At 42.1% G+C, this 144,179-nt stretch overlaps 1 long non-coding RNA gene across 1 annotated transcript; it reads left to right on the forward strand.

Annotated features, from left to right (window-relative positions):
* The first annotated feature begins 7,320 nt into the window (after positions 1-7,320).
* On the forward strand, positions 7,321-111,371 carry LOC142071983 (uncharacterized). The gene is made up of 4 exons (XR_012668266.1): positions 7,321-7,824; positions 68,320-68,507; positions 75,672-75,825; positions 111,138-111,371. It is a non-coding gene; the product is annotated as an uncharacterized LOC142071983 (long non-coding RNA).
* Positions 111,372-144,179: the final 32,808 nt, after the last annotated feature.

The raw sequence follows: 144,179 nt of genomic DNA on the forward strand, positions 1-144,179 counted from the left end.
GTCCCCTTCCTTGGGCTTCCTGCAGCAGACTGACTTGCTCCAACCTGCAGCTTCCTTTTATATGGGCTGGCTGGGCCCTGATTGGCTGGTCCATCCACCACCCTAATTGGCTGTTTCCTTGCAGCCCTCCAGGCTGGGTTTTAACCCTATCAGGGCCAGTGCGGGGCAGACACCCCATCACACTTATAATTAGACTCCGATTTATTATTCAAAATAATGCCTCTTTCTCCTTGTTCACCATGTGACTTCAATGACCAATCATACATATTGAATAATCGATAATGAATAGCTGGAATGAACACAATAGAGCCCTGTTCTTATCTGAGGAGTCCAACAACTGCTGGAGTAATTGAGTGTTATTTACTATAGAATAACTCATAGTCTGTAACACACATTCTATAGTAATCGGATATACCTTTGCAGTCGAACCTACGTGAGCTAACGGTCCCTTTTGACCTTTAATACCCCTGAATAATGAATGTCTCAAAACAATCTGGCCTGCTTTATGAAGGATTTCCAAAGAGAAGAAAACCATCCAATTTATAACAAATTTATGTACACAGAATAATTTGACCAGCTCTCCCTTGATCATTTTTATTGCTCCTCTTTCCAACATACCGATGGAATCGTTATATTTCTAAACTGTTCCTGGCATTTCCCTTTGCTATCTGTGACAAGCTTTTTTGTGTCAGTGTTGTTGCATTCCAGGGATGCACAACCAGTGTCTCCTTTTGTAGTAAGCATGCTTCTAATTCAGTCTTTGATGTATCCAATGATCGTGTCACAAAGTCCGACACATCATACCATTTCAGTAGTGGAGTCTAAGTCAGTCTTTGTCTGTCCAGAGCTTTCGGGTGCTTTCAGTCCCAGTGCCAATCTGGTTCTTTTTGTTAAAAGTTCCCATCGGGGCTGTATTTATATATTTTTTAGAAAGTCACATCAATTTTACTCTGTGCACGTGTGAAATGGATGAGATGAGGAGTGTGATCTTGTGGCATAATCGAAGGCCAGAAGTCTGAATCTTTCTGAGAATTCTGTTCCCAGTCCCTGCCACTGATTCACAGGGTGACTGTAGAAAGCTGTTTGTGGCCTAAGTGTCAGAGGTGTTAAGAGATAGAACCGGGGAACTCTGGAGCTAAGTGCACGAGCCTCTATTGCATGAGCGAAAAGCCAACTGGCTGTTAGCTAACGGTGTAGAGCAGACTCATTTTATATCGCTCTCTAAGTGGCCTTGGTGCTACAAGATGGGACAGAACACCACATTTAGGAGGTGCATGCACCTGAAGCCCCTACGAATATATCTGTGAAGATAAGAACAGAAGAACGGCCCTACTGTGTCAGACCAAGGGTCCGTCTAGCCCAGTAGCCTGTCTTCCGACATTTGGCCTGCCTCAAGAATGGAATGACTAAAAATTAGGCCCTGCATTTAGAAACAGCCTTGCCAATGTAATTTCTGCAGTTCACCCCAATCATCTCTTTATTGCTCAGAGCATTTGCATGAAAACAGGATCTTCATTTCCGAGGAGTCCATCTGCTCCGGCAGCTCATTCCCCTCCTGAAGTTAAAAACCTCTATTTGCAACACCATAAGCCTCTCACCACAGCAACCTGCAGTGAGGTCACAAGTGGAAGGTGGGGAAATGAGCAGCAGGAGCAGATGAACTGTTAAGAAGCAAAGATCCCATTTTCATTGCAAATGTCCTTAGCATTAAAGAATGAAGCTAGGAAAATATAGCCAAGGGATGACACCGAAGCAGAGTGTTTTGCACAGAGAAGGCACATTCAGTAGCTTTAAACCATTTAACTCTCTCTTGGAACAGCAATATTTTAAGATGGAAAAGAATTAGCTTCTTCCAGTCATGCCAAGTTTCAATGCTGAAAATATTTTTTCCCTGATCCCCTTGCCTTTTCTTTTCCTTTATCAACACTTATCAAGTGAATATAATACCAGAGAAAAGTACCAGATGGAAAGCCCTAGAGAATGAAATCCTCCATATTACTCAAAGAGCAATTACAATGCAGCAATCAGCTGTCCAAGCTTCCCCCATATTACCTTGCCAATATGCTTCCACTGCAATCTGGAGAGATTACATCTAGGAGCGGGAGAATGCTGCATTGCTACATTGACTGATCCACCTTCAGGAATCCAAAACACACACTGCAGGTGCAACAAATGGGTCTGAATACATGCCTGCATATGAAAAGGTATGATCCTATAAACAGCGTATCCTGTGAGTTGCCCAGCACCTACCTTTATTGGGAGTGGAGGGTGGTTAGCACCCAATAGGATTGGGCCCTAAATATGTCATCCTGTTATGTATTAGCTGTGGTTAAATGGAAATAGCCTTTTCATGTTGGGAGGAGAACTTTGACTGAGATTTCTGCCACCTGATGGATTTTTGCACCTGATTTCCCTTAGAAACAAATGGGCACTGGACATCCAAAACCTGTAGCCAGCTTGGAAAACTCCAATCCTTTGTCTAAAGTGCAAGTATCTCTTTAGAAATTCCATGAGCCTCGTTCTGACGTGAGTGGGACAGATGTGAACCCAGAGTAACTCCGTTGACTTTGATGGAGTCAGTTTGTATTGATACTGGACATTGAAACTAGACACATTCGGACTGAAAATAAGGCACACACGTTTAACAGTGAAGGTCATCGATCCTGGGAACAATATACTGAGGGTCGTGGTGGAATCTCCATCACTGGCCATATTGAAATCAAGATTGGATTTTTTTCTCCTAAAAGATGTTCTCTAATTCAAACAGGGATTATTCCAGGTAAATTCTATAGTCTGTGATATGCTGGGTGGGCAGACTGGATGATCGCAGTAGTCCCTTCTGGAGTTGGAATCTGTGACTCTATGGTGTAACTGAGAAACTTTGCCCTTCTGCTCTGGAATATAAATCTGCCTTTGGAAAGGGGATCCCTCATGTGAACCAGCTGCCAACAACGAAGTTTAAAAAAAAAAAAAGTGGCAAGTCCATTAGATTTAAGGCAAGTTATCAAGAGTTGGATGGGAGCCCAAAACCACTCTGGCAATAAGGTCAGAGCTTAACTGCTTTTCTATTTTACTACTCAAGGACAAGAGAAGTTGATACATGAGATTCAAGCCCCATAAAATGTCCGCTGGGATGGTTAGTTCATCACATACTGTTACAAGTTGAAGAGTGAACCTCACTTGGCAGCTGGCTACATTTCAATTCAGTTGCTGGGGGCACTGGGGTGGGGGAAGGTTGCCACTGGTGGGTCGCCTTGAGGATCTTCTCTGCTTGTTGTGCTCTGTGTCAGCAGGGGAAGGGAGGGAACCAGAGACTGGCTGACTTTCCCTCCCCTCCCCTCTCTCTTTTGAATACAAGATACATTACCTTTGATGAAAAGTCACCCTGCCTCTGAGAGTCCTGACGTGCTCCCTGACAGGAGAAAGTGACATGGCTGTTTGACATTCAGGGCTACAAGGTTGCAGGGCTGTAATCACTAGTTAAAATTGAATCTTGTACATTGCGCCCTGCCAGCACAGTTAGATGCCTGGTAATTATTTGGATGCTACTGTATTTGGATTTTGTTTTCCCAGCGGAGAGAAGGAGTAGATGGATTTATAGTTCATTGCTGGGTTCAGATTGGAACAGGATAGATTTTTTTTTTTTAAGAAAAAAACTCTTAAGAAAGGGGTGGCAAGGGGTGTAGGTGGGATTTTTATCTCAACCCCTGCCACACGGGCCAGGAGCCCAACAGAATTCAGTGAAAGAGCTTTTCTCCCTGACAGTTGTTAACCTGCCTGCTTGCCCGAGAAAAGAAACAGGGAAACCTTACATAGTGGCACATACTGTAATGACAAGAGCAAAGGGAAGACTTTGGACAGAAAGACAGGGAAGGTCAAATTTACTTAAGCAAACAGTCAAGGAAAAGAAATGGAGTTAAACTTTACATTAAGACCCAGTGTGTTATTGCACTGCAGGCTATTGCTATATATATACACAATTTGGTAAGGAGGAAAGCTACCAAGACAGAACCCTGATCTGGTTTACCCTTCGTATGCTGCAGCTGCTGCACAGTCCAGGGCTATGAATTTTCACAGAGAGCCACATAAGAAATTCTAAGAGCTTGGATCTGAGCCATGAGCTTGCCGTGTTATTGGTTGCGCGTCAATAGGCTAGCAAAGGTTGCTATCAAAAAAGGAAAGGGGCGGGCTTTTTTTATTGCAAATCCGAGCCAATCTAGAAAATGGACTTCAAACCAAGGAGGGAACGATGGGTGACTTAGATATAAATCTCAGAGGCCTGGTGACAGACCTGGGGAAATGGGGTGGGATGGGAGGAAGCAGGTTATGAACTTGTTTAAGGTGTGTGTGTGCCATTGCCCTCTCCTGAGTGGAATCTGATTTACTCAGGCACTGGCAGCTGCGTTACCTTCTAGCATCTGCCCTGATAGCATATGAGAACCAACAGCAGCATTTGACAATGGAGATTCTGCGTTAGCTCAAGTGGCACATAAACGCACCTGGGTTTTGAGCAGAGCTTTCTACTGCTGTTGTATGCTCACAGATTTGCTGATAACCGTGCGGTCTCCATGCGTGGAAGTGTGGAGGCTCAGGGAAGAGAGGCTGATTCTCTCTTGTGCTGTTGCCCCTTTACACCACGAAGGTGGCAGAAAAGGAGCAGAAATGGCCCCTGGAGAATATGCCCTGTGAAAGGGGACTTCTCTGCTGGAAGAAAGCTGCTATAGCCGCTCAACAATAGCCTCGCTTCCAGCATAAGGGGGGGTGTCAGGAGCAAGGAAGAGGCATGATCAGAAAACACTGTGCTCCAGCTATTCACACTGTTTTAGGGGCCATAGGAAGCAGAGTGTAAGTTAGAGCAACCTTGAGACTGCTCTAACTGGCACTGGGGGCCCAAATAGCCCCCCAATATAGGGAGGGGAAAAGTTCCTCCCTCCCTCCATGATTATACACAGTGGAGCTCAGCTGTGTTCTCTCCATCTAAGCAGGTAGCACAGCTGTGCAAAAATGCCCATTCGCAAGCACTGATGAATTCCATGCCATATCAAATCCCACATCGCTGGGCAAAATCATATGTGACCGCCTACTTGTACAAACCTGCCTTATCGTTGCTTTGAAATATGATCTTGAGAAGCACAAAAATTGTTTTAAAAGCTGCTCTTTTGCAGGGCCAGGAATCTGTTATTTCTTTCCTCACTTCGGCCACTGGTGAGGGAAAATATCATCCCATGCCACTGGCTGAGCTCTCTCCCAGCCAGCCTGGAAATGTCACCCAAAAGGAAGCCTTTCTGGGAAAGGCATCACTGCTGTGTTCGTAAAAGCTTATTCCTCTCTTGATATATGTACACTAGTTAAATAATATTGACAGTGACATTTGAAATGCTATATCTCTTTTCCTCAGCTGGCACTGTGCTTTGGATAGGCTTGATGCAAGCTGCTGAAATAGCTGTAAACTTTCTAATTCCCTTTTGATGCAGAACATATATATAGTGGAGCCATCTTTATAGTGAAGGCATTCCCCCCACTTCCCCCCTCCCTCCCCCCCGCCCTGTGCACAGAAAAACATTCCTATGAGCCAGGAGTCACTATAACCAGCCCAGCCACGATGCAATGAACTGAAATAATTGGTGGGTTTGTTCTGCTTCAGTGTGGGCTTGAGCTAAATTTGAGTTTGAGTTTCTCCCTCTGTTCGGCTGTGCATACAATGCATGTATGCACAGAGAGAGCAAAAAGATACATCTTGCAAAGAACAAGCCAACTATTCTGGCCTGCCTGAAATTGCAGGCTGATGTTTTCAGGACCTGCCAAGAACAGGGAGGCAGCTAAGTGATCTTGGGTATGTCTACATGGCCTGTGCGAGCGAGCTTCCCAGCCTGGGGTTGACGGACTCAGCTTATGGGAGAGCTCTGCAAATCGCTGTGTAGACAGCTCTTTGGAGCTGCAGCTCAGGCTGGAGCTTGGGCGCTGTGGCCTATGGCTTTCAAATTAGCTACCAAAGTGTCTTAGTCTCAGGAATCAGAGCCTGCAGCAGAGCCGGTCTCTGGGCAGCCTAAGGAGTGCAACTGGACTGTAGCAGGCTGCCTGATTGGCAGGAAGAGGCAACAGACCAGCTCTTAAACCCACCAGCAGCAGGGTTCTGGCTGCTCAAAACATTTGCCCATGGCTGCAATAGCTCCAGCACTGTGTTCTTTCCAGCCTTGGACGCAGACCTGCTTCTGCTTTGGATCCAGCCTTGCTACTGCCTTTCCTCGCCCCGCATAACCTGTTTCTGACCCTCAGCTCCGATTTCTGACTTTGGCTCTGAGCCTTGGCTCTGGCATCTGGCCTCTGATTCTGACCCTGGGCTCTTATTCCTGGCTATGAACTCTTGGTCCAGCCACTAAGCATGACTGTTCCCATCCTGCTCTCTGAAATTTAGGCACTTTTGCAAAACCCCATTAGATGCCTTTCTGCATCTGGTGGCACCTAAATACCGCTGCAAATCTGGCTCTTATTTCCAAAGTCTTATTTCCAAAGCTGGGGATATCTCCTTTTCATGGTTTAGTTGTTTCTCATTTCTTGCCCGGAAGGGTGAAACACTAGTCCTTAAATCTGACACAGATTAAGTACTGTCCCTCTTGCATCTCAGACTAATGTGACGCTTGAGGGGAGAATTGCAGAGGGGAAAAAAATAGGTAGCAATTTTTGTTATTAATGGAGTTTGTTTGTGATTGCTCGGAATGTTAGAAGTAGTTGTGGAGGGATGATGGATTAGTGGGCAAGTGCAGGTGAGGCAGTTAAAAGTGGAGGATAAATGCAGTTTATCGCTTGGCCCTGCAATTTACCTTAGGGGCACTTCTGTCACGGCGGCATTTATGTGGTAGAAGCCACTCAGTAAAACCGTGTCACTGGGGTTGAGCTACGTAACTCATGCAGTGGCTTCATTGCAGATGATTAATGCAGATTTGGGCAATTAACATGTTTATGTCTGTCACTCTTTCATGACAGGTTTCAGAGTAACAGCCGTGTTAGTCTGTATTCGCAAAAAGAAAAGGAGTACTTGTGGCACCTTAGAGACTAACCAATTTATTTGAGCATAAGCTTTCGTGATGCAATCCGATGAAGTGAGCTGTAGCTCACAAAAGCTTATGCTCACATAAATTGGTTAGTCTCTAAGGTGCCACAAATACTCCTTTTCTTTTTACTCTTTCATGCGCACTCTCTGCCCTCATCCAAAGCCCACTGAAGTCAATGGACAGGCTCCTATGGAGATTTGGATCAGCCTGTCTACCTGGAAGTGGGATTTTCAAAAGTGCCCCATTTGATATTTAAAGGGAGTTGGCCTGCGAACTCTCTGGGGCATGCTTGAAAAAATCTCACCCTGTGTGGTAGGGCAGATGACCTACACCCTCTCCCCCTCCCCAGTCAAGAAGGGGTTATAGAATACCTGTGAACCCAATCAGCCCCAACCTGCCACACTTGTGCAGCTTTTCAGGCCTTAAGAGGAAAGAATTCAGTGCCGGGGGGAGGAGAGGTACTCTGACACAAACAGAGCTAAGGCTTCTGCACTGGTGCTTTGCATTACTGATGTATGCCCTGAGAATGCTGTCTGCCCAAGCCCTCTGAGGAAGAAAATGAATGGGTCTGTTTTTTTTTCCTGTTGAAACCCCCTGGACTAAGCCTCAGCCCTTAGCTGTGCAGGAAAGTGGGAGCTGAGACAGCTTGCGGGGCTGGAAAGAGTGCTTCCCTCTCCTTTTCTTTGTTCTGCTTTATATCCCCTGGAAGGGGGACAGACTGCACTCACAACCAGACAACAGGATTGCTGCCACCCAGAGAATGCTGTATGAGGTAAGTGAGGCACCTGCTTTCACCCAAAGGGGGTGAACTTGCGACATAACCTTTGACACCCCCTGTATATTCTGTACACACAACCGTACGTGCACAAGACCTTTCAAAGTGCTCTTAGGTTCATTAGCATCTCAGCGATGCACGTTGCCTGCTCGGAATCTTTTGCTCTGAAATATTGTGATTCTCAAATCATTACAGCTGCAAGTTAGGGGTAAGTGTAGCACCTGACTTCACTCCCAAGTGCGTAAAATGCAAACAATGGCATATCTGGAAGGGAGTTTGTTCTTTTCTTATGCAGCTTGGTGTGCCTTTGAAGAGCATCAGTAGAGTTCTTTGATTCTAGATCAGCAGTGCTAAAATACTCAATAGACGACTGAACGGAGTGGGTTGCAGAGGGAGGTTTTGTCAGCAGCAGCTTTACGTGAAATACAAAGATTATACCAGTAGATTTCCTCTTCCTGCCTCTAAGTCTTTGGGTAGGAGTGTGAATTTGAACCATCTGTTTATCTCATAAATATAACCAGAAAAATCAACCACCACGACGGTGCTGCCTCCTCTTGCTATAGTTTTTCAATATCTGATCTTCCAAAGCCTCTCTCATTCTTGCTGGGAATTGTCAGATTCAGATCTTGAAACAGCACGTCATATTTTTTTTTTCTTTCCTTCTGGTCAATAACCCTTCTCCCTCTCTCCCCCTTCCCCACCATGAACAGTATTTATGTATGTTTGTTGCTCAAGTAGATCTTCAACAACGAAGAAGAGAAAAGAACCTCCCCTGGCCCATTTTAATTTTGGGGGAACAAAAGCTTTTCTGACCTGAGAAGACTCTCTTCACTTGTTTTGAAAAGGTCTTTTTGTATTTGTGTGTGTGTTTTTTTTTCAGTCTCTTCTACTTAAGCTTCTTTTTAGTTATTTGCAACTTCACAATCCCATTCACAAACTGTTGCCATGGTAAATAATTATATCACAGATGAATTGTGTACGCTCCCACTTCATGGCTGGAAGAGAAATTGTAAAAGGAGAGGTGAGACTGAGATGGGGGGGGGAAATCAAATCCTTTAAAATTACAGGGGAGATAGTTGAGGAATGATTGCCTCCTCGTTAACATAATTAACTCCATGAATTATAAATTGGTATTAGAACTTGTGACAAAAGGAGTAATTATATTTACTCATGTAAAATTAAACAATACCCTCCCACAAAAAAATAATTAATGGGATTCATCAGAAGCTCTGTTAATATTAACATAAAATTCAGAGATCCAAATAACTCAGATTCTGAAGTGATATAAGCAGCATAAACTTTAGAGCTTCTCAGACTTGGATACTGTGTGTATACATCTCCTCAGTGGTTTATAATCGAACTGAAAGAAGGAGCACATAAAATGGCTCACTCGTCAGTCAGATAGACATAGACTGCTGCAGTCTTTCTAGACAGGAGTTGTTCATAGGTAGGTAACATTTTGTTTATCACAAGGTACCAGTACTCTCCTTTCCCATATCCTAAAGGAGGAATGAGTTGTGTGGGTTGACTAACTATCCAGAGTGAGCAGAACTTAAACAAATCTCACATCCAGCAGAAGACAGGGTGACTCGTGTGAGCTGTTGGTATTGCTATTAAGCCTGAAAGCTTTCGGCTCAAATTTCCCCCAGAAAGACTGCAGTGCATACTGAATTCTGCAGTGCTACAGCAGGCATGTACTAAGGTCGCTTTGTTGTTGGGTACCATCTTTTGGATGAGGTGGGAAAGTGAAGGACACAAAGAACATACCCGTAGGATGACTTAAAAAAAAAAATCTCACGGACTGTAGGGGTTAATCTCCTATCCTGGTTCATAGTCTCATTTTTCACCATGAAAGATTCCCACTCACTTCACTGGGTTTTGGGTCAGGCCTTCTGTGAGGTAACACTGAGAACAGACAGCTGCTGTTTCTGCATTCACAGTTCCTGCCCGGTTAGAATGGGACTCATTACTGGAGAAAGATTAAACCTGTTCCTCAGCAGTCTTACTTCTATGTGAGTTTTGGTATTGGGTAGGGAGAGGATTCATGGGGACTAATAGCTGGGGAAGAAAGACATTTAAAATCGTCTCCATTTGTTCAATCTGCTATTGGTTAAAAAGGGCTTTTTCTTGAAAGGTCATAGGGTCATTTGGACTCCTTTCCTTCCTGTCTCCCATTGCATCCAAGCTTGTGATGGCTTAAACACTTGCCCCATGCCCTGATTATTTCTGTTAATCATTGCAAACTCCTCTTCTCAGACACCCATGTCACTCCCCAGGGTCAGGCCTCTTTCTGAATGCTGCATGTGTCACTATGATACAATGAGAATATTTTTTGGTGAGGGCTTGAATCCAGGATCTCTTGGGCTAAAAGTATAAGCCTTGGCTACTTGCTAAAGGACCAGGTCCATGAACTCAAGCAGTAGCTGTCTTGAAAATCTCTATATGTGGTCTACCCAGTAGAGGAAGACACAGAGGTATCAATGTGAGTTGCATGGGTCCACTCTTCAAGGGCAGGGAATAATGGCTAGACATTAGGAGTGTTGATTTCCCATACATACACTCAAACCACTGTCCCGTATTCCCTTCTGATAATAAACCCAGCTAGAGTATACACATTTTAAGCCTAGAGAGTTGATCAGTAGCAGAAATCCTAACAGGCCATTGGGACTGCATTTAATCTTCAACAGATACTCATATCCCATCATATCACTCTGGCCTGCAACACAAAAAGATGAGAGTAGTCATTTCACCCAAGGCCTGTCTGCATTTATTAGATCACTGAGGGCATCAATTTCAATTTTCATGTTTCTGCACTTTTTCTCTCTCTCTCTCTCTCTCTCAACTTTGTATGTGCCAAAAGCCTTACCTGCCAACTGTTGGGGGAAAAAATTGATTTCTATTGAATGCTGCACTTTGGAATGAAAGAAAACATTGTATAAACGAGGCTGAGGCACTCATTCACCTATGCCTATATTACTGTGAAATCAATTATGCAGGGCTCTTTCGAAAGTTACTGATTGTAGCAAATTGAATGGCCTCCATTTCAGCATAATTTGGAGAGGTTGATGTAATCAGAGACCTTACACCATGGTGAGATACAAGATTCGTGATATTCAGATGGGAAAAAGGCTACAATGGTTAAGCTTATTCTGTACCTTCCGCTTACCGGCTGTAATGCTTTCATAAGTACAAATGAAATTGTTTTGATGAAGGCGGAGATGGTTCTGAGGGACAGGGAAGGGGGGGTAAACTATATAAGGTTGTTAGAAATCAAGGTACTATACTGCTAAGCGAGACGGCAGTGGAATCTAATCCTGAGCATAATTGGTTGCAAATGAAACACTTTAATATCAAATCTCGAGCTGTGCCCCGGAGCTGCAGTTCAGGTTTGCATGAGCTATGTGTAAGCAGAGGTGAAATGTGCCAGTTTTTCCTTTGCAAATATATGTTCCTCTTCAGCCCGATGGAAATTTGAGGGGCAAAATAATTGCTCTTCTGATTATTATCAAGAATATTCTGCCCCAAGGAGTTTTGTCGTCCTCAGGAGAAACAGAATAACTCCCCCAATAAGATCTGTCTCATTACATCAGCCTACAGTGTAGTGGGCTGTGACATGTAGATGTTTGTTAAACCACCACCTCACACACCACAGGTTTATTTATTACATACAAACTTTTCTGCAAGTGCTGCACAGAGCTTCACAGCCAGGACAGCGGCCGAAGAAAAGAGAACTTGTTTGGGGACCACGTTTCCAAGGGGTGGAACACTGGTTTAGATACAAACCTCCCCAAACACTGGAGAAGTTCAGATACAAAGACCAGATCTGATCTGAGTTTCACAGCTTAGATTTGTCTCCTATAAAAAATGGAATTTGACCTCTGAATTCCTGCAATGTCCAGGTGAAAAAGGATATTCTTGGTGATAAGGTAGTGGACTGGGAGATATGGGGGGGGGGGCGAGGTGTCAAATCATGTTTTACCTCAGGCTTCCTGTGTGATTTCTTTTAAGTCACTTGACCTCTCTGTGCCTCAGTTTCCAGTTAGTAAATCAAGGACAACGCTTCTTTTGTCTGTCTTGCCCATTTAGATTGTCAGCTCTTTGGGTCAATGGCTATCTCTGACTATATGCATGTGCAGCATTTAAAGACAAGGCCCTCATCTTTGACATAATATATCTTCAGGCCTCAACCATCACCAGTGTAAAGCATGGGTCTGAACAGCGTTGACACTGCCAGATGTAGAATACAATCTCTTCAGGACAGGCACTGCATCCTCCTTTACATTTTACAACCTGAGTCACCCAGGTTTCTCAATATAAAATGTGATAATTAGGGTTGGGCCTGAACCAAAAACTCCAATCCAACCTTGGGATCCAAATTCTGAGGCTCAAACCTGTATCATCCTCAATCATGGTGAATGTGTTTTTAACAGGAACAGCCAAGTGCTGCAAAATATTAATAAACTGGAAGGAATTCAAGAGAGCAACAAAAAAACTGGTCCAAGGGCTGGTGAGAATGACTTACAAGTAAAGATTAATCAGATGCATGCCCTTAACTACTGTGCCTAATGACAAAATAGTGGCTGTCTTTTCAAAACACTGTGCGGACATTTAACCTGAGACTCTGCTGACTTTAATGGGAGTTGTGTGACTACGTTCCCAAGTGCCACTTTGAACATTTAACCCAAGGTGTGAATTAGTGCAATACAGTTCATGCCCTGCCATGTCTTACTGTTTAATTAATGGGATAACTTTGACATCCCTGAATTGTAAATTCTGGCAAGATCTTTTTATTCTGTCACTTCTTGTTCCCTAAAGTTTAAACTGAGCTAATCTAGACCAAGTTAAATGACCTGATCGCTGAAATACTAGGTTCAGTTGTGATTGCTCAGCCTTGAAACAAGAAATAGTATTAATAAAAAAAATCAGAACGTCAACAAATATGATTAAAGATGGAAAAGGTTTCCATATGAGCAGAGATTAAAAAGAGTAGGACTCTTTATTTACGAGATGAATAAAAGGGCACATGACTGATGCATGCAGAATAACACATAGCATAGATAATTTTTCATTTTTGTTGGAAAATGCTGATTCATTGAAATGGAAACATTTTTCAGGAAATGGTCAGTTTAGACAAATTTCCTATTCTGAAAAAAGTTTCACAATTGTCAAAACATCCCATTTTTGACATATTCAAAATGGGGGAGGAGGGAAAGTGTTTTTTCAGCTTGAACTGATTTTCCATTTAGAAATATACAATAGAAAACCTCAGAGGTATGAACACCAGAGTTACGAACTGACCAGTCAACCACAGACTTCATTTGGAAGCAGAAGTACACAATCCGGCAGCAGCGGAGACAAGGAAAGAAAAGCAAATACAGTGCAGTACTCTGTTAAATGTAAACTACTGATATATAAAATATAAAGGGAAAGCAGCATTTTTCTTCTGCATAGTAAAGTTTCAAAGCTGCATTAAAGGATTCTGGGAACTACAGGCCAGTCAGCCTCACCTCAGTCCCCGGAAAAATCATGGAGCAGGTCCTCAAGGAATCAATCCTGAAGCACTTACACGAGAGGGAATTGATCAGGAACAGTCAGCATGGATTCACCAAGGGAAGGTCATGCCTGACTAATCTAATCGCCTTCTATGATGAGATTACTGGTTCTGTGGATGAAGGGAAAGCAGTGGATGTATTGTTTCTTGACTTTAGCAAAGCTTTTGACATGGTCTCCCACAGTATTCTTTTCAGCAAGTTAAAGAAGTATGGGCTGGATGAATGCACTATAAGGTGGGTAGAAAGTTGGCTAGATTGTCGGGCTCAATGGGTAGTGATCAATGGCTCCATGTCTAGATGGCAGGCAGTATCAAGTGGAGTTCCCCAAGGGTCGGACCTGGGGCCGGTTTTGTTCAATATCTTCATAAATGATCTGGAGGATGGTGTGGATTGCACTCTCAGCAAATTTGCGGATGATACTAAACTAGGAGGAGTGGTAGATACAGTGGCAGGTAGGGATAGGATTGGGACCTAGACAAATTGGAGGATTGGGCCAAAAGAAATCTGATGAGGTTCAACAAGGATAAGTGCAGGGTCCTGCACTTAGGACGGAAGAATCCAATGCACCACTACAGACTAGGGACCGAATGGATCGGCAGCAGTTCTGTGGAAAAGGACCTGGGGTGACAGTGGACAAGAAGCTGGATATGAGTCAACAGTGTGCCCTTGTTGCCAAGAAGGCCAATGACATTTTGGGATGTATAAGTAGGGGCATAGCCAGCAGATCGAGGGATGTGATCGTTCCCCTCTATTCGACATTGGTGAAGCCTCATCTGGAGTACTGTGTCCAGTTTTGGGCCCCACACTACAAGAATGATGTGGAAAAATTGGAGAGAGTCCAGCGAAGGGCAACAAAGATGATTAGGGGTCTGGAACACATGAGTTATGAGGAGAGGCTGAGGGAACTGGGATTGTTTAGTCTGCAGAAGAGAAGAATGAGGGGGGATTTGATAGCTGCTTTCAACTACCTGAGAGGTGGTTCCAAAGAGGTTGGTTCTAGACTATTCTCAGTGGTAGAAGATGACAGGACAAGGAGTAATGGTCTCAAGTTGCAGTGGGGGAGGTTTAGGTTGGATATTAGGAAAAACTTTTTCACTAGGAGGGTGGTGAAACACTGGAATGCGTTACCTAGGGAGGTGGTAGAATCTCCTTCCTTAGAAGTTTTTAAGGTCAGGCTTGAGAAAGCCCTGGCTGGGATGATTTAATTGGGGATTGGTTCTGCTTTGAGCAGGGGGTTGGACTAGATGACCTCCTGAGGTCCCTTCCAACCCTGATATTCTATGAAATAACATACGGTTTTGTTCAGAATTACGAACAATCTCCATTCCCGAAGTGCTCAGAATTCTGAGGTTGTACTTTAAGTTAGTGTGTGGTTGTCTTTTTTTAAGACAAAATCAAACATTTTGAAATTATCAAAACAAAACACTTCAATCAATCCAATCCCTCTTTTTGGTTCGTGGGAAAAATTTCCGAGATTTTGACCAGACTCAGGCTGTGAAAACTTCCCACATCGCAGAAAGCCTTGTGAGATGAGGGAAAGATGGTGGGGAGGGAAAGACAGCATAAAGCTTTTGGTCACAACTCGTTGTCCAACTGAGTCCCCAGTCCTTACTGGATGACCGAAAAAAATAAAAAGGTGTAGCTGAACTCACAATTGTATTTATTGCATCCCATTGCTATGGTAGCTGAATCCTTAACCACTTTCAATGCAGAATTCTATTAGTACTGCAGGTTTATGGGCTGAAAAGGCTATATGGAGCTGGTAAGTGGGGAAACAGCTGAATCCTCTGTCCCTGTTGATGGTGAGATTTCTTGGAAACGGCTTCTGATTTGTGTGAATGGCCCTCTATTGCCAAATCAAAGGAAGATGGGGGAGAGAGAGGACAAAAAACCTCTGATAAGTTTAAAATTTTAGAGGGGGGAAATAGGAATAGAATGTAACCCAAAGAGAAGCATGTCTCTTGAAAATAAATATCTCCAAGCTCATAAACAGTGAGGCCACCGGTCATGAATGTAGCAGATGTTTATTACCTCATGTACCCTCTGCTACTTTGGGATAATCACTTAAATATCCCCAAATCCATTTTGAATTTAAACTAGCTTCATATTTTCTTTCACAAATATTCCATTAAAAAAATCATATGATTAGCCAATTAAAAAGAGGAGGCATGCCCCCCCCCCACACACACAGTAGGAAAGCAATAGCCTTTAACATTTTCAATTAAGATGTAGCGCCTCCAATAAAAGAGGCTTACATTTTCATTTTATGGGCACCTATGGAGAGCATTATGACACAAATGACTCAGAGCAAGGTAAATCGTTTCAAAATATATTGTAGTGGAGGACTGTAAACAGTGCAGTGTGTTAACTTGGATGGTATGTGATGAAAATATAAAGTTTTGAGACGTGCATTCAGTCTTAGTTTAGATGTTTCCTAGGGCACGCATTTGAAATGCATCTATTCTGCTCTTACTCCAGACAAGATGTCATTATGCACAACAAAGCTCCTATAGGTGAAGGCAAGGGGCTGAATTGCTAGAGCTGCATTTCTGTTACATCTGCTTCTGCAAATTTTACTCGACTGAGGAAGGCCGAGAGAAGGCCAGGCTGTGGAAGTCCACTAGTGGTAAACCCATCCCTAGAAACATTTGAGGCAAGTTTAGAAAGTTTAAGCATATTGTAGGGTTGGAAAAATTCACACATGTCCGGAGGATCAGCTAGATGATCTAATAAGTCTTTTCCATTGTTGTCCATGACTCCAAAGGACCAGTGGCCTGCTGGTCAGGAGTGCTGAGCACCCACAAACCCAGCGTGTACATGCTTAGTACCTTTTGAAAATCACGCCACCAATTTTGAGTCACATAAGAGGTGTTTTTGTTTTGGTTCGTTTGTCTGTTTGTTTGCTGTGATTTCTGGAAGCCTATAAAACACATCAGGTACACATAAGGGTACATACCAGGATTTTACACTACTATGCTTTGCGGACATCTTTTTCAAAGCTGGGTGCCTAATGTTAACCTTCTAAATAGGTGCTTAGGAGACTGTTTAACACCCAAGTTTACAAATGTTGGCCCATGACAATAGCAAAAATGTCTCTATGGAAACATTCCATGAACCATGCCTGTGCTGGCCATGGTAGATTTGTTTTTTTTGTTTTTTTCATGGTATGCTGAAAAGGCAGCCCTCTTTTGAGAATAAAGGGGTGGTAATCACCTCACATCTACATTCCAGCCTATGGCATTGTGTAACACTGACAGATCCCTGTCATCAGCAGGTGGGATCGAACTTGGGACCTCAGTGCATGAGCCTCTAACACATGAACTAAAAGCCAGCTGGTTGTTAGCTAAGGCTGTAGAGCGTGCTCTCTTTCTCTCTCTCTCTCTCTTCTCTCCCCCTTCCCCCCCCCCCCGATGGGACAGAACACCACACCCAGGAGGTGTGTGAGTTACAATTGCTCTCACAATTACACAAGCAACATAATTATTTCCTATCTTAAAAGAAATAAACAGCTCAGTTTATGGATATCTTCTCCCCCCGCAATTAAAATTACAGGAAATCTTGGAATTCTCCTTAAATTCTGTTCCACATATCCATTGTTTGGGATTCCACAACTATGCAAGAGGCATGTTCTCTAATCCCAGCTTGCTGCCTTCGAAGAGAATAGCTACAAACCTGCGCTTCACAATAGGAAGAAATATTGGTACATAATGAATATTTCACCACAGCAAACACCGCCCACATGATCTCCATTTCCTAACAAATTCCCTTTACGTTGCTGGCAACAAAAGGTGCTGAACAACTTCATGCTCAAATAAATTGGTTAGTTGCTAAGGTGCCACAAGTACTCCTTTTCTTTTTGCGAATACAGACTAACACGGCTGCTACCCAGAAACCTGTCTTCATGCTACTTGTAATTCCCCTTTAAGGTAGCTTCAGGCACCGTTCACATCAGCAATGGATTTAACATGGCTCTATTTACGAGGACAATTGGCAGAGCTTGTAAGAGGCTGCTTTTTATTAAAACATTCAAATCATAGAATATCAGAGTTGGAAGGGACCTCTGGAGGTCATATAGTCCAACCCCCTGCCCAGAGCAGGACCAATCCCCTACTAAATCATGACAATGATTGCATTGTGTTGCATAGGAAGAGACCTTTGGGAGACTGCAGCTTTCCTCCTTAATGGGTTGTGTATTCCTGTGACTGAAACCGTAAGAGTTAGGAGGATGCCAGAGCGGTGATGTAATTCCTAAATAAAGTGCCTCATATAGATAAATGTGGTCAGAGATTGGATTGCTACGAAGAATGTCCTATTCTTTCAGCTTCTTCTGTTATGCTGTATGTGCAAAGGACTAAAGTTTCCAGGGTTGTCGACCAAGCATCTCTCATGAGCACTAAAAATGGCTATCTGAACACTTATTTATATATTATTGACTGGTGTCCCTTTGGACTACTGATAATCATACTATTTCTCCTTCAAAATCAGATTCTGGAAAGGGAATTACATCCTTTTAAAATAGAATTCTAAATGTGTCCTACAGATCAGAGCTTGGCATTTGACTGACTGACTGCTCACAATAGTTCTTGGCACCTGTAACAGAGTGGCTTGCCCCAAGGATGAAGAGCCTGGGGCTAAGCCAGCCCTGATGACAAGATGACCCCTCTGCCTAAGGGGCGTTAAGTAATTCTAATATAAAAGGCAGCAGGAAGCTTCAAGGGGGTGGTGTTGAGAGAAACTTGGGAAGCAGGAGATTGTAACAGGAAAAGGATGCAGGGCCAGAGGGCTCAGCTCCAGCCAGAAATGGCTGGGGACTGCAGGCTTCAGGTTGAGCAGGCTGACAGAGAGAGAGAGAGCTCCAGGTGGCTGAAGAAATGCAGCTAAATCTGAACAGTTGATGATTTGGGGCTTAATGTTGAGGATTGTTTGAATTGTTTTAAAGGTTCTGAGTTCTGTGTTAACTTTGATATTAAGCCAGCCCCAGAACGGAGAATGACAGCTGTAACTGGGACCATCTGGAGTGCTTAAGGGGCCTGCAAGAGGGGACTAGTAGAGGCAGGGTACCTGTAAAATGACCCCTTGCCATGATGGGACACTCAGTAAGTGCCCACGCTGCTGCAGTATCAATGAAACATAAAGATATCCCCCCTCTCTCTCTCCAGAAATCTAGTGAGATCAAATTTACACCCACACATTTTTAAACAATTATGAGCCAGACACCACCACATTTACTTGGGTTGAGTAGAGCCTTTCTACACAATTACTGCCCACTGACTTCTGTGGGACTGCTAATGGACTAAGGTACAAGGGTAAACAGTAGCAAAATGTTGGCCACAGTGAAGAAGGCTGCTATAGTCTAGTGGAGTCACCATGCTAAATTTCCTTAATGGTTTTTTTGTTGTGGTGGTGGTGGTGTGGGGGGAGGGGGGGTTTAAGCTGGATACTTTATGACAGTGGCCTTTATTTACAAATTGCAAACTAAAACCTTATTTACTTTGCTTAACTGGAGTCAGATTCTCAGCTGGTGTAAACTGTAGTAACTTCACTGATGTCAGTGGAATTATGCTGATTTAGGCAAGTTAGACATTTGGCCCACTATCTTTCTCTACTCCTTTTTCTTCCATGGCTTTGTAGGGTTGCTATGTGTCGTCAAAATGGCTTCCTCATTCCATCCAGATGTGGCTGTTTTGGTGCTTTGAGAGGCTTTTCCAAAACATCTGAACTACTTCAGGGACTTTGCAGGAAGTCCTACTTCAGGTGGATTCTTGGAGCTAGAATGATTAAGGGGTGGGTGGAACAGATAAGGCAATGGGGATAAAGCCCCAGTGTCCCTCATTTCGATTAAACCTTATCAGATGAGTGATGGTTTATTTGACTGTGAGGGAAAGGGCTCAAGAGTGTGAATGAACCTGGAATATCAATGACAAAGACACATGCTTGTCAAGGGCATAATTCAGAAGCAGGCACTGGGCATAATTACTCAGTGACATATGCATTGTATCAGTACAGGGAATGAAAATAAAGAAGGGACATTCATCAGTCAGTGATGCAATAACAGCAATCTAGCTGTACTTAGTTAGAACACCTTATGTCCAGGAAAACATCCAGGTAGTCACCATTTTCATACTGATATCATGAAAAATGAGGGTAATGATTCAGGTTTGGCAGCCACAGGGTTCCCCTGTACTGAGAAACTAATAAAGGGACACTAAATCTTGATATACTTATCACATTGGGGCTGTCAAAAATGCATATTCTTCTCCACAAAAGTTCCCTTGATGTTTCAGTGTGATGTAGCTTGCTTTCTTTGTTTCTCTGTGGTGCAGAGTTACTGCAAGCAAGTAGCCAGGAGCAAAGGCTAGACTGTGACTTGGATTACATTCCTTCTCAGAGGAAGAAGTAGGGGGTAAGACCCTCCATTATCCCTTGTGTGGGCTATCTGGCTCTTGGGTTTGAGCACAAAGGCACCTGCTTGGTTGCTGAAACAGGTGGGTGGGGAGGTTACTTCTCAGGGTGGAGTGGTGGGGATGTGACTGATAGTGCCTAGTGGAGGTCACACAGGTGGGGGTGGGCCCAGACTACTTCCAGAAGTATTGGAATGTCCAGTATTCTGGGGATGCATCAGTGGCCACCCTAGCTATGACCAGTATGTTGCCTGCAGTTTTAAGTTACTGTGCAGCTATTTTCTAAGCAAACACACTTATTCTTCGGGTGAAAGTGTTACGGGGAAAAAAGAATGAAAGAACCTACACACATGCTGAAAAGCTTATCAGAGGTCCCTCCCCAACTCCAGCCTAGAGCTCTGGTAGGTATTAGTTTTTCAAAACTCCCAACTGGGTTTTCCTCTCCGATACAAATTCATCCATCTTAGATCAGAACTAGAACCAAGGCTGGGCAGATCAGCCATTTCTTCATACAGCTTGGGCCTTTGACTTCTATAACAAGTAATCAGCAGACAAAAGCCCTCTTCTCAGAATGTAGCTTCAGAGGGCTGGGTTTTTGTATAACCAGGGTTGAGTAATTTTATATTAATCTCTCCCTAGGGATTCTCCAGGAAATCCACTTAGCATTTATTGTCCCAAAAGACTGTACTTATCTGGTACATTTTAAATATAGGTTTTTTAACTCCCAGGTCTTACATCTATCATATCTCCCCCCTAGAGAAGTTACATACAGTCCTGTCCCACAAGGTCCTTCCAAGGCATTGCAGGAAATGGCCCTATCTGCTACACTATGATTTGTTGTAGATCAGCAGTAAATTACTACCCCAGCTCTCTGAGCAAGAAAAAAGCAGAGTATGAATGGTGTCTTGGAGGAATGTATCTGGGACACAACTGTCCCATTTCCCCACTGTGTCCATTTCTCAGAGTTGGGTCTAAAGTTACAACCTAGGCCTAAGGGTTTAAATTACATTTCTAGAGATCTGATGAATCTGCACCATGTGAACCTAAAATCGTGGAGTTGAACATACATGGAATTAGGTAGGATTAACTCATAATAGCTTGGCAGATGTGAAGTTGAGGTTGTTTGTTGAAAACAAAAGAAGTTGTGACAGCATCACTTTGAGCTAGATTGTGACTTTGGGCGCAGCCTTGCACGATGGATGGCTAGCAAAATGCAACAACTCAGGAGTAGCTTTGTGTGAATCACATTTCCTCCACTGCTTCCTTCCTGTTCTTGGAGTAGTACTTTATTGTTGGTATAATCTGGCACTCATTTTCCCCACTTTGCACTGGCTCAAATATTCTGCTGGGATACAACCAAGACTCCTGCCATCCCCAGCCCCTCCCTCCTTCCCCTTCTGCTCCAAAGAGGCAGTGAGCAGGCAAGTTGCTCTGCTTATTCTTATGCAGCCAGACCCAAAATCCACCTAGTTTATGTAGAGATAGGAGGGTTCTTACTCATTAATCCCTTGCACAGACATTTAGTTCCATACAAAGAATTAGATTGTGAATGTCTGAGCCCTTTCTGCTCCTTGTCCGTATATGAATGTGCAGCCTCTTCAGTGCACGACCTATGTATTGTGTGTACAGGGCATAGAAGAATGGCCCTGATCCTGATTGGGGCCTTTGAACACTACTGCAAACAGTGTTTATTCTGAATGTCAAGAGGTGAATTGTAAGGACAATATACCTGTCTTGTCAATCTAATGAAGAAATGAGTGTGTGGAAGGAGCCAGAGTGGGAAACTCCTCTCTACTTTGGTTTCCCCTTTATCATAATCACCCATCTAAACCACCTCTGGTGTGTGGTTTGCAAAAAAAATCAAGCCGATCCAGCTATATTTTGCAAAACCCCAAGCTACCTCCACATTGGACCATCCACTTGGACGTGTTTTTAAGGGTGAATACAATTGGACTAATGCAAACATTGAGTGCGACCTAATATGACTATATGCCAGATTTAGTATTGGTATTTGTGACACTCACCACTGGTCTCTGAGTGCTACTGTTTCTCTTCTATAGCAACTTCCATTTGAGAACCTCAAAATACTTTCCAGATATTAATGAATTAAGCCTCAACATTTGTGAGGTATGTGAAGCATAATTATTCCCATTTTAGACATGGAAAAATCGAGGGGCAGGGAGATTAAATATGCCCAGTGTTGGACAGTAAGCTTGTATGAACCAAGAACAGAACTCTGAACTTTTGATGTGTTAACCATTAGTCTATTTTTCTTTGTGGCTGCTTTTGTCCTCGGAGTAGAACAAATTCTGTGTTTGTGTTTTCCTGTAAAACAGAAGCCATTCCTCCTTTTTTTGGCGTATGTTTGGGTTTTTCAGGCTAACTTGAAAGTTCTTGCCATTTAAATTGTCTTTTTTTTTCCTCTTCAGTGCCTAGCTTTGAGCAATTTTTTTTTATTTCCCGCTATTTATCAGCCACTTAACTACCTTGTAGGAAAATGAAGCCAACTAATTGTCCATTTGATTCCTTTGTTCGCTCATCTGTTTAAGGATGTCTCCCTGGTAAGAGACTCCTCATTATAATGAGGATAAGCTCTTCCTTGTGCACAAGTATGGTATCCTTTGCTCTGAAGCAATGGGCACTTAAACACCAGGAAGTTTTAATAGAGTAGTCCATATCCTGCTTCTTGCTCTCCTCTAAGTACCTGCTGATGATCATTTTGTTTCCTGCTGCTTTAAGATGAACAATTAAGGGAGTTCAACCTTGAGCAAGACTAGAAGTGTCTGAGGGTGTCTGAGCTTGACAGAAGATGATCCATCCTGTGTTGTTGCAACTTTGTATGTCTTTCCTCTCTGCCACCTCCCTCCTTTTTGGATCATTTTTCTTTTGTGCAAGCAGCTGGCGAGCAATAAATGTGTGATATTGGCTAAAAGTAAACTCTTCAAAATCATTCTTTTAATTTGGCAGCAAGCTATTTCTCCTGAAGAATCCAAACCTGAGACATTAGCTGTAAGGTTGCTCATCTTACCGTAGGGAAAGACTTGGGTGCAGCTCAAGAATCTGTGAGGGCTTTTCAATTTTTCATGCACCACTTCATTCTTAGTGTCCCTTTTCTTCCTTCCCTGATTAAACTCGGACAACCTCTTTTGGCCTGATACAAAGCTCATTGAAGTCAATGGAAAGGCTCCCATTAAATTCAGTGGGCTTTGGTCCAGGTCCTGAGTCAAATAGAGCTTGAACCAACCTTGGCCCCAGCGAAAATTAAACCAGTCATTCCTAACATCCTATCAATACTGTTCTACAATCCATCAGCAAGATGTCTCATATATAGGATGGCCAAACCCACCTGCTAGGAGTGATGCACATGTGCTATTGGCCAGGAGCCAATTTGGCCAATCAAGCTATTCTGCCTGTGTGATATGAGGAGTTATGCATATTATTCATTTTACCACCCTATTTAAAAATGTCAGCATGGAATCTTTGCATTAACTTCTCATACAGTTCAGCAAATTCCTCTCCATTTCATGATTAGCACATTAATGATCTTCAGATGGTACAGAATGTTGCTGAAAGAGGTTTGGATGACTATCAGACCTGTCTATTGTCACTACTGAGGATTGCTTTTAAAAATCTGTGCAATTAAAAATATTCAGACAAACTATAAAAGGAGATGAACTGTAATGATGAGATGAATTGCAAAGTATTAATGGCTTTCTGGTGTCCTTGCATCTTCAACGCAGGCAGGACATGACTGTTCATCCTTTTCTTGCAACCAGTTGAGATTCACCCAACTGCTCAGCTTACACCAACAACAGATGCACTGATACGAACAACAAATTTGCCAGGAATTTAGAATGATGTGCATTGCAAAGGTGAACTCAAATTATTATAAAAAAATAAGGATAAAATACTGTTGTTCAGTCCATCCACCTGGCAGTGGAAGAATCTTTTCTACAATATATTCTCAAGTGCTTTGTCCGGTATTGTTCAAAATAACTCAGTCAACAAGGCTTCCCAGGCATGCCTTGGGAGGCCATGCCACAATTTAATATATGTCTCTGTTCTCACAACTAAACATTAGAGCTGGGTGGGAAACAGTTTTCCCATCCTGCAGGAGTTTGATATTTCAAAGGCTTCCCAAATACAATAGAACCTCAGTTACAAACATGTAGGAAATGGAGGTTGTTCATAACTCTGAAATGTTCATAAGTCTGAACAAAATATTATGGTTGCTCAGTTTTAAACTTTGGAAAGAACATTGACTTAATACAGCTTTGAAACTTTACTATGCAGAAGACAAATGATGCTTTTAACTATCTTAATTTAATTTAAAAAGCACAAAGTTTCCATACCTTGTCAATCTTTTTTAGATTTTCCTTTATTTTTTTAGTAGTATGTGTGGGTTGTTTTTTTTTTTGTTTTGTTTTGTTTTTTCCCTCTCTGCTGCTGTGGGCTCCAAATGAGGTGTGTGTGGTTGACTGGTCAGTTCATACCTCTGGTGCTCATAAGTCTGAGGCTCTACTGTAGGAGGAAAAGCCAAAATCTCCAAAAATTTCATTACTTTAATTGGCAGCAGTTTTAAAACAAACAAAAGGAAGTATATCTTCACACAACACACAGTCCACCTGTGGAACTCCTTGCCAGAGGATGTTGTGAAGGCCAAGACTGTAACAGGGCTTAAAAAAGAACTAGATATGGAGGATAAGTCCATCAATGGCTATTACCCAGGATGGGCAGGGATGGGGTGTCCCTAGCCTCTGTTAGCCAGTAGCTGGGAATGGTCGATTGGATGGATCACTTGATTACCTGTTCTGTTCATTCCCTTTGGGGCACCTGGCATTGGCCACTGTCAGAAGACAGGATACTGGGTTAGATGGACCTTTGGTCTGGCCCAGTATGGCTGATCTTAGATAATTGAAAATCCAGAAAAGAATACATCCACTTAATTGTGTGTGTTGTTTGTTTGTTTTTTTTTACAATTTCAAAACAGTTCCTTTTAATTGACCTTTTTCTTTTTTTTAACCTTAATTTAAAAACAAGTTCACTTCAAACTGATTTTTTTTTCTATTTCAAAAATATTGACTACAATTTTTCAAGTTATTTTTTTCAAACCAATTTTTGAAACCAGGAATTTGTTGAAACTGTCCTTGAGAAAGGTCAGTTTCAGTTTTGATGAAAGGGCATTTTCCAATGTGTGTGGGAGGGGGAACAAAAAAAATTCCTGAACAGCTCTACTAAATAGTGCCAAATCAGATCAGCATGGGCGACCTCCAAGGACAACCTAGCTGTTCAAGAAAGTTACGTTGTGATTCAATGGGTGGTGTTCTTCCATCCAAGTCAGTACCCAACTGCCACAGTATGGTGATAAAGGGCATTCTGCTACTGGATTAGCCATCTTTCAGATGAGACTTGATTTTTCTGATGAAATATGATCATTAACATTCCATGGAATGTATTACAGGAGCAGGCTCCAGTGTACATTCTGGCCAACTAAATTCTCCATGATTTTTCCAAGTAGAGGTGTATTTTCTCTCCTCTGCTAAATATTATTGGGCATTATTGTTCACTTTAAAACATACCACACCCCAGGGGCAGCTGCATTTCAGTTGTCAAAACAATTTCTACTGTATATACATGCACATCAGATGCCCCTACCTAGGGGTCAGTTCTACAAGATGCTGAGAAAACTCAAGACCACACAACATGCTAGTGACAGAACCAGGAGCACAATTTAAGAGTTCTGGATTCTTATGCTCATTCTGTAATGATTACTCCAGACATGACTGACCCCTTCCCCTCCCCCCCAGTGATGAATACATACCTCTTAAAACACATAAAATCTTTGGGATAGAAATCACCATTTATGTCTAATTATTATTGCCTTGTAGGAGCTGAGTTCATACGGCATTTTAAAATAAACTAAGTGAAGGGAGGATGTCTTGCTGATGAATGACAAAGAGAAAACTGACACCCAAGGGAGAGAGAACTCAGATTATAATTATCCTGGAGGCAGAATTATTCGCTTTGGCAACAGAACTTGAAACCCATTCACCAGTATGTCCCTCCACGCTCAAAACCATTTCATATTGGCTTGACTCCCCCATCCCTATACCTGTAATTACATGTTTATCTGTGAGTTGCCATAATTGATGTCAGAATGAGTTTTATAGGTTTGACAGGAGAGTAACCGTGAGGAATGTTGAAGGAGTCTTTCCTCAGATCTCCCTTGCCATATACAGCACAGGTGATTATACTGAAAAAGGTTCATTTTTAAATTGTTTTCAAGTACGAATTACCTCTTTATTTAAATCATGTAGCCTATTGTACATGACACAGCAACTGATGATCACATCAGGTTAAGTTTTAGGACACATCTAGCAAAAAGGCTCACAAGACAATAATTTATGTGCCTACCTCCATCTTCTTTTGGTGAGTTATACAGCCCTCCTCATCTACTTGGCCTGTTAGGTTTGAGGATTATGTATGAAAGGTCCGGTGGGCTGCAAAGGCCTGCCGTGAATAGCCTTTTTTAGTTGCGGAAACTGAAATAACTTGTAATTGTTGAGGTGGGAGGAATCTCCACATCCCTATGACAACCTTTCATAGACTTTAAAGTCTCTCAGTAGTACTTATGGAGCCCCAATTACACAAAATACCACTATCCTTGTAGAGAGGGACCAACCTACCTATGGTATGTATTTGCCACAAGGTGTCATGCCTGGGTCATGGGCACCCAAACCTTGTGGTTGGAACCAGAGTCCCCAGTCACAAGACAGGAGCAAGAGTTGGCGGGGTCAGGATACCGGGGGTTAGAGGCAGGAGACAAACTGGAGGTTGGGAACTGTAAGTCAGTTGCCAGGCATCAAGCAGGGCTGGGATGACAGGAAATCAAAGTGCAGGTATCACACAGTCCAGAACAGGATGGAGCCCAGTTGTTCAGGCAGCCTTTTTGTGCTTGCTACTGGCTGAAGTAGGACCATTGGACCAATCAGCCACTCTGGGACTCTGTCAGTCAGGCTGGATGCTTCACACTAGGGATGGGCTTCATGGGTCCCACATAAGCTTTTGTGCACAGGTTGTGAGGTGGAGGGCTGGTGCATGGTTGCTCCTGTGAACCTTGTGGTCCTGGGTTTGAAACACAGTGAGAGAGGTAGTGTCTCAGGTAGGTCAGAGCCTTCAGTTGTTGTTTCTGGCTTCTCAATGTTTTTTTTTTAAAGTAGGTTTCTAGGTCAGGGACCAGAGAAATATCATCTAGTGGCTAGGGTGCTAGATGGGAATATGAGAGAACTAGGTTCAATTCATTGCTCTGCCACAACCATCCTGTGAGACTTTAAACAACTCACTTGTTCTCTCAGTGGCTCAGCAACTCATCTGTAAAATAGGAATACAAGTACTTCCTCACCTCTCAGGCATCTGTGAGGATAAATGTAGCAAAAAGAAGTATTTATATCCCTGTTTTACACATTTACTCTGCTGTCCTTGCTAGAAAATCAGATTTTTTTTTCAACCAGCTCTAATCTAAACCTTCCTGCTTCTGGGCATATGCTAACCTCTTCAAAGGTTTCAGAGGAAACTTCCCTATAGAACCAGGTTATCCCCAAACTGCCTAATACTGCTTTTGTTTTTGTTTTTTTTCCTCTGAAGCAACTGGTACTAGCCACTAGATATTGGACTAAATGGACCAGTGCTCTTGTCCAGTCTGGCAACTCCTATGTTCCTCATTTTTATGTCTTGTACAATTCTGGGAATGTCAGCAATTATTTTTTTTTAATTAAGAACTTCCAACATGTCAAAATGTGGCCATTATTTCCAAAGCAATTGGTGCTAATTAAATTGGAGAGACACAGATTGGAACATTTATGGACATCATCTGGTCTTCCATTTTCAGATCACTAAAGAGAAAGCAAACAACCTGTGGACCAATATCCACGCCCATCAAAAGCTGCAAGGGCAGCATCTTTTTCGAATATATCTTCTGGGAAACATTACCAACTGTGCTCTTCCAGGCCATTGATTCTATCCTGAACCCATTAAAAAAATGACTATAAATCAAAAGAAGGTGGTGTTGATAGAACACTGTAAATGGTTTATAAGCTATTTGGTGAATGAAAATGAGACCATTAGAGCTGCCAACTTGACTTCTATTTCTAATATTTTTTTTCCTAAGTTTATTTCCTATTCTAGAGGTTGTGTTTGTGAGTTTATAGCTGTATTATATGGAACAAGTCACTTAGCTGGTATCATTAGAACCTGTTTAACTATTCTCAGCCTGGTCAATATAGATTGCTGAAAAACTGTACTTCTCTCCAGGCTTCTGATTTATCTTAGAAATCACTGTCACATGGTCTGGAGAGGCTCACAATGATGAGTGCCTACCTCAGGGCAGACTGTCAAAAACCCAGCTGATGCACCAAACTGTGGATATGCTCAATAATTAGACTTCACCAATCCAGTAACAAATGTGAACTCCTCGATCACTGTAACAGTCTTAGCATGGAGTCACAGACAGTTCCCTTAGACTCTCCAGTCTACCTTGCCACCCAGGCAAGCTGGCCCGAGTAATAAATGGTCACACCTACAATCACAAAATACTCAGGTTGCTTCCAGTCCCAACAGACCATTTACTTACCCAGATCAATTTGTATCTCAGATCTTACAGCAAAGACCATGCTTGTAGCCAATTAGGTAATTAGTTTATTAAGTAGAAATAAGGGTTATTTATGGGTTCAAGTAAACAAGCCTATAACAAGTGAGTTGCAATCAAAGGCTAGAAGAGCTTACAGTGGCACAGCTATACAGATGCCGCTGCACCACTGTAAGATCTCTCATGTAGCCACTCTACGCTGACAGGAGAGAGCTGTCCTGTCGACATAATAAAACCACCTCCAGGCGTGGTGGTAACCATGATCGGGAAAAGCTCTCCCACTGACGTAGTGGTGTCCACACCGGCACGTTATCGGGATAACTTACTTTGCTCGGGAAGCGGGGGAGGGTTCACTCCCCAGAATGACACATGTTTTGTAGAAATAAGAGATAGGATTTAGGCTACATCTGCACTAAGAGTGACAGAGTTGTGGTGATCTGCCAATTCAAGATATTTTTCGGGGCAAACCCAGGAGTAATTCTGGGGGATCTCTTGCTTCAGTTTAGAGTCTCTGGTCCTGTGAGAGTTCAAACAGTAAAGAGATGGAAAAAGTTCGCTTGTGACCCTGTTTTCTTTTACTTTGAATCTTCCACTCTGAGATAAGTTCTTACATGTAGCATTTCCAAGGTGTGATAGGGCTATAGAATCCTAGAAGATCAGGGTTGGAGGCAACCTCAAGAGGTCATCTAGTACAACCCCCTGCTCAAAGCAGGACCAACTCTGACTAAATCATCACACCCAGGGCTTTCTCAAGCAGGGCCTTAAACTCGAAGGATGGAGATTCCATCACCTCCCTAGGTAACCCATTCCAGGGCTTCACCACCCTCCTAGTGAAAAGGTTTTTCCTAATATCCAACCTAGACCTTCCCCACTGCAATTTGAAACCATTGCTCCTTGTTCTGTCATCTGCCACCACTGAGAACAGCCAAGCTCCATCCTCTTTGGAACCCCCTTCAGGTAGTTGAAGACTGCTATCAAATCCCTGCTCACTCTTCTCTTCTGCAGACTAAATAACCCAAGTTCCCTCATCTTCTCCTCATAAGTCATGTTCTCCACCCCCCCTTATCATTTTTGTTGCCCTCCGCTGGACTCTCTCCAATTTTTCCACATTCTTTCTGTAGTGGGGGGCCCAAAACAGGCCACATCTGGAGTATTGCATCCACACCATTGCCAAATAGAAGGGAATAGTCACTTCCCTCAATCTGATGGCCGTGCTCCTACTAATGCAGCCCAATATGCCGTTAGACTTCTTGGCAAAAAGGGCACACTGTTGACTCATATCCAGCTTCTCATCCACTGTAATCCCCAGGTCCTTTTCTGCAGAACTTTCACTTAGCCAGGTAGTCTCCAGCTTGTAGCGGTGTATGGGATTCTTCCGTCCTAAATGCATGACTCTGCACTTGTCCTTGTTGAACCTCATCAGATTTCTTTTGGCCCAATTCTCCAATTTATATAGGTCACTGGACCTTATCCATACCCTTCAGCCTATTTACCTCTCCCCCATTTTAGTGTCATCCATGAACTTGCTGAGGGTGCAATTAATCACATTATCCAGATAATCAATGAAGATATTGAACAAATCTGGCCCCAGGACCAACCCCTGGGGCATTCCGCTTGATACCAGCTGCCAACTACAGATTGATCCATTGATCACTACCCATTGAGCCTGACGATCTAGCCCACTTTCTATCCGCTTTCTATTCCATTCATCCAATCCATACTTTTTAACTTGCTGATAAGAGTACTGTGGGACACCTTATCAAAAGCTTTGCTAAATTCAAGATATATCACATCCACTGCTTGCCTTCTATGATGAGATAACTGGCTCTGTGGAGATGGGGAAATCAAGTTGGTCAGGCATGACTTGCTCTTGGTGAATCCATATTGACTGTTCCTGATCACCTTCCTCTCCTTCAAGTGCTTCAAAATGGATTCCTTGAGTACTTGCTCCATGACTTGTTTTTTCCCCTGGGGACTGAGGTGAGGCTGACCCATGTGTAGTTCCCCAGATTCTCCCTCTTCCCTTTTTTTAAAGATCGGCACTGTATTTCCCTTTTTCCAATCGTCCAGGATCTCTCCCGATCACCACAAGTTTTAAAAGATAATGGCTCTGCAATCACATCAGCCAACTCCCTCAGCACCCTCAGATGCATTAGGTCTGGACCCATGGACTAGTGCATGTCCAGTTTTTCTAAATTATCCTTAGCCTCAGTGGTGAAAGAACAAGTTTTCTCACCTCCTCCCCATACTGTACTGCCCAGTTCAGCAGTCTGGGAGCTGACCTTTTCTGTGAAGACTGAGGCAAAAAAAGCATTGAGTATTTCAGCTTTTTCCATATAATCTGTCACTAGGTTGCCTCCCCCATTCAGTAAGGGTCCCACACTTTCCCTGACCACCACCTTGTTGCTTACATACCTGTAGAAACTCTTCTGGTTACCCTTCACATCCCTTGCTAGCTGCAACTCCAATTGTGCTCTTTTGTGTATCTATGTTCCTTAATGGCCTGTTTAATCTTAATAGGCCTTTTGAGTGGGTGGAGGGGAGGGGATGATTTCCATGCCAAGTTCAGAGCAAACATTTTCAAAGTTTAAAGCGAAACTTACATATTTCCTTTATAGCATGGAATATAGGCATTACAAATAAGATTAACATATGCAGCAATTTACAAGCATTTCCTATTCTAAATTTGTTCTTCTAAGACTTATACCTATTTTGAACAAAACTAACATAGACATGAGCTGGTCTGGTTTCCAGATATGAGGTTGTCCATTCTTTGTCAATGCCTATGGCCTTGGCCGAAGTTGGCACTTTGTTCACCAGCATCATAATCATATTTATATCCTAGAAGTTATGGGTGGAAGAATGTCTTCCACACTGTTTGTCATCCCCTACAATATTCCCCTGAGTATGTGCTATCTAACCCTCATTGGAAGATGTTCCTGGGTAGTTTATCTGTGTCTTTTCTGTTTTTAATGCACTGGCTCTATTACAGCGAATGTAGCGCAAGTAACTTCCTTTAAGAGGCATCAATGGGCCGTCTTCCACTCAAATGCTAGTAATCTCAGTTTCTAGACTTCCACTAAGCTAATCAATTTTCTTGAAAAGGTGAATGTGAATGTCCAGTATTCTGGTACCATGCAGGCTGAACATCTCTGCTGGCCATAGAACCATGCTGCAGTACTTTGAATCCACCTGTCTCAAGGCTTTGGTAATATCTCAAGGTAGTTTTGGGGGTATGTTTATACAGCACAGAAAAACCCATGGCTAGCCTGTGCCAGCCGCCTTGGACTCATAGGGCTCAGGCTGCGGGGCTGTTTCATTGCTGTGTAGATTTCCAGGCTTGGGCCTCACTGGGTCCTAGAGCCCAGGCTCCAGCCCGAGCCCCAAAATCTACACCGCAATGAAACAGCCCTGTGAGCCCACGGTGGCTGGCACAGACTAGCCCCGTTTTTTTCTTTGCTGTGTAGAAATGACCATAGTCTTATTTCAGGCACCATATCTACTTTGTGTTTATAGGTGACTTCATCTCTTCTCGTGATCAGATATACTATACTATAGAACAGCATAAGACTGCTCTCTATTTCACACTAACAACATGGAACATTATTGGGCCAATGTCAAATGACTTGCACTCAGCTATCTTTGGACAGGTCTTGCTACATTAATTCCCATCCTTGGAGCTTCAGCCTTCATGGTGTGGCCCTGCGCCAGTGCTGAGAGACTTGAACTACAGAGCAGTTGCATTAGAACAAATATCTTTTGGTGAAGTGCATCACCATCCTGAAGTGTGGAGTTGCATTAACAAAGAGACTGAAGTTCATCAGCGCTTTAGCTTCATCCATCCCATGTTGCAGGAATCTCATCCGTCCACTTGGCATGGACCGCCAGTTCACAAATGGTTCTGCACTGGTGTCACACACCCTGATGCTTTCCTGTGTCAAAGCCTCTCTCCGTCAAGCAGAGCTGGAAAGCAATGTGTTAGATCCTCACTTGGGCAGCCATTTCAAGACAGACACCTTCAAAACACTCCAGACTGAGAAGAGGTTGGGTTTATATGAGTCTCAGGAGAGACCATTTACCTTAACTCCATGGCCTCAATGTGTCACACACCAAAACAGTACTCTGCACTGACATGTGGACTTCAGTTTTGAACGGGTGGCTCTGCACTGATATTCCAAACTTTAATGCCTTTCTGTGTCAATGCCTCTCTGTACCAGGCAGAGTAGTAAGGCTAAACATCAGATACTGATTCAGACATCCACATCAAGGCAGATGCTTTCAAAGCACCCAGGTCAGGGACACTTGTTGGAAGCCTCAAGAGATCTGAGCAGCTCCATTTTCTTCCGAGAGGATGTTGTATTGTCAATGTGACTGGAAGAAACCCCAATAGAATCTCAAAGGATTGAATGTCACCACTGTCAAATGTAGCAGAGGAGACGAGAACAAAGAAAATCAATAGAGAGACAGCACCAAGGATCAGAACTGAGGGTTAAATTGTAACATTAAAATCTATCCCTAGGAGCAGAGCAGGGAGCGAATTGTGACTCAAAGGAGGGAAATAAATTGCTACTGGTCTAGACCAATAGTAGATTACTTCATGTGCAACTCTGGCTCAGCTGTACTAGCTGGCACTTTATGAGATGGGGCACAGTTAATGGTCCATCCATTACCCACCCACCTGCTTGAGAGGGGGAGTTGAAGCTCAAGGGAGGGCTGTGACCCTTGTACCCCTTAATGCCTTCTCTACTGTCATCATGGCAGGTTACAGCCCTGCTCTTAGAGGGACCTCACCACTCCAAGGCCATAGAAATACAGCATGCCAGGAATGTGGAGTAGTTGATGCTTTGATTGCCTCAAGACTGCAGTAAGCTCCAACAGAATCTGAACATTTAAGGGAAATGTTTAGGCCAGTGACTAATATCACACCCAAAATCAATGACCAAAAGAAGCCACAGCAGCCAGAAAACCCCCATCATCTCAACCAGGGTTGGCAGGAAAACTTTCCATTGAAACTTTTTTAACATGTAAAGCGATGATCTGTGTAGTTTTCTTTTTGTTTGTTTGGTTGTTTTTACTGGAGGGAAAAAGTGTCAAAAGATTGAGTTTTTAGCAAACTTTTTTGTTGTGGTTGACAGAACCCCAGCATTTTCTTTGGGGGCAGGAGGGAGCGTTATTTTTGGCAAAAACATAAACAAAATCAAATAGTACTTTTCAGGAAAATGGAACAATTTTTTTTTTTGTCAAACTTTTTGGCAGGGCAATAAAGATTATTCCATGGCACTGCAGTTAAAAGTGTTAAAGAACCACTCCAGGGCACTGTCGGTCTGAAGGGGAGGAGGGCAAATCAATCCAGCTGTGCTCCCTCTTTAAACATAGTCTCAAAAGCTGGAACATCTGGGTTATTTAATACCCAGTCAAACGCCCATTCAGCCAGCTTTGTTCCTCCTCAGCAATTAATTTTCTAAGTTACCCTACTTTTAATTCTCTACTTTCTTATGAAGATGAAGGGCTCAGGGATGTTTTTGTGATGGGTGGAGGAGGAGACAACAGAAAAGCATGTTTATTGCATAGTCTAATGTTTCTAGCTAGCAAACTGTTACATCAGTTTCCAATCAATGAGCACTTGAGTTTGAGCAGGTTGCCCGCAGGTTGACTGCACAAAATGCCGTAGGTCCTTTCTGTGGCTCACTGAAGGAAACATAACTGACACTGATACTATCTGGAGCTAAAACGACATTAAAAGAGTGAGACAGAAACAGACAGGGTCAGTCCATTGGGGGGGGGGGGGAGGAGTTGGGTCTGAGGACTGGTTATAGATTATTTAATTTTCTCTTTAGCAGCTGCCACTGTCCACTCCAGAGATGGCTGCATCCAAGTGATGGGTGAGTTTTTTCTCTACATGGGACCAAATTCTGTTCTCCGGTACATGTGTAGAATTCCCAAGGACTTCACTGGGATTTGCGTCAATGTTTGTATTGGCTAAATTTGTCCCACACTCTCTGTAACTTCCTTTGGAATCTTATGGATTGAAAAGAAATGCCAGTCTAAGGGATTTATAGTTATTACGGTTAATATTCATTATTAATAGTTAAGGATCCAATGGTGTCATGGAACATCTGTGCTCAGCACTCTCAGGGCACAAAGAAACTCCTCTCCCCTGCTAAAAGAGAGATCAAACTTAATTGCAGAAGAATTCTCCCTTTTCCCCTGGTCCCTCATCGGGGGCGGGGGGGGGGCACTAACTCAGCGAAACTGGGCATAGGCGAGGTCATTCACATACTCCATAGACAGTTTCACAAAGTCTCCTCCCCCCCCCCATTTCCACATGAACCTGTGTGACAGAACGGTTTGGGGAGAAAATATTCCTCCCTTTTAGCCTCATCCTATGGGCTTCCCTTGCAGAAAAAAAGTGATTGAGGCCATTACTCTGACTGAGATGCTATGCTTACTGGTAACTGTTTCCAAGGACATAAGCTTGTAGTGAGTGAGTGACAGAGAGCTGTGAATGGAAAGGATTCTGCTAATGTGGAAAACAAACAACTGATTGGGAGGGGAGGGAGGACAATCCTGCCAAAAATTGTATTAAAAGGAAGGGAGGGAAGGCAACAAAAGGCCTTGGACAGCTAGGCAGACAAGGAAAGAGAGAGAAATAGAACGAGGCTATGTTAACCCTTAATACGCTGTTTGCCATGTAGCAAAAGGATGTACATATGAATATGATCCAAAAAACTCAAGGCTCTAAGCAAAGCCTAGCTGGAAGTTCACAAAACTAAACTACAGAAAGACAAACACAGCATAAAGAGACACACAAAGGGTTGGCCTACCTCTATATGGTGTCTCCATCATCCAGCTGAGAAAGCCAATGTTGTGGTAAAAGGAGACTAAGGAGGAACCGAGAGCTCGCTTTCACGCTCCTCTGCGTTAAATGGTCCAGAAGTGAAAATGGCTCATCTAATTTAATTATCCAAACAGAGAAATGCAAGCGGTAACAGAAATAGCACTAGCATAGACAACCTGAGCAGTCAAATATCAGGATTCAGAACCAAAAATATCACACGATTGGTTAGAAATCAAGAGTTTAAAATTAAAATGTTTGGTTCATGTTCTTTGTCTTCTAGTTTCTGGGCCTCTAAAATTTATAGATTCTAAGGCTAGAAAGAACCACTGTGATCATCTAGTGTGACCTCCTGTATGTTACAGGCCATAGAATTTCCCCAAAATAATTCCTAGAGCAAATCTTCGGGGGGGGGGGGGGGGGAAATCTTAATTTTTTTAAAAAAAATTGTCAATGATGGAGAATCCCTCATGACCCTTGGTAAATTGTTCCAATGGTTAATTACTCTCAGTTTAAATATTTACACCTTATTTTTCATTTTGAATTTGTCTTGCTTCAATTTCCAGCCACTAGACCATGTTATACCTTGCTCTGCTTGATTGAAGAGCCCATTATTGAATATTGATTCTCCATAGAGATACTTTCAGACTGTAATCCAGTTCCCCTTTACCATTCTCTTTATTATGCTAAATAGATAGTCTCAAAGAGTTCTATCACTGTAAGGCATGTTTTTTGTTTTTTTTTCTAATCATTCTCCTGGCTCTTCTCTGAACTGTCTCCAATTTATCAACATCCAGAAATGGACACTGTATTCCTGCAGTGGTGGAACCAGTGTCAAATACATAGGTAAAATGACTTCTCTATTCCTAATCCAGATTTCCTCTGGTCATGTTTTCAAGTTCTCCTCCCCATAATTAAGACTAGAAACTGACCCCTTCCCCCCCCAAAAAGCATGAAATTCTCATGTATTCATCTGACTTTAGAAGCTAAGGCTGTAAGTAAAACAACAAATACGGTTAGACTCAAGACAGAATTGCAAGTGTCACAACACTGAGTATACATGCTGAAAATTTAAGAGAAATTATTTAGGGGAAGTTCTATGGGCTGTGTTATGTAGGAGGGAAGACTGGATGATCAGTGGTTTACTCTGCCCTTAGAATCTATGAAGAGGACATTAGACACTTACAATTCTTCCCATCTTTCTAATCCAGAGTGTAACCAGGTAAGGATATTTGCCACTTAGATAGATGGGACAAATATATATTTTATGTACCTTGGTTTTTATTTTGGTTGCCTCTAAACATTTATACCTGGGCTCCTCCCAGTGCAACATTCATGACAGACTTTTTTTTTCTTTTCCTACCAGCAAGAGAATCATAGACAGGCCTACCTTTTATTTATTATTGAGTTCAAAAGTGTGAGTGGGACTCAGTCTGAGTAAAGTAGTTTTGTGGGGAAGGTTTTGTGTTTTGTACTGAATGATGTGAAGTTGTGATCAACCTTAACTCCCTCCAGTAGTGAGTTGTGCAGCAAGAGTTGCCAACCCTCCAGGATTGTCCTGGAGTTTCCAGGCATTAAAGATAATGTTATGTGATGAAACCTTCAGGAATTCAGCCCACCAAAGTTGGCAACCGTATCTGCCGTCTTGGTATGAATCCCGTGAAAGTTCTGTTACAGCTGTTTCCATTTTGGTCAGAATTAGAGCTGACCCAAAGCAATGTCCATTGTGTGGAAATTCTCATTGTTTGAAACTTGTTTTCCTCCCAAAGTGGGACAAAAATTTGAAATATGTCAACTTTTCATGGTATGAAAATTTTGATTCAGACATTTCATGTGGGCATTTTTCAATCAAAATAAAACATTTCAATATTCCTGGTTTGAAATAATTCATTTTGGGTCAACATTAATTTCTGCTTTCACCTGATCTGCCATGATGCTTCACAGGAGTTGTTCTGGGTTCCTCATGTCCCCATCTTTCATGATGTGCCAGGGTCTCTCTAATCACTATGGTGCCTCACAGATAAAGCTGGTAGGAGTTTTTTGTGTCTTTTCATGTATTTATTTATTTGACAAAAATGCCTTGTTTAGAAAACCCATGTCATGTTAGATAAAAATGTCCATTTGGATTGAATGGCATGTAGAAAAACATACCTGAAACAAAGCATTTCAGTAATGGTAACATTCCTTTTTTTTTAAATGAAAGTCCTTTCAATCTTTATTTTATAATGAATCCCGTGAAGTGGGAACTAAATAGTTTGATTTTTATAGAATTGTTGAGCTCAAGGTTTTGGTTTTTTGAATTAAATCCCACAAAACAGGTTTTTTTTAATTTAAATTTCAAAATGGAAAAATTAGAAATTGCAGGATTTCCTGAAAAATGGAAAATCTGGGTCCTGTCCAGCTCTGCTCATGGGGCTCTAATTCATTTTAATTTTTCTGATAGACTAATTTCAACAAAAAATGTCTCTTCCCAAGAAAAAATTGATTTTTGACAAAAGCTCATATACTGTTGTGAAAATATTTTGTTGGGAATTTTTGGACCAGTCTAAGTTTAAAAAAGGTTCATTGCTACAATGGAGTGTAGCTGTCATGGGGGAGAGGATTTTTTTTTTGAAGAGAGGGATGACTAGAGACCCGAGTATCAACCGTGTGTTGCATCAGAGAAAATGAAGACTTTCATAGAGGTCAGTGTTTGGTACTGCACGCACAGCATGGTGAAAAATCAAGGAGGGCAGTGCAGAACAGGGAAGAAAATTGGCAGCATGTGACCTCCAGAAGAAAGAGGAGATCCCATGTACCCCTAGTGCAAATAGAGGTAAGAAACCATTTTCAAGCTCTCTGCACAGGTACTATAGCGGAGAATGGTTTGGAAGAGTCATCTGAGGGAAGGGATCAGAAGGAGACCCCATTGACCGGAAGGCATGGAATGTATTTTTCTAGGGATGGGAGTTCCACGACCACCACTCCCAAGAGGAGGAGGTGGGGACTTCCTCCTGATGGGGACAGAGTTATCCATCTGTCATTCAGACCGGGAAACTCAAAGTGTGCTGCTTGCCTGGAGCTAGAATTCAGGATGTGACGGAGTGTCTGCCAAGACCGATCAACCCTTTGGACTGATACCCCTTCCTACTTCTCCATGTGAGCACCCATGATACTGCCAAAAATGATCTTGAGCAGGTCACTGAAGACTGTGATTCTGGGAAGAAGGATAAAGGAGTTTGAGGCGCAAAACCCGTTCTCATTCATCCTCCCTGTTGAAGGAAAAGACCCAGGTAGGGACCATCAAATTGTGGAGGTAAATGCTTGGTTATGCAGGTGGTGTTGGAAAGAGGGCTTTGGATTCTTCGACCATGGGATGTTGCTCCAGGAAGGATTGCTAGGAAGAGATGGGATCTACCTAATGAAGAGAGGGAAGAGAATCTTCTCAGGCAGGCTTGCAACTTAGTGACGGGGGCTTTAAAGTTTGCAGGGGGATGGTGACCTAAGCCCGGTGGTAAGTGGGATATCAGGAAGAAATAGAAGGAGGAGGGTGCACCAGGGGAGGCCTCCTGATTCATACTGAGAAAGTAGGGCAATTGGCTAGTTATCGTAGGTGCCTGTACTTGAAACCAAGAAGCCTTGGAAACAAGCAGGAAGAATTGGAAGTCCTGGCAGAGTCCAGGAACTATGATGTGATTGGAATAACAGAGACTTGGTGGGGTAACTCACATGACTGGAGCACTGTCATGGATGGGTATAAACTGTTCAGGAAGGAGAGGCAGGGGAGAAAAGGTGGAGGAGTTGCACTGTATGTAAGGGAGCAGTATGATTGCTCACTGCTTCAGTATGAAACTGGATAAAAGCCTGTTCAGTCTTTGGGTTAAGTTTAGAGGTGAGAACAAAAAGGCTGATGTGATGGTGGTCATCTGCTATAGACCACCAGGCCAGGAGGATGAGGCTTTCTTTGGACAACTAACAGAAGTTTCCAGATCACAGGCTCTGGTTCTCAGGGGGGACTTCCATCACTCTGACATCTTCTGGGAGAGCAATACAACAGTGCACAGACAATCCAGGAAGCTTTTGGAGAGTGTTGGGGACAACTTTCTAGTGCACATGCTGGAGGAACCAACTAGGAGCCATGCTCCTCTTGACCTGCTGCTCACAAACTGTGAGGAATTGGTAGGAGAAGTAGAAGTGGGTGGCAACCTGAGGTAGTAGAGTTCAGGATCCTCACAAAAGGAAGAAAGGAGAATAGCAAAATACAGACTCTGGACTTTAGAAAAATAGACTTTGACTCCCTCAGGGAACTGATGGGCAGGATACCCTTTGAGGCTAATATGAGGGGGGGATGGGGGAAAGGAGTCCAGGAGAGCTGGCTGTATTTTAAAGAAGCCTTATTGTGGGCACAGGAACAAACCATTCCGATGTGCAGAAAGAATAGCAAATATGGCAGGCGACCAGCTTGGCTTAACAGAAAAATCTTTGAGCTTAAACACAAAGAAGCTTACAAGAAGTGGAAACTTGGACGGATGACTAAAGAGAAGTATAAAAATATTGCCTGAGCATGAAGGGGTGTAATCAGGAAGGCCAAAGCATAATTGGAGTTGCAGCTAGCAAGGTATGTGAAGGGTAAGAAGAAGGGTTTCTACAGGTATATTAGCTACAAGAAGGTGGTCAGGGAAAGTGTGGGACCCTCACTGAATCAGGGAGGCAACCTAGTGACAGATGTGCAAAAAGCTGAAGTACTCAATGCTTTTTTTGCCTCAATCTTCACAGACAAGGTCAGCTCCCAGACTGCTGCATTGGGCAGCATAGTATGGGGAGGAGGTGAGCAGCCCTCAGTGGTGAAAGAACAGGTTAAGGACTATTTAGAGAAGCTGGACATGCACAAATCCATGGGGCCAGATGCAATGAATCTGAGGGTGCTGAGGGAGTTGGCTGATGTGATTGATTGCAGAGCCATTGGCCATTATCTTTGAAAAGTCGTAGCGATCGGGGGAGGTCCCGAACAATTGAAAGAAGGCAAATATAGTGCTCATTAGGGCTGTCAATCACAGTTAACTCACACAATTAACTCAAAACAATTAACTGTGGTTAAAATATTTAATCCTGATTAATCACACTGTTAAATAATAGAATACCAATTGAAATTTATTAAATATTTTTGGATGTTTTTCTATATTTTCAAATATATATATTTTTTACAACACAGAATACGAAGTGTACAGTGATTACTTTATATTTAGGTTACAAAAATTTGCGCTGTAAAAATGATAAACAAAAGAAATAGTATTTTTCAATTCACCTCATACAAGTACTGTAGTGCAATCTCTATCGTGAAAGTGTAACTTACAAATGTAGATTTTTTTTTGTTACATAACTGCACTCAAAAACAATGTAAAACTTTAGAGCCCACAAGTCCACTCAGTCCTATTTCTTATTCAGCCAATCGCTAAAACAAACAAGTCTGTTTCAATTTATGGGAGATACTGCTGCCTGCTTCTTATTTACAATATCCCCTGAAAGTGAAAATAGGCATTTGCATGGCACTTTTGTAGCCAGCGTTGCAAGGTATTTATGTGCCAGATATGCTAAACATTTGCATGCCCCTTCATGTGTCAGCCACCATTGTGGAGGACATGCCTCCATGCTGATGATGATAATTTAAAAAAAAAGGTGCATTAATTAAATTTTGTAACTGAACTTCTTGGGGGAGAATTGTAGCTCCTCTGCTCTTTTACCCACATTCTGCCATATATTTCATGTTATAGCAGTCTCGGATGATGACCCAGCATATGTTGTTTGATTTACGGACACTGTCACTGCAGATTTGACAAAATGCAAGAAGGTACCAATGTGAGACTTCTAAAAATAGCTACAGCACTTGACCCAAGGTTTATGTATCTGAAGTGCCTTCCAAAATCTGAGAGGGAGGAGGTGTGGGGCATGCTTTCAGAAGACTTAAGAGTAACACTCCAATGCGGAAACTACAGAACCCGAACCATCAAAAAAGAAAATCAACCTTCTGCTGGAGGCATCTGACTCAGATAATGAAAATGAACATGTATCAGTCCACTCTGCTTTCGATCATTATCGAACAGAACCCGTTGTCAGCATGGATGCATATCCTCTGGAATGGTGGTTAAAGCATGAAGGGACATATGAATCTTTAGCATATCTGGCAGGTAAATATCTTGCAACACTGGTAACAAAGGTGCTATGCGAATGTCACTTTCAGGTGACCTTGTAAACAAGAAGCGGGCAGCATTATCTCCAGCAAATGTAACCAAACTTGTTTGTCTGAGCGATTGGCTAAAGTAGGACTGAATGGATTTGAAGGCTCTAAAATTTTACATTGTTTTATTTTTGTATGTAGTTACTTTTTTATACATAATTCAACTCTTATACGTTCAACTTTCATGATAAAGAGATTGCACTACAGTACTTGTATTAGATGGATTGAAATACTATTTGATTTTTAATGAGAATATATTTGTAATCAAAAATATAAAGTGAGCACTGTATACTTTGTATTCTGTATTGTAGTTGTAATCAATATTTGAAAATGTAGAAAACATCCAAAATATTTAAATAAATGGTATTCTATTGTGTAACAGTGCAGTTTATCGTGAGATTAATTGCAATTATTTTTTTAAATCTTTTGACAGCCCTAGTGCCCATCTTTAAAAAAGGGAAAAAGGAGAATCCAGGGAACTACAGACCAGTCTGCCCTCAGTCCCCAGAAAAATCATGGAGCAGGTCTTCAAGAAATCCATTTTGAAGCACTTGGAGGAGAGGAATGTAATCATGAACAGTCAACATGGATTCACCAAGAGCAAGGCATGCCTGACCAACCTGATCGCCTTCTATGATGAGATAACTGGCTCTGTGGATATGGGGAAAGCAGTGGATGTGATATATCTTGAATGTAGCAAAGCTTTTGATAAGGTCTCCCACAGTACTCTTGCCAGCAAGTTAAACAAGTATGGATTGGATGAATGGACTATGAGGTGGATGGAAAGCTGGCTAGATCGTCAGGCTCAATGGGTAGTGATCAATGGATCAATGTCTAGTTGGCAGCTGGTATCAAGCTGAGTGCCCCAGGTGTCATTCCTAGGGCTAGTTTTGTTCAACATTTTCATTAATGATCTGGATGATGGGATGCATTGCACCCTCAGCAAGTTCGCGGATGACACTAAGTTGTGGGGAGAGGTAGAGTTTAGGGATAGGGTCCTGAGTGACCTAGATAAATTGGAGAATTGGGCCAAAGGAAATCTGATGAGGTTCAAGTGCAGAGTCCTGCACTTAGGGTGGAAGAATCCCATGCACTGCTACAGTCTGGGGACTGACTGGCTAAGTGGCAGTTCTGCAGAAAAAGACCTGTGGATTACAGTGGATGAGAAGCTAGATATCAGTCAACAGTGTGCCCTTCTTGCTAAGAAGGCTAATGGCATATTGGGCTGCATTAGTTTGATCATTACCATCAGATCAAGGGAAGTGATTATTCCCCTCTATTCGGCACTGGTGAGGCCACATCTCGAGTATTGAGTCCAGTTTTGGGCCCCCCACTACAGAAAGGATTTAGACGAATTGGAGAGAGTCCAGCAGAGGTCACTGAAAATGATTAGGGGGCTGGGGCACATGACTTATGAGGAGAGGCTGAGAGAACTGGGCTTATTTAGTCTGTAGAAAATAAGAGTGAGTGGGGATTTGATAGCAGCCTTCAACTACCTGAAGGGGTTTACAAAGAGGATGTAGCTTGGCTGTTCTCAGTGGTGGCAGATGACAGAACAAGGAGCAATGGTTTCAAGTTGCAGTGTGGGAGGTCTAGGTTGGATATTAAGAACAACTATTTCACTAAGGTAATGAAGCACTGGAATGGGTTACCTAGGTAGGGGTGGAATCTAATCCTTAAAGGCTTGTAAGGTCCAACTTGACAAAGCCCTGGCTAGGATGATTTAGTTGGTGTTGGTTCTGCTTTAAGCAGGGGGTTGGACTAGATGACCTCGTGGGGTGGCTTCCAACCCTAATTGTGAATGTTTTTCATGTAGCCAGGACTAATTCCTTTCTACGTTTTTAAAATCTGGACAGAAACCTTAAACTGGAATCAGAACCTGACACACCAAGAAAGAGAAGGTGGGTGAGGTAATGTCTTTTTTTTATTGGACCAACTTCTGTTGGTGAGAGAAGATTTTGAGCTACAGAGAGCTCTTCTTCAGTTCTGCTGAAGAGCTCTTTGTCTCTTTCACCAACAGAAGTTGGTCCAATACAAGATCTTACCTCACCCACCTCATTTCTCTAATATCCTAGGACGGACAAAGCTACAACACTGCAAAAAACCTGATCCACCAGGGAATTTAGGCACATGCTTTAGTCACACTGGAATCAATCAGTGGGATTCAGCATGCACTTAAGTACTCTGATGAATCAGGGCTTAAGTTCTGTATGGGTCATCTCCTTTCCTCATGTTGCTCTCCCTCACTTTATCTAGGTCATTCTGGACAGAGTGACGTTTTTTCCGCCCTCATAACTTATGGCAACAGGGAAAAAGCTCAGCAAGCAATCCAATAGATACAAGTGCTTGCCATTTAAAAAAATAAAGGTAGTGCTCTGCTAGACAGGGTGGAATTAGCTACAGCGAGCGAAGTGTTTGATTGCTACTCTGGGCTGCTAGGAGTGAAACCCAGGTAATAAGAACTACTCCTATCTTTTGTTTTGTTTTCGCCCACCCAGGCCCACCGTAAGAGCTGGTTGCTGAAATTTGACCACTGGGATGACATCTGTGAAATATTTTATCCTACCCAAATCTGTTTGTGCTGCAATATTGCTATGTTACCACATACATATGTATGTATTACATCCACAAACTTTACATTAAAATAACAGTATGCAGTCCAGTATAAAGTCAAGCACTCAGAAAGTAGGAAATATTAGAATTGAGGTTACCAGTGCAACCTTAATTCAGGACCTTTTTGTATGTATGCACTACGATACCATCTTTAATTACATGATCATATACTATTTCATTTTAGGTTGGGTTGACCTTAATATCTGCATTTGTCTGAGCTGCTGTGATGCCTCATGGGAGTCATAGTTCTAGGTCCTTCATGCCCACACTTTTCCCTATGGACCCTGCTCACAGATGGACTGCATTTCTTATGATGCACTGTGAGTTCTCCTTGTAGCTGCCTATGGCTTAAACCGAAAGCCGGAATTGCCAGTGGACAGAACTTTGGCCACACCCCCACCATGCCTTTACACCAGCAACTGGGAGGAGTATATGTTACAAGAGTGTTGTGTTCTGTATATATGTACACAGCTACGGTGCCAGCAGATAGCCCTCAATAATATGTAGACTAGCTCCTGGATTTTGTCAGATTGCTAAAACTTCTTGTCTTGCATGGCAAACTTCTTAGGGTATGTAGCTCTTTACAGGGAGCTTTTCACAGCTTACACCTATATATGTCAGTTTTACAGTGTCCCTGGACTAGGGACATGCTCTTGGGGACAAGTGGATGCCCTTTAATGCTATCAGACTGGAGCCAAGGGGCAGCATCAGGGGTTGGAATCTGTTGCCAGAACTCTAAAGGCTTATTTCTTCACCCCCATTGAGATGCTGGGAATCCTCCTTTCCTTATGGAGAAATATCCTGCTGTAGCCCCACAGCATTTGAAAAAGAGAACTTTTAATGAGATTTTTAGATGCAGAGATGTTCTTTGCTGCTCCTCGGCCTCAAGCAGCTGTAATTTCGGTTTCATTGAAACTGAAAGTTTTGTGGGAAAATTTTGGTTTTGATCAATTTTTTGTTCTGAAAAATTTTAGAGGCTAAAAATGTCCCCTTTTACTTTTTAAAAAAAATAACACTTTCAGTACTTAGTGTTTCTCTTGCTTGCTTACTGTTTAGCAACTGTCTCTAGTCAGGAAAAAAATAAAGATATGTGAGAAAATGGGGACAGGGGGAAGAGTCCCACTTTTTGAAATGTCCAATGGGAAAACATGGAATTTTCTACTAGGTAAATTTTGAAAAGGGATAATTTTGTAGGGAAGTAGCTTGGTTTTCCACCCAGCTGAAGTTTTAATTAAAGAAGCCCCAATAAATGTGAAGAAAACTGTGCCAAATTTCAAAAGGGAGCATTTCTAAATGTTCTTTAAGCAAATGCTCCCAAATCTTTTGTTTCTAATCAATTTACATAGTAAATTCAGTTGTCCCAGGTGCAGTGATTGTGCCAAATTTGAAGACTAAATTCAATCTTTGAGCTGTAAAACAGATTTTACTCCTGCTTTTAAATACAACTCCCAAGACAACTTTATGTATAGCCTCTATTCAGTTCCTATAATGGATGGATTCTTCATCATGTGAAATCTTTAACCCGGGACTGGGTATCTTTCTAAGCTATCCTCTGGTTCAAGCTCAGGTTGTAGAACTCAATGTAGAAACCATTGCATCTGGTCTTCATGCATCGGGTCAGATAACAAGAACACAAGAGTCCCCTTTCTGTCCTAGAAGAGCACCTTAAAACCTCTAACTCATACACACTCATTAATAAATACATCTACCACATGTTCTAGCAGTGATAGCCATGTGATAAGTTTCAGAAGCAGGAGGTGAATGAACTTTTGGCCATCTCACCAACTGACAATCTGTGTGACAATAGCCTTCTCTCAGACCACCCTCTGCTGAGCAAATATATTGGGGTGGTAGAGAAAAGCAAACTCCAATAACACGTGCTGGCATACTGGGCTGCATTAGTCAGAGCATTGCCAGCAGCTCGAGGAAAGTGATTATTTCCCTCTATTCAGCACTGGTGAGGCCACACCTGGAGTATTGTGTCCAGTTTTGGGGCGCCCACTACCGAAAGAATGTGGACAAATTGGAGAGGGTCCAGCAGAGGGAGATGGAAATGATTAGGGGGCTGGGGCACATGACTTATGAGGAGATGATGAGGGAACTGGGTTTGTTTAGTGTGCAGAAGAGAAGAGTGAGAGGGGATTTGATAGCAGCCTTAAACTACCTGAAAGGGGTGTTCCAAAGAGGATGGAGTTAGGCTGTTTTCAGTGGTGGCAGATGACAGAACAAGGAGCAATGGTCTCAAATTGCAGTGAGGTAGGTCTAGGTTGGATATTAGGAAACACTATTTCACTAGGAGTGTGGTGAAGCATTGGAATGGATTACCTAGGAAGGTGGTGGAATCTCCATCCTTAGAGGTTTTTAGGCTCTGCTTGACAAAGCCCTGGCTGGGATGATTTAGTTGGTGTTGGTCCTGCTTTGAGCAGGGGTTGGACTAGATGACCTCCTGATGTCCCTTCCAACCCTAATCTTCTATGATTCTATGACATCTGCTGCAATCCTGGGCTCCCTACTGCCAGGGTGGGAATTAATTGCCTTTTGGTGCACTTCTTTGGGAATCAACACCGTAACAACCCTGAGCAGGGTCTGCTTATGCACATCATGTTGTGGCTTGTATTATGCATGGTGGTAGTGTTCTTCCCTGTGAACTTAGTGTCCCCCTGGCCCATGCCATGTCGGTTAATATGCCCAAAGTTCTCTGGGGCAAGGCTATTGATTGTGGAGCAGAGAAATGCAACATCAATTAGGAAGGGTGAAATGCACCCCGGCACAGAGGGTCTGCTCAAGGTCTAGGACTTAAATGGGCACCTTCATGCTTTCTTCCATATGGCCCCTCATACTTGGGATGTACTTCCCATAAACATCCGCAAAACTACTCCTCATTGTAAATCTCTCTCCTTTAAACTCTCTCTGCCGTGAAGTCTACTAAAAAATTGACAACAATCAGGCGGTTGTGCTGACAGTACTGCCCCTCATGCTGACAATTTTTGTCCCACTGTTTCCCTACACATCCCGTCAGTCTCTATCCTCCTCTTGTCTTCTACTTAGATTGTAAGCTCTTCTTGTGAAAACTAGGAGTCTTTGTGGCACCTTAGAGACTAACACATTTATCTGGGCATAATCTTCCGTGGGCTAGAACCCACTTTTTATTGTATTTATCTAGTGCCTAGGACCAGGGGCTCCTGGGCTTCTAGATGCTATGGTATGAATAATTAAGTGGGAGATAAAAGTGGCAAATTGGCCTTTGTCTGACTGTCCACAAAGGGCTGAAATTCAGGAAAGACCCACAGAGTCTGAGAAGCAGGAAACACTGGGTTTGGGTTTAATCATTTTGTTTTGCGTGTTAGTAAGTGTTTGGGGAAAGAGTAATATTACAATTCTTCTTTGCTCTCATTTACTGTTATATGCAGGTAAGTAGGGGATAGTAAACAATAAATTACACTACTTAGAGATGTAGGCTAAGGTGTTTTTTTGGGGGGTGGGTTTTTGGTCATCTGTGTCAATAAAGTACACACATAACATCAGTTTCCCATTACACACATCATTCAGACTCCTATATTGCTCAGTATAATGGGAAAGGGGGCCACTGAAATCTAATGAAAAGAGAAATTAAAGTAAAACCAGCGAAGAGCAGCTGAGGCTGAAGCAGCTGTGGCAGGGAAACACTTAGTCAGTGCCCTTGGAAACCGAAGAGCTACTGTCTCTAATGGCACCCAGTGTCATGTCTCAGAAAACCTCAGAGCATGTGGGATTCTCGGGGATTAGAAGATACTCATTCCTCACCCTCTTCCCTTTCCTAATGGGTTTGTTTTATTTAAAATAAACGAATACATGAGTGAAACACAACTCCAATCATGCTATTGGCCAAGTCTTTCCAGAGCTTTTACTGTATATTATGGGGCAGATTCTTCCACCTAAACTCTCTGTGATTCTCCATCTCTGAACATCTTCAAATCAAGACTGGATACTTCTCTAAAAGATTTGCTATAGGAAATATTTGGGGGATGTTCTCTGGCCTGTGCTGTCAGACCAGGTGATCACAACCATCTCTTCTTACCTTAAAATCTATGCATGAGTAACATTTTACTGACAAATAGTCCTATAGGGCTAAGTTTTGGTGTTACCGTAGCAGCTATGTATGGAGCAGCATAGGGATGAGAATCATACCTCAGAGAGGCATGATTTTCCCCTCACTGATCTAGGAGACAATTTGCTGCTGGTCCATAACATGAGCAAATTACTTCCCTCTGTGTGCTAGCTCAGGTCTGCCACCCCTCTGTGTTGGAGGGGCAATCTATAGCTTTTCCCAATCCCTGCTCACCTAATCCAGGGTGGAAAGGGGTGGGCTATAGTAGGTGGACAATGGCAACTTACCCAATGGGGCTGGAACCAAGGTTTGTGGAGAAGAGAAATGGGGTGCAAAAGAGTAAATGGGTTCTTGTGCCCATCAAGGAATAACATATTATGTTGTCTGAGTAAAGGTGACACAATCTAGCCAGCAGTGGCAGGGAAACATTGGATCCCACTACCTAATGTTCTTTATCTAAAAGAGATGATGTCTTGTTCTACAGTACATCTAAGCATCCTCAGAGCATTTACTTTAAGCAAATGATGATCAGAAAAGCAGACAGAATTAAATTACCTATCAGCTCTCTATCTATCACAAGCATAATTGTAAGAGCTTTACATTTACAGTAATCTACCAACACAGACAGGAATATACACATGTAAATTTTAAATTACTTAATCCACTCAGTTCAGCCAGTGTTGCCCAGAGAAACAACTATCTGTGATTCTGCTTATGACTAACATTATAGAAGCACCCAGCAGCTCTAATCAAGATCAATTCTCTCTTGTGTCAGGTGCTGTACAATGATATAGTAAGGAAGAGTGCCTACCCTGGAGAGCTCACAATCTAGGAAGATGAGACAAAGGGTAGGGGAAAGAAAGGATTATCATCCCCATTTTGCAGAGGCACAGAGAGATTAACTGATTTGCTCAAGGTCACACAGCAAGTCTGTGGCAGAACTAGGAACTGGAACCAGAGTCTGAGTTGAATGCCTTAACCATACAACCATCTTTCCTCATGGCTTAGGAAGATGGAGTGGCAGCCTTGTCTCTGACTCAAAAACTGCTAAGCAAAATTCAGGTTCAGTGTTAATTGTGAAACACTGAGGGCTGGGGTTGGGGGTGGAATTTAAATCTGTTTCTGAACTAATACTAATAAAAACTGGAAGGCATCTTCTATGATTTCATAAATGTTTTGGAAGAAAGTATAGTGATTGCATAATAGCCCATGAAATGGATGGTTGATTAGTTTAGTCATTTCGGCATAAATTTCAGCTATTATTTTTGACTCAGAAGCAGGAGGCTAAACAACATGGTTGCCTTTATCATGCACACTTAGCAAATGAGCTACCCAAAGATCACGCTGTTTTCTTTCTTTCTCGACCATAATGCGTCAGGATTAGCTAGTGGATAAAATCTAAAAACAAATCTAATTAACTATTCTAACTGATTTTTTTTCTGTTATTAAGTCAGTGGATTTTTTTTAAGAGGGCAATTTGCTTTTTTAACATGGAGAAAGTAGTTCATCAAGGTCTTTGACAAGTGTGTTGGAGTTTTACCTTGATTTAATTGGAGCTTTTAGCTCAGAAGTGGATGTCTCTCAGAAAGATAAATCCTGGTCCAACCACAGATGGCTGGGCTCATTGCAGGAATGCCTGGGTGAAATCTAGGGCCTGTGGTTTGTGCTGGACATCAGTTTAGATGGACATAAGGGTCCTGTCTGCACTTAAACTCTGTGAATTATTGCAGGAAGGCTCTTTTCTTCCTTTGGCAAATTCTTGGGCTATCTCCAGCCACCATCATCATTATGTTGGCCTTTAAGAATTTTTATTTAAGAATAATGTTTTCAAAAGTATCTGACTTAGAATTCTAAATTCCATGGACTTTTAATAGGATGTAGGATTCTAAATCACTTTTGAAAATTCTACCTCCTGTCTCTTGAGCCCCCCGTCTTCTCCACTGCCTGCCATGGCTTGGGAGGACTCTCACCTTCGTAGAACGTCTGTAGTTCTTTGGGGACAGGCTGCTAGGAGCAGAGGAATCAGAACCCCCTGTCATGGGACCCAATCCCATGTGAGCTCTTGAGGTAGCTGTAAGGGAGAATGAAGGATGGGCAGGGGATGGAGCCAGGGCATATGCCATGTGCACGTGAGAATCCTTCATGTTCCTTGCATGGAATCCTTGGCCTTTGTATGCAAGGAATGCGGAGGTACTCGTCCAGCTGTGGTGCAGCTCTTCTATTACAATGGGACATATGGAGGATGATTTTATTTTTGTCCCCTAACCACATTACAATGTCCATTCTTATCTCTCTATCAACCCATGTTCCCGTATCCCTCTCTTTCTCCCTTAACACATGCTGTCCATCTCTTATTCTCTCTCCATGCTTCTTATTTTTTTTCTCCTTGCCCTCTACCCCCACTCCCTCCCCCTTCTCCCTGTCCATACAATATAGCTTTCAAAGTTTATGTAGTTAGTGTATGTTGCTTGCTCTGAGTGAACAAGGGACAGAGAGAGCAGTGACTAATATCAGAATCATGAGAGAAGATATGTTTTATTCATAAACCCTGCTCCTCCAGTGAAATTAAAAGCAAAGCAAAGGGTTGAAGCTCTGAACCCTCTTTCCTGAAGGCTGTAAACCAATAAAGGCTTTATATTAGCTATCGATATCTATCTCTGACTTGGCTTAATAACATCTTATTCCCTGTTTTCAGCAGCCATCAATAATATTTCTGCCTGCCCGCTCAGGCCCTCATCTCTGGGTGCAATTGCATTATAAGGGTCTATAAGCCCAATTTGCTTCACGTTCTTTTTTTTTTTTTTTTTTTTCTTCTTCTTTTTGGAAAAGGCTGGCTGGCTTTTGTAATGAGACCAGCTGCCAAGAAGGTTTGACAGAATTTGTGGCCCATCTGGCTTACAATCTTCATTCAATATCGCAGGAGCCTAAACTCCCAGACCAGCTGATAAGCCAGAGCATATAGGCAAGCGACGGTAGTAATCTTCTTTCTGATTTCTCATTAAGGACAGGGACATCTCTGTGAATCTCTCATATCCTGGATATAATTTCTTTCTTATTTTCTAATAAGCTCCAAGCTGTTATAACTATAAAAATGTGATGGTAAAAGCAACATGGTACATTCAAACATGTGGGTTCCCTTGTGTCATCATTACAAATCTAGGAAATCACAGCCCAATGGCTGTTTTGCCCTTGTCCTGAGGAGGAGAAGGTGTATAGATACTGTGGTGATCAGAGCCATATATGTATGTGGATAGATAGATTAGATAAGGATTGTGCACTAATAACAATAAAATCCCCAAATCCTACTAAATGTAACTGTGAATACCATGGATCATGTTTCTCACACCATTGTTCTTAATCTTGTGGATCAGGGTTCAGCCATGAGCATTCTTGGTTGTGGTTTGTGTGGTCAGATGGGTTTAAATGCCATTTTAATCTAGAGGAGGTGTTTACTTCTCAAATCTAATCCAGATCTAGTCTGACACTTGAGGTTGGAGTCCATGTTCTGTTCTGACAGCAATGAAAGCAGCAGTTTGTTCTTGTGAGATTTTTGGGCTGAAAATCTATTAATCCCATGCAGTTTCCACCATTTTGGATGATGGAACTCTCCTTTACCTAGCTGTTGTCATGAGATTTTTTTGGAGCCTGTGGAAACCATTTTGAGAGAGTTAGACTTCTTCTACCTTTGTATCTGACTTTGAACCAAGATCCTATTATTGAGCATAGATCCTAATCCCTTCACCCACAACACATGGAGAAATGTGGTTTCATATTTCAAATGTGAGGATCTGCTTAAGGCCTATGTCTTATCTCCATTTGCAAATTGCATTCCAAGGGTTGTTGCGTGTGTTTGGTTGTTTCTGGAAACACTAGGAAAGCAATAACAGTAATAATCCACAATCACAAAACCATCACAGTTTACAGGAATTCACCCCTTCATTTTTAGTCTCCGTGTATGGTCCAAGATGACAAAAATCTCATAAGAACTGCTGGTTTAAGGAGATCTCTATCATCCAAAACATTCGTGGGATCAATAGATATTTGGCCCAAAACCTAACAAGAACAAATGACTGATTTCATTGTTGTCAGAGCTGAACAAATCCCAATGCTAGCACCTTAACCACTAGACCATCCTTCCTCTCTTACCAAATGTACATAACTTAATAGCAATAAAAGAGACCTCACCCTAAACTTTTTCCTTCTCTTGGCTGTTCCTAAAGGTTTTATCTCCATATCTTCACCTATTTCTGTCTGCTTCAGTGAGAGATTCATATCCTACATATGCCTGGTTGGAATACACCAGGTTCTGTGCTCAGGGTGAGTCAGCAGAAGAGATCTGCATTTCTCTGCACAGTCCAAGAACCTGACATCCTGTTACATATATTTTAATACTAAACTATAAGACCTCTGAATGCCTAATAGGACATAACTAATATCTAAAACTGTAAAGAGGCAACATGGTGAAGTGCTGTAATAACATGCATATTCAAAACAATTTTAAAAAATCCTTCAGGAAACCACCCTCTCACCTATAGTATTAGCAATAGTAATTATTTTTTATTATTACTGTACATATTAATGGAGAGCAAAATAAACTGTCTCATGCAAATAAAAGGGGGTTTGCCCTAAATGGCTAATAGTTTAAGGGCATGATCTGGTACAATACAATTCTGAACAGCACAAAACATGTAGTCGGGTTTGGTGTTGACAGAAGGAAAAGTTTCACAGATCAAGTGACTTTTCAAAGACACTTTCAAGTAAAGAGAAGGATTTTGATGGACGTGAATTGGGTGGGTATTCCAGGCATACAGGGAGGCATGAAATAGGGCATGGAATTAGCATCAGGCAAAGCTAGAGGTAAGGAAAAAAGTTTGAGGTTAGTCTGTATCTCTGCCTACATTACCTCCTACGAATGATCCCAGACAATAGGGATATAGGATGAAGTGGAGCCTTAACAAAGACAAGCAAAAACATAAACACCAAAGGCTTTCGCTTCACCTGAAAGAATGCCACAGTTGTACTTTGGCAGAAGTTAAGAGGGAGAGCATTCAAAAGTCCCACACCTGCAATAGAGAAGAGAACTGAGACTGAATAGTTTTGAAATTGCCATAACACCTTAGACAGTGGTCCATCTACTGCAGTATCCCACTCCTGACAGTGGACATTAGCAGAACCTTCAGAGGAAAATATGAGAAACAGCAGTATGAACAACTGTGGAATAACCTGTACATAGGAGAAGTTTCTCCTAATCCTCATTAGCGAATGGTTCTCTTAGGCCCGGGAGCATAAGATTAGATTGTGAAACTCTTACTCACACTGAGTATTACCGAAAAAAAGGAGGACTTTTGGCACCTTAGAGACTAACAAATTTATTTGATCATAAGCTTTCATGAGCTACAGCTCACTTCATCGGATGCATTCAGTGGAAAATACAGTGGGGAGATTTATATACACAGAGAACATGAAACAATGGGTGTTACCATACACACTGTAATGAGAGTGATAAGGTAAGGTGAGCTATTACCAGCAGGAGAGCAGGGCAGAAGGAGGAAGAAACCTTTTGTAGTGATAATCAAGGTGGGCCATTTCCAGCAGTTCCAGCAGATTTCCACAATCTGGCTATGTAGACTCCCTCCTCAGGCCCTACGCTACCAGCACTCCCAGCTATCTTCGAGACACCACTGACTTCCTGAGGAAACTACAATCCGTCGGTGATCTTCCTGAAAACACCATCCTAGCCACTATGGATGTAGAAGCCCTCTACACCAACATTCCACATAAAAATGGACTACAAGCCGACAGGAACAGTATCCCCGATAATGTCACGGCAAACCTGGTGGCTGAACTTTGTGACTTTGTCCTCACCCATAACTATTTCACATTTGCGGACAATGTATACCTTCAAATCAGCTGCACTGCCATGGGTACCCGCATGGTCCCACAGTATACCAACATTTTTATGGCTGACTTAGAACAACGCTTCCTCAGCTCTCGTCCCCTAATGCCCCTACTCTACTTGCGCTACATTGATGACATCTTCATCATCTGGACCCATGGAAAAGAAGCCCTTGAGGAATTCCACCATGATTTCAACAATTTCCATCCCACCATCAACCTCAGCCTGGACCAGTCCACACAAGAGATCCGCTTCCTGGACACTACCGTGCTAATAAACAATGGTCACAAAAACACCACCCTATACCGGAAACCTACTGACCGCTATGCCTACCTACATGCCTCCACCTTTCATCCAGACCACACCACACGATCCATTGTCTACAGCCAAGCTCTACGATACAACCACATTTCCTCCAACCCCTCAGACAGAGACAAACACCTACAAGATCTCTATCAAGTATTCTTACAACCACAATACCCACCTGCTGAAGTGAAGAAACAGATTGACAGAGCCAGAAGAGTATCCACAAGTTACCTACTACAGGACAGACCCAACAAAGAAAATAACAGAATGCCACTAGCCATCACCTTCAGCCCCCAACTAAAACCTCTCCAACGCATCATTAAGGATTTACAACCTATTCTGAAGGATGACCCATCACTCTCACAGATCTTGGGGGACAGGCCAGTCCTTGCTTACAGACAGCCCCCCAACCTGAAGCAAATACTCACGAGCAACCACACACCACACAACAGATCCACTAACCCAGGAACCTATCCTTTGAACAAAGCCCGTTGCCAACTCTGTCCACATATCTATTCAGGGGACACCATCATAGGTCTGTAATTGAGTGACCAAAGAGATTGAAGTGTTCTCCAACTGGTTTTTGAGTGTTATAATCACATCAGCCACACTGTCAGAGGCTCGTTCACCTGCACGTCCACCAGTGTGAAATATGCCATCATGTGCAAGCAATTCCTCTCTGCCATGTACATTGGCCAAACTGGACAGTCTCTACATAAAAGAATAAAGGGACACAAATCAGACGTCACGAATTATAACATTCAAAAACCAGTCAGAGAACACTTCAATCTCTTTGGTCACTCGATTACAGACCTAAAAGTGGCAATTCTTCAACAAAAAAATGTCAAAAACAAACTCTAACGAGAGACTGCTGAATTGGAATTAATTTGCAAACTGAATACAATTGATTTAGGCTTGAATAAAGACTGGGAGTGGATGGGTCATTACACAAAGTAAAACTATTTCCCCATGTTTATTTCCCCCTCCTATCCCCCCGCCCCAGCTGTTCCTCAGATGTTCTTGTTAACTGCTGGAAATGGCCCACCTTGATTATCACTACAAAAGATTTTAAATTTAAAAAATTTAAAAGATAAATTTGTTAGTCTCTAAGGTGCCACAAGTTCTCCTTTTCTTTTTGTGGATACAGACTAACACACCTGCTACTCTGAAACCTGAGTATTACCTTACTCCACAAGATGTTCTTATGGCTTCCTTTGGACTACTTGCAGTCTAGGGATGCAATGTCTTTCATGCAATTTAAAGCCAGAAGGGACCATTGAGTCATCTAGTCTGACCTCCTTTGTGTCACAGACAATTAAAATTCACCCAATTACCCATGTATTTTACCACATAACTTGTTTGACTTCTCTTCCAACAAGACATCTAGTCTTGATTTGAAGACTTCAAGTCATAGAGAATCCACCACTTCCCTTGACAGTTTGTTCCAATTTTTAATTGCCCCCATTATTAAAAATTTGCACCTTATTTCCAATTTGAATTTGTGTGGCACAGTTTCTAGCCATTGTGTTTTATCTCATGTCTTTCTCAACTAACTTAAAGAGCCCTTTACTACGCAGTATTTTGTCTCTGTGAAAGTACTCGTACACTCTATCAGATCATTGTCAATCTTCTTTTGGATAAACAGTTTGAGCTTTTAAAGTCTCTTACTATAAAGTATTTTCTCCAGCCCTTGGATCATTTTTATAGCTCTTTTCTGTACCCTTTCCAATATGTCAATATCCCTTTTACAATAAGCATATCCCAGCCTACCTCTTAAGGCTTATTGTTATGAATAAAATGGCATGAAATAGTCGCATAAAGAAAATAATGCAATGGAACTCACTTACCCAAGTTATCTGGGTATAGATCTGCTCTCTGAAAAGATAGGTTCCTGTGTTCTGACATCACTGACAAGAAATGTAGAGAAGATTATAATTCCAGGTCTTATATAGGTGTTGAGATACTTGAACTAATTGTGAAGTAAGATGTTTTGGGAAATTTCAAGACACAAGCTAGGGCCATCTGCTAAGGTACCTAAGAGAGGAAGGGAAGTGGATAAGGAGAAGCAAAAATGACACCAGATTCAAAGTAAATAAAAATATTTCCAAAAGTTCCCCACAAGGTCGATGGCCTGCATGCCTACCAGCATAAGGAGCAGAGAGAAGTTTGGAGGGACAAAAGGGACATGAGGAGTGGGAGGAAACTACTTTCAGCTTCATGAATAGGAAACACTGCAGGAGGGGAATTCAGGGATTCATTATCTCAAAAATAGCAGTCCATACTGACAAGGGTGGGTGAAGACTTCTTGACCCTGTGGGCGAGAAGATTTCACAGCTTTCTGTATTTGTCTTTTTAAAAGTTGGGAGTGAAGGGTGGAGGGGTTCTGTGGGGAGAGGGAAGAGCCTGTTTTCTGATGCCTTCAGGCTTTCCTACTACTATGGAAATAAAAATGAAGTGTGTGTGTGGGGGAGGGGGAGAGGAATACATAAACAAAATATAGTTCTTACCTGCAAATATTCAAAAGAGATTAAATATACAGTTACAATGGTACAATAGTTTAAGGTCTGTGTATTCCCTCTTCTAAGTCTATGAGAACCTTACCCATACTAAATATTAAAAACCATAACACATGAAAATTAGGAACTCGTGGAAGCAGTTTCTTCTTCTCTAGGTACATATTTTCACTTCCTACATCTAGTATTTAAAGGAGGCCATCCAAGTAATTAAAATACCTATAAATGAAATGTCAGCGTTATTTACTTATTTTTAAAGTCCTAATGGTTAGGCAAATCAAACCCTTTATTCGAAAATAATATGCTTTAATTATCTGTATCCTTGTGAGAGAGCAGAATAATTAAGGTTTGCCAAATAAAACAGGTCTACCGTTTATTTCTCTGCTCAGTAAGTAACCTTTTAAGTTTTGCTTTGTTTTTGGTCTTAAATACTGTCATTATTTTAAAACTTGAGGCCTGTCACAGTGGCTGTAGCTAGGAGTCCAATGCACAAAGAAGGAATTAATCATGTATACAGCAGGGAAAAAAAATAAAAAGTAAATCAGTAGCTGGCAGCTCTCAGATTCCATTACATGATTTTTTGTCATTTTCCTCTGGTAGCTGGAACTGTTTGAAAAAGGGAAATAAATAGTTTGCCATTAAAACGGGGAAATAGCTAAAAATATTGTTTCAGTGATTATGTTTTTTAAAAAAAGTGTACAGTTAGGAGGATTTCAACTTGGGTCAGGCTCCCTAGTTTGTCAACCATTGACATCGTCGCCTGAATTTTAATTGAAGCCTTCATCGTGGCTGCCTTCTCTCAGGTCAAGCTAATATTTGCCCTCTGCAGTTAAAAGGAACAGATCCTTTCAAGTAAGCTACTGAACAGGCCGGGGGCAGGGGCCTCTCAGGGGCTCAGATATCATGGTGATGAGCACGGTAGAAGAGCCTATATCGAATACAGTCAAATACAGTCATGCTTAGCAGTAACTCTGAGGGGACTGAAATAGAGTGAGTTTGCATGAGCAGAGATTTGTGGCATAGAATGGGTCTCAAGTAGAGTTGGATGGAAAATAAGGAGCTTTTTACCCTCTTGGTGGGGTGCGTTATGAGTCCTTTGCCATGGTGCATCAGGGGAGGTGTAGTCCAGCTTGAGAGTCCACCCTGTGACGGAGAATGGAAGCATAAGGCAACTGAAGTATACTCCCATGAGGCCCTGTGACACCATTTTGAATAAAAATATTTTGGTTATAATGCCAAGACGTTTTGGACAAACTATTTCAGATTCTGATTAATTAAATAGCAGTGTTCCGTCACATCAGATGCTGTTTGCGAAAATAACAACAAAAAAACTCTTTGGTGAAAACTCAATGTAATTTTCTATCAGAAAAACACAGCACTATTTTCAACAGAGCCACAAGATTACCTGTGCACCTATGTGATGGCTGCCATGTTGGTTAATACCGAGGCCCTCCAAAGATCGAAGTATGAGTCTCTATGACTCATGCTAAAGAGTCAATATCTGAAGCCGAAGGCTATAACAGATTCACATGTTTCATGTGGATTGGGTGTAACACCCACTGACCAGAGAGTCATCTAGACTGACTCTTGCACTTCGTACCAGCTTTATGGAGCTCCGGGGTCATCTCTGATTGCCTTGCCCCTTCCTTTTCCCTCTCGATAGTATTAAGACACTGGTTGGAAGTGGAGCCCATACAGGTTAATGCTAGTTTAGTCATCATTAATTTGTGCTGATTTACCTTATGTGTTTTGGGTTGGCAAGAATCATAGAATTGTAGGACTGGAGGGACCTTGAGAGGTCTTCTAGTTCAGTGCCCTGCACTCAAGGCAGGACTAAATATTAACTAGACCATTCCTGATAGATGATTGTCTAACCTGCTCTTAAAAATCTCCAATGACAGAGATTCCACAACCTCCCTGGGCTTAATCACACTGACACTTAGGAAGTTTTTTTTCCTAATGTCCAACCTAAACCTCCCTTGCTGCAAGTTAAGCCCATCGCTTCTTGTCATATCCTTAGAGGTTAACAAGAACAATTTTTCTCCCTGTTGTTTGTAACAATCTTTTATGTAGTTGAAAACTATTATCATGTCCCCTGTCAGTCTTCTCTTCCCCAGAGTAAACAAACCAATTTTTTCAATCTTTCCTTGTAGGTCATGTTTTCTAGACCTTTATTTTTTGTTGTTCTCTTCTGGACTTTCTCCAGTTTGTCCACATCTTACCTGAAATGTGGCATCCAGAATTCGACTCCAGTTGTGACCATATCAGCATGGAGTAGAGCAGAAGAATTACTTCTTGTGTCTTGCTTACAACGCTCCTGCTAATATATCCCAGAATGATGTTTCCTTTTTTTGCAACAGTGTTACACTGTTGACTCATATTTAGCTTGTGATCCACTATTACCTGAAGATCCCTTTCTGCAGTACTCCTTCCTAGGCAGTCATTTCACATTTTGTATGTGTGCAATTGATTGTTCCTTCATACATGGAGTACTTTGCATTTGTCCTTACTGAACCTCATCCTATGTACTACAGACCATTTCTCCAGTTTATCCTGATCATTTTGAATTTTAATCTTGTCCTCCAAAGCATTTGCAGCTCCTCCCAACTTGGTATCATCCACAAACTTTATAAGTGTACTCTGTATGCCATTATCTAAATCACTGATGAAGATAGTGAACAGAATCGGACCTAGGATCTAGAATCTATTGGATTGTGTCTGATCTACAAGGCCTATGCATGGATACCGAAGGAAATGAGAAGAGAGCTTGTACCACCCTTTAATCATAAAATCATAGAATATCAGGGTTGGAAGGGACCTCAGGAGGTCATCTAATCCAACCCCCTGCTCAAAGCAGGACCAATCCCCAACTAAATCATCCCAGCCAGCGCTTTGTCAATCCTGACCTTAAAAACTTCTAAGGAAGGAGATTCCACTACCTCCCTAGGTAACGCATTCCAGTGTTTCACTACCCCCCTAGTGAAAAAGTTTTCCTAATATCCAACCTAAATCTCCCCCACTGCAACTTGAGACCATTACTCCTTGTCCTGTCATCTGCTATCACTGAGAATAGTCTAGATCCATCCTTTTTGGATCCACCTTTCAGGTAGTTAAAAGCAGCTATCAAATCCCCCTCATTCTTCTCTTCCGTAGACTAAACAATCCCAGTTCCCTCAGCCTCTCCTCATAAGTCATGTGTTCCAGACCCCTAATCATTTTTGTTGCCCTTCTCTGGACTCTCTCCAATTTTTCCACATCTTTCGTGTAGTGTGGGGCCCAAAACTGGACACAGTACTCCAGATGAGGCCTCACCAACGTTGAATAGAGGGGAACAATCATGTCCCTAGATCTGCTGGCAATGCCCCTACTTATACAGCCCAAAATGCCATTGGCCTTCTTGGCAACAACGGCACACTGGGGGAGGAGGGAAGGGAGGGATAGCTCAGTGGTTTGAGCATTGGCCTGCTAAACCCAGGGTTGTGAGTTAAATCCTTGAGGAGACCATTTAGGGATCTGGGGCAAAAATTGGTCCTGCTTTGAGCAGGGGGTTGGACTAGGTGACCTCTTGAGGTCCCTTCCAACCCAGATATTCTATGATTCTATGACTCATATCCAGCTTCTCGTCCACTGTAACCCCTAAGTCCTTTTCTGCAGAACTGCTGCCTAGCCATTCGGTCTCTAGTCTGTAAAAATGCATGGGATTCTTCCGTCCTAAGTGCAGGACTCTGCACTTGTCCTTGCTGAACATCATCAGATTTCTTTTGGCCCAATCCTCTAATTTGTCTAGGGTCCGCTGTATCCTATCCCTACCCTCCAGCGTATCTGCCTCTCCTCCCAGTTTAGTGTCATCCGCAAACTTGCTGAGGGTTCAATCCACACCATCCTCCAGATCATTTATGAAGATGTTGAACAAAACCGGCCCCAGAACCGACCCTTGGGGCACTCCACTTGATACCGGCTGCCAACTAGACCATGTCAAAACTTTGCTAAAGTCAAGGAACAACACGTCCACTGCTTTCCTCTCATCCACAGAGCCAGTTATCTCGTCATTGAAGGCAATTAGATTAGTCAGGCATGAATTGCCCTTGGGGAATCCTGATTGTTCCTGATCACATTCCTCTCCTCTAAGTGCTGCAGAATTGATTCCTTGAGGACCTGCTCCATGATTTTTCCAGGGACTGAGGTGAGGCTGACTGGCCTGTAGTTCCCAGGATCGTCCTTCCTCCCTTTTTTAAAGATGGGCACTACATTAGCCTTTTTCCAGTCGTCCGGGACTTCCCTGGATCGCCATGAGTTTTCAAAGATAATGGCCAATGGCTCTGCAATCACATCCGCCAACTCCTTTAGCACTCTCGGATGCAGCACATCTGACCCCATGGACTTGTGCTCGTCCAGCTTTTCTAAATAGTCCCGAACCACTTTTCTCCACAGAGGGCTGGTCACCTCCTCCCCATGCTGTGCTGCCCAGTGCAGTAGTCTGGGAGCTGACCTTGTTTGTGAAGACAGAGGCAAAAAAAGCATTGAGTACATTAGCTTTTTCCACATCCTCTGTCACTAGGTTGCCTCCCTCATTCAGTAAGGGGCCCACTTCCTTGACTTTCTTCTTGTTGCTAACATACCTAAAGAAACCCTTCTTGTTACTCTTAACATCTCTTGCTAGCTGCAACTCCAGGTGTGATCTGGCCTTCCTGATTTCACTCCTGCATGCCCGAGCAATATTTTTATACTCTTCTCTGGTCATTTGGCCAATCTTCCACTTCTTGTAAACTTATGTTTTGTGTTTAAGATCAGCAAGGATTTCACTGTTAAGCCAAGCTGGTCGCCTGCCATATTTACTATTCTTTCTGCACTTTGGGATGGTTTGTCCCTGTAACCTCAATAAGGATTCTTTAAAATACAGCCAGCTCTCCTGGACTCCTTTCCCCCTCATGTTATTCTCCCAGGGGATCCTGCCCATCAGTTCTCTGAGGGAGTCAAAGTCTGCTTTTCTGAAGTCCAGGGTCCGTATTCTGCTGCTTTCCTTTCTTCCTTGTGTCAGGGTCCTGAACTCGACCATCTCATGGTCACTGCCTCCCAGGTTCCCATCCACTTTTGCTTCCCCTACTAATTCTTCCCAGTTTGTGAGCAGCAGGTCAAGAAGAGCTCTGCCCCTAGTTGGTTCCTCCAGCACTTGAACCAGGAAATTGTCCCCTACACTTTCCAAAAACTTCCTGGATTGTCTGTGCACCGCTGTATTGCTCTCCCAGCAGATATCAGGGTGATTGAAGTCTCCCATGAGAACCAGGGCCTGTGATCTAGTAACTTCCGTGAGTTGCGGGAAGACCGTCTCGCCCACCTCATCCCCCTGGTCGGGTGGTCTATAGCAGACTCCCACCATGACATCACCCTTGTTGTTCACACTTCTAAACTTAATCCAGAGACTCTCAGGTTTTTCTGCAGTTTCATATTTGAGCTCTGAGCAGTCATACTGCTCCCTTACATACAATGCAACTCCCCCACCTTTTCTGCCCTCAGACCAGGATCTGCAGAGGCAGTGTTCTTAGAGGAGAGAAAGTGGCCTTTAAAAACTATCATAGACTCATAATACATATGAGTCACCAGACTAGTTCCAGAGCTAACTAGTTGCCTGATGGTGGCACTGCACTGTGGTTGGCATCGGAAGAGGACATAGTGAATTGCACCCACCCATATGCAGGGTGGGATTGGTGGCTCAATTCTGAATAGAAATTAATGAGAATTGGACTTCCAAGCCCAAACTTTCAGAATCCCAGCTGTATTATGGAAGGGGAAAGATAGCCTTGGAATTGGGAGACCCTAGTTCAACCCCTAGCTACACACCTGACTTCCTGCACGACCATAGGCATTCTGTGCCTCCATTCCCCATCTGTATAATGGGGAAAATAGCACAGCCTTATGTCACAGTAGAGTTGTGAGCATAAATCTATTAATGTTTGATGTGCTCAGATACTTTGATAATAGAAGGCACCCAAATACAAGATCAATAGATAAAATGGATAAAGCAAAATAAAATATTCTGATCAAATCTATGGAGCCTCCTTTTGCCTTCAAGAAGATGTAAAGGAGGGGAGAATTTTGTTCATGATGCAATATTATTAGGCACTAAGCAATGATTGCCTCAACTGCACGAACATTTAAGCCCCATCATTTTTCTTATAGGGAAATTTGGCATAAAGGCACCTGGCTTGCACTGCGGTGATGAGCAATAATAAGAGTGCAGCATTTTCCTTGTGCAATAAAACCCGCTATGGAAACAGCACTAAAAGGTTATACTGGCAATAACATATAGTAATGTGAAAAGGGATCATTGTTCTGGGCAGAAAACATTTGGAATTCACCATTTCTGATGGAGGTGCGGATCTCAAAAGGATCCTTCCACTCACGTAGGTGGACAATAAAGATGTAGACTAATTAAAACCATCTCCTTCTTCATGAATTGAGTTAGAGGCTCCACCATCATAGACATTATTAATTACCTAGATATATCGTATCCCACCTAGGGCTATCCAGCTCTTCACCACTGTTACAGTGCTGGGCCACTCAGAATGCTGTGTGTTTGGAGGGATAGAAGTCATGTGTGCCCTCCTGCTCTGAAAGCTCAGGTCCCCATCTCTCAGTCTTGAGAATGTCCACTAGCTTTTTGTTGTACAGTGCTGTAATGGGGCAGTTTCCCCACTCCTGCAGAACAGGGGTTCAAAGCAGCCCTGGAGAGGGCTGCGGCTGGGAAATGGAGTGAGAACAGCTGGGGGAAGCTGAGGGAGTAGCTGACCACAGGTGTGGCCAGCTTAATTAGGGCCCAGCTGGCCCTTTTAAGAGGGCTGGGGGCCAGGGGTTGGAGGAATCTCACTCTAGTTTTGGAGGGGGAATGGCTAGCTGTCTGAGAGTAAGGTACCTGAAGCAGGGCAGAGCTAGGGAAGGGCAAAGGGGAGCTGGAGAGCTCCAGCCTGGTAAACCCCCAGGCTGCAGGCCTTATTGAAGACCCACAAAAGGTACTGGGGCTGCAGAGGGGTAGCCTGAGGATAGGCAAAGGCAGCAGGTCCAAACCCCCTTGCCTGTGATAAGTGGTTTATAGACTGCAGTCTGCCACAGTGAGCAGGGGCTAATGATGACTGGCAGTAGCCACTGAGGCAAGGTGGTGATAGAGGGTAGGGGGTTCCCCTGGGAGGGGAGACCGAGAGTGTGGGGGCACTGCAGGGGGTAGCACCCCAAGGTAAAGGGGCACTGGGGTCTGGGAGGGACACAGAGGGGCCAGCAGCAGGTGAGACACAGGCTAGGAGGAGGTGCTCCATATGCTGGAGAGCTAATTCCAGAGGCGACCAGCAGGAGGTGCTGTGCTGGTGAGTCATCACATCGCTACAGTACAGTTGATTCTGTTGGTTATGCAATATTAGCTGGAACACTACAGTAGCATTATATCTGAACTTTGCACAGTTGATACAATATATCACAAAATCTTAATTTCTTCAAATGGTGATGCCTATGAATAAATGCATGTAAACCAAAGAATAGCTACAGGACATTAAATTAAGGGTGATGATAAATGACAGTGAATTGAGTTGTGGGAAGTCATCTAATGACATGCCTCAAGGACTGGTGTTGGGGCCCAGTTTTATTTTCACTAATGATCTCTAAATGAGAGTCAATAGCACAGTTATTAAATTAATGGATGCTACTAAATTAGGAAGTGTCGCAAAAACTAGCAGAGTGAGTGGAATAATCTAAAAGGATTGTTGAGACATGGGGATGAAAGAACAATCTGAGATTCAAACTTATACCATACGCTAAAAACAACCAGAACATCAAGGTACAATGGGAAGGTGACTTCCAGGAAGCCGTAATGGATATGGAAAAGATGTAGAGGTAACACTTCACAGCAGATTAGACATAAGTTTACAACATAATGTGAGACAGCAGTAAAAAAGGTTGATACAATTTCTATCACATACACAAAGACCTCAAGTCATGGTCAGGTGGTGGTAACCTCTCCCTGTATATAGAACTGTTAAGGAGAGACTCGGTATGCTACATGCAAGACTGGTCATTTCACGACCAGGAAGATAATATCTAATTAGGGATGAATTCACCCCCAGTACAGAGAGCTCCAATGCTGTATCAGTGAGACCAACTTAATTTCCACATTGCAGGTCTGATTCTGAGAGGGATCGAGATCCAGGTTTTCCTATGATAAAGAGGCAGATAGGTACCTAGCAGGATTTTTAAAAGAATCCAAGCCAAACTCCTAGGCACCTACTGGCTTAATGGCTTTTGGAAATCCCAATAGACCTCTATCTGTATCTTTAGCCACCTCAATACCTTTGAATATCTGGATCTTAGGCTTCAGAGTCTCATTGACAGTGATTGAGATTTAGGCTCTTAAGTGCCTGAGTCATTTGTGAAAATGGGATTTAGGCATCTATGTGTGTAGGTATGTAGCTAGGTAATTGCTGTTTTGTTTTCTGTGCAGAGTATCTTTAAATGTCTAGATCTTCAAGAGAAGCTGAAATTTTGTGAGGCAGATTTAATATAGCATGTTGCGGAGCGAACACACGCTGTGATGTCTCATTGAGACTTGACTTTTGTTCTTTTGTGTTTGCCTTTTTCCATAATCTAAACTAAGTCATTTGGGCTAAAAGTTTGTGTTTCTCCTTTGTGTATTTAAAACCTTATGGGGACTTTGAGGTATCAGCGAGGGGGAGAAAGATGGTCTTATGGGAAAGGCACCACTGGGGCACTCAAGATGCTTGTATTCAATTCCTGGCTCTCACACAGTTTGACCTTGGATAAGTTCCATAGGGTTAACTTCCTGACCCTACTGAAGTCAATGGGACTTTTGCCATTGTCTTTAACGGGGCAAGGATTTCACCCATTATCTCTGAGGGGGAGAATTTTTTCAGGTAGTAAAGTGACCAACTCCCATTTAAATTCCAATGTGCCTTTGAAAATCTCCATCTCTCCTCTGCTCCCAATCTTTAAGCAAGGGATGAGACTACACTGCCTTGGAGGAGTGTCGTGGATAAATTCATGACAATTTGTGAGGCATTCAGATGCTGTACTGATGGGGCCTGATTAATACCTAGTACAGAAGGGAGGAAGAATAGCAAGACCGTGAGGCAGAGGGAGACAGAGAACCTGTTCCAAGTGTGAGGAGATACAGAGGAGGAGACTCTTACACCAGTAATGGTGCAAGAAGAAGCAGGTGAAAAATGAGTGGAGAGCAGAAGGAGAGAAGGGTGTTTGTGTATCCTTTAATACAAGAAGTAACTATCACCCAAATGTCAAGTATTTACCAGCTGTCTCTATGAAATAAGGTTTCAGAGTAGCAGCCGTGTTAGCCTGTATCCACAAAAAGAACAGGAGTGCTTGTGGCACCTTAGACTAATACATTTGTTCGAGCATAAGCTTTTGTGGGCTACAGCTCACTTCATCGGATGCATAGAATGGAACATATATATGTTACTATTTATAAACACACATATAAGTTGGAAGTTGCCATACAAACTGTGAGAGGCTAATTAGTTAAGATGAGCTATTACCAGCAGAAGAAAAACTTTTGTAGTGATAATCAAGATGGCCCATTTAGACAGTTCACAAGAAGGTGTGAGGATACTTAACTTAAGGAAATAGTCAATATGTGTAATGACCCAGCCACTCCGAGTCTCTATTCAAACCCAAGTTAATGGTATCTAGTTTGCATATTAATTCAAGTTGAGCAGTTTCTCATTGGAGTCTGTTTTTGAAGCTTTTCTGTTGCAAAATTGCCACCCTTCAACCTCTCTGGCCACTCAGTAAAAGATTTAAGTGTTCTCTTACCGGTTCTTTAATGTTATGATTCCTGATGTCAGATTTGTGTCCATTTATTATTTTGCGTAGAGACTGCCTGGTTTGGCCAATGTACATGGCAGAGGGGCATTGCTGACACTTGATGGCATATATCACATTGGTAGATGTGCAGGTGAACAAGCCCCGATGGTGTGGCTAATGTGATTAGGTCCTATGATGGTGTCACTTGAATAAATATGTGGACAGAGTTGGCATCGGGCTTTGTTGCAAAGGATAGGTTCCTGGGTTAGTGGTTCTGTTGTGTGGTTGCTGGTGAGTATTTGCTTCACGTTGGGCGGCTGTCTGTAAGCGAGGACTGGTCTGTCTCCCAAAATCTGTGAGTGAGGGATCATTTTTCAGCATAGGTTGTAGATCCTTGATGATGCGTTGGAGGGGTTTTAGCTGGGGGCTGACGGTGACAGCTAGTAGCATTCTGTTATTTTTTTTGTTGGGCTTGTCCTGTAATAGATGACTGTTCTGGCTCTGTCAATATGTTTTTTTCACTTCAGCAAGTGTGTACTGTAGTTGTAAGAATGCTCGATAGAGATCTTGTCTCTGTCTGAGGGATTGGAGCAAATGCAGTTGTATCTTAGAGCTTGGCTATAGACAATGGATCATGTGGTGTGGTCTGGATGGAAGCTGGAGGCATGTAGGTAAGTATAGTGATCAGTAGGTTTCCGGTATAGGGTGGGTTTTATGTGACCCATTGCTTATTAGCACAGTAGTGTTCAGGAAATGGACCGCGTGTGTGGATTGTTCTAGGCTGAGGTTTATGGTGGGATGGAAATTGTTGAAATCATGGTGGAATTCCTCAAGGGCTTCTTTTCCATTAAATAAAACACACAGTGGTTGATGCCATTTCTGAACTCATCTTTTTTGTTCAGTGCTGACTCTTATTTTGAAGTAAATTCTTAATGAAATTAGAAATGCTCCTATTCCTCTTCACTTCCATTGTAATGAACTTTAAAATAATCAGGAGAAATGCTTGTTAGGCATGTCCCCCTTTTTATTACAGAGAACGCAAAATCTATGCTGTCCGGGACACTTCTGGTTCAACTATCAACCAGGAATCCAGGCAAAACAGAACCTTGCTCCCACATGAGAATTAAACTGCTTAGAAAGGATTTGTAGAAGGGAGGTGATGCTTGTGTGATTGAAAGGTAACTGTGACAGAATGGTGCTATGTGCTAGCAGACTACCAAACCAAATATCAACAAGTATTTTTTTTTAAAAAGCTCCTTACAGAAGGCCTTTTATGTTTAGACAAAATAAATGGATACTAAATTCCTTTTAAACTTGCTGCTTTGTTGTTTATATCTGTGTCCAGAGGGAGAAGCAGCAACTGTAGCTTATGGAACACAGCATCGATATGATTAAGTTGTTGCAATTTCAACGACAACTTTTCTTGATGTTGTTGTTGAAGTTGTAATAAGGCCTTCCACTGGGCTACTGAGTTTTTTTTTAAAGCATTGTTTAAAAGTAACAATTGATATTTTTAATAATACTTAGCGCTTCTCTACTAAAGCCTCTTTTGGCCAAAGATCTCAAAGTGCCTTACAAAGATGGATATTGTGTCATTATCCCCATTTTGCAGATGAGGAAACACGGAGGGGCACAGAGTTTGAGAATGTTGCCCACGGTCACACAGCAAGTCACAGGCTCTGCTAGCTCTGCTTCCATGGGAGCTGTTGGAACAATGCCAAGCACTTTGGAAAATCCATACCCAGAGGATGAAATAGAATTCAGGTGTCCCCACTCCAAGTCAGCCTCAAGCTACCAAGGGTAGGATCTCTGCTGCTTCTTATCCTGAACCATCTCATTGTTGGACCACGAGTAGTTTCCATTCATACAGCTGTGCGTTTCCAACAGAGGGTCACAAATAAGCCTCACACAACCCCCTAACGCATAACTATTATTATTCCTCATTGTACAGACTGGTAAACTGAGCACATAGCATTTACAAACCAAATTAACAGCTGCAAGGCTGTGCAAAGATAAGGATAGATGGGTGTTGGTAGAGTCCTGGGTTGGGAGGGTTTTACATTTCAACAACGTAGCAATTTACATTATTTAATTACATTTTGAACATGAACCTGAAGTATGGATGAGCATGTTATAAATGAATATAAGCCACTGGACAGCTCTCAGATACTAACAGCTTTGACTATTACCTAACTGGGCCACTCTGTGACCTAGTTGTGAAAGGTTTCATAGCCAGTTATTAGCCCTTGAGCTCGCCAGTCTTTTAATAATGTATCTCTATATCTATACCAGGAACAAGAATCTGGATTCTACCTGTAGGATTCTACCTTTAGGTCCTCCACATTATTTGATGTGCAAACAGACAGTGCAATTAGATAAAATGCACAATTACCCATTTTGCATATGCAAAAACAGGTTTTAGATAACAATCCTGAATAATTGAACCCTTATAGGCCAGTCCTATAAAACGTAATAATAGTTAAGAAACACTATAGAATATGTATTAGTATCTGCCACAAATCAGTTGCAGGGTTCAAAATGTCTATGGAAAGGTTCTCACTCTCTCTGTTGAATTCCATGAATGTTGTAGAGCAATTTATGACATCCTATTTAATCTTGTTGGAAAAACGTTGATTTCATCCCTATTAAATTCTATAGGATTTTTTCATAAGGGCAGGCTTTTATAATACTTTGCATTTATGTAGCCCCTTTCATTTGAGAATTCTTGAATGTTTTAAAAGACTTAGACCCTGGTGCTGCAAACACTTTCTTACATGAGTAAATTTTACATACATGAGTAGTTCAATTCAGGTGTATAAAATGACTTTCAGTATTTAAGGACTTGAAGGGACAAGTTAACTGTCACTTTTCTGTCTTAACACATTTTTGCCTATGTTGCAAGTAACTGCTAACACTAGTATTACTGGGATCAGATTTTATTTCCTTTATCTTTTTTGTATTTAATAGCACTTTGTGTATCATAGTTTCTCCAGGTTTTTTTCTTTCCTGTAGTAAAGAGGGTGGGGAAAGGCAAATTTAAATGTAAACCCACAAACTACAGGTCACTTTGTGGCAGAAATAACTTCTGAAACTATGTGAAACTTTTTGGTTTTTTTGAGGGTTTTTTGTTTTGTTTCTGTACTGGACTTCAAGTTTGCAGTGTTACTTAAAGCCACATGATGCCTCTATTTTCATAATTCTATAGAAATGTTAAATGCAGAACAGAAAGTATAAGGGCCTGATTTTTCCAGAGCACTGAACAGCAGCTCCCATTGATTTCAGCTGGCGTTTGGGATGCTCATTGTCTCTGAAAAGTACACCCTAAATGACTTGCCTAGGGTAAAACCACAAGCGAGATACACAGACAAGGATCTCCTGGCACCCAATATTGGGCTGTAAGCAAAGATGTGAAAAATGCTCACATTTCCATTTTCAGTTAGAGATGGATGGGAATTTGCCAACAAAGGGCTGGATTCACAGAATCAGGCCCCAATGGGATTCCAAAAACCCCTGCACAGCTGCTTCCCAATCCTGTAGGTGCCTAAGCTAGCTTGGTGTCTACATTTTTGCATTAAAAGTTCCCTAGGTGCCCATGTTTCTGCCTCTGAGCACATGCACTGTCTTCCTCTGTCAGGCAGCCGGACACCTAGGCCTCAGAACAATGTATGAGCCAGGGACAGAAAGGTGTTGGGCCACCTAACTCTCCGGAGGGACCCAACCAGATTGGGCCCCTATAGTTGAGCTTAAACAAAACCCCTGGGAGGAAGGAGGAGTTCCCTCATAACTTTTGGCCTAGTGGTTAGGGTACTCATCTGGGATGGGGAAGACCCTAGGCTCAACTCTCCCCTCCACCTGAGGCAGGAGAAGAGATTTGAACTAGGATTTTGCACTTTTCAAAATTCCAAATCCTGCATCTTGGCAGGGGGTTAGATGACCCTTGTGGTCACTTCTAATCCTTTGTTTTTATGATTTGCAAATGAGCACCCTAACCATTGGGCTATGTCTGCTGTTGGGGGGAGGAGGGTCCCCTTTGTTTAAGCAATTCCAAGGTGGTGAAATAATTAGTCATTGGAGCAGTGGGACTTTTGCCTGGGTCATCCATCTCTCAGGTGAGTTTGCTAACCACCAGGCTGCAGAGTCACTGGGCCACACAGAGCAAGTAGGAGAGTGAGTCTGTAGCTTGATGGTGATGTGCACTGAACTGGCAGGTGGCGGATCCAATCCCCCCTGCTCCAAAAACTAATTTTAAAATTATTTCTTTATGAATCTAGCCCTATTTCAATGGAGAAAAGCAGATTCATTTTGTAATTAAACCAAAACACATTGTGGGAAATGGTCAGATTTGACAAACTTTTAAATCAATTAGTTTTTTAATCAAAATTGTTCAAATGTTTCTTATTGGAATTTTTTAGAAATGTCAGTTTTCCTGTTTCAAAATTGAAGATGATTATAATTTATTAAAAACATGTATCAAATATTTTGACTCAAAGCAATTTATTATTTTCAATTGGGGTTGGGTGGGGGGCAGGAAAACACCCTGAGATTTTATTTATTGTCATTTGTTTTCACAGGACCTGGCATCATGAGATCCAAATCTTTCATTGCATTTCATAGGTGACTGAAAGTCAATGGAATTTGTTCTCCAAAATCACTTAGATGCTTTTGCAAATCCCACTCAACAATATTATCTTTTATTATTAATGTCTAATTGAACACCTACTTGAGTCAAAGGAGAGACTCCCATTTAATGGAACAGTTATTGGATTAGGACCTTGATTTTGGTTGTGCATTAAGTGTTTAGTTCATGATCCAATCCTACTGAAATCAGTAATAGTCTTTCCATTGACTTCAGTGGGTTTTCGATCAGGCCCTATAGCCCTGATCTAGCAAACATCTTAAGCATGTACTTATAATTAAGCACATTTGTAAATTTTTTGCCAGATTGGGGCCTAATACAGCACAGATAATACACATGACAGCACTCCAGGTTCCCTGTATAGCTCCTCTTTTATTGAAAATTATGTTGTGATTCAGGTGGAAAGCAGGAGCCAAATTTGTAAAGAGGCTCTGATTTGTATATGCTTGAAATTTACTTTCCCATCCCTTTCCTTGAGGAAAGGTGCATGGGTTAGTCATTGAAGCTTTGGTTCTTCAAACTTGCAAAAGTATACCATGAAATATTTTGTTAGGCAAAATGGAATTGCATTTGATTTAGCTCCACAACCCTGTATTACTGTTTCTTTGCAAGAATTGCAGAAATATATTACATGGCCCTGGGGGGAGGGGGAAAGCCCCCAACAACTTTGCAAAAGTTGTAAGAGACATTAGCCAAAAGGAAGCTTTAAATTTCAGTTACAATAGAGCTGCTAATGCTGACAGATGACAAACTGGGGATTGTGAACAATGCTAGACTCTTCTAATGTTATAGATTTTAACATCATTATCAATGCATTCATTTCAGCTATATGCCATTTTAATTGCATGCAGCTTATTTCTATGTTTTATAGAGCTAGATCTGCAACAGGAAAATGAAAACAACAAAATGAAAATGAAAGAATTATGCAAAGGAATCTTCTGAATTTGTTTTTCTACTTTATATGTGATTCATTTTTTCTGTGGTGCTTTTATACTGCTGGTTACTGCATGTCATCCACTTGTCTTGGTGGGTCTTCTGTTTACAGCAGGAGTAACAATTTCAGGATTGACAACCCTGAGCATTCAAAACTCATGAACCAGGCCCCCAAAACTCTTAAAAGTTACTTAAAAACATTAGGTTTTTTTTTAAAATAAGTGGGTGTCTTTTAATTGACTTCTAATCTTTCACGGTGCCCTTGGGTCATATTTTCTAGCCCTTACAATTGCAGAGAAAATTACCTGACAATCTCTGCTTTCATTTATAAAAATGTAATCTCATGCCTCCAGGGGCTGAGGCTTTAAGAAAAAAAACACAACCTATTTTGAGACTCATAATCAAATCTGATGCTTCAGTTGGTCATTTTAACATGAGTCAGGAAGGATTTGTTTTCCCCAATGCATAATTGGACAAAGTATCTGGGTTTCCCTCCCCAGCCATCTTCTGAAGCATCAGGGATTGGCCCTGGCTGGAGATGGACCAGGATGCTCAGATGGTGCATAGAATCTGTCTTAGACACCTAACTACATCCGTGTCTTGCTTACATTTTGGATTGGGAAGGTATTTAGATTGGCAGGAAATTTGGATGTTTTTTCCAGTCTTTCTCTGCAACATAGGGCTTGGCTCGCCTGCTGGGATCATCTGAGCATGTCTTACCTAATCCATCCCCTGCTATTGCAAGGGCCTTGGGCATTGGTGGCACTTTGGTCTTTTCTGTTCTCTGCCTGCAACACACAACAGTTTAGTCCCTGAGGACGGAAATGCTTTAGTCTAACCCAAGTTATTGGACTCAATACCGGGGTAACCAGGTGAAATGTAAAGGCCTGTGATATACAGGAGTTCAGACCAAACGATCTAATGGTCCCTTCTGGCCTTAAATTAGAGTTGGCAACACTGCATTCTGGATGCATTTGTCCACATGTTGGGGACATTTTGTTCCTGGTTTGGCTGACGCTTTAAGCCCTGATCCTGCATATGCAAGGCTCTTAACCTTATGCTCTGGGAGTGATCTCACTGCAGTTACTCCATTGACTTCAGTGCAGTACAGAGAAGAATCCAACCCTGTGTTTCCAAAGAAACAGACTTCTCACTCTCCTGAAGAGAATTCACATCTGCATTCCCCAAGAAACAAATCCTCTGGCTCAAATAATGATCACAGAAAGCCGCTGATTTAACAGAACCAATGGAAATAACAGAAGTTGGAGGTTAAGGGCAAGCATTCAGAATTGACATCCACTGGTTATTGTAGAGCAGTGCTCCAAGAGATGTCCAACCACCCCCAAAAAAGGGCAATTTTCAGGCTGGAATAGATATGACCTGGGGTATTCTATACTATATAGTTTCTTATACCAGGCTCATCATGGTAGGATCTGAGCATTTAATCATGTGACTAATATCTGTCACATTTTGTTTGTTCTCTCATCCTCTTCCCACAGGGAAAATTGTGTATTTTGTTTTTTCTAGGGTTTTTGCTATGCACCGGCTGCACTGTGTTTATATTATAAAAAGAGAGTCTAAAAAAGTGCACCTTGGATTTGGAGTGGAAGGTGATGAGGTTTGGGATGGACCTTAGTCATTGGAGAAGTCGTTCTAGTCTTGGGCTGCCCCCTCCCCCAAGGAAAGCTCTCTGCAGAGAGGAGTTGCCCTTATCGAGTTCGACTGTACCAGAGGAGAATTGTTTACCATGGTCGTCTTCATGGAGCTTTAGGTGATCTTTTAGATATCCTTGGACCAGGCCATTGAATGCCTTGTAGATAGTGACTGAGACTTTGAATTTGACTCAGTGTTCATATGGCTAAGGAGCTACAACTTTATGAATCTGCTAGCCTAATCCTCCAGTGTAGAGGTGGGGAAATGCTGGAGCTTGGCGGAATGAATTCTATTTCCTTCTCACCCCCTAACCCCAAGACTGCCCTGCACATAGCCAATTAAATTGGTGGAGGCTGCTGGCCCTGCAGAAGTGCCCTTGCCTCATCACATGTACATCTCCTAGCCATGCATCATTCTCCTCCTCCTCTTCCGTAGGAGTATTTTGCAGATCAACTGTCTGCATGTGCATTTTAAATGCAAGTTTGTTGCCTCCTTGGTTGGGCCTTGTATGTGATGTACTGAGACCCCTCTTTGACTGGAATTGTGGATCACATCCCAGCCACCTTAACACCCACGCAGTTTTTTTGTGATCAGTGTTATTACAAAGATTGCTAAAGGAATTAATAATAATTAGCAAATAATAATTATTGCCAAGTGTAGCCACAAACACAGACCACCTGCTTTCCCCTTCACAATTCATTTTTTTCTTTATCATACTATGAAATATCAACCACTTGTGACATCCAAATAACTCCCATAGCAACAGTCTTTCCTCCTGTCTCTGGTGCTTCTGTATCAGCTTAACCAGTAGCTAAAGCAAGAGCCTGGACTAGATTTTGATCCCATTTATGCCAGGGTCAGTCTAGACTATCCAGGATGGAGTATGGACCAGTAGATAAGACAGTGCCATGGAGTTTAGAGTATATCTACACTGCAATTAAAAACCCACGGCTGGCCCATGGCAGTTGGCTCAGGCTCAGGCTGGAGGGCTGTTTAATTGTGGTGCTGATGTTCGGACTCAGGCTGCAGGACAAGCTCTGGGACCCTTCCACCTCACGGGGTTCTAGAAGCTGGGCTGCAGCCCAAACATCTATACCACAGTTAAACAGCCTCACAGCCAGAACCCTCCAAGCTCAAATCAGCTGGCATGAGTAGCCACGGGCTTTTAATTGCAGTGAAGACCTACCCGAAGATCTATGGCAGTGTCTTATCGACATACAGGACCTTGGTTCTGTTCCTGGCTCTGCTACTGCCTGTCCTTGGACAAGCCACTTCCGGTGTCTCTTTTCTCTCCCTTGCTTTGTGTGGAATATAAGCTCACTGGAGCGCAAAAAGTCCCATTTTCTGTGTGTGTGCAGTCCTCAACACGATGTGTCTTCCGGGCTCTCTAGTAATACAAATGTTAATAGTTAATTTCAGTGGCTTTATTCACTTTGTTCTGGATTTACACTGTTGGAACTGAGATTGGAATCTAGGCCCCTGTTTATATAATTATATTACACACACACACATACTGTCAGCAACTGCAAGGAAGAAAAATAAGTTAGGAAATGTCTTGCCGATAAGAATTTCTTTTTAAATGTTAATTTTTTTCTCTCTTATTTTGTGTATATCTGGCGGTAAACTTCATCTTTTAAATTCACCCCTCCCCATTATCATCCACATACCTAGAGCACATACAGGCAGAACATCGGTTCAGTGTGACCTTTCTGAAATCCTAACCAATTCTTTCTTTGTCATAGCGATAATAGAATGGATCAGATACTTCCTGAAGACATTATAATAGAGTTCAACTGTCTAAGCTGTACACTAATGAAAAATGGAAAATCTCTACACTAGTCCTCAACTTGCGGAGGTTTTCCATAAGGTGCTGCCTTGCGGAGAGTTTTCCATAAGGTAGGTGGGCTCTGGAATATTTCTTGCTCTTTCTGGACAGATTGCAATATGGACATGCTTCCCCACCTCTCCTGTGCACTCCATTTCTGTAAAGATCTGAATGTATTAACTAACACACTTCTATCTACCCTCTTCCACTTTTTCCTCACTCCCCTTGAAATTGCAACCTTTGAAGTCAAATATGTTTCCTGTTTCAAATAGACCAGACAAGGGAGGGATATGATAAATGCTTAACTCTTTGTTTTACATATAGAGCCAGGTCCTCTACTGGTGTAAATCAGCTTCACTCCACTTACTTCAATAGCACTTCACTGAAATACGCACTAGCTCTGTATTTGGCCTGTATTGTCTAAACAGATCTCAGATTTTATTTGGGTATTTTTCTTTCCTTAAATTGTTTAAACATTCCTGGATGTCGATTTAGTGGAATCGAAAAGGGAAGGACTGAGCTCTGGAAACTGGAGTCCTGTATTTATCCACAGCATGGTTACTGCATGGATTAATAGAGGTGGTTGTAATTTTTGGACTGAAAACTGGTTCCTGTGTAATGGCTTGTTGAAATTGAAATTTTTCCACAGAAAAGCGATGAATTTTTGTTTTGACCTGAACTGAAAATGAAACTTTGCTTTGAGTTGACATTTCAAAAGGCCCCAAATACTGACACTTTGAAACGAAATGTTTTATTTAGATCAAAATATCTCCATCTTGTATTTAGCTGGGACATGGAGTACATTTCAAAGATCTGAAGAATTCTGTGCAAGCTCAAAGGCTGGTCTCTCTAACCAACCAAAGACATTACCTGGTCTCTCTAACAAACCAATAAAAGACATTACCTCACCCTCTTTATCTCTAATATCCTGGGACCTACATTGCTATAACAGCACTGCATACAATTTTTTCATTGACATTTCAGAATTGAAATTCAGAACTTTTTTATTTTGTGATTTTTTTTTCACTCTTTCAACTGTTCATTCTGTTTTCAGCACAGAAAGAAAAGTCAAAATACCAGAATTTCCCACAGGGCAGAAATACCATTTTCTGAATAGGTCTAGTGGGCAGTCGCAGAGTAAAGCTTTCCTCAGTACTCCATGCAGCAGTGCAAAAACCTCACCAGGAGGACCATCTGTAGGAGTGAGAATAGTTCATTTTCAAATACCTGGTCAGTCCTCAGCCTCTCTGTTAAGTCTGCCAGCAAGAACACTAATTAACAGAGCTGGTCAAAACGCAGATCCTATCCTGTGAAAAAGTTGAGATTTCAAGGGGGGGAAGTCATTCTGGATTGGGACAAAGCCAAAATTTCTGGGTTTTTTTGGTTAAATGAAATTCTGGGGAAAAAAAGTTTGTATCTATTAGTGCTTTATTTCAATTTCAAACAGTTTCATTTCAATTGGCCATTTTCCTCATTTCTTACATAGAATAAAGTTTGAAACAGTCATTTCAAAATGAAAAATCAAAACTTTCCATTTCAGAATGTTGAAACACAATTTTGACATATCCAAAATGATTTTTCCAATATTTTTTCAAAACAAAATTTAGTCAGTCAATATAACTTTGAAAAAAAAATCCCTCATGTCAAAGCACTCTTTTCTGACAGAAAACAGTTTCAGATTTTTTTGTATTGGTGGTTTTGATTCATTTTTTTTTAAATGAGGACACTGTCTCCTAAAAGACATAGGTTGTTTTGTTTTTTGTTCCCCAGTTCTAGCCATCTTTATATACATTAGTACTTATTCATAGCTTGCACATATGTAGGAAGAAGTGTGGTAGTGTGAATTGGCCACTCGGGTAGGACTCAGGAGATCTGGGTTCTATTTCCAGCACTGACAATGACCTCCTGCTGGGCCTTGGGCAAGTCACTTCATTTCTGTCTCTCCTCCCACTCTTCCTTTATCTTGTTTGTTTAGATCACCAGCTATCCTGTCTCTTACTCTCTGTACATGCAGCATCTAGCACAAGTGGGTTCTGATTTTGGCTGGTGCCTCTAGTTACTACTGTAATAAACACTAATAACTATGTGCTATATAGAATGTCATTCTTTTTGGCTATTGCAAGCATTTCCCCATGTGCCTGTAGCAGTGTGGCACCCACCTCTCATAAGCACCCTTTCTGGTCAGATGTATGCAGTCTTTAAACAGTCCTGGTCCTGGTATCAGGCTGTAGTGCCAGGGATTCCTCCCTGGAGGCAATGGATTTGCCCTCTTGGTCTGTTCTGGTCCCAGCTCTCCAGCTGGGCCTCTAAATAGTACAGTTTCCTTTCCAGAAGTTTATTGCTGTCTGATTGTAGGCCACTTCAGCCAGTGACCTATCGTGGGTCCCAGCCCAATGACCCTAAGAATATCAGCCATACAGCATTGGGTCCTTCTAACAAAACCAGCTTCAGTTCCCTGGTCCAGTTCCCTGCAGCCCAAACCTTCACTGATGCTTCACCCTTACTACAGGACTCTTATATTTAGGCCTAGCAGCCAGCAAGGAGCTCTTCCTTGCTCCCTGCCTCACAGAGCTGTCCATGGTGCTGCAGTCCTCTTTGGCCAGCCAAGAGCACCATCTGCACTGCTCTGGCTCCTGGAAGGAAATGACTGTCTTTAGCTTTGCAGCTTCTCTTTATATGGCCCTCTTGGGCCCTGATTGGCTAGCACTTTGCAGCCTCCCCTGATTGGCTGCTTCCTCTGCAATTGCTGTAGACCACTCAGAGGACTTCACTTCACTGTCCCTTTCCTTGGGTGGGTGCGGCAGGGCCTTGAGTCCTACAGCGGACGCCTCTCGGCCTAGTCCACCCCATCACAATGCCTACATCAAATCATTGGGCAGAAATCTAACAATTGTTTTTTGGGGACAGCGGGGGGGGGGGAGGAAGAGATGGAAAAAACCTAGAAAAATGGTGAAAGCAGCCCCACCAAAGCCAACTTAGTGTGATCAAAATGTGCCATTTGGAGAGGAATTAATAAAGATGCAGTTCTAAGAGAAGCATTGGGAGGAGCAGTTTGTGTCTCTCTTCTCCCTTAAGGCACAGCACAAACCCATTTACTTGTCTGATTTCTTTTTCCCTTTCCTTTTCAGTAAATAATTTACATAGGATTGCATTAGCTCAATTTGCAAAAATTGAGCAAACAGTGCAATTTTCTGCAATTAAGCTAGTGCAAGACGAAAGGAAAGTCTGGCTGGGAGTGAATTTTTTTAACTGAAAAAGACATTTTATGGAAATGGCGCATGAGAAGCAAATGAAGAGCTGCATAGATTTGGTCTGGCCAAAGTCAGGATACAGACCACATTTCTGCTATCAGTGCTTAGGAAGGGAAGATGGGGTTTTCTTGTTGCTGCTTGATTCATAATATCCACACATAGCCCAAAAGGGTGTTCCTACAACCTAAATAAAAAAGAAATCCCTCTGTTATATATTTCAAATCATCTACATGCTATTTAAAACTAATGGTATTCTTACAGGACCAAATACTGGAGTCACACCTAAGTCAATGGCAAAACTCCGATGGATTAGAATAGGTCTGGAATTTACCCATTATTGTGTAGCACAAATCCCTGTAGAATTGCAACCTTCCTTTAACCTCTGAAAACCTAGAGAGACGTACACATTCATTCATCTGACAGTGAGGAAAATGTTAATTGTCAAAGAGCAGTGAGGGCCTGTTTGGACTAGGGAACCCGTGATCGAATGGGCTGAAGGAATGGCCGAGCAATTTGTTGAGTCTGAAAGACTGAATAATAGTAGCTGATATTTTTTGTTATATGGATTCAGGCTGCAAAGCCCCTGTGTGGTGTGGAACACAGGAGCTAGACTTAAATTTGGGAGCAATTCAAGATGCTCTGAGTGGTGTCCAGCAAGTGAAGGAGTGACAAAGTACATACCTTATAAGATAAGATGCTTCTTTGTATGCCTAGTATTCACCAAACTAAAGTTAGAGATGTAGACATAGCTATTACTATTATATATTTAGTGTGATGCTACAGCATTGGCTAGATTCTTTTGTGCACCCAGAGTAATGACCTTCAGTTACCTTTGCAACTCAGAGATCTTTCAGTTGGCTTTACATATTGAGTAGCTAACTAAGCCTAACCCTACAGTGGAGTAGCTCTGGCACTGGGGCACTCTAGTTTCCATTTTCTTTTTATCCTTGAAACTCTGTGTATTTTCTTCTAGAGACAGAAAAAAGGTGACCTAGGATGAGACTATATTAGTTTTACTTATTCCTGCAAGTTTGTTTCTTTCCCCCTTAAAATGTAGAAAATCAAAACCATAGCAAGTGATCTTTCAGACCGTAAAAGTAAAAAAAAAAAAATAATAATCCAATTCATAGTTGTGCACGTAGAAGAAAAAAATAAACTCTGAGAAACTGTGAAATGTTCTTGCCTTGAGAAAAGGATGTTTCTTCAGTCTTCTTGGCCAAACTCCATCTTTTTCTAGGTCTATAAATGCAGTGGTCATGATCTCATAAGGGATAAATGATGAATATGCTTGGCACTATTTATAGCATATTGGGGTGGCTCAATTGAATGCAAGAGAAAAATCTGTCACTGCTTGAACCCTCAGATCCACCAGCGGCCAATAAAGTGAGGGAAGGAAGGATGGTCCAGTGGTTAGGACACTACTGTGGGATTCATACAACCTATGTTCAGTTCCCTTCTCTGCTACAAGCTTCTTGGTTTAACCTCAGTGAGTTACCTTTTCTGTTTGTTTCGTCTGTTCCCCAGCTGTACAATGGGGATAACAGCAGATCTCTCCCTTAGTGGGGTGTTGCAAGGGAACATACATTGAAGATTGTGAATTGCTCATCTATTAGGATACTGGGGGTCTACATAAATACCCCAAATCAAAAATTATCCTTTCAATTATTTTCCTCTTTAAATTACTCCAGCCTTTAATGCAAAAACAGAGTGTCAACCACACATGGTAGGCTGTCCTTCAAACCTTGCCAATTTTGTCTTAGCTCAATAGATTAAACTTTAATATTTGCAGCATTCCCTATACAAACTATGAGGAATATTGAGGTATAAAACCCAAAGAGGTGTTTATGGTAATTGGGTCATCACAATTAGAGTTGTGATCATGAACAGGAGGCAAAGTTGCTTGCCCAATTGCAGATGGGAGAGCAAGAGGCTCATGTGAGTTCAAAGGGGAGGGCAAGTATCCCTGAGACAATCTCTCTCTTAAGATGTGATTCAGATCATGACAAGATATGAGACACTACTATCTTCCACTGATCCCGATAGGAGAAAGTAAGGCCTGTGCAATATTTTATGGCTTCTGTTATACAGGCGGTCACACTAGATCCGTGAAATTAGAGTAGCAAATACTATGGCTGTAGTTTACAAGTACATTGAACCACCTTAATAATCAATCATTTTCAAAGAACAAAATTGTTTTTTTGCCTGTTCCCAGCCCTGGTGACTCTCCCCTGCCCCCGAGTTCGAGTTTGTGTGTATCGATGTAGTATGGGGCTTCAACTGAGATGGGGGGGGGCTGTTGTGCAAACACTTAGAGACATGTCTTAGCCCAAACAGCTTCAAATACATACAAAGAGGGGAAGGGGAAACAAAAATAACTTGCTCAAGGTCACACAGCAGGTTAGCCACAGAGCTGGGAATAGATGTGAACTGTTAAAATGTCTCTGAATCTGGAAACACAATAGACTCTCTGGATAAAAATTTCCCCTCAAAGACTAATAAGAACCAAAGACAAAGGAATTGTGATTTGTATAAAGAAAAGGAGGACTTGTGACACCTTAGAGACTAACAAATGTATTTGAGCATAAGCTTTCGTGAGCTACAGCTCATTTCATCGGATGCATTCAGTGGAAAAAACAGTGGAGAGATTTTTATACACAGAGAACATGAAACAATGGGTGTTACCATACACACTATAATGAGAGTGATCAGGTAAGGTGAGCTATTACCAGCAGGACAGAGGTGGTGGGGGGGAACCTTTTGTAGTGATAATCAAGGTGGGCCATTTCCAGCAGTTGACAAGAATGTCTGAGGAATAGTGACAGGGGGGTGGGGGGGGGAGGAATAAACATGGGGAAGATCACCAATGGATTGTAGTTTCGTCAGGAAGTCAGTGGTGTCTCAAATATAGCTGTGAGTGCTGGTAGCGTAGGGCCTGAGGAGGGAGTCTACATAGCCAGACAATCCTGCTGTCAGGGTGCCAATGCCTGAGATGATGGGGTGTCCAGGATATCTAGGTTTATGGCTCTTGGATAGCAGATAGAATGGCTCAGGTTGGGGTTCCAGGGGTGTGTCTGTGCAAATTCGTTCTTGTGCTTTTTCAGGGAGTTTCTTGAGTGAATGGTGTAGTTTCTTTTGGTAACCCTCAGTGGGATCAGAGGGTAATGGCTTGTAGAAAGAGGTGTTGGAGAGCTGCCGAGCAGCCTCTTGTTCATATTCCAACCTATTCATGATGACGACAGCACCTCCTTTGTCAGCCTTTTTGATTATGATGTCAGAGTTGTTTCTGAGGCTGTGGATGGCATCGTGTTCTGCGTTCTTACAACTACAATACCCACCTGCTGAAGTGAAGAAACAGATTGACAGAGCCAGAAGAGTACCCAGAAGTTACCTACTACAGGACAGGTCCAACAAAGAAAATAACAGAACACCACTAGCCATCACCTTCAGCCCCCAACTAAAACCTCTCCAATGCATCATTAAGGATTTACAACCTATCCTGAAGGATGACCCATCACTCTCACAGATCTTGAGAGACAAGCCAGTCCTTGCTTACAGACAGCCCCCCAACCTGAAGCAAATACTCACCAGCAACCACACACCACACAACAGAACCACTAACCCAGGAACCTATGCTTGCACCAAAGCCCGTTGCCAACTCTATCCACATATCTATTCAGGGGACGCCATCATAGGGCCTAATCACATCAGCCACACTATCAGAGGCTCCTTCACCTGCACATCGGCCAATGTGATATATGCCATCATGTGCCAGCAATGCCCCTCTGCCATGTACATTGGCCAAACTGGACAGTCTACGTAAAAGAATAAATGGACACAAATCAGACGTCACGAATTGTAATATTCAAAAACCAGTTGGAGAACACTTCAATCTCTTTGGTCACTCGATTACAGACCTAAAAGTGGCAATTCTTCAACAAAAAAACTTCAAAAACAGACTCCAACGAGAGACTGATGAATTGGAATTAATGTGCAAACTGGATACAATTAATTTAGGCTTGAATAAAGACTGGGAGTGGATGGGTCATTACACACAGTAAAACTATTTCCCCATGTTTATTCCTCTCCCCTCCCCCGGCTATTCCTCAGACGTTCTTGTCAACTGCTGGAAATGGCCCACCTTGATTATCACTATGAAAGATTTCCCCCACTCTCTTCTGCTGGTAATAGCTCACCTTACCTGATCATTCTTGTTACAGTGTGTATGGTAACACCCATTGTTTCATGTTCTCTGTATATAAATCTCCCCAGTGTATTTTCCACTGAATGCATCTGATGAAGTGAGCTGTAGCTCACGAAAGCTTATGCTCAAATAAATTTGTCCGTCTCTAAGGTTCCACAAGTCGTCTTCTTTTTGTGGTACAGACTAACATGGCTGCTACTCTGAAACTTGTGATTGGTATGTTTCTCTTTCGGCTCTTTTGCAACAGACACCTCTACATATTTTTGGCCCAAACAGTGCACCATACAGTTCTTCATCTCTTTGTATCACAATACACAGACTAAACATTGATATTGTCTTTAGGTTTTTACTGAGATTCAGCATAGAGGCCACAGGTCTGGAATGATACTGATCACATTATGAACGCGGTTTTCAAATTTGAATGTGAAAGATGTATTTTAAAAGAAACATGACCTAGGGTGCTTGTCCAGCTTTAAGACTTCCATGGTCTTAATCGGGCTTTGGATAAGGCCCTTGCTCACTTTTACTGAACGTAAACTTCCTTTCCATGCTGCCGCTGTTGGAATTGAGACTCATTAGCTGATCTGACACATAAGTCGTCGTCTTTTTTTTTTTTTTCTAAATAGGATCCATTGCATTGTGTTCCCTTAATTATACCATGTCTCGCCACATTGCAGTATAAAATGACACGGTGTAACACTTTGTGACATGCGATAACTATGATGAATTACATCCAGAACAAAGACCTGCTTTGAAAGGATATATCTGATCTGGGGGAAAGCAGGTATTTCAAGCACTCCATGGATATTCTGGATTAACGGATAATTCCCCCCATCACATATCACAAATGTTTAATAATAAGATTATGAACATGCTGGCAGAGGATTTTCCTGACTTTTATCTGAACATATTTTTTTTTTATTTACTGTAGCAAATTAATAATGTCTGTGCTTACAGTAAAAAATATGAAAAGCAAGCTATTTTCAAAAAGATTAGCTTCCTATTTGATTTCTTAGAATAATCATATTAAATGATGAAATTAGCATCAGAGAGATATTCACCTTCGCAGCAGTTGTTCCCCACACACGCACAGTGTAAGTAAAATGCCCCCCCCAATCACACCAGTAAGAACACCAATAGGTTTATCAGCCATCGTGGAAAGTTTAAGCATGAAATCTCTTAAGCAGTTTTAAACTCAAGAAAAGTGACTTTTCATTTTTAGATTTTTATGCTGACCTCCAGATCAAATTTGCTTGACTCATGTCAAAAGATAGTGGTTTTTTTTTCCTCTGACTGCTAGCCCTACAAACTCACCCTGAGATATGATAAACTAAGCTGTGCTCTTTTGTCATTTGGACTATCACAAGGAATAAAGATTCCTACCAGCAGACAACGTTGTTGATGATGCATGAGACAGACCAGAATTCAGCTCTCTCTTCCAGAGTTGTACCAACTCTGCAAAGTGAAGTTTACAAGAAACTTGTGTCAATAACATTGGCAGATACAACTCAAAGGCTCACAGGGAGCTGAGCTGGAGAATAGGTTGTTGCCATTTTTACATACAGCCTTATTTGACTACAACAGGCACTTTTAGATTTCATCTTGAAAGTCATCAAATAAACAGAGGATTTAAAATAAGCTATTTTGTAATAAAAAGATGAAATATAAGAACTGATGTCTCAATGTTTTAAAATCTTATCTGTTCAAGGTAAAAATAATCTGGCAAAGTTTTCCATTGAACAAGTGGGAGTTTGTGAGTGATGTGAGGTACAGACATAGTAATCTATTGAAAGAGGTTTGACCATTTGGCCAAGGGTAAATATAGTATCTATGAAAAAGAGAATAAGGACAACCGAGGGAATTGTGGACAGTCATCTTAACTTCAGGAGCCAGAAAGATAATGGAGCAAATAACCAAACCATCAATTTGTAAGTAACAGTCAACATGGATTTGCCAAGAACAAATCATGTCAAACCAACCTACTATACTACTTTGACAGAGTAACAAGCCTTGGGGATGGGGAGAAAGCAGTAGATGTGATATGTCTTGACTTTAGTAAGGCTTAGGATGCTATCTCACGTGACCTTCACGTAAGCATATTAGGGAAATATAGACTAGGGAAATCTTCCACAAAGCGGGTGCACAACTTGTTGGAAAACTGTACTGAGACGAGTTATCAATGGTTCACAATCAAGCTGGAAGGGCATATTGTATAGAGGGCCAACTTCCGTTCCTAGATACACTGTTGTAAGTCTAGAGTGACTCCTGTGATTTCCATGGAGTCCCTCCAGCTTTACAGTGGTCTAGCTGAGAGTGGAATATGATCCAGCATAAAGTATGAGTGAAATTCTGGCTCCATTGATTTCAGTAGGACCCCTCTGGGTCTCCTTCTGAGGGATGCTAGACTCCCAATGCCTGATCCAACTCCCGAGAAAGGCAATGGGATGCTTTTCTTTGACTTCAGTTGAAGATGGCTCAGACCACTGTTGAATACTCATAGCTCCTTTATGCTACAGCAAATCAACCCCCCGAGGACTAAGTGCGCTCAACTCCACTGAAATCTGTGGCACTTGAGGGTATTCAGCTATTCCAAGAAATGATCAATATGTTTCATGACCAAACCGCTACAGTGTCAGCTGAACTTTGTGGTACAGAAAAGGTGCTCAAGACCTCTCAGCACTGGAACGCTACAACCTTCATTCCTGTGAGTCATCCCTTGGGAGTCAATGGGAGTGTAAAGTAGTGTACTTACCATCAATTGTGCACCCTTGTGTCAGGGTGTGATGTTGCATGGGATCCTTATCTCTGGCACCACCTGCTGGCCATCTGCCTCTCACCAGATCTACCCTGGCTCAGCCCTACAGCCAAATCATAGAAAGTCTAGTCACCTTCCAGGGTAACAAAAGGTCCAAGTTAAACATCCAAATAATGATTCCCCTCTCTCAGGTACCATTCTTACTGGCCGTCCCTCAGGGGCTCCCTCCCAGGAGCCTAATCTACTCCTGCAGTTGGGCTTGCATGCCCTCTTCTCAAGGGCTAGTAGGCCACAACCCAGAGTAGAAGGTGGACCTGGGTTCCTCCACGGACTTTGTCTTAAGGAGCTAGGTCATCTTCTTCAGATGTGCTGCAGTCTCTCGGAGCTACTTCCGACCTCTAAGCCCCCTCGTGTTGCTTCCCTGCAGCCTGTGCTTAACACAGCCTCCCTTTGGTTCTCAGACCTCTGGCTTCTCCCTTCTCTGCTGAGTTAATAAATCATTCTTCTGCTCCTCTTGGGCTCCACTAAAATGCTTTTAATGTCCCTAACTCAGGAGCTCCTCCACAGGAGACTAACACTGCTCTGCCAGCTGGTGAAAGGGAATAATAGTGCTGATGGATCAAGCTTATTCCAAAAGGGTTAAGGCACTCTTGTAATCCTGTACTCACATGAGTAGTCCTTTATCCTATTACTACTTGCCTTGGGGAAAAAAAGGACATTTATGTGTAAGGATGTGCTACATCAGGTCCTTATATAGCAATGCAGTGGGCTGTATGGATGGTATAAATGGCATCCAATGATGGATTTATACCCTGTGCAATATCTTTTTACAAGTATTTGCTTGGAAAGATAGTCGGAGAAGAAACAGAGAAGCACCTTAAAGGGTTGCAAATATGTATTGTCCTGTCAAAAGGGATAAAATAATTTTGCCACTAATATTATTAGTCTTAATATTACTGAGATCTTTCAAACTTGATGATCTTCTGAGTAATTTATCCCCCCTCCCCTGAAAATTCCTAGCTGTGCCTTTTAATATTTCATAATTAGAAGACAGGGAGAAACTGTTAGAATTGGGAGTGGGGCAGGAAATAACATGCTGAGCCACTGTACTGTAGCTGTGAAAATCATTGCATGCTCTAGAAGAGATAGGGCACTTGACCAGAAAGGATATTGCAAGATGCAAAAGAGAGAGATAAAATTCCATTCCCGAGAAGTTCATTTCTTGTTCTTATTACAGCAGAAAACACAGCATTCATGAAACTATGGCAGTGCTGGCAATTTATTGTTGTTTCTGTAAGACTCTTGAAAGATTTGCATGAGAGTTCAGCAGCAATATGCCTTAGGTTCTTGCTTTAGCTGTAGTTCAGATCCAAGGTCCATGGTGATGCATTTATTAAGGGACACCGATGTGTTTTTTTCCCCCTCTTTGCTACAAACGTAGTTCAATTGACAGAACTGGGGGTCAGGCAACCTGGGTTTTCTCTCTTCCTCTGATTTTCTGTGAAGTCACTTCACATCTCTGTTTCTCCCTTTCCTTTCTCTCAAATGGTAATAATCGCAGAGTGCTGTAGAGCTTAAAAGAAAGGAACTCTGCACATAAGTAACGCTTTCACTACTAATTATCATTATAGTTTGTATTTAGGTTTACCCACCACTAGCTTCACTATAAAAACAAAAGTACCATATGGAGTTGTGGAGACTAGATTATTTCTTTAACTGACAGTGTGATGGTCCCCATCTTGGCCAATACATGAGGACTGAAGTGGGAACCTCAGAATCTAAAAGCGTGAACTATACCAAGCTCTTCAGCTGGTGCTGTAACGGACACACATCTGCTATGGAGCACCACAGAGGGAGACCTGTGACACGTCCTCACAAGGGGGTTACGCCAGCATGTGGACCAGCCTGTGCACCTGTCCATGAGAATGGGTGCCCCTGACAATTCCCCTAGGTTTGCCATCTACATTACAGCAAATGATCAATGTCCACAATGGCCCTTAAACTCTTCCTTCCATCTTTGTGATGGGATCATCTTAACTGTTAGTATATAGGGTACAGAAGGCTGCAATATAATATACATAGGGACCATGGCTGGCTTAGGACCTTCTTTAAGAACCTTTTTGTTTCCAATGCTGCTAGTGCACTGATTGTCTTTCCAAGTCTGTGTCTTTGTCAAGGCCAGTATATGGACAGCCTGTCCTAATGGTCAGAGCCCAGAATAGAGTCAGGTGGCATGCCAAGGGTCAAACCAGAGTCAATAACAGGAGTTAGAGTGAGGGAGCAGGAACGAGGCAAAGTAAAAGGAACAAGGAGCAGGAACCAGACAAGGAGTCCGGAATGTGGTCTCAAGGGGTCTGGTCAGCAGCAGGCCTAGCAACCAATTATTCAGACAGGGTGTGTGGCAGGAACAGGAAGTTCTGTGCTAAGGGGTGATCAATCAGATGTCTGCCGGTAGTCAGCTGATCCCACTGAGTCAGAGGTGTAGCCTCTGTTTGTGAGGTATCAACTGCAGTTTCCACAGATAGCGGTGCAGCAGGGAAGGTTCTTGCTTTCTAGCCCTGGGTTTGAGACCCATAGTGCCTGATGGTCATTCCATCAGTATTTATAGAAAAGTTCATGGTCTCTGTACTGCTGTTGCTGTGCTACCATTAATGTTGTTTTGAAATTTGTTGAAATATTAGGAAGTACCTGGTTCATTCAGCATGATATTTTACAACTGTATCCCTAGACCATTCAGTAGAAGAGCAGATGCTGGCGACCTATCCAAATTAGTGAACCCCTTAAAAACCCCTTGAAATCTTTGCATTGACTTCAGCCACTCAGAAAAGGAGAAGCTGAGAAAGACAGATTCTAAAGAGCAACAAAAATACCCAGAATGTCCAGCTGGACATTTGGGAGAACTTGGAGAATATCAGAGGTGACTGGGAATGGTGCTAAAAATGAGAATCTAGCTCAGAATAGCAAAACACAGTGGGGGGGGTAAGGGCAGCACATACATTCAAGGAAGCCCATGGTGCTACCAGCAGGACTCAGGGTTATAAAAAGCCAAGAGAAGCCCTGGAAAAAAGTCAGCAAAGTAGACAAGAAAGCTGGAAACAGATCCAGAGGCCTAAAGATTTAGAAGTATAAGCCCTGTGGTCTGAAGCCTTAGAGAATAGGGAGCTCACTATTGATACCTGCTGGTGAACAGAGGGAAGAGTGGTCCAGAGCTGTTTGAGAACTATGGAGGTGAGAAAGGTTTCACTGGAAAGAGAGCTCCCTGCTGACATCTGTTGGAGAACAAAGGGAGTTGACTGATTGAGCCAGGACTCATTTGCATTTCATGTATGTGACAATTTGGGGCATTTCAGTGAAAATACAGTTAAGGTTTGAGTGTGGGGGCAGTGGAATGCTAAGGTCCCTGCTGGGAAATGAAGAGAAAGAATCTACACCAAAAAGCTTGGGGTCACCCTGACTGAAATTACAGTCAGGCACATCTGGGTAGGGGTATGGGTGACTGGAGAAGATTTAAAAAAAAGAAGTGAGACAGGAATGAGACTTATCTTTTGGTGCGTGTGTCCCGCTGGTAGTAAGGACTAGGTATGACTGGTTTGTCTCTAAAGGGTTGAGCTGAGTAGCTTCAAAGCATTGGATGGTGTGGAGTTGAGGAGGTTTGGAGGTGATGGATGGGGTTGAGATCATAGAATCATAGAATATCAGGGTTGGAAGGGACCTCAGGAGGTCATCTAGTCCAACCCCCTGCTCAAAGCAGGACCAATCCCCAACTAAACCATCCCAGCCAGGGCTTTGTCAAGCCTGACCTTAAAATAATGAGGCAGTCTACCCAAGGAATTGTGCTGCAGGCTTTCCTAACCAGCAATTAAAGCTGAAATCACTTCAGCTGGATCCCCCAAATCTGCCCGAACACCACTGACCTAGCAGAAGCCTTGGACTTCACACCAGAAAACAAACTGTGAATGGGGAAGAGGGAAGTGACTACAACATGTCAGCCACTCACAACTTCCAGAAGAGGACTCTTGTTAAGACCCCAGGATGGAGTCTTACCTAATATTATTAATTTGTCAGTTTCAGGTTTCCCCAAGTTTATTCTGTTGTCCTCCTCCTTCTCCCCCTCCAAATTCCCTCCCCCCAAGAAAGTTCTATTTGTTTTAACCCCCTGCATTTGAGAGTGGGAAAGTATTGCCCATGAAGGCAGCCCAGGCTGGTGTATATAGTTCCCCAGGTTTCTGGATGGGAGCTCAAGCTGATGTTATTTGAGTATTTAGAGGGAAGCCCTATAAAATGGAACCAAGCCTTTGTTGCTGCTGCCAACGCCTTGCAGAAGGGCTACAAAAGGACTGATGGAGTACAAGAAAGAGCAGCTGAGGCATGTGTTAGAGTGAATCAGAGAGCACTGGCACAGAGTTATGAAGGGCGAAGAGGACTAGAGAAGAGGGGTGTCAGAACCTGGGTTGGGAAGCCCCCAGCCCCTGCAATGGAAATATTGTGGGAGCTCCCCCCGTGTATACTCATGCACGCCCAGTGGGTGGATATGACAGGGGACTGACGGGCTGGAGCGATTACTGGGGGCCTTGGGATCAGGCTGGAGAGCAGCGAGTAGAACCCAGAGGGGTTGGAGCAGGCCCGCAAGTAGGTAGTGACAGCTGGCAGCCTCCTTCCCAGCCGGGAGTGAGCTGTGTCCCCACTAAGTGTCAGTGCCTTTCCTCAGTCCCTTTCCTACCCCCCCCCCCACCCATTCACAAGGAGCTTCCACCCCCTGCTTAGAGAAGTAATGCCAGACTGTTCCAGTGCACACCTGGATTCACAAGGCAAAGAGAGGACAATGGGCTTCAGCAAAGACCAAGCCCAGAGGTGTCCTTGCACTACAGTTAGTGTCCCCACTGATTCTAGCCCTCTCCAAGAGTAGCAAGGAAGGGCCCGGACTGTGGCCCCAGCCCTTTCCCCACTAGCTAGCGAGCTGCAGTCAGATACAGAGTGATATGAACACTATATCCTCCCTAGGCATTCCTCAGAGCTCCAGGAGGCTTTGCGCCTGAAGCAGGCAGATGCCTCTCATAATTCCAGGTTGGGTAGGGTGGCTGAGCACAATCTCCTCCCAACACAGGCGCTCTGGCTACCTGCCACAACTAAGCCACAGTAGGGCTTGCAATGAAAAACAAACAGCAATGTCTGGTTTTGCTGACTGTGTCTCCATGGAGCAGCTCTGCTCCTTCCCAATAGCCAGTGGATTTGGATTCCTGTCTCCTTCCTCTCCCCTCCCCCGCCCCCAAAAAGATCCCCAAGACCCAACCAGGTTTTTCAAGTTGGGAGCAGAGGTAAAGATTTGCCCCTTGGTGCACTGCAGCTGGTATGCACAAAACGTTTCATTCCTGCAAAATGCATCCTTGGATGGAATTCAGCTTTTGCTGAAAAGAGTTAAGTGACATGCCACATAGAAACAACACTAGACAACGTGGAGAATGCAGCTCTCAGTTTGCAAACACAGCACTCAGATGAATAGCTGGAGATTACAGATATGTATCCACTTGAGGGCATTGTTATGGCCTAGTTAAACTGAAATAAATTGTGCACTTTTATACTTGCAAGTTTTCTAGTGGGAATATTTCACTGTAGAAACATGTTCTAAATATTGGACTAAATGGTAGGGTAGGACCCTAGTGGAAAACATTCTTCAGCTTGGGAATGAAACATTGTTCTTTAAATATGAGTAGTTTTACAAATGAGAATTCAGCAATGTGGAGTGCCATTTTTGTATTATTATTATAATAAACAAAAGCCTTCTGGAGACCACTCCGTTCTGATCTGCAAATTCAGCTGCAAAAGTAAGGGTCCAAAACGAGGAATCAAAAACACATTTGTTATTTAAAGTGACACTGTTTAGGGTCTAAATTTAGATTTTATAACCTAAAATGTGCATGTGTGTATATATATAATGTTGTCAACGCAAATATTAATTTGGACTAATCATGTTACTTGGAGAAGCACACCCTCCACCTGTCCTGAATGAAGGAATTGTCTATTATATTGATATTCAGCGATTTCCAAAGGGATCTGTTCTGCAGGACCGGAAATCCCTCTAACACAGAAGAAATTTTAAAGAGCCAGGGCTGTTGATATTGACCTGCACAGCTGAACATAAAGAAAAAGATTCTCACATGCCCCTGCGAGATAGGCCAGTTTATCCCTCTTTTTACAATGGGGTAGATGAATCAATAGAGAAGTGAAATGTTTCATAATGAATCAGGGACTTTGACTCCTTCTGGGATCTGATGGGCAGGATCCCCTGGGAGAATAACATGAGGGGGAAAGGAGTCCAGGAGATCTGGCTGTATTTTAAAGAATCCTTATTGTGGTTACAGGGACAAACCATCCCGATGTGTAGAAAGAATAGTAAATATGTCAGGCAACCAGCTTGGCTTAACAGTGAAATCCTTGCCGATCTTAAACACAAAAAAGAGGCTTACAAGAAGTGGAAGATTGGACAAATGACCAGGGATGAGTATAAAAATATTGCTCGGGCATGTAGGAGTGAAATCAGGAAGGCTAAATCACACCTGGAGTTGCAGCTAGCGAGAGATGTTAAGAGTAACAAGAAGGGTTTCTTTAGGTATGTTGGCAACAAAAAGAAAGCCAAGGAAAGTGTGGGCCCCTTACTGAATGAGGAAGGCAACCTAGTGACAGAGGATGTGGATATAGCTCATATATTCAATGCTTTTTTTGCCTCTGTTTTCACGAACAAGGTCAGCTCCCAGACTACGGCACTGGGCAGCACAGCATGGGGAAGAGGTGGCCAGCCCTCTGTGAAGAAAGAAGTGATTCGGGACTATTTAGAAAAGCTGGACGTGCACAAGTCCATGGGGCCGGATGCGTTGCATCCGAGAGTGCTAAAGGAATTGGCGGATGTGATTGCAGAGCCATTGGCCATTATCTCTGAAAACTCATGGCAATCAGGGGAAGTGCCAGAAGACTGGAAAAGGGCTAATGCCAATCTTTAAAAAAGGGAAGAAGGAGGATCCTGGGAACTACAGGTCAGTCAGGCTCACCTCAGTCCCTGGAAAAATCATGGAGCAGGTCCTCAAGGAATCAATTCTGAAGCACTTAGAGGAGAGGAAAGTGATCAGGAACAGTCAGCATGGATTCACCAAGGGCAAGTCATGCCTGACTAATCTAGTTGCCTTCTATGATGAGATAACTGGTTCTGTGGATGAAAGGAAAGCAGTGGACGTGTTATTCCTTGACTTTAGCAAAGCTTTTGACATGGTCTCCCACAGTATTCTTGTCAGCAAGTTAAAGAAGTATGGGCTGGATGGATGCACTACAAGGTGTGTAGAAAGTTGGCTAGATTGTTGGGCTCAACGGGTAGTGATCAATGGCTCCATGTCTAGTTGGCAGCCAATATCTAGCGGAGTGCCCCAAGGGTCGGTCCTGGGGCCGGTTTTGTTCAATATCTTCATTAATGATCTGGAGGATGGTGTGGATTGCACCCTCAGCAAGTTTGCGGATGACACTAAACTGGGAGGAGTGGTAGATACGCTGGAGAGTAGGGATAGGATACAGAGGGACCTAAACAAATTGGAGGATTGGGCCAAAGGAAATCTGATGAGGTTCAACAAGTACAAGTGCAGACTCCTGCACTTAGGATGGAAGAATCCAATGCACCGCTACAGACTAGGGACTGAATGGCTCAGCAGCAGTTCTGCGGAAAAGGACCTAGGGGTGACAGTGGACGAGAAGCTGGATATCAGTCAACAGTATGCCCTTGTTGCCAAGAAGGCCAATGGCATTTTGGGCTGTATAAGTAGGTGCATTGCCAGCAGATCGAGGGACGTGATCGTTCCCCTCTATTCGACATTGGTGAGGCCTCATCTGGAGTACTGTGTCCAGTTTTGGGCCCCACACTACAAGAAGGATGTGGAAAAATTGGAGAGAGTCCAGAGAAGGGCAACAAAAATGATTAGGGGTCTGGAACACATGACTTATGAGGAGAGGCTGAGGGAACTGGGATTATTTAGTCTATGGAAGAGAAGAATGAGGGGGATTTGATAGCTGCTTTTTACTACCTGAAAGGTGGATCCAAAGAGGATGGATCTAGACTTTTCTCAGTGATAGCAGATGACAGGACAAGGAGTAATGGTCTCAAGTTGCAATGGGGGAGATTTAGGTTGGATATTAGGAAAAACTTTTTCACTAGGAGGGTGGTGAAACACTGGAATGCGTTACCTAGGGAGGTGGTGGAATCCCCTTCCTTAGAAGTTTTTAATGTCAGGCTTGACAAAGCCCTGTCTGGGATGATTTAGTTGGGGATTGGTCCTGCTCTGGGCAGGGGGTTGGACTAGATGACCTCCAGAGGTCCCTTCCAACTCTGATATTCTATGATTCTATGAGTGGCAAAATTGGGTCTAGATCTCTTAAATTTTGTACCCCAGTCTCCATTCACCAGCTACCAGACCATACAATTTATTTCTTTATTCTAGGGGAAAACCAGGTGCTACCAAGTTAATACCAGAGCATTGTACCACACCTGCAATTGCCTTTCTTTTTTGAACTCCCACCAGACAGCCTGCAGCTCAGTTGATGTAATGCTTTTTGGCTACACTTTAACTCTCTTATTTGTGCTGTGTGTGAGTATATATATATATATATACACACACACACATACATACTCACTTTATTACTAAGGAGAAAGATAACCCATTTCCAATCCATCTATCCCAATCCCATAAGAAGCCAGGGCAATAACAATTATCTCTATCCTTACATTTTCTCCCTTCTCTGGATAGTTCTTGTACAGTAATGAATTGTAACAGCTCCTTCGCACAGACTTCTCTCCCATATAATTAATGTCCTAAGATATTCTATTTACCGGTGAAGCAGTTTGAATCAAGAAGTGATTACTTTTGGAGTCAACAGAGCTGCTAACCACATTATACAAACAAAGAAGACAGCAGTTTTCCTTTAAAAAAAATGTAAAAACAGCCGCCTTGCATTTGGATTTTCTTACTTCTTGTATGTGTATATATATATAAAATGAATTTATTACTGCTGAAAGGAACCAGATTGATAGCCCTGGAAGCCAAAGTCCTATCTTAGAACAGCTGCAGTGTGAGCATTAGCAATGCAAACTTCTCAACACTTGATTATAGGGGCCATTTCTGTGAAAGGGTTGTTCATTCTCCAAAACTTGTTTTGCTCAATGGCTCCTGTGCTGAGATTCCCCAAGGAGGAGTTAACAAATGCAAACTATAGCGGATTTGTGCATTCTGCTGAGAACTGGACACTCAACACTGATTTCACATAGACCACCACACAGAAAATAGTCTATTAATTCTGTATGTTTGCACAGCTAGTTTCAAACACAAACATCTTTGTGTTTTAGATTTACTGAGCTTTCTATCTACTTTACTTACTCAGAACCATAGTATTTGACCACCTCACAATCTTTAACACATTTTATCCAAACATCCTGTCAGGTAGGGAAGTGCTATTATCCCCATTGCATAGATGGGGAACTGAGGCACAGGGTGGCTAAGTGACTTGCCCAAGTTCACACAGGAGATTAGGGCAGAGAATGAAACCCGAGTCTCCCAAGCCCTAGACTGGACACATCCTTCCTCTGTTTTGTACATTTCGGTTAACTTAAACTGTAGGTGTTTTGAGAAACAGTATCATAGGGTAGAGCTTCAGGCAACCATTCACTAGAGGAGATTGCTCTAGTGAACAAGCTTACATTGCAGTGATGATGTCAAGGCTTCTTCAACCAATGGCAGCTTAGGGATCCCCTTAAAATTAGATTTCCTACTGCTAAGGAGGCTAACGCAGAAAGTTAATACAAACAGAGGCTGCATTTTCTTTTCATATTGCTCTCTAACGGGGTTGTAGGAAAGAGCAGAACCTCATGCCCAAAATTTCATTGATGGAGCCTCCTATCAATAACTGATATCTTCACCAGACACCTACGACAACTGCATAGAGAAGAGCTCCTCACCACATCCTGGCTTCTGGCACCACATCTCTGTGCCCCCATGAACTCCATCCATTTTGCCAACTTCCTGTGTCACTGTTGGGGAATGCCATAGCACACACAGACACCAGAGGTGCCCCTCTGTGTGTTGGTCACTTTGCCCAGCTTTCCCACAACTAAGGGGAAGTCTCTCAGTGGAGGCCTCTTTTGAAGAGTCAGCTGGTAAGAATTCCCTGACATCTCTTGGCCTGTCCTGCATTATTTTTGACCAGCACTTTTTGTATAACTGAGGAAATAGCTATAGATACAAAGAAAGAAAGAAAACTTTATTTCTAGAACTTAGATGCTGCCCAAACCAAGGAAACACTCATGAGAGTACTACAATCATCATCATCCGGGTCATCACTAGAGAGTAACCCAGGGGCTTCTACAGCTAAAGGTCTGAGTTTCTGCAGCTTATGCTAAATGTCTGACTATCCCAGGTGGCTCTTGTAGTAGACTTATATCCTTTCTGGATCAAGCACAGACAGGGATACATAATACATACTGACAAGTGGATAGCAAAAGCAGTTGATGATATGACAGTTGTAATTTTTTCCCAAAATTTTGTGGGAATATTTGTAAAATTCCAAAGCCCTCAAATCTCACCCTTAGCCTGAATCTAGTCTTTATCAAAATGTGAACACTAATTGGGTCCCAACTTCAGTTAAAAAAAAAGAAAAAGAAAAAAAAATTACCTCTCTCTCATTATACCATGCCAATTATTAACATCAATGTTTTCTTATGATTGTTTAGCCATTCAGTTGCCTAGCATCCCCAGTGCTATGGCTCCAACAAAATACAGACCTTCTTTGTTGAATTGTACTGAGTTTCACCTTTTAATATGCGAGAGAAGCTCAGGTGTATAACTGAGTTTCAATTATATCGCATTTAACGTTTTCACTGGTAAGATTGACTAACATGATAGGAAAAAAACTCCTATAATTTTGCAACAATGTCACATATTTGTATTAAGTTTTTTTTATTAGCATAACATGCAAATGTGTATTTATTTAATACTTTGTAATTGCCATCATTTCAAATATAACTACATTCCTCAGACAAAGGTATTCTCAACTGATTTTCAGGTGCATGTCTCTACAACAGCTGGAGCCTTTCAGAAACTATGAGTCGTACAAGTGGATACAAAGCCACATTTGACATGCAGTTATTGCCATGTATAGACCTTGCCTGAGCACTACACATACTATCTCTGATATTCATGAACCACGGGATAGAATGGTTCACTGCCTATTCCAATTGCTTCTAAATAATTTGGTACATCACATGTAATCTTGGGTAAAAAAATCCTTTTAAAAACATTTATAACATTCAGATCCTGTGCCTTATTGGTAATTTCAAAGTCTGTTTTCTGTTTTGGTTTGTTCTTAATAACATGGGGATTTAGATGCTCCTGGAAAATGGAAAGCAGAGATCTTTAGTGAGAATAGGGAAGAGGTGTCTTCCTGAGAGTTAGAAGGTATGAAAAAATAAGGAATGTGACTTCTGGAGCCCTTTGAAATCAGACACAGGGCCAGGCATGATTTTATGCTGGCAGCTTACTTAATACAGATTTATTTTATCTTTTCAGCTGAGACAAAGTGGGAATTTTCTTTAATATTTTTATGAAGCCTATGTGTTTGCCTCAGTTTCCCTCTGTGCATTGCATTGCTGTTCAGTGGGTGTAAAAGGGCTAAGGACAGGAGACACAGGGGTGCGTATGTGCCCGCGCTGTGTGGATAGACTGAATAGCTAATTAAGAAACTGGTTGAAACTGACCTAGATCAAGAAGAGGTCCAGAAGGACAATGGAAAACCCCAGTGATTCAGCAATCCATGCTCAATTGTGGGAAGTTCCAGCACATGGGGTTCTGAACTCAGTGTGGTCTGCCTGGAGCCAAAAGGACTGGGAGGTGACCAGCAAGGGATAAAGTGTGGGCTTCTGATACAAGTGGGCTGCTCTTACCTGGGACTGACTCGGGAATCAGGGAGAGACACAGAAGTGGGTTCTAGCCCACGAAAGCTTATGCCCAAATAAATTTGTTAGTCTCGAAGGTGCCACAAGGACTCCTCGTTGATTTTGCTGATACAGACTAACACAGCTACTACTCTGAAAAGAGTCTAAGATGAAATCCATTACAGTCTGGCTGCTGGATTGTGCTATATACTATGTTTTAACCTTCATTTTTCCATGCTAACTGAAGGATTTCCATTCTTGTGTTCCAGCAAAATCCTACTGTGTTTTGAAAACGCTGCTTAGGGTCACTGTGAATACTTGCTGGGGTGCATTAGTCCCTGAAGAGTCCCCAGTCAGGCAGTGACAAAGGCCATAAATAACTGAAGGCCAGGTCACCATCCATCAGGATGTGATGGCATTTCCTAGCCAACCAAAGGTGGTAGAAAACTTGAGTTGTATACATGTCTATGTGAAAGCTTAGCATCAGCAAGGAATCCAGAAGCACTCCTACACTACACACTGAATTGACCCCAGAAATGTTGCACAGTTGCTCTGTACCAAGCTTTCATGCCAGGATGTAGGATTTCTTCTCCACTTCTCTGAGATGTCATGCACAAAGCCCACATACTCAGGCTTTGCGCAGGCTGGCAGCATGTGTCAAGCAGGAGAAATTCTCACTGAATATCCAGTAGATGTTCTACAATGGATTCTCCTCCTGCACTGACTGGGAGCAACACCAGACCCTCAGCACTTGCACTGCATATGAGCTACAGGCACAGAACATTTTGGCTGCTGCAGTTTTATATCCTAGATTAGGTTTCTTTGAGCAACTGGTGGCCAGGCCCTGAAGCAGATTCATCCAATTAGCAGCATCCCCTGTCCAGTGACTTGATTCACTGGATAGAAAGTATAAATAGGTGCTTAACCAATAGCATAAACAGAGGCACAGACGGACACATACATAGGAAACATTCTGCATGTTATTGCTGCCAAACTTTTGACCCAGATCCCTTTCATTTTGTAGGATCTACCAGCTGTGCCAAATGGGAGGCTCCCTCTGGCTGAGCCTGTAGGAGCCGTGCTGAGATTGTCTCAGCTGGAAGCCACCCGTGGCATCTATTACAAACTGCAGCTGTGTTAATAATGTTTGGTGACTCCTTTGTTTCCAATTTGAAGCTGAAATGTGCAATCTGTACAGGATGCAGGCTTATTTCTAAATCCCGGCAGATGAATGTTCTGTATCTTAATAAATTATTTGTGGAATGTAAAACCTTGTTGCCAATGAAGGTCCCTATTCTGATGTGAATGTATCTCAGATAATGTTGGAGGGCTCAGATAGTTTGTGTGCTGCTGCATGGTACTTATTGCTGCCATCCTCCAAATTGCACATTCAAAAACTGGCATGTCTGGTAATGGGTGTCCTAAAAGCACCATTAACACCTCTTGACATGGGGAAGAGAACTAGAGCATGTGACCTCTAAAGAGAAGCTTCTTTAAACTGTATCTGCAGTAGATATAATATAAAGATGCAAAATTTCCTCTAGTTTCTTAAATGCATGGCTAAAAATGAATAATCTCCAGGGGTATATCTACCAGTAATGAGATTAAGCAAAGGAAAACATGCAATGAGTGGGCTTAAATCCTAACGGCCTGATCCAATGTTCACTGGAGTTAATATTCCTCCTTCCATTGACTTCAATGGCTCTGGATCAGACTATGAATTAGAGCCTCAGGATCTGTCCCAATATCAGAAAAAACACAGTGTCTCAAGGGAAGTGGTGGGATCCCCATCACATAAATCATTACAGAACAGGACAAAGCACCAGAAAATTGTGTTCACTCTTGATGCACTGACTGAAGAAGTCTGCGGACTCTCAGGCTTTGTTTACATTTCTGTTGGAGTTGAGAATGAGGAGCAAAATTTGGATTCAAAGTGGGACATCAAACAGCCCCAACTTTGGAGTTGCTCATACTGCAGAAGGGAAGTTGGTTCAGAACAGAATAATAAAGAGAGAGGCTGTGAAATTGGAATATGGATTGGGATATGGGTCAGGGTTTAGATTTTGAATCCCTTAAAGAAATCCATTATTCCATCTCCACAGGCTTTCAGATACTTGTTTAACCATCCAAGCCTCTTAGGTCTCTGCTAAACTCACGAGGCAATGTTCCTAGTAGGGTTTTTGTTTCTGATTTCAGATGGAAATAGGGTAAGCCGGGCTGATCAAAAAATTTCCATCTAAACTGTTTTTGACAGAAAATTGGGGGTTCAACTGAACAAAATTTTCTCTGAAAAGTGTTTGGTTTCTGCGGAAACTTGATTTTTTTTTTGGTCAGAAAAATCAAAAGCCTGAAAATCCAAGTACTGCAGCTAGAAATCAAAATATTTTGACCAAAAAAATGAACTATTTTGATTCAGATATCCTGCCTTTGTGCCTTATGGGAGTTAGTTTGTTTTTCTCATGTGCCCGTATTGGCTGGGCTCCCCAGTCAGACCACATCTCCCACAAGGCATCATGGCCAGGGTCTCCTGTGATTAAGAACCTCATGTCACCATGAGTGGATACCAGGGTGAATCATGGGAGGTATAGTCTGACGGGGAGCTTGTTCTGTGTCGAGAGAGGACAATGAGAACATGAGGCATCCAAACTATAATTCCCATGAGACACCATGGCAGCACTTTCAAATCAAAATATTTCAGTTCCATATTTTTTCTGTGGAAAATTTTGATGAAAATTATTTTTTTGCTTTTTGTTTCCATTGAAATTTTTTGTGGAAGAATGTCTATTTTCTGACTAGCTCTAATGTGAAACACAATCTTCCTCACAGTATTTGGGACGTTCCAATTTTTGTCCTGCCTAGAATCTCAAAGTGCAAATACACTCAGTAAAAATGGACAGGAAACAATAACATGCCTAATACAGCAAGCTTTTTAGACAACTGAACTGAGATGTTGATAGTACAGTTTTATATGCAAATTTCCTTATTGGTGTCAGAAATATAACATCTGACCAGCCTCAGCAAACTGTATTTAGGATTCAAATCTTCCCACCTTCTTGTGTTTACAAGTGCAACTAGAAACATAGCTATGTTGAGCAGTATCTAAGTTTTCAAAGAAGGAAATAAAAGGCCCAAGGGGATTGTGACATGATTAAGGTGGGCCCTGTCCGGTGTGGGGCAAGTGGGAATGGGGCAGGCACACAAGCCTTATGTGCTTATTTCCCCCAACTCAAGTATGCAGGTCTGGGCTTAGCTGTGGGGGTAGAGTGGCCCAATGGCCAGAGTCAATGCGAATGCCCCGCTCATTCAGGGTAGTACGGCCTAGTGGCCGGAGTCCACAAACCATGCCCCTACTGTCAGGGCAGTGTGGCCCAAAAGCCAGAGTTCATGGGGGCTGCCGGCAGGAGGGCCGGCAGCCCAGGTAGGAGGGCCCAGGCCCACCCGACTCCACCGGGCCCCGACCCAGGGCCCTAGTAGCAGTGGAATGACCAGCTACCAGCCCAGCAGGGAGTCGCACCAAAACACACCAAGCTTACCTTGGTGGGAGATACCACTCCAACACCACCCATGGGTCACTTCCTACCACAGTCTCGGGCGTTGTAGTCCAGGAGGCTTTGAGATCTCTTAGTTCCCCAGCACTGGCTGCTCCCTGGGGCTCCGTGGGCTGCTGGGGTCTGAGGCTGTGGTCCACATCTCCGTTCCCCTCTGGCACAGGCTGGAGGCCGTCCTCAGCTGGAGCTCCTGGCACACATCCTTCCCCGCCGGCCTCTCCTCCTGACTGAGTTGGGTTGCTCTCTTTTATACTGGTACAGCTGAAGCATGCCCAGTAGGGAGAAGGGGGCATGGCTTTCTGAGCCCATAATGTGGTGTTAAGCCCTTCCTATTCATGCGGGGCGAGTGTGCCCCATCACAGGGATTTTTAACTTTTCCTGCTGTATAGGAAAGAAGATGGTTTGATCAATAAACTAGAGGTTACAGTGAAGAGCTAACAGTAAGATACCCTTAGGACATGTCCTGGTTCTACTCAGTAGGCCAACCCTAGGAAAACATTCACTAGTGGTGGGTGAATCTCAGTGAGTTGAGGTTTGATTAATTGCTTAGGCCTAGTTTACACTAAGAAGTTAGGTTGGTATAACTACATTGCTCTGGGGTATGAAAAATCAATCCCCCTAAGAGATGCTGTTTAACTGACCTAACCCCTGATGTAGTCACTGCTCAGTTGATAGAAAAATTCTCTGGTCGACCTACCTACTGCCTCTCGGAGAGGTGGACTTTTCTAGGCCAATGGGAGAATCCCTGGGCAACTGCAGTGTTTTAAGTGTAGACAAGCCCTTAGATTCTTAGTTCTTTGATGCAGGAACTGTCTCTTCCTCTGTGTGTGGATATTGCCTAGTGCATTTTGGGTGCTACAAGAAAATAAGTGATAAACAATATTAATAACTAGATCTGGATGAACAAAAAACAGTTTTAGAAATTGTTTGGGAAAATGTGCGAAAATACTTGCAAAGAAATTCATCCCATTTTTCAAGCAGCCCTATTAATAACACAAAAGTCCAGATGCTTATCCGACTTATTCAAACCTCTTGGGTCTGTCTAAGTGAGAGGAGAATCCTCTGAGGAGAGGATTACTGGCTTGGGGGATGGATTATTGCAATCTGAATATTACAGAGCCTCCAAAGTTTTGTGTCAAGATTGTGTATAAAAATGAGTAATTACATGGGAGGCAGAGATTTCTCTTTTATCTGACAGGACTCATTCATGCAATATATATATATTTATAAAATAGATATCTTGGTATAGATAGATATGTTCTACTGCATGTTCTATCCTAAGGATAGATGAACAGATGCACGCACACACACGTATATAATCAACTGTTGCAGTTCTACAGAGGTGGTTCGGTCAGATGACCAGAATGATGAAATACCTGGAGAAAATTCCATGTGAATAGAAATTATTTACTTTAGAAAACGGATGAATAAAGGGTAAAAAGAAGTACATTCAGTCAAGTTGAAAGACAGTGGATTGAAAACGGATGAAAAGAAACATACACAGAGTGCACAGTTAGCTAGTGGAATTCATCAACACAAGACATCACCAAGCTCAAGAGTTCAGAAGCATTCAAAGAAGCATTGGATATTTATTTATATGGATAACAATAACAACCAGAGTTACAATAGCAAGAATTTTTAAAGAATCAAAGAAGATATGTGCCAATCTCTAACTGAGAAGACTAGGATGAGACTTTGTACATGGGAAGGTTGTTTCATAACTGCTTTCTGCAGATCTTCAGGCACCTTTCTCTGAAGCACCTGGTATCTGACACATTAAGACACAGGATACTGTGCTAGATAGACCATTGTTCTATTGTTGCTATTCTGACATCCCTATCCCTATAACATAATCCCATAACAATTCATGAGTTCCATATTCCACACACTTTCTTCAACATAAATTGTACACCCTATGGGGAATAAACCACATTCTCAGTGGAGCACCAAGTATGGTGTTCAACAATATTCCCCCAGTTACTGAAGGATACAGCCTTTCATTTTACATCCAGTTTCTTTATCTTTATTAGTGTCTCTGCAGTTGCCTGTTTACCTCCTGCAGGCTGCCAAAAAAATGTGTAGTGTTTTCTCTTTCTCTACTCTCCAGAAGAAATAAAATTAGGTCTAAAAGTAAAGTGTTTTATAGGCAAAATAAATTACAAGTGAGTCTGGTGGATAGTTGCTAGGTAAATTGATTTCTCTGTACAAAATGGCCTTTTCTTGATTTGCTGATAAAATTTTAATGTTATACATGTTAGAACTGTTAAACACATCATCAAGAAATAGAGAAATTATTTCTGTAACCGTTTTTCCTTTTATCATTTCTTTTTAAAGCAGTGTCTTGCATAATGTTGGAAATTTTGCAGCTCAGGGTGCATAGAAAACAAAACGTTTAACCATTATAAAAGGTACATGATGGCACAATACAAACTTTCATATCTGGCCCCTTACATGCATGGATCCTAAATTCTTTTACAATCAGGAGGAAAGAAAAACTAAAAACTAAAATTAGTACTTTAGTTGGGGTGTAGGGGGGGGAACTGTCCTTAAAGTATCATTTTGAAATTGCTGGAGTGTACTTGAGCACTGGGGATGTTTGTGGACCTGCACACACACACACACACACACACACACACACACACACACAGGTGGAATAGAGATTGGTCAGCAAATGGAATGGAAAGCTTCCCAAAAAAGACCAGCTAAAATTTTGCTAAAAATAGGAAATAAAGAGAGTGATTCCACATCAAAGGGACAGTCTGTAAGAATAAAGAATACCCATGCAAGTAAGGGTTTGTGGAATCGAGCAGTGACCTAGGGAATGAGCCTTCAAGAGATGGACTGACTCTTTCCTTATTTTTGATAGTATTTGTATTACAATAGTGCCTAGGAGTTCAAGCCAAGTTCAAGGCCCCATTGTGCTAAGCACTGTACATGCACATTGTAAAAAAAGTAATGTGAGTCATGAAGAGTTTAGAATCAACAGAAACAAAGTGTGGGAAAAAAAGAATATCATCTCCATTTTACACGGGGGAACCTGGCTTGCACACAGTCATTTAGGAGGTCTGTGACAGAAACAGAGAGTGTATGAGAGCAGAAACAACTGATGGAGTAGCACCATTGACAGGTGACCTGGTGGGGTCAGATGAAGACCCTGCTCCAAAGTCCTTTGAGATCAATGGGATTCTTTCCAATCATTTCAGTGAAGCCTATCTGGAATCAAGGGGATTGAAATGAGGAACGCAAGAAGGAGAGAGATGCATTTGGGGATAAAAGAGAGAATTATCTGGTTAGATTGGGGGTGTAGGTGGGGTGGAAAAGAGGCAGAAGTGAAGAAGAAAATGAGAGACGGACCAGAAAAATGAGGACTTCAATAGCTCAGACATAGATGAGAGGTTTATTGCAGGAGCGGGTGGGTGAGATTATGTTGCCTGCATTGTGCAGGAGGTCAGACTAGATGATCACAATGGTCCCTTCTGACTTTAATATCTATGAGTCTATGAGAAAGTCCTGGAAATTAAAAATGCAAAATGTCTGTTTTTATTAGGCCAATTTATCTGTCCTCCAGTGACAATGCAGAGTTGGCCAGATGCCTATAGCTTAGTCTCTAAAGCTTTACAGAGTCTTGTTTTAAATTTCTCAAGCTGTGGGGCTTTCACTACTTCCCTTGCTCAAGTTCCTCCCATTATTCTTAATTCTACTCCCTTGGATCACTCTAAACAAATCATCTCCCTCTTTGCTATGAATAGCATCCAAATACATTTGGCCATGTGTCATATCCCCCTCCCTCCATCCACTGGTACTTGTTTAGTTAGGCTACTTATATTTAGTTCTTTACATCTGGTACCTTTTTTAAATCATGCCTGGATGTGATGGGAGGGGGTGGCAACACTCCAGAATGGTTTCATTCAAAGAACAAGGTTAAAACTATATTTCTGACTGAGTATCCTATTTTACTAACAGTGCTTAATTGATCATGATGGAAAGGTTGTTATAGTCAAGTGGAGGAGGGTGTTACCTACAAGGCCATTTTCCAGCAAATTTATTTAATTGTTTCTGTTTACTGCACACACATTAATGGTCTATCATGCATTAAAAGCAATGGGCAAGGTTAATAACAGCCTGCTCACCCCCAAAATATCAGAGGCACTTTCTGTATTTATGGCAAGTGACTCATTAAGTTTAAAAGGGTATATGCCGTATTTTTCATCGCATCTCTACGTTTCAAAAAAAAGTAGAAGATAAATTTCAACAAAACTCTAAAGTTTTACTCATTTATAGAAACAGAGAAGACACTAAGAAGATTTGAGACCTAGTCCTGCAATCCCAGGGAAATAAAGATAGAAAATTAAAGAGATAACACTTCAGATGTCCCTAAAATGTCTAGGAATGTGGCTTAGAACCATCTCTATTCCTACAGGATTATCATCCCTGCAGACCAGAACACTCTCAAAGATCCTGGACATTATTTCCTGGAATTAAAATTATTCCTGATGCTAAATGTGGGGATCACTTTAGAACTGTACTGGTGAATAAGAATTACAGTCCATAGCTAAGCATGTCATAAGAACATAAGAATGGCCATACTGGGTCAGACCAAAGGTCCATCAAGCCCAGTATCCTGTCCTCTGACAGTGGCCAATGGCAGATGCCCCAAAGAGAATGAACAGACATGTTATCATCAAGTGATCCATGCCCTGTTACCCAATCCCAGCTTCTGGCAAACAGAGGGTAGGAACACCATTCCTGCCCATCCTGGCTAATAGCCATTGATGGACCTCTCTTCCATGAATCTATCTAGCTCCCTTTTGAATCCTGTCATAGTATTGGCCTTCACAACACCCTCTGGCGAGGAGTTCCAGATGTTGACAGTGCATTGCATGAAAAAATACTTTTGTTTGTTTTAAACCTGCAACCTATTAATTTCATTTGGTGGCCCCTTGTTTTTGTATTATGAGAAGGAGTAAATAACATTTCCTTATTTACTTTCTCTATACCACTCATGATTTTATAGACCGCTACCATATCCCCCCTTAGTTGCCTCGTTTCCAAGCTGAAAAGTCCCCAGTCTTATTAATCTCTCCTCATATGGAAACCGTTCTATACTCTTAATCCTGTTTGTTGCCCTTTTCTGAACCTTTTCCAACTCCAATATATCTTTTTTGAGGTGGGGCGACCACATCTGCACACAGTATTCAAGGTGTGGGCATACCATGGATTTATATAGAGGCAATATGATATTTTCTGTCTTATTATCTATCCCTTTCTTGATGAGTCCCAACATTCTGTTCACTTTTTTGACTGCCGCTGCACATTGAGTGGATGATTTCACAGAACTATCCACAATGACTCCAAGATCTCTTTCTTGAGTGGTAACAGCTAATTTAGAGCCTATCCCATTGTTGCACTGTGTCATCCCATTGTTGCACCGTGTGGGACTGGCCAAAGACAGAATTAGAGGAAGCTTCTGCTTGGGATCCTACATGGGCTGTGCAATGCTTGAGCCAAGCTTGTTTCTCCCTCTGTCACTGCTTTAAAATACACCAATATCAGTCCTGGGTAACTCTATTTATTTGAATGGGAGTTACTCTAGGTTTACCCTGACATAACTTGAGATCAGACTCCAGTGCCATCTGCATTTATCTCTCTTAATCAATCCCCTGCCATCCATAGAGTCATAGAACTCTTGGCCTGGAAGGGACCTCCAGAAGTCATCAAGCCCAGGCCCCTGTTCTGAGGCAGGACCAAGTAAACATAGACTATCCCTGACAGGTGTTTGTCCAGGCTTTTCTTAAAAATCTCTAGTGATAGGGATCCCACACTCTTCCTTAGAAACCTATTCCACAGCTTAACTACTCTTAACGTTAGAAAGTTTTTTTCCTAATAGCTAACTTAGTTCTAAATTTCAGGGCTTTCAGGAATTGGTGGCACCTTGGTCCCTCCTGTTCTCTGCCTTTGGTGGACAACAGTTTAGTCTTCTGTGGTCTGTAAACCTTTGTTCTCATTCTGGTTGTTGAGCTTGGTATGCAGGTTCTGGGCGATGTCAGTGGCCTCTGACATACAGGAGGTCAGACTACATGATCTGGTGGTCCCTTCTGGCCATACATTCTGTGACTCTGTGTGAAATATGCTATAATACAGCGGCAGATGCTGATAGACTCAACTACCTGCTTCATCTTGCAACGCTTTTGATATAAAAGCACAGCTCAAAACCTGCTACGTCAGCTGTTCTTTCCCCATGTCAGCACTATGTCTCTGTCCCTAATGCAACACCACAAAGTGTATTTTTGCTCAGTGGAAGCCGCAGGTTTCTATTTATTATCTGTATAAGTCAGATAAGATCCTCCGTCTATACATATTTCTCCTTTATCTAGCGATTACTTGTGCCTCATATTTTTCTTTCATTTTAATGACTCTATTTTCTGCTTTGTTTTCTTTCTTAATAGCTCTCTTAGTTCCAGGATCTTTGGGAGATTTTTACTCCTTTGAAACCCAGTTGATTAGTTTTAAGATGTGTACTTAGAGAGACATTCTCTTGAATTATTCCTCTTGGGGTCTCTTGCTTATATTTTGTGCTTTAAATAATGCTAATAATAGAAATAGCAAGAATAGTAACAGAATAATAATCTCTCTCGGAGCTCTGTTCAGCTCCATACAAATATCCCCAGTGATTTGAATGGGAGTTGTATCAGGGTCTTAGGAACCTAAAAGATTAAATGTCTTTTGAATTCATGCCAAATGTTCAAATCCAGATCCCAGTCTTATAAATGGTTACTACTGGTGATATGGTTTATAAAGAAATTAGACCACTCATAAGAGCAGTAAGTATCTGTAAAATGGGTCTTGGAGACTTTGAAATTGCCTGTGCAAATTTAGGTCCAGACTATCAAAAGAATTCTAGCTCTTTGGGCATGTGAACATTGTGCTTACAGACTATGCACCTGTGCTTCTAAATGTCCAATCCGTCTATGGAAATTATGCTCTTTGAACAAACCAGCTACATGCTCAAATAGGGCTGGTTGAAGCCAGTTTCCAAATTTGCTCAAATTTTGAGTTATACCCATAATTGCGAGCATCCTTGTCCCCAGCCTGCCTTTCAGGCTCAGCTGAAATGTGCATAGCTGGTTTTGTGGAATATTAACTTTAATATACTCTCATAAGTAAGTTCAGGGATGATGGAAATATTGATACAAGTTACACATTGCTAAATCTTTGTAAGTGGGTACAAGACATGCTTGAAGGGGTGAGATTGTGGCATAAAAAATAAAATGGACAGGAGGATTGAAGGGGTTAGGTAAGTAGATCAACCCTACTTTATCTTAAAACTTCTTACACCATGCTGTTGGTTCCTTTTTATGCAACTCCAATGTAACTCTACTCAGCATGTAACTAGCACCAATTTACATCCGCCTCTCTCTCTCTCTCTCTCTCTCTCTCTCTCATCAGATTAGGTTACAAACTAGGTCTTCAGAGTTTACACCAAAATTCCATCTATCTGAATATTTTTAAATAGCTGTGCAGGGTCATAGTTGCCTTTCCTGTGGATATCCTGATCTATTCACTTCACACTCCAAACCTCTCTTTTTCCCTTTTCCATATAGGCCTCCCCACTTTCCTTCCCCCTCCGCCCCCGCTTTGACCTTTCACCTCTCCCCCACACACCTACTGACACCTCCTTAGGGTTTGTCAATCCCTGAATATAATACATGCTGCTAGGGTTGCAATGACTGGAGTGGTTTTTAACACCAGATCCTTCGGAATAGCTGCCAGATTCACCCTTTACTTCAGAGGCACTTCAGAGAAAGTGAGGAGCAGTTGAAAACCAGGGCTTTATACTGTAAGCTGATTTGCTATCTAAACTATAGCATTTGCTAATATAAATCCTAGACTATATTTTAACCAATGAACTGAGTTTATATTAATGGGATAGATTTGTGGGGATTATCATCTGACCAAGAGGTACCCAGACTAAGTTGCATGGACATCCTGTGATCAGGACAATTCTTACTGGTGATTTCTTTATAACTCTACTGGTGTAAATTTTCAAATGTGAGTAATGATTTTAAGTGCGTAGTATTGCCAATCTCAGACACTGAAAACTGATGGGTCAGACCCCCAATCCTCAAAAAAACCAGAAGACTGGCTAAAAAATCATGGGATTTAAAAAATTGTGTGTTTTACCTTCTGGGTTTTGAACTTCTTGGGTACACCTGGGTCATACCTTCAGGCTGTTCTTCACAAACATGTGAGCTAGAAATTTCCTTTTTTTTTAATGAAAATTGTGATTGTCATGTAATCACTCATTTTCAGGAGATGGGGCTTTTAACAAAACACCAAATAGTGTAAGAATTGCAATAAAATCACAAGAGTTGGCAACACTGAGAATGCCAGTTGTGTGTGCGTGTGGGGGAGGGGCAAACTGAGACACGTTAAAAGGGCCAGATTTTTGGAGGGTGGCTGCTTAGCACTTCCCCCTATCAGATTTATTTTAACCTTTGATCCTCTTGCTCAAAATAATAATGAGGGTGTCCTTCCAACCTAACCCATATTTTAAAATAAAATACCAAGGTTTATGCTCATTTGTTTATTCATTTTCTAAATGCTAAGGCCATTTTGCCGGTGAGGCTCAGAGCAGAAGGATCCCAGGATATTGATTTTTCTTCATCATTACCATTTAATCGGTTCAAGTGTGCACCTCTAGCATGAACCAGAGAGTTGATGCTGGTTACATTTTAATAAATGTACTCCTCTGCCGATCAATACTTCCCTGGGAAAAAAAAGTACAGCTGTATCATATGTTAATGGGAACAAAATCTTTTTACTCCAGTCAGTCAGCATGACAAACAAGAATATGAAAAGTGTTAATGAAATGACTGGCTGTCTATAAAATGAAAGACTCACAAGACGGTCTCCTTTCTCCTTTTAATTTGATGAAACAAAATAGAAAGTTACACTGTAGTTTGTTGAGCAGGAGGTAATGTTAACAAGGAGAAATCTAATGCTCTAATGATGGCCAAACAGAAATATTTGAGCCAGAGTGTGGGATTCATTGTACAGGTGTGGACATAAGATTATACCACAGTACCCCCATTTAGACAGCAGGGGCCAGATTCTGACACCCTTTCTCACTTTGCATAGTACCTTACATCAGAAGTAGTCCTAATTAAGTTAGTGGGACTACTTGATGTCTAAAGTACTACTGAATATGTATCATAGGCTGGCCCTAACCTAACTGGAGCAATGACTACATCATTCATTTAATAGATTCAGAGATTTTTAGCCCAGAGGGATCTTTAGATCATCTAGTCTGACCTCTGGTATAACACAGGCCAAGAGAATTTCATCCAGTAACTTCTGTATTGAGCCCAATATCTTGTGTTTGACTGTTTTAAACTATGCACAATTTTGGAGCTTTATAAATACAGAGGAGTCACATCTTATGCGGGGGTTAGGTTCTAAAGTCAGTGTGTAAGGTGAAAATCGAGTATAGTCCAAGTTACCCTTGAAAATCCCTTAAATTGCCCATAAAGTACAGTATACTGTACATAGTTTTGTGTATACAACCCTGTACAGTAATATGTATAAATGTATAATGTATGCAGTAATGTGCAGTATATAATAAAGAGTATATATGTAAAATATAATTTTACAGTACTGTATTTTTAATTACAGGGTGTAATTACAGGGGGTCATCAGGGCTTGATGTCGATCCAGGAGACGGAGGTGAAAGAGAGCCTGGGTGATGGAGAGCGAGTGGTAGACAAAGTGGTTGGCTCTGGTTCAGCTCAAGAAGTTGATTACATAGTTTCATCTGCTGCTGGTTGTTTTTCCTTGAAAAACATGGTGATCAGCAACTGTCGCTGTTGTTTCTTGAGCTCCTCAAACATTTCTTGCTACGGTCTCAAATCGTCCATAATACTACGTGTGATTTTGAGGCTTCGTTCCAGAGAGGGATCGTATTCAGAAATTAAATCATTCAAGTGTTTTGCTGTTTGAAACACTTCAGCAAATTTATGAAGATTCCAACTTGCTGGCTCTTCATGTTCATCGTCATCGTCATCGTCTTCGTCTTCTGTAGACGATTTTATCAGTTCCTCTAACTCTTCATTAGTCAATGTTTCTCTATGGCTCTCAATTAATTCTTCAATTTCTTCCTCAAGGATGTCGATGAAACCATCACCACCGACTTGCCTGGCCACCTGAACAATGCGTTTCACTTCTTTGTCAATGGTAGGAAATCCCTTAAAATCATTCACACATTCTTTCCATAGGTTTCGCCAACATGCATTGACTGTTTCAGGCTTGATTGCATCCATTGCATGATAGATTCATTGCAGCCATATTTATGTGCCACGTTGGAGATCAATATACCGCCTCAGCATCATACCTGTTAAAATCATCAACCATGCCTTCATCTTCTCTTATGATCTTGTATATTTCATCTTCCTTCTCTGTGCCCCAGTCCCTGAATTCCGACAAGTAGAGAATGCTGATACCTGCCTTCATTTCCCCAATATACAAAGAAGCGCAAACATGTGAACCCAATCTAGGAACAAAACTTATCAAGTTTTTCAAGATCCTGTTCAAAATTTCCCTCTTGGTTATTCAATTCCTCAGTGGATTTGCTTAAAGCCTAAGACACAAGACTTTCCTTTCTCTGTCCCTCTTTCTATCCTGCTCATTTGACAATGAAATCCTTCTTGCACCTTCTCAAAAATTTGTTGCCACTGGTTGGAGCCTTCATCTGTGCAGTTACTGCCAACTGAAATGGCTTTCCTAATACACTCTATCTGTTTTGAAATGTCAGCTAAAAATATACCTTGTCTTATTTGTCTGTGCCTCTCAGTTGCTGTCTCCCTCTTGTAGTATTTTATTGATTTTAACTATTTAAGTTTGTGACAAGTTCTGAGGTAGACTTTTTATGAAAGGCGATAAGCAAAATAAATTTGGAGGGTAACATAGGAGCCAACTCCATGGGTCCTCCAAGGCTGGAGCACCCACGGGAAAAAAATAGTGGGTGCTTTGCACACACCGGCAGCCAAGCTCCCTGCCCGCCCCGCACCCCCTGCTCCTGAGCGCGCCACATCCCTGTTCCTCCCAACGCTTCCCACCCGGTAGCAAGATCCGCCAGGGAGCGGGGAGGAGTGGGAACGTGGCACACTCAGAGGAGGAGGCAGGGAAGAGGCGGGCCTGGGCCGGGGACAGAGGGGGGATCGAGCACCCACCGGCATGAGCAGAAGTTGGCGCCTGTGGGAGAGTAGGATATTCAAAAGAGGGCAGCACTGTCCTCCCTAACTGTCCTCCTAACTGTCCTCCCATTGAAGTCAGCAGTCAAACTCCCATAGACATTAGTGGGAGCAGAGATAGATCAATGCTAAATGATTTAGAAATCTGAATATGTTTATTGCAGAAATGATTATTAGCCATTCCTGGTGTCAATTTACTGTATTAATATTAACCTTTTTATTCTTTTTGGAGGATACCAAAATATATGACATTAGAAAAGTAGCTGACATTAGAAAATGGGTACAATTAGAGCTAGCTGGGATTTGTTGACCTTTTTTCTTTGGAAGCTGCCAATTAGTTGAAACCGAAACTGTTCATGGAAATGTACTGAATTTGATGAAAAATTCATGGAGAAGGTTTCTCAGGTCCAGGATGGAATTTCTGGTGGTGAGAGGGACAAACGAGAACCACCCCAGAGTAGCCAGAAGGGGTAGTTAGGGCACTCAATTGAGAATGCAGAAAACCCAGATGAACATCCCTGCTCTGAATCAGGTTCATCCCAGGTGAATGCAGTAACTAGCAGGCTAGAGAGTTAGTTTCTCCCTTTATTTTTTGTTTTGTTTTGTTTTTTTCTTGGAATATTTTGTTTTCATTCTGATATGGAACAAAAACAAATGTCAAAACACCTTTTTTTTTTCATGAGAAGGAATTCTTTTTTTTTTTTCTGGCCTGCTATAAGTACAGTGTCTGAATAGCTCGTTCTCCTTTAAGTAGTGTCCCTATGGATGCTCCACTCTAGATGTGCTTGCACAGGAGAATTTTGATTGCAGTGTCTGTTTGGCCCACACGTGCTTCTCCCCCCATCCCCCATGTTCCACCACAAGGCTAACCAACGTGTGTGGGCAAACCCCCTTCAGTTCCTTCTTAACTGCCACTGGCTAGAGACGGACCCATTAGCAGTCCATTTGTAAATCATTGTCTCTACTCTCTTTCCTTACAATTTTCAGTAGCGAGTTAATCTCCTTCTCTTTTAGTTGTAGATTTTTTTTTCTTTAATTTCTGCCCCACACCCTCCAAAAAAGAAGAGACTTTTAGTTTCCTCTTTGTCATGGGGCATGCCCGGCTCGCTGGGCTTCAAGAAGTGGTTCTCATGTAAAGAGGCCATCCCTGTGGTGGATAAACATCCCCACTGTATCCACTGCCTTGAGGAAGGCCACATTCCTCAGAAGTGTGATCTCTGTCAACAACTCAAACCCAGATCTCAGCAGGACATAGAGTTGAGACAAAAACTTATCCTGAGGGAGGCAACCCTTCAGCCTCCCCAGGACCCATGCCTGGAATCATCCACAAGGTGTGAATCTTCCCCACAGCCCTTGACATCCAGGGACTATAGGTTGAAGAAAACAGCCGTGGACCTTTCATGTAGGGCTGCTAAAAAGAGAGCAGGAGCGGCAGATACCACTGATGTGCCTAAAGACATAATGGGCATAGGCATCGGGCCAATGGTACCAGTGGATAAGGACAAAGACAAGGAGAACACCGCTAAGAAGATGCTGCCAGTATGAGCAGTACCTTCAGCACCTCTGAGTGCTTGGTATGGGTAAGATCCCTGATTCCCTACATATCACCCTTGACACTCGGTCAGTCAGCACCCACAAGAGTTCAGACCCTGGTCAAAGCACAGGTACCAATTTCCTCAGTTCCTGTGGGGTATTCGAGCCCTGCTCCAACCCAGGCCCTGCCTCCACTCTTCCCCTTCCCCGTGCCCCCACCCCCCTGCCTCTTCCCACCCTACCTCTTCCTGCCCTGTTATGCCCCCTCCCCCACCTCTTCCTGCCCCCACTCCTCCCTCTCCCCCCCAGCGCCTCCTTTACGCTGCTGAACAGCTGATCGCAGTGGGTGGGAGGCGCTGGGAGGGAGGCGGAGGAGCTGATCAGCAGGGCTTGCCAGCAGTCTGGAGTTCTGGGGGAGAAGGGGAGGAGGTGATCGGGGGGCTGCCTGTGGCTGCTGAGCACCCACTATTTTTTTCCAGTGGGTGCTCCAGCCCCGGAGCACCCACAGAGTCGGCACTTATGCATCAGAGAGTATTCACTACGTTTAAGTAACTCTGTGACACGGGGTCTGTCAGTAGCTTGTATTTCATCCCAAGGGAAGATGGGTAAGAGGGATTTATACTGATGGGGGTCGGGGGAGCATTCTGCCTAATTGCAAACAGGATCCAGCCAGACTGAATGTGTGGCCATCGATAGCCAAGAACGAAGAGCATGCAAATCACCATTCCGTCATCTTGACTGATGGGATGGGGCTGAGGGCAAGAGTTACAAAATGTCCTAGGTAATTGTCATAAATATAAAGGGAAGGGTAAACCCCTTTAAAATCCTTCCTGGCCAGAGGAAAACTCCTCTCACCTGTAAAGGGTTAAGAAGCTAAAGGTAACCTCGCTGGCACCTGACCAAAATGACCAAGGAGGAGACAAGATACTTTCAAAAGCTGGGAGGAGGGAGAGAAACAAAAGGTCTGTGTGTCTGTCTTTATGCTGCCTTTGCCGGGGATAGACCGGGAATGGAGTCTTAGAACGTTTAGTAAGTAATCTAGCTAGCTACGTGTTAGATTATGATTTCTTTAAATGGCTGAGAAAAGAATTGTGCTGAATAGAATAACTATTTCTGTCTGTGTATCTTTTTTGTAACTTAAGGTTTTGCCTAGAGGGATTCTCTATGTTTTGAATCTAATTACTCTGTAAGGTATCTACCATCCTGATTTTACAGAGGGGATTTCTTTACTTCTATTTACTTCTATTTCTATTCAAAGTCTTCTTGTAAGAAAACTGAATGTTTTTTCATTGTTCTCAGATCCAAGGGTTTCGGTCTGTGGTCACCTATGCAAATTGGTGAGGCTTTTTATCCAACATTTCCCAGGAAAGGGGGGGAGGAGTGCAAGTGTTGGGAGGATTGTTCATTGTTCTTAAGATCCAAGGGTCTGGGTCTGTAGTCACCTAGTTAAATTGGTGAGGCTTTTTACCAAACCTTGTCCAGGAAGTGGGGTGCAAGGTTTTGGGAAGTATTTGCGGGGAAAGATGTTTCCAAACAGCTCTTCCCCAGTAACCAGTGTTAGTTTGGTGGTGGTAGCGGCCAATCCAAGGACAAAGGGTGGAATATTTTGTACCTTGGGGAACTTTTTGACCTAAGCTGGTAAAGATAAGCTTAGGAGGTTTTTCATGCAGGTCCCCACATCTGTACCCTAGCGTTCAGAGTGGGGGAGGAACCTTGACAGTAATGCTGTACTTGGAAGTCAGGAAACCGTGGCGGGGGGAGAGGGGAATAGTGCATGGGAAACATCCCTTTTTGAAGAAATGGTTTGGGTTTTCATTGGAAAATTGAAAAACTCCAGATTGTTTAGGGATTTCTGTTTGTTTACGTAAATAAAAAAAAAAGGAAAAAAATCAAGACAACTGAAAAAAATATTATTTTTTTGGGAAAATGTTCATAGGAAAAAAAACCTTTCCCAACTACCTCTTAAACAAAACAAACAAACAACAAATAAAAAACCCTACAATCAGAGTTTTAACCCCCAAAAGGGAGATCGCCAGAGTCTCTGTGAAGTCCACTAGGACCTTTGCTATGGCTATTGATTTTCACATGGATGATGCTCAGATACTATAGTGATGGGCCACAGTATAAAACCCTCAAATAGATAAGATAGCTAGATCCAAGGCTCTTGCATTTCCTCCAGGTTCTGCACTGATCAAACACTATGTTGTGGAAATACTGATGTACCCTCACCTTGATATGACACTGAATTGTAATGCCTGAGAGCTGATCTGGGTGAAGGGACTTCATAAACAAGATCAGAGAAGAGAAGAAACTAGGGGCAGGGAGTGATGTTTTGAACACTGAAACAATTCAGCCCAAACCTAAAATACTTTGACCAAGAACCAAAATAGTTTTCAGCTAAAACTTTTTAACTTTCCCTTCGTGAATTCCAAAAAAAAGTCAGGTTTGGGGTTTTCAACAAAACCCCAAAACTTTTTAAGGTCATTTTCGATGAAGATGTTTTGTTTTCATCATTTTTTCTCCACAGGAGCACAAAAAAAAAGAAAGCCCCAACCCGCTCTAATTCTAAAGGTCCTAAGATAAAAGCTGCTATAGAAATGCAAAATACTGTTATTACTTTAATAAATAATCAGAGAACAATGGAACAAATTGTCTGTTCTGGTAGTTATTTTACCCATCTGCCCTCTCGTTTACTTGTGGTAGATAGTTTATCAAACCTGCCCTGCAGCCTGTATGCATCTTCTAATAAGTATTTTTATCTGGATGAATCTTTATCCTGTGGTATAAATAATTTCAGCTGTATAAATAAGTTAAATCCCATTTTTGAAAGATGCATTTATTTACATTTATTCTTTTACAGCATATCACTGGAAACCATTTCATTTGATTTGAGAAGGAGTGAGCAAGCTGGCTGCAAAAAAACAGAATTAACACACAGTAGCACTTCCATAAAAAGCTATATTTTTTACAGATACTTGTGCATTTGAGGAAGCACACTGTACAGCCAGGAAATGTCACTGCAGATGAATTTTAAATAAAGTGTTCATATTTCTTTGGGGACTTTCAGATCAGAAAAAGAAATGGAATATTTACAATTTGGTGCATAATTCATTTTCTGTGGGTAACTTCCAATTCTCCTCCAACCCCAGCCTGAGTAGGACTGAAATCCTAACAAAAATAGAGTTAATACATTATGGAGTCAGAAACAGAAAGACTAAAACAGATTTATCATAATTTATTTTTAATATTAAAGTCATCTGCATGAAATGGAAAGAATAACTAGAAGTTTCTGACAGAGATAAGTTAATCTTTTTACCTGCATTTTTGTTTGAGTATGAAATGAGCTTGAGTGGATCCAAATCCCCCAAACTTTGGGAAAATTCAAATATAGATATGAATTTTGCAGCTAGTAGCTATGAGTCAATTTCAGACCTGTAGAAAGTGATTCTGATCTCACTTACAGCAGGGGTCCTGCAACAAATTTTATAGTGCGGGGGGGAAGTCTGATGATGGAGACCATAGGAACCATGTATTTGGTGTTTGTTATTACTACTTCAAAAACATCCCTACTACCTACTACCCCCAGCATCTATAGTTCCAGCACCACGGACATACAGCAGTTTTACACAGGTCTAATACCATTGACTAAGATTTACACTGATGTAACTGAGAGAAGAATTTGGCCAAGTAGCTGCAATTCCACTGATGCCAGTGAAGTTTGGCATCAACTAGGAATTGTCTTTATGCCATTTGTTTGTACAATGCTTAGTACAATAGGACCTTAATTCCTGTTCAGGGCTCTTACCATGACCATGATAATGAAAATAATAATTAATGACTTTGATGTTTATGCACTGCTCTAAGATCCTCAGATGAAGGGGATGAAATGTAAGTACTATTAATATATTACGTGTTCCTCTGAGGAAAAAAAAATCTTGCAAAGGTCGTCTCGTCTCACTGCTAACCTGATACACAGCAGATAAAAAGTTTCACTCTGATTTCATGCCTGTCACAGCCCCTATATCACTCTGTGTTTATGGAATATTTCAAAGTTGTGTTCATTTCCACCTCAGTCAGATCTCCGGGAGGACTTTGCACTTGATAACAGAATGAGGCTGCCAAGTTTCTTATAAAAGAGGAAATGCCTTCAACCTATTTTGAACAAATTGTACTGGCTGACAGTCAAATATTATATTGATTTTAGCATTGCTCTCCTTGTAATTTGTTACATGGTCCTAGTCCAGCATGTCTCACTGACCTTCTTATACCCTATATTCCAGACATTCTTTTAGATTTACTGAAGCATGATCTTTCCTCGTTATAACAGTGCAATATGCCCTGCCCTCCTGCAGATACACCACAGGAAGGGACACCTCTTTAGACCAGCTTAAATGGGTGTCCATCGTTACCTGAAATATGTGTCTAAATCATTGTGGGGCCTAAATTTTTATATCCCAATAACTGATTGTAGGGCCCCCATGAGTAGTTGAACACCAAGGGGCAGGAGACTGTTCTGATTTACACCAGTTGAGATTTGCCCCATAGAATCCAATTTTCAAAAGTGGCCTCTGAGTGTGTGTCTCTATTCTGGGTGTCCAACATCAAACCACCTTGGGCCTGAGCACCCAGAACTCCCAAGAAGTCAATGGACCTTATTGACCTAACTGGTGGGTGGAAATTGTTGATGGCACAAAATAGGGTTGACAGTTCTGGTTGGATGGATTCCTGGAGGTTTTGTCACATGGCGTAATCTTTAATTAAAGATTAATTCCTGGCGACTTCAGGACAATCCTGGAGGGTTGGCAACCCTACTAGTGCACCCCAATTGCTTTGCACCCAGAACTTCCAGGTATAAAAATGGAGGCTAAACTTTCAGGATCTGGCCTCCTATAACAAGTGTGAGGAATCCAATCTCTTTTAAGGTTCAATCATTCAAGCCGTTATTACTGTGCTGTTATAGCTGTTGTTGGGCCCTTAGGACCAAATCCACCAGAACACCTAAGAACATGCTTAACTTCAAGCATTATAATTCTTATTCTTAAATGCTCAAGAATAAGCACATGCTTAAGTGCTGTGCTTGATCTGGTTGTTAATTTCTAGATTGAATTCGAAGACTTTGTTTGAAAATAGTTTTTACGATTTATTGGATTATGATGCCAGCGTAAGGCAGTGCAGCCAACTGACCAATGAGTGGCACTGTTGGGTCAAACCCAAAGAAACTAAAATGAAAGTTTAACTCTGGGTAGACTCCAAGAACTTTGCTTGTGTGTAGTTATAGACTGTTCTATCCTGGAAAATATTCTGGCTGCTGTATTGCCATGTTGTATGGAACTATCCGGTATTAAAAGGGAGACTGACAGGTTAACCTCATAAGTCTTTTGCAGCTCTAATTTCTTCTCTTCCCTGTTGACATGTTGCTTCGAAGCTGTTGAGGACCAGAAGCACTAAGTCAGTTAATCAGTGGAATCATTATGGTTTGGGGAACATGAAAAGGGTAACTCCATTAACACTTACTCCCAACATTTGTTGCATCTCTTCACTAATCAGATTGCTTTGCCAGTCCAGACTTTCTTATCTGACAGTACTAGTTGTATTACATATTAGTAGATTAAGTGATAGAAAACGCAATATTGGTTTTCGTCACTATTTAGTATGCAGTTAAAAATGTTTAAACTTGAAAATTTCTATAGCAGGTGCTCTTCTATTTTACTACTGATGCTGCTTCTCCGTGGACATGTCTAAGGGCACCCCGATTCATTCAATTACGAGGCTGCTTTTAGGTGGCTATTGTGGTGCAGTCAGTTTTGAAACTGTGGTTCCTTTTGTTTTTGGGGGTGCTGCACCTTTGTGAATGAAATACAGCAGTCAGCTTTGTCTTCAGAATTCAGTGTAGGCTCCGAGAGAGAGAAGATGTATGCTGTCTCATGAAGACTTTGGTTTTGTTCTTTCTTGTTTTCTTGATTGGACAAAAAAGGGTCATGCTGATTGAAAGTGTCTGGCTCACTATGTGTGGAAAAACTTAACACGCATCATCTGCTGCTCCCCTGCACTTCTTGACCCTCATCCTTATGGTGTTCCTGCGGTTTCTGCTGTCCCTAGGAGATGGAGGAAGACTCTGATACTGACACAGTTAGCAGAGATGAGGAGCTTGGGAGAACATTTGGAAAGAAAACTTGTTAAAAAAATCAGTTGACTCTTATTGGATTGAGAATAAACACTATGAATTGCGGGTCCTTTCACTTTAAATCAAGGGTGGGGGCGTTTAAACCATCAATATATGGTTTAAAAATGTTGTGAGATCAAAATCAAGGTGCTTGATATTTGCTATTTACTAATAACCCCCCCCTCAAAAAAAAAACTAATCTGCTTAATGAGAGCACATTTGGCTAAAGCCAAGGATTTGAGTGGTGTTTAACTGGGTGTTAAAAAAGTGGGGAAAAGTAAACTCTAGTACGGAAGTATCCAAATACAGATTAAAATAAATAAAAGATTAACTATTGTTTTTATTCTACATTTGCATGTTTCATTTTTAAAGCTTTTCAGGCCATATTTTTAAAGGCCTCTTCTCTTAGTGCCTGGTTTTGTTTTTTGTTTGGAATGTGCTGAGCACTTTGCTGGGTCAGGCCCTTAATCTGAATACTAGGCTGCTCATGGAGGTTTAGCAATTGAAGACCTGATCCTGCAGTCATTGACTTTAATGGGAATAGAGGGCCATCAGCAACTCTTGGAAGTGTAGGATCAGATGTAAGAGGAATCCATGGATACATTCAGTCAGCAAAGCACTTAATGCAGGCTTACTTATAAATATGCCCTTGCAATCATCTCTGCTTGACAGAGCACCTAAGCATGTGCTGTGACTTTAATAGGACTTAAACTAGTGCTTAGGTGCTTTGCTGAATCGAGGCCTGAATGTTTATATCTATACCTATCTCATCTGGATTAATATAATCTATCCCTATAACCAGCTCCATTGATATTTATGATATTTAATGCACTACCGCGTCACATGAAATATGTCTGCAGGTTATTGTTATTATTTTTCCACAAATCGTTTGCATCTGAAAGGCTACATCAAATAGCTGTCCAAAATAATGCAGATTTTTGTTTATCTTATCCAAAGAAGAAATAAACCACACATTATACACACTCAGAGACAGACACACACATATGTTAAAGGAATGAAATGCTCCCATCATTGCAAATGACAAAGAAAGCAAACGGATTGCTAAAAGCAATATAGCCTCTGTTCCTTCCACAAGGGAAAATGGCCTTTGGTAACGTAGCTCTCTGGAAAGAACTTTATTACTTTTTTCCACCCCCACTTTCCCTTGCTCTCTCTCTCTCTCTACCCCTCTCTCTCTCTCGTTTTAGTTCATCAATTCATCAAATAGCAAATGTGATGTTTCCTCCATATATCTCCCTTTCAGATTTCATTGACCTATGACCTGTAATGTCCCAATTTGCTTCAAGTACTTTTATTTATGCCATTCCTTGGACCTATACATTTTGATCAAAGGAACAGTATTCTCTGCTCAGTGCCTATGGAGAACACTTTGCAGGTACCATCAGTTCAGAAAAAGCAGTCACCCAATATATGAGATTGTGACAAGGTATAATGTAATGGTAGTTATGTGAACCTCCAATAAACTAGTGGTACTTCACAGATTACTTGGAGAGAAAGTCTTTTAGCGTGCTTGAAGAAGTATGAAATGAATTTCATTTCCTTCTCATTTACCTTGCTTTTGAAAGGTTTCATGCAAGATATGTGACCAACTATTATAGTACTAATCCATCCATGACAGAGCTCAATTTTCCCTGAGAATTTACTTCTGAATGGGCTGCAGAAAAAATGTGAAAGCTCAGAATTAAAGTATACCGAACAGAGCAGTCACTGAGCTGCGGGCAACTGTCTGTCAGGAAAAGCAGTTGGAACAAAACTATAAATTAACTTTTATTTTTACTTTTGAAAGTGGCCATCGGTGGTAAAGTTTTAAGGCCCCGTGTACAAACAAGAATTAAAAGAAACTCGCCATCGTCATGAGCAGTTCTCATTAGTGTAAATGAAAATGAGACCACAGACTAGGGACACTTTAAAAACAGAGCACAGCTATTGCTCTGTGTTTAGCTTCCTGTTATAAGGGGAGCTAAAGGCTTGTCCACACAAACCGCTCGCGGCAAGCTGGGATGCAAATCTTCCCAACACTCGCCGGCCACGCACAAAGTGACCGTGTGGACCCAGCTGCTGTGCATTAAAAGTTCCCTCGTGCACTTTAATATGCTCCTGTTTCAAAGCGGGGTAGATCAAAGGGCACTGCAGAACTTTTAGAGAGCAGTGGCGGGGTCCACACGGATACTTAGAGCACAGCAAGCTAGTGTGGGGCATATTTACCCCTGCTCCCATCTTGCTGCAAGCTAAACGCTTGTGTAGACAAGCCTTAAATAGTAGCAGGATGCTGAAGTTTTTTATCTTCAACTCACTAGTTCAAAACTGACTGGGGTCCACAGTGATCCCAGTTCTTTGCCATCTGATGGCTCCATGGGCAGTCAAGGTGAACTGAGTTGGTTCTCTGTTAGCCCATTAGTACAAAACATGATGTTTTTCTTGGGTAAAAATGCCGAGGTCAGCTTGCTATTGTTTGCAGGGTCATATTATTTGTTGGTCTTGAACAACTGCCGGAGGGAGGGACTCTGATAGGACGGGACCTGAACATAGTGCATTGCAGAAATCTTGGGCTGCTGGAACCATCCCATAGCAGCTCAGTGACTGTTTTAATGTATGCCACAGGCTTGTTTGGTTTCAAATATTGCAAGGATTGAGGGAAAATAATAGATGGCTTTTGGCCACCTTTTCCACCTTCCCCATATCAGCACAGCCCTTTGTTTGCATAGTCACCCCCACATTAGAAACTTGATATACCTGACCTTACAATAAGAATCTCACTTACAACCATCTCAACACAAGCAGTGCTATCTTCACAAGTACTGACAAATTTCACCTCTGTTTTGGCTATGAAAAGAGCTGTTTTGGTGGCATCTATGATTACATTCCACCTCTGCCCCAGAGCAAAATTACAAACATTTGTGAGTTTGCCTCAAGCAAACAGTTACCCTTATCCAAATTACATGTTGTCTTCAAGATATGATTATCATTGCCCTGGACAACACAAGGTGAGATTGAAGAATGCTTGGTGAAGCCACAAAAACTTGATTTTCTCCTGCCCCTTTCCCCCATCAGTTTCAGCAACTAAGGGAGAGGTCAATAGAGCAGTGATAATTTACATCAGCTGACGATCTCTTCTGGAGACTTTTTCTTCATCTATTTTGTACCGAATCATAGAAGTTAAAGATATAAAATACATTAAAAACACTAGGTCCAGGCCAATGCAGGACCCTTCCATACAATATTGCTCAGTGTTCTGTCAAATATTCAGTTCTCCAACACTTACAGTGAGTTTCAAAGGTATTGGGTAGAGCAGGGATTTCCAACCTGAACCTGAGAAGGAGCCAGAATTTACCAATGTACATTGCCAAAGAGCCACAGTAACATGTCAGCAGCCCCCATCAGCTTCTCCATCCGCTCCCAGCGCCTTCCGCCCACCGGCAGCCCCGCCAATCAGCGCCTCTCCTTCCCTCCCCACATCTGCCGATCAGCTGTTTCATGGCATGCAGGAGGCTCGGGGAGAGGGGGACGAGTGAGGGCACTGCAGGCTCGGGGACGGAGCAGGAAGGGATGGAGTGGGGACAGGGCTTGTGGCAGAGCCAGGGGTTGAGCAGTGAGCACCCCCCGGCAAACTGGAAAGTTGGCACCTGTAGCTCCAGCCCCAGAGCCGGGGCCTCTACAAGGAGCTGCATATTAACTTCCAAAGAGCTGCATGTGGCTCCGGAGCCACAGGTTGGCCAACCCTGGGGCAGAGGAAAAGCCCATTGCAGTGGTGGAATGCTGCCTTACGACAGAGACAGTACTACAGGGAGACCATAAGAAAGAACAGGTCCATTGTGGGGATGCTCCACAGATCACTAGGAATTTCATGGGTTTGCATGTCTCAGACTTTTCCTTATTCCTGTGCGGAAGCAAACCCCACCATCTCAACGGGAGACTATTTAGAGACTCTCGCAGAGTTTCCTGAGCTTTCTGTGAGTTATTCCTACATAGCGGACTTGCTGATCCACTGTCACATTTTTTTTTCTTTCCCTTATTTCTTCCTTTCTTTCATCCAAGTGGGCAAATTTAGCCATGGAATAAATGGGCACAACTCAAGTTGACGTCTGTTGTAATTTTACCCACCTACACCGTTTGGTCGACTGCATCATTTTTAACTATAGCACAGAGAATTCCAGCTACTCACTCTGGTTGGCTCTAATCTAACTAGAGCTGTGTAAAGGGCTATTTTTTCAATTAGCTGGCTATACCAATAATAATTATTATTGATAATTAATAATTAACTGCTAAAAATTAGAGTTGACCCAAAACTAATTTTTTCCAACTCTTTTTGTAAACTGAAATGTCAAAAAGAAACCCACAACAACTTGTGGTCAAATGAATCATTTAGTTTGACCCTAAATTAAATGCTTCATTTCAGCTTTGAGTTTTTTTACACTTAAAAAACCCCAAAAAAACCCATTGAAGTAAATTTTAAAATGAAAAAGTTGTTTCAAATAGAAAAATCCAATTTAAACATTTTGATTTTTTTTTCTTTTTTCCTGACCAAAACAATGTTTTGATCAAGGCAAATCTGTATTTTTCTGTTTCTGTTTGCCAGAAGCTGGGAATGGGTGACAGGGGTTGGATCACTTGATGATTACCTGTTCTGTTCATTCCCTCTGAAGCACCTGGCATTGGCTACTGATGGAAGACAGGATTCTGGATTAGATGGACCTTTGGTCTGATCCCAGTATAGCCGTTCTTATGTTCAGGGAAAAAAAAGAGGGGGTTAACTGAAAATTTTCACCCAGCTCTAGCTCTAATCCTAATTTATTTCACTCAAGAAATCTAATTCAACAAAATAAATGATTAAACTCAGTAAAAAAGTTAAGCACAAACATTTTCATCCACTGAATAAAGTATTTTCACTTCATGGAATAGTATTTTCTTGTATTTAAATGACAGATCCTGTCACAGAACTCTTAATATTGTATTGAAAGTTATCTGTATTACAACGGAGGTTAAACACATTTATTTATAAGACTCTGGGGTCTTGGAAAGGTTTTCTTTCTCTTTTTGCTTGCAGACTGTTAATATCATTGGAAAAAAAAGAGTCGACATTATATGACAAGGCACAGTGGTATTAAAAACAAACAGAGATGTTTGATCAAAGAACCTCTCTAGTCTCAAGTAAAGTGTTTGTTGTAATTGAAGAGAAATTGTATCCCAGTACTGATGCTTCTTCCAATATGCTTTAGATTTTCAGAGCTTCAACAATTAGAAATTGAAGGTGAGAATGGCTTTTATTGCATGTTAATAGTGCACATGTCACTAAGGCATCTGGGTGCACATCCTTGGGTTTTGCAGTGAAAGCTGGAACACAGGAACAGAAGAATTTAGGAACTGCCAGGCTGGCTCAAAGCTGTGTCTCATCAAGTATAGGCACAGTGGTCTGGGACAGACGGTGCAGAGAATGATGCAAGAAACCTTTCGGTAGGCATTTATAGGAGCAATCTGCTTACAGGGAACATCTCTTTCTAGCCCCCTAAATTAGAGATTGGTTCTTGTGTATGGAGAAACAATGTCTCTCTCTCTTTTGTTTATTTGTAGAATGATAGATTTTAAGGCCAGAAAAGAAGTATTAGGACCATCTAGTCTGACCTCCGGCAGAGCACAGGCCATCGAATTTCACCCAGAAATACCTCCATCTAGTCCAGTAATCTGTGGCAGAGCTAGAGAGACTTTTAAGACAGAAGCATCCAATCTTAATTTTGAAATTGTGGCATGGAAGCCTCAAACATAAGCAGCTGAAGGAAAGAAACAAGAAAGAAAAAAGGTGTGATCTAGGAGAAGTCACATAGGGCCAGGTTGTCAAAGATATTTAGGCACCTGAAGGTGCAGATAGGCTTTTCATAAGTGCCTAATTAGGAATGGCAAAATTTAAGGATGGCTGTAATGGGATATTCTGGCCTTTTAAGAGTAAAGGGGACCAGAAGAACCCATTACAGGGAGTTGGAATGAACAAAGGCCCAAGAAATGACCTGGTAGTGGATGAGAGGAAGCAATCCCAGGGAATTAGGAGTTGGATGAGGGAAACAACCCAGGACACTGTTCTTTTAAAGGCCTGGGTTCTGGAACCCTGTAGTATAGGTGGGGCAGGGCTCCCCTCTCTTTCAGCCAATCAGGAGGCAGTCTCTGGAGGAGGTTAGTATATAGACTGCCTTCTCCCTCAGAACAGAGGAGACACTGGACAGGAGGAGGAGGCCAGGGCCAGGGCCAGGGCCAGGGCCAGGGCCAGGGCCAGGGCCAGGGCCAGGGCCAGGGCCAGGGCCAGGGCCAGGGCCCCATTAAGAAAGGTCTGGGATTGGTGGCTTTGGTTGGATCAGTTTAGGAGAAAGGAAGAGCTCTGGATGTGGCAGAAGAACCAGGGCTGGATATGAATTTTTGTGTCATCATTATGAGCTTTATTTTGGAAACTCACTGAACATTGTTTGAACCATTTTGTTATTAAGGACTCTGAGGATTGTTTCAACCTATTCTTTTATTAAACCAGCCCAGCTGAGGGTGCTGTTAGCCACAGGAGAGACCATGTGGAGCACTTAAGCCTAGCAAGAGGGGCCTAACAGGGGCAGGACCCCTGACCACAAGAGAGTGCTGAGTAAGTGGCCACACCGGCATAATGGGTATGAAAGAGCAGTACAAGATTTCAGGCTCCTCAGGATAAAGGACTGTATACCATACTGGCTTAGCTCCAAGCATAGGTGTCTCTTTATTTTTAGTGCACATTCCTATAGGGCAGTACTCTATACAACCAATCATTCAGAAGTTCTAGGGTTCAGAGAATAAACAACATTTATACTCTACCTAGTAATTTAGTTCCAGAGAGCTGGGGGGGGGGGGGAAATAGTTCTTGGTTTTACCACTTGTTTCATTACAGATCTTATTTCTTATTGTTTTTTTTTTCAATTAACACCCCTGTATGTGTGAGTTATATTTGTGGTAAAATATATTTATACCCATGAGACAATGTGTCAGTGGGTTTTTTTAAACTAGTATTTTAAAATATGGTTTAAATTGAAAAATTACTAGTGTGATGTGACTTTTTTTCTAGTTTACTACCAGGTAGTTATTCAGTTGGTCTTTAGACTAGCCCTACTAAAACGTGGATCATGCTACAAAGTTATGACACCAAGGGGAGTTACGTGCCAAACCTGCTTGGGGGCTTCGGAAAATCTTACAAAGCACCTATCTGTAGCTTCAGGCACCTCAGTACCTTTGGAAATCTGGCCCTTAATATTGCTGTGCCTCAGTCACTCATCTGTAAAATGGGGATAATACTCCCTTTCACTCAACTTTTAGGATTTAAAATGCAAATTCTGTGAGGCAGGGTCTGTTTCTTTTTATGGGTTTGTGTAGCACCTAGCACAATGGGGCCCTAGTTTTATTCAGGGCCTCCAGATACTACCACAGTACTACTCATATAAAATAAAAGCCCTGGAAGGATCTACTGCTACTGTTCATTCTGTCACCCCTGACCTATCCATTCGCTCATGCTTGCTTCCCTTTACAAGAGAATCTTTGGATGCATAACTGACATAAAAATACTTTGGTTGTTTCTTCTCACCTGTCATCTTCATGCCTGTGATATCTGAACTGGTCACAGCCCTCACCATGTGTGGAGTTCAGGAGTTCAAATTCCAGTTGTCCTGCTTCAAGGATATTTAATTGTTTACAGGAGCTCAGTGCTATTCAATGGAACAGCATCTCAAGGGGCAAGAGCTCTAGATCAGCTGGAACTTAAGCCTACATGCTCCAACTGTACCTCCTTCCCACCTTAGATCATACTTCCTACTGCAATTAACACTTCTACAGAGCCTGATACAGCTGCCATTGAAGGCAGAGAGAGCCTTTCCATTGACTTCCAACAGAGGTAGATCAAGGTAATAGTGCTTTACAAATTAGCTGCTGCTCTTAGTTATGCTGATGAAATCCTACGGCAGGGGTCAGCAACCTTCGGCACACTGCCCACCAGGGTAATCCCCTGGAGGGCTGCAACACATTTCTTTTTACATTGACCGGCCCCCCGCAGCTCCCAGTGGCCGCGGTTCGCCATTCACGGCCAGTAGGAGCTAGATAGATCTTATTGTTGTAATAAAACACACACCATTCCTAATGGAAAAATGTAGGTGAAATCCCAAGCCCCATTGCATTTTGAGTTTTGCCATTGTCTTCAACTGAGCCAGGATTTCACCCTTCGCATTGCATCAGAATATGTATGTTAAGATGGGATAAGAAAAAATAATAATTAAACAGAATGGATGGCATTATATGTATCTAAAAAAAATCATATTATGGATAACATGGATAAAGGGCCTTGAATGAAAGCAGCTCCTGGGAACTCATGGAGGGCCCCGGCTTTGGCAGGGAGAGCCTGGAAAACAAACATAAACTGTGCATTCAGTGTGTGCCTTTAAGCCATTCACATTAATTAAGATTCTATGGCTTACAAACAATTATGACATAATTAAAGTAAGATTCTTTCTACAGTAAAACAATAAGAAATGACTTTTAGAAACCGTGGGAACTATTAAAACGGCACATCAGTACCAAAATGAGCAATATTTACTAGTATTAGCACTATTAAAATGCCTTTTGAAGACAAACTTAGGCAATTATTACTCAGAAAAACTCACATTTGGAGATGGAGAACAACGATAATTAAATCCCTCTCTCTATATATCTCCGTTTTTGGTGTTTGACAGAATGGAGTCTTTAAGAGAATCTATTTTAATGGTCTTGAATTAGCAAGACTTTCAAACAGAGAGAGTGCACTTAGCGGGAGGTTGATCTCTACTGAAAGAGCTTTATTAGCAGTATTTTAAAGGTCAGGGAGCTGCATTTAAGGCCTCTTACACAAAGATACATATTTTGGTGTGTTGTAATGTCCTGTAATCTTTCTGAGACATGGACTCTGTGCACTGAGGACTCAGTCCCTGATTATTGTGAGTCCTAATGATGTGCCGCCTGGATTATCCATTATTGTTATTTATATTACAGCAGTACCTTGAGGCCTCAAAACAAGACAAGGTCCCCTTGTCCTAGGCACTGTACATGTATGTAATAAGAGATAGTCCCTGCATCAGAAAGCTCACCGTCTAAACAGACACATAGATTTTAAGGCCAAAAGGGACCATCATGACAATCTACTCTAACTTCCAGCACATCACAGGCTACACCCACCGACTCCAGCAATAGGCCCACAACCTCTGGCTGAGTTACTGAGGTCCTCAAACCTTGATTTAAAGACTTCAAGTTACAAAGAATCCACCTTTTACTCTAGATCAAACCAATAAGTGACCTGTGCCCCATGCTGCAGAGGAAGGCAAAACCCTTCAGGGTGTAAGGCTCAAGAGGCTAGAACCCAGACCTGTCATGCTACTAGGCAGTTAATGTCTATAGCCTGCCACCCCGCAACAGCTGTAATTAATTTCCACTCCATTTCCCATGATCTGCTGTGGACCATGGGCAGTTCCGCCTCAAGGGTTTGATTGGCCCCAGCCCCATGGCTCCTGATTGGCTCCCTGTCCTATATAAACCCAAGAGGCATGTCAGGAAGCATCCAGGCAACAGTGTGGCTCTTTTGTAGCTTGTAGGATTGTTCTATGCTCTTGACCTTGGCTTGTTTTGGACTTTGCCACCTGACTTGGACTCTGACCCTGAGCATTGACCCTGGTCTGGAACTGACTATGATCTCCTTGGCTACTCCTAGCCTCAGTTTTGTCTCTGCTTTGACCCTTGCCCTTTGACCCTTGCCTTTATTGGGATCCTGACACAGGGTCTCTGTCAGTCTGAGCTGGGGGGGGGGGGAATTCCTTTCAGACCCCAAATATGGTGGTCAGTTATGCCCTGAGAATGTGGGTGAGACCCACCAGCCAGACACCTGGGAAATAATTTTCTGTAGTAACTCAGGTGGCTCTGGCTGTTGGAGATAGTTGCTAATAGCAGTCACAGATTGGCCATATGATAGACAAATTCTGGGAGATGAAAACAAAGGCACAGAGAGGTAGAATGACTCACCCAGCATTACAAAGCAGGTCATTAGCTGAGACAGAAATAGAACCTTAGTCTTCTTGTTCGCAGCCCAGAGCTGTATTTTCCATCAGACCCTGCTGCGCATCAGCCTCTATGCTGAAATTGTAGCTGTGAAGCATCTCCACAGCTCCCCCGCCTGGGTAGTGGTGTAATACACCCAAATATGTTAGGGCTGGGCACTGGTGAAAAGGTTTCGCAGTAAACAGAAAAGGAGGGGCTGGCTCAGTGGGTTAGTAGGGAGATTTGGAACAGCTGTTCAGAGCCAGCACAGCTCAGTAGTGCCTGACCATGGCTGTCCTTTATGAGTTGAGAGGTCTTGAGCCAATTTGTGGTTGGAATCCCACACCACAATCTTGTTGATCACCTAACTGGCAAGGTGAAGGATTGGCTGGCCTGGGCAAAATGCAATCCTCTCCCTGCTAGGAATGATCCTTCCTTGGCAGAGTAGAGGCACATTGAGGGAGTGGTATGGGGGAAGTTTACCAGTGGTGTACAGGTGCTCTGGATAAATAGACCATCTCATTTGTTGTAATCAGCACTCAGTTCACTTATTTCTTCTAAAGCACAAAGTAACATACCTCTGCACATGCATTGTGTGGTCAGGGTTTAGACAAGCAGGACATTTTGTTCACTGTTCATATCACAATGGGGGAACACTCCCACTCTCCTATAGGACAGCAGCTTAGATTGCACAGGGAGAAACAACATACCACATTTTGCTCGAGCAACACCATTACTCAGTTCCCTAGAGTAGCACGAAAAGAATAGACTGAAGCAAGGGAGTGATCCCGAGCTGGGATCAACAGTGGTCATTAAGCAACATTTCCATAAAGATTTGCTTTTAGTCTGAGGCAGCTATGGACACTGCAGGAGTGGTTGCGATGAGTCTGAACAGTGGTGACCTCTGAAGCTAAAAACATGAGTCTACAGAATGAGCTAAAGAGGTAAGCTCCCCAGGAAAATGTAGTAACAGACTAATACCTTCTGGACTATCCCAGAGGGGCTACATAACACACATTGACCAGCAGGGTACAGATGCTTGTGCAAATCTTTAAACAGACATACAAGGGTCATGCTCACTCAGTTTAGTTCCTTTTCACTCCACCCAGGGCAGTTAGATCATACCCTTCCTGACCCTGTTCCTATCCCTCACCTCCAACACCCTAACAAGCACTTTCCAAAGGATACGAAGTAAACCATTAAAGCTGGTCAGGCATTTTTCACTGAGAAGTTTTCTTGTAGTGGCAAATGCTTATTTATTAAAAATGAAACATTTCATGGGAATGTGTTGGTTTTAATGAAAAATTTAATCTGGAAGGTTTCAGAGTAACAGCTGTGTTAGTCTGTATTCGCAAAAAGAAAAGGAGGACTTGTGGCACCTTAGAGACTAACCAATTTATGCTGAAATAAATTGGTTAGTCTCTAAGGTGCCACAAGTACTCCTTTTCTTTTTAATCTGGAAGGTTTCTCAGGTCTAGTTTTGAATTTCTGGTCAAAATGCAAGAGAGAGTGAGTCACAAGCTCCAGAATCGCCAATAGCTTAGTGGTTAGGACAGTCACCTGGGAAACCCAGGTTTGTGAATCAGACAGAGGAGGGATGTGAATTGAGGTAGCTCAGGTCCTGTGTGGGTACTTTAACCACTAGGCTATTGAGGAAAGGGGAAGTGCACTTTCTCTTTTTTCCCACCACAAAATAAAGAATGAAAACTAGACCTTTTGGGGTTTTCATTTAGTTCTTGTTGGCCTGCCAGCCCTGAAAACCATGCACTCAACTACATTGAATTTGGATGTCTAACTCCCATAGGCTCTTTTGAAAATCTCCACCTTCTGCTTTAGTGGCGCAATCCTGTCCCAATTCTGAAGTAAGTGGCAATTTATTGGGAGCAAGAGCAGACCCCAAGACAGAGTGCTCCCTGGGTATAAAACATGGATCCTTTTGGGCTGTTGTCTTTATTTTTGTTTGTTATCTTTTATCCATGTTTTGTTATATTTAAAACCATTTTTTTTAAATTAACAAAATCAATAGAAATTTAATTACCAAAAGGAATCAGATGATCTGTAAAGAGAAGTTGCTTTAAACTTTCCCCTCCCCCCCAAAAAACCATGTTCCACAATGAAACATTCATCATATATCAGAAAGGTAGATGCTGGTAGTCTCAACGCATTAGGATGACTTACACATCCATAAATGGTAGCTTTTTGTGCACTAGCAACTTTAGCTGATGGCAAACTAAGAAAGCATAGGCACCAGGGCTTTGACATTTACAGTGCATTGCAGAATAACTCACATCTGGGCAAACCTTTTCTCTAGTGTTTTACTGCTCTTAATATCTATCTGAGATCTGCTGACCAAGTTGACGAGACCTCGTTAGGATTGTCCCATTTGGTATTTCAGCCAAATAACAATGAAAACAAACTATGTTGTAACTCTGCTTTCTTCTCCCATCTTATTTTGTATCAAAAAGCTAATGTGCCAAAGTATTTCTGCTCTGGGCTTCTCAGCTTCTGTTCAGCGCTTGGCTTGTCAGTCGTGCAAAATGTTACATTAGCACATACAGATCAGAAGGATGTTAACAATTTTTTTTTTTTTTTGGTATTCAAGGCTGCTCATTTTGTTGGTGAGAGGATTTAGTAGGTGGTATAAAAGCTGAAAAATGACCCCCATGAATAGTTAAAAAGCAATAGCTACATGGAGGATTAGTGATAATTCCCATAACTAGAGAGTCTGAATTGTGGGTTACCTGATTTGTTGGGGTTTTTTGTTTTGTTTGTGGTATACCATAAAACCATAGTTTCAGCCACTTTCATAGCTAATATTTTGTGTCCTGTAATAAAATGAATTCCCCCGTGTATCCTGATTAAAAAAATACAATGGCTCATGAAACTGGTAAGAGAATATAAGGTCTCTGGACCAGATCTATTCTCACAGGGGCCAGGTCTGAAATGGCCCCACTGGAGTTAGAGGGCTGAGACCTCCAATTGACTGGGGCAGTCTTTGGTGCACTTGTGGTGTGGCTGGTTGGGACAAATTGGCTTTCTGACACTTTGCTCCCACATCTCCTAATCCTGGGGCTAGCAGATCCTGGCTCATCCTTCAGCATCAGTTACAGCCTGCTCAGGGCTGCTCTAAGTTGAATTGAGTCTAACAGCCTTCTATGAGTCACTGGATTTGCAATAGTTGCTGAAACACAGCACACTTGAGTCATGCCTCCTGATACCCTCCTACAGAGGGGGCAAGGCCTGGAGTGGTAGCTATTGATGACTTTATGACAACTGAATATTTCTCCATGCTGGGGGAATCCTGTACCTTTATGGTAGCTGTAAGTTCTATTTGCTTTGCCAGTGTAACACAAAGCAAACTGGATCTGGCCTATGCAAAGCAGAATTTGGCATTTTAGTTTGAATTGGAATATGGATGAAGATCTATAAAGACCCCAAAGTATCCAGCATTTCCACTGAGTGAAGGTTTTTTTGTAGTGATTGGAGAAATTGGGATTGGAGACAGGATGCCTGGATTCTGCTCCAAAAACTGTGTGATCTTGGGCTATTTCTGCACTTCAGTTTTCCCAAAGAGGATTAATAATATTCAATCGGTTGTATCAAGACCACTGAACTCTCAGGCTGAAGGCAATATATAGGTGCAAAGTATTAATCATCATTATTTAGTGTTAGCACTATCTAATATCTAGTATCTCTTTAGCACGTATATAAACTAACTAAATGGATGGTGAATGGGCTTCATGAAATATATTTTTGCTCAACCTGGTGGCTAGTAGGCATATCTCCATGTTATGAAAAAATACCACCATAATACATACTAACTGCTAGCATCATGCGCAATGGACCTGGGCCAATGCCTCTTGAAATCAGTGGGAGGTTTTTGATTGACTTCAGTAGGCACTGGATTAGGTTGCGTCTCATAGAGAAGTCAAGAGTGTGCATTCCATGGGGATTGAACTACCTTCTCTCCTCACAGTGGTTCCAGCATAAACTGAAGCCTTCTTCTCTCCAGGGCTGGGAAACTTTCCACCACCACTACATTTCCACTTAGAATACAAAAAAAGTATTAGTATTTAATTTAGAGAGAGAGTTGTGGACAGAGTATAAACAATTAATGTCCTGGTTCCTACCCTTCAGAAAATACAGTCTGAAAACCTATTTAAGTCACCCTGTGCCAAACAAATATCATGGCCTCTACACTGCTGCTCTGAGCAGAGTAGTTCACCATGGTGCAGATATATATAATGTATTTCAGCAGAATGCACAGTAGTCAGCATCCTTTGGAGGAAGAGGGGCGGGAAGGGGAAAAAAGATGGAAAACATATCAGTATCTAATTGCACCTGTCACACTGAAAGAAATGAGTTTCTCCAGATCAGGAGAGAAATTTGTTGCTAGAGTTAATGTCAGAGGCCACTTCTCCTCAGCTGCACCAGGCAACATGAAACTTAACATTTCAGGACTATTCAGTCATCAGCTCTATATATCTAGGTATATAGAACAACACAAACCCAAAAGAAAAAAAAGGAAAAGAAAACCTAGAAAGTGGATGCTGGTGCTACTAAGTTTGGTTCTGCAACCACTGGTAGTAGTCATGTCTCACTGTGAGATGTCCAAAAAAAATAAGCACACAGAAATCAAATAAAGAAACAGAAGATCTATAACTAGAAAAAGTGCAAGGAACCTGATCTGTGTTGGTTGGATGCCCAGGTTACATGGAATATATCTGTTCCCTGATTGGATGAGATTTCCATTTTTCCAGTCTAAATTCACCACTCTTTCATGAAGATTCTGCAACATCTGCCTCCAGTTAATTCTGTATCTAGGGCAAAGAACTACAACATTGTAAAAAAAAAATTATTAGTCCATAATACAGCAGGACCGATCCACAATAACGTCAACCATTGAGATGCATATTGTTCTGGTTCTCCATTCAGTGCACTGCTTCCCCATAGAATACCAGGTATAATTCAAGGACTGTAGTTCTTACCTTTGTCACACTGGTATAAAACTAGCGTAACTCCATTGACGCCAGTGTAAATGAAGCTGGAATTTTGATTCATTTTTAAGCCCCTCCATGGATCTGGCCCAAGATACCTCAGACAGCACCTCTCTTTCTGCCTATGACAATTCCTCCAAAGCTATGGTCTTCAAGAACCATGAACCTGTCAGACTCATGGGTGAAGCTCATGATAACAGAAGGGCAGGCTCTGGTATTGACAAGGCCAACCCATTACCGAAGAAGTTAACTTAAATTGCCTGGAGAATAGGGCTGCATGTTAATACTATGCCTTTGTGCAGACATGAAGGGTGACTGGTATGTGGGGAGTCAGAGTTACAGCTTGTAGTCAGTCGCTGGCTGTGTGTGTGTGTGTTCTCTGTGTGTGCTGCACTGGCTCTGGCCAGATAGTCTGCACGGCAGGCCCCAACTGAACTCTCCAAAAGACCACAGACTCGGTTTCTATAGCGAAGACACTCAGCCAGGTTTATTGTCAACGAAGCATGGTCCTACTTCAATGGTTACAGATACACAAACACATAGAAGCTCATTGCAATGGACTCAGCTCAATGAATGACTTTCCATTCCCCCCTCGGCTGGATAAAGACACCCCCTCTTTATATGCTGAAACGAATAAGTTATGTATTGCCCCTCTGACATGCTTAGTTACCACCCTTTACCTTGTATGTGTTGATTCAATCAAATATCTCTATTCATCACCCTGTCATCCTGACCTTATCTTTAAGAGGAGGTCAGTGTACCCTTGCATCATCTTTGGGAAGTGTGTTTACACCATAACCTTGTATCAGGGTGTTCTGATACTACCTTTCTGAAATGTGTTTCCATGAATACTTAATGCCAAGGCATGCTTGTGTTTTTGCAGTTCAAGCCCAGTTCTTTCTAAATTCATGTATTGGATAGTGAACCCGCAAGCAGCCATCTACTTTGTAACAGGGAGGGGCCTGAATTTAATTTGGGCCTTAGGCCTTACACCAGGCCCTCAGGCCTCATGCCTCAGGCTCTCTCTTTCCACTACATAGCCATGCAACGAGTGGTGTGTGTCCTCCCTGCCCAGCCCGGTTCTTTGGCAATTCTGAAAAAGAGGAGGGGAGAGGAATCATTGTGGGTTGAACCAATTTTTTTTTCCAAAATTTTAATCAAATAGAAACGTTATTTTTTAAAAAAAAATAATTTATGAGTGAAAAAAAATCTCAATTTTTTTTGTTTTAATTAAAAATAATAAAGGAAATTTTGAAACAGTCATTTCAAATCAAAATGTTTAGTTTCAAAAATGTCAATACATTTAGATTTTTTTAAAATTCTGTGAAAACTATTGGACTGAAATAATGTGGTGAAATTGTTACAAATATGCTAAATGTTTTGGTGTCACCAAAAGCGCATATATTTAAAAAAAAATTGTCAAAATTTCCCATCCAGATCTAGCATAATCCCCCTTCAATTCTCACTGCTCTTCTATTGAGGCAGTAAATGGTGCCAGTATACGTCCAGGCCGTGTACATTACCTAATATGCTGGTGCAACTAGGTGGTGTTAGATGTTTGGCTGCGTGTGTGTGTGTTCACCTTGTGTACTGCCCCAGCTCTGTGCAGAGCCGCTCAGCAGACCTTGAATGAACCGCTCAATGACCACAAGATCCATTAAGGTACGAAGGTGGCAGGCCAGATTTCTTCTTGACAAAGCACGGTAATATCACCTGGCAGACTTTTCAAGGATACTAAGACATGTATGCCCATGAGAATGGATGCAGCTCAGTGAATGGTGCGACTTTTCATTCCCCCCTCAGCTGGACAAAGATACTCCCTCTGAGATACATCTTTATACCCTGGTACAAACAAGTTACGTACTGCCTCTGACATAGTTAGTTACTGATGTGGCTAGTTATCACCCATCACCTTGTACATGCTGGTTCGATCAAAAACATCTTTCGTGCATGCTGTCATCCTGACCTTATCTTTTAGGAGGGGTCAGTGTGTTCCTGTTATCTTTGGGGAAAGTTTTTGTACCATCCTTGATATCGGGATGTTCTGGTACCATTTATATTGGGATGTGTTTGCGTGAGTACTCTGTGCACTTCTTAGGAATGTGTATTTCCACAATATCAGCCCTTGTCAGATTCTGTGAGCAGGTTCTGCCTCATGCCGGGCTTGTGATATGTCTCAGACTCTCTTCCTACTACACGAGGCAGCTGGGCACATTGCTTCTTTGCCCTAGTCCATCCTCTCTGCCTACTTGTGCAATGGTAGGGGAGTGGGAATAGGGTGGCACCACAAAGCTAACTACTTTCCCTATGCTACTTCCTGTGCAGCATGTGTCCCTTTACACCGCGGTGCCATTGGGCTATCTAAGCCATAATTTGGCTCTGAGCTAATTTTTTTGTTTAGTTTTTTGACTTTCCTGCAGCTGATGGGGCCGTTCAACCAAAATATGTTTTAATACACCCACATGCAAAAGCTCATTCATCTAGGAATAAAGAAAGCAGGCCACACTTACAGAATGGGGGGGGCTGTAACTTTGCAAGGAGCTCCACTGGAGAAGATTTAGAAATCATAGTGAACAAAGAATTCAACACAAGCTCCCAGTTGTGACACTGTTGCAAAAAGGGCTAATGCAATCCTTGGATGTATAAACAGGGGAGTAGTGAATAGGTGAGGAGGAGTGATTTTACCTCTATGTATGACACTGGTGAGACGAATACTGGAAAATGGAATCCGTTCCAGTGTCCACATTTTTAAAGGATGTTAAACTGGAGAGGGGGGCAAAAAGGAGCCATGAAAATGAGTTGAGTGCTGGAGAAAATGTCCTAGAGTGAGAGACTTAAAGAGCTCTTTAGCTTATCAGAAAGACAATTGAAAGGTGACTTGATTACGGTGTATGAGTATCTTCAGAAAAAGAAAATACCAGCTATGACAGGGCTCTTTAATCTAGCAGAGAAATGCAGAACAAGAACCAATGTCTGGAAGTTAAAGCTAGGCAGATTCAAACTAGAAATAAGGAACACATTTTTAACAGTGAACATGATTAACTATTGGAACAAATTACCAATGGAAGTGGTGGATTCTCCTCCTCCATGTCTTCAGATCAAGGTTGGATGCCTTTCTGGAAGATGTGGTTTAGTCAAGCACAAGTTATTGGGGTCAATAAAACTGTGAAATTCTCTGTCCTGTGATATACAGGATGTCAGACTAGATGATCTAATGGTCCCTTCTGGCTTTAAAAATCTATAAATCTCTTCACTAAAAACAATATGAAGGAGGAAGAGGACACAAAAGAGGTGAATGGCAAGAGGAAAAATAGAGAAAATAAATGGCTGCATTTGCTTGAGGGGAGTGGTTAGGGAGGGCAAAAAGTTCAGATCAGTAAATGTAACTATTATGTTTTGGAAGACACTCCAATAGTACAGTGATGGGGAATATGAAAATCCAATTACAGGCAGGACTGGTAATGCCGCCCAATATTAAGGTTGCTCGATATTTACTATCGTAAAACTCCTTTGCATAGGCAACCTTAATTCTGGTATTTGCCAGTTTGTTTTGAGTGCTTGAATTTTCAGCCTTAATGATCTTTTAACATAGTTTGTGTGCATAATTTAGACAGTTCTATTTCAAAGAGGGATTTTTTCTGAAATAGTATTTTTACTGAATCTTATTTAGAAAGTTTTATTATATTACCATGATTTCATGGCATTTTAATTTATACTACATTATTGGACTGTTAACTCACTTCCACTACTCCATTAGGCTGGCTATATTGTTTCACTCCTAACTTGCTTTTCAACAGATTATAATTATTAGAAGGCTCTTTATATTTACCTAGTGTCTAGGTTTATTCCTGTAAGCAAGATTCCTTTCAGTGTCACCATGGTATCTGCAGACTTCAGTAGGAAGGAAAATGATTGTAATATTTTATATCCATGTGTTTAGAATATGATTTAACCAGTGTGTGACTTATTAGAAGTAGCTGTATTCTTTCCTCTGCAAAACAAAACAAGGTCAGGTAGAAGAGATTTTGTGCAAGACATCATTTAACAAATTGTTTGACATTCATTTGTATTCTTTCATTATTTGAATTATATATCTGCTTACCTTCAGGTACTGTATGACCTAATAACTGTCTATGATTCATAGGGTCTGTATATTTAATATGAGAGCGGTGCTAATGACAAATGTTTTTGGGTTGCTGGCAATTCTGAGAAATCTGCGGGAAAATGTTATTTTGAGTTGACCTGAACTCAATTTTTTGCAAAATTTTCAGCAAATTGCAAATTTAAAATCATGTTAACCCAAAGCCCAATGTTTGATTTTGAGCATTTTTAACATTTAGGAAAATAAACTGAAGAGACTTTGAAATGCAAATCACTTTGATTCCCCCAAAATCAAAACAAGTTGACCTTTTCTGAACATTTTTACTTTGCCTGAAACAATTTGGTGAAACAGAAAAGAATCCATGAAATGGTTCAGACTACGTCTACACTCGGAACTGGGGGGGGGATGCCTCAGCACACGTAGACATACTCATGCTCACTCTCATTGAGTGAGCATGTCAAAAATAGTCGTGGAGCTGCAGTAGCATGGGCAGCGGCAACATGAGCTAGTCATTCCAAGTACAAACTCACCATTACCCCTTGGGTACGTACCCTTGGTGGCAAGTCCATGCCACCACTGCTGCTGCCCATCCTACCATGGCTACACGATTGTTTTTAACATGCTAGCTCAACAAGCACAAGCGTAAGCATGTTTATGTGAGCTGGGAATCTCACCTCCAGCTCCAAGCGTAGACTTAGCGTCAGTATCACTGAATGTGCATTTTGTGCTTAAAAAAAAAATTAGCTCAGCTCTACATAATACACCATCAAAATCATCCCTTTATAGAGTTTCTTTCTTGGTCCCCAGTACTGCGACAGGAGCCATTACTATAGGCCCTAACCCCTGCATGGAACTCCACTGATTATACTGAGATTCAGACTAAGAGGGAAGGTTTGTGCTAACAAACCTCATTTGCAGGCTCCAACCTAAAAGACTTAATGAGGCATAAATGCCATAGATTTGAATTCCATAAGGAGTTATTCATTATGGCCATGATCCAATGCCCATTGAAGTCAAAGGGAGTCTTGTCATTGGTTTCGCTGGGATTTGGATCAGGCCCTGTAATCATTGTGTGGTGGGTGCTTATAGGATTGAAAGATGCTGAACAGGTCTTATCAATAATGAAACCTTGTACTCCTATAGAGCCTTTCACTGTAGGATCTCAAAAGACTTTACAAATAGTGCATCCACAGTGATAAACTCAAGAGACAAGATGATTTGAAATTTTCCGATGAAACTTAGTTTTATTGAAAAATGCCAGTTGGATTAAAACAAACTCTTTTGTCAAATCTGTTATAGTTTTGATAAAACTTTCATTGAAAACACAGCCATGTTGACATTGGAAACCTGCTTGCAAGCCAATCTTCCATGGTTCAGAGCCCCAGTTCTTGAGCTGCTGGGTTCCCCGCTCCATCAGTTTCTCATATTTTGTTTTCGGCACACCATATTTCAGTGTATCAAACATGATTTTTTCAGGGAGGAGGCTTAAATTCACAAGAAATTTCAGTACATTTGGTTTTGTTTGGAAACAGAACAAATGCAAATTCCAAAACACCAACGTATTGCTAACCAAAACCCTTGAGTTTTAAACCAGTTCTGTTTGAGTCACAAAATTGTATTATGCCATCACTCAGTAAAACAGGCCAATAGAGTGTAGCAAATGAGAGCCACTTTTGGAAGCTAGCTTTTCCTAGTATTCAACTTAAATTCTCCTGTTTTCATATTTCTCTTAATTATGCCTTCGAGAAGTACAGTAAATGATACCTCACGCTCGTTGAAACATATACACTTCACAGTCTATAATTGTTATCAAATCCCCTTTCTTAGAAATCAGTTAGCAAAGCTACACATATGTGTGTGTTGAGCTAAATTCTCTCTCATTTAATTCTTCATCAGAAGCCAATATAGCCCATGCCCTAATGAATTTTGCTGATTTTTCACTGAATTCCCTGAAATTTGTACATAGGAACATAATTACCACAAAGGATGAGACCCATGGTCCAACTAGTTTAGAATCTTGTCTCTGAGACAGAGACGAGCACCAGATGTATAAGAGGAAGATGCAAATGTAACCTACATCAAGGAGAGTAAGTCAGTTTACTTAGCAATTCTGTGCTGCAGAATTCCTCTACATGACGAAGTATTTGCACAGACCTGAATTCATATACTTGCGCGAGACTGCAGCTGGATTTTTATAGGAAACCTTTAAATACTAAAAGTGGAAATTATAAGAAGATTTATTTTCTCTCCTTCTAAGAATCCAATGCCAGTCTTTACCATAAGATGGCTATACACACACCACACAGACACCCGTATGTACACACACAATTAGCAGTTTCAAATTTCTTTTTACTGAATAACACTCCAAAGATAGGTTTCAGAGTAGCAGCCATGTTAGTCTGTATCCGCAAAAAGAAAAGGAGTACTTGTGGCACCTTAGAGACTAACCAATTTATTTGAGCATAAGCTTTTGTGAGCTACAGCTCACTTCATTGGATGCACAAAAGATAAAATACTACAGCACGCCAATTACAATACACCCAAGCTGGACTAACATCACCAACTCAAGGTTTGTTATTTTTCTTTAAAATGAAAAATATAACATGGGGCCTATATCCCACTATCTGTCTGTCAAACTCATTGGGTCTTCTAATAATCAGAGATCTTCTGCTTTCACATATGTTCCCCCAGGATATTTTATTGAGAACTAGATAAAACATTTAATTGTCCCCCATAACTAAGTGTTTCAGCATCCCAATATTGAGTGCATACAGAACTTTAAATAAAACTGACAATTACTGTAATTGCTAGGCTCACATGGTGTCTTTGGTTCAATGATGTGATGCAACTTACAGAACCACTTGGCCTCCAGTCTACAATTCCTCCTTTGTGGTGTTTTCCCAGTCTCAATCCCACTGACTTCTGTAAAATTCCAGGGAACTGTATTGAGATCCAATCTACAGATTCAGTCTGGGTTATGCCTGCAGCTCGATCTTCCTCCTCCAAGGCTGGGCTGGATCTGAGTGGTGCTAAAAATGGCTGCCAGTTTCATATCCCTGATAGAACTCTCTATTGACTCTTCAGGAACTTCCAGATTCTCACTGTGTATGTGTGTACATCCAGAAATGTCTGCCCTTAACAAAGCCTTCCACACCACCTTCAAAACAGCTAGAGAGCATGGCTAACAAATTCCTGCACCCCCTCTTGTGTGCTGAAATTGGTACTATTTGCTTAGTCACTTAAGCATCTATACTGCCACCTTGCATGGGAATGTTACCATATCAACTCAGAGCAAATAGAAACATCACCTGTAATTACACCAATACTTTTTTTGGGTGCACACAGAAAAGAAAAGAAAAGAAAAGAAAAGAAAAGAAAAGAAAAGAAAAGGGGGTCACACAAGAGACCCCATAGTGGGCAGTTATGGCATAACCTGCTTAGTCTCTTCCTAACTCCCTTAGTTAGAAGTTGACTTATTCTTTGAAGCATGAGGTTTTCTCAGTATCTTTCTGGTGCAAGAATGGAGTGAAACAAACCACCTTCCCAAAATATTTGGATAAAGTCCATGGCAATGGTCTTCCCGTTACTGTCTGAAGAAACAAGTCAAAGACAGTGTGTTCAGATACCACAGTCATGTGTGGGCTTAAGAACCCAAATAGAATTGAAAGATGATTCACAGTAATGCTTGTCCAGTGCCGGACATTCATTCCTCTTGCACCGCCAATGTTTTTGTTTGGAGAACACTGCTCCTGCAGACCAGTTCCTGCCATTTGTGAAGCGAAGGTGGCTATGCTGGGAGGAGTGGTAAATACGCTGGAGGGTAGGATTAGGATACAGTGGGACCTAGACAAATTAGAGGATTGGGCCAAAAGGAACCTGATGAGGTTCAACAAGGACAAGTGCAGAGTCCTCCACTTAGGCGGAAGAATCCCATGCAGTGCTACAGGCTGGGGATCGACTGGCTAAGCAGCAGTTCTGCAGAAAAGGACCTAGGGGTTACAGTGGACGAGAAGCTGGATATGAGTCAACAGTTTGCCCTTGTTGCCAAGAAGATTAACGGCATTTTGGGCTGTATAAGTAGGACGATTGCCAGCAGATCAAGGGACATGATCGTTCCCCTCTATTTGGCATTGGGGAGGCCTCATCTGGAGTACTGTGTCCAGTTTTGGGCCCCACACTACAAGAAGGATGTTGAAAAACTGGAAAGAGTCCAGTGGAGGGCAACAAATGATTAGGGTGCTGGAGAACATGATTTATGAGGAGAGGCTGAGGGAACTGGGATTATTTAGTCTGCAGAAGAGAAGAGTGGGGGGGAGGGGCGGGATTTGATAGCTGCTTTCAACTACCTGAAAGGGGGTTCCAAAGAGGATGGATCTAGGTTCTCAGTGGTAGCAGATGGCAGAACAAGGAGTAATGGTCTCAAGTTGCAGTGGGGGAGGTTTAGCTTGGATGTTAGGAAAACCTTTTTCACTAGGAGGGTGGTGAAGCACTGGAATGGGTTACTTAGGAAGGTGGTAGAATTTCCTTCCTTAGAGGTTTTTAAGGTCAGTCTTAACACAACCCTGGCTGGGATGATTTAGTTGGGGATTGGTCCTGCTTTGA

Source organism: Caretta caretta, chromosome 5 (assembly GCF_965140235.1).
Source record: "Caretta caretta isolate rCarCar2 chromosome 5, rCarCar1.hap1, whole genome shotgun sequence".
In the NCBI taxonomy this organism is placed as follows: Eukaryota; Metazoa; Chordata; order Testudines; family Cheloniidae; genus Caretta; species Caretta caretta.